General features: G+C 42.8%; 2 protein-coding genes across 3 annotated transcripts; one reads left to right on the top strand and one right to left on the bottom strand.

The window, feature by feature from the left end:
• The first annotated feature begins 52,946 nt into the window (after window positions 1-52,946).
• LOC789688 (ankyrin repeat domain-containing protein 26-like) lies at window positions 52,947-117,815 on the top strand. The gene is given in 28 exon segments (XM_024987374.2): window positions 52,947-53,135; window positions 53,405-53,538; window positions 53,680-53,829; window positions 58,535-58,640; window positions 61,299-61,416; window positions 69,730-69,832; window positions 71,051-71,200; window positions 76,193-76,226; window positions 76,506-76,543; window positions 76,545-76,639; window positions 78,342-78,558; window positions 79,259-79,442; window positions 80,042-80,179; window positions 83,178-83,229; window positions 83,232-83,389; window positions 83,391-83,421; window positions 83,424-84,131; window positions 89,827-89,975; window positions 92,942-93,042; window positions 95,005-95,098; window positions 97,788-97,900; window positions 99,822-99,871; window positions 99,874-99,950; window positions 106,962-107,260; window positions 107,848-108,057; window positions 110,438-110,666; window positions 116,466-116,511; window positions 117,662-117,815. Coding segments are annotated over 28 exon segments (4,122 nt in total). The 3' UTR covers window positions 117,811-117,815.
• Window positions 117,816-124,431: 6,616 nt separating this feature from the next.
• On the bottom strand, window positions 124,432-125,848 carry LOC104970173 (tropomyosin alpha-3 chain-like). Of its 2 annotated transcripts, XM_010820780.3 has the most exons (2): window positions 125,696-125,763; window positions 124,432-125,561 (listed from the first exon to the last, which is right to left on the bottom strand). In XM_010820780.3, exons 1-2 carry the CDS (start codon window positions 125,761-125,763, stop codon window positions 125,081-125,083), a joined length of 549 nt encoding a protein of 182 aa, XP_010819082.1. In that variant the 3' UTR covers window positions 124,432-125,080. The 2 variants fall into 2 exon arrangements, with proteins under 2 accessions (XP_010819082.1, XP_010819081.1); XM_010820779.3 differs by having other exon boundaries at window positions 124,432-125,848.
• Between the last annotated feature and the right edge of the window lie 17,919 nt (window positions 125,849-143,767).

Here is a 143,767-nt window from a genome sequence, read left to right as displayed (position 1 = left end):
TCCTATCGAGTTACAACAGGGGAGTTAGGCCTCGGCTCTTGTTGAGGTATGGAAATCCACTTTGTCTCCAGTTGTAAAATGGGTGTCACACCTCCTGTCTAATTCAGGTGGGGATCTTGGGCTTTATCTAGAGGTGCAACAAGGGGGTCACACCTCCCTTCATGTTGTGAGGAGATACTTGGGGTTCCATTCATGTCAGTGCATACAAATCAGCCCTCATCTCAAGTTTAGGGGAAACTCAGTGTCCTTTCGAATTGTGGCAGGAACCGCAGGGTTCCTCTCGACTTCAATAGGTGAGATAGACCTCCTCTTGAGGTCCGAGGAGAAAGTCGTTATTCCACTCAAGTATCAGCAGGTTAATGGCCCTCATCTCTAGATGAGGTGGGAAATGTAAGGCTCTTCTTTAGTTGTGGCGGGAAACTTGGGGTTCCTCCGAGTGGCAATGGGTGTTTCCGGAATCTTCTTGAGTTGCATAAAGTGAGTCAAGCCCTCCTTTCAAGTTTTGAGAGGGATCTCGGGATTGTCTCGAGGCGATGCAGGGGAAGAGGGCCTCATCTTGGGTTGAGGGGAGAATCTCGTGATATTTCTCCAGTAGCAGCAGGAAGGTTTGGGTTCCTCTTGACTAGTGACAGGGACCTCGGGGAACCTCTCATGGTGCCTCAGGGATGTCATGGTTGTTTTCGAGTTGCGAGAGGCACCTCGGGATTCTTCTTGAGTAGCTTCAGGGGAATAGAGCTTCACCTCGAACTGAGGGGAGAATCTAGTGGTGTTTCTTGAGTTGAGGCCGGGAGCTTTGGGTCCCACTCGAGTTTCGACGGGGACCTCAGGGAACCTCTCATGTTGCTTCAGGGAAATCAGACCTCCTTTCAAGTTGTGAGGGACACCTTGGGATTCCTCTCGAGTCGCTGCAGGGAAATAGGGCTTCATGTCGAGTTGAGGCGGGAAATTCAGTGTTCCTCTCCAGTTGCGACGGGGTCTTGGAGTTCCTATTGAGTTTCAAAAGGGGGGGGGGTCAGGCCTCGTCTTGTTTTGAGGCATGGAACTCCTCTTTCCTCTCGAGTTGTAAAGGGGTTTCACGCCTCTGTCATGTTGAGATGGGGAACCTGGGCTTTTTATGGAGGTGGAATAGGGTTGTCATAACTCCTCCCAGGTTGTGAGTGGATACTTGGGGTTTCATTCGAGTCAGTTCATGGGAATCAGGCCTTATCTCAAGTTGAGGGGGGACTCGGTGTCCTTTTGACTTATGGCAGGAACTGCGGGGTTCCTCTTGAGTTCAATAGGTGAGACAGGCCTCCTCTTGAGGTTTGAGGGGAATGTCGGGATTCCTCTTGAGTCAAAGCAGGGGAAGCTGCTCTCATCTCGAGATGAGGTGGGGAACACGGGGCTCTTCTCGACTTGTGGTGGGAAATTTGGGGTTCCCCTCAAGTGGCGACAGTTATCTTGGGGAACCTCTTGAGTTACATAAAGGGAATCAAGCCTCCTTTCGAGTTTCGAGAGAGAACTCTGGATAGCTCCCGAGGCAATGAATGAAAAAGGGCCTTATCTTGTGTTGAGGGGGGAATCTTGTGGTTTTTCTTGGGTTGCGGTGGGAAGCGTGGGGGTTCCTCTTGAGTTGTGACCGGGACCTCAGGTAGCCTCTTATCTTGCCTCAGGGAAGTCAACTCTCCTTTTGAGTTGTGAAAGGGAGTGCAAGATTGCTCTCCAGTCGCTGCAGGGGAATAAGGCCTCATGTCAAGTTGAAGCAGGAAACTCAGGGTTCCTCTCCATTTGGGACATGGATCTCAGGGTTCCTATCGGGTAAACTGGGAGTCAGGCCTTGGCTCATGTTGATGCATGGAACTCTGCTTTGCTCTCGAGTTGTAAAAAGGGTGTCAGGTCTCTTGTCCAAGTGAGGCGGGGAACTAGGGCTTTTTTAGAGGTGCAGCAAGTGCGTCAGACCTCCCTTCATGTTGTGAGGGGATACTCAGGGTTCCATTCGCATCAGTGCAGGAGAATCAGCCCTTATCTCCTGTTGAAGGGAGACTTGATGTCCTTTTGATTTGTAGCAGGAACCTCGGGGTTCCTCTCGTGTTTCAATAGGTGAGAAAGGTATCCTCTTGATGTGCAAGGGGAAAATTGGGATTCCTGTCGAGACGAAGTATGGTAATCAACCCTCATCTAGAGTAGAGGTGGGGAACACGGGCTCTTCTTGAGAAGTGGCGGGAGTTAGGGGTTTCTCTCAAGTTACGATGTGTATCTCGGGGAACCCCATGAGTTACATAAAGGGAGTCAAGCTTACTTTTGAGTTTCTAGAGGATACTTGGGATTGTTCTTAAGGGGCTGCAGGGCAAAAGGTCCTCATCTCCCATTAACAGCGGTATCTCATGGTTCTTCTTGAGTTGCAGCCTGAAGCTTGGGGTTCCTCTTGAGTTGCAACGGGGGCCTCAGGGAACCTCTCGTGTTGTCTCAGGGAAGTCATGTCTCCTTTTGAGTTGCGAGGGGGAGCATGGGATTGCTCTTGAGTCACTGTAGGGGAATCGGGCCTCATCTCACATTGAGGGGTAATTTCGATGTATTTCTCGAGTTGTGGCATGAAGCTTTGGGTTTCTCAGCAGTTGCGACAGGGACCTCAGGGAACCTCTCGTGTTGCCTCATGGAAGTCAAGTCTCCTTTCAAGTTGCGAGTGGGAGCGCAGGATTGCTCTTGAGGCACTGCAGGGAAATCAGGACTCATATCCCATTGAGGGAGAAATCTCATGGTGTTTTTCGAGTTGCAGCAGGAAGTTTGCATTCCTCTCAAGTTGCCTAGGGAACCTCAGGGAACCATTCATGTTGCCTGTGGGGAATCAGGCCGCCTTTCAAGTTGCAAGGGGCACCTGGGAATTCCTCTCGAGTCACTGCCAAGGAATGGAGTCTCATCTCGAAATGAGGCAGGTAACTCAGGGCTCCTCTCCTCTTGCAACAGGGATCTCGGGGTTCCTATCTAGTTTCAACAAGGGAGTCAGACCTCATCTCATTTAGAGGTATGGAACTCACCTTTCCTCTCGACTTGTGTAAGGGGTTTCAGGCCTCCTGTCTAGTTGAATCGGGGAACATGGGCTTTTTCTAGAGGTGAAACAGGGGAGTCAGACCTCTCTTCGTGTTGTGAGCGGATACTCGGTGTTCCATTCGAGTCGGTGCAGGGGAATCATGCCTTTCCTCGGGTTGAGGGGGAATTCGGTGTCATATCGTCTTGTGGCAGGAACCACATGGTTCCTCAGGAGTTTCAATAGGTGAGACAGGCCTCGTCTTCAGTTGTGTGGGGAAGGTCGGATTCCTCTCAAGTCGTAGCAGGGGAATTGGCCCTTATGTCGAGATTTCTTGGGGAAAATGGGGCTCGTCTTGAGTTGTGGTTGGAAATTCAGGGTTCCACTAGAGGTGTGATGGGTATCTTGGGGAACCTCTTGAGTTGCATAAAGAAAGTACACCCTCAGTTCGATTTTAAAGTGGGAACTTGGGATTGCTCTCGAGGTGCTGCAGGGGAAAGGGTCTCATCTCGCGTTGAGGGGAATCTTGTGTTTTTTCTCGAGTTGTGGCGGGGAGCTTTGGGTTCCTCTCCAGGTGGGTTTGGGAACTCAGGGAACATTTCATTTTGCTCAGAAAAGTCATGTCTCTTTAAAGTTGCGAGAGTCTTGCCGTGATTCCTCTTGAGTCGCTAGAGGGGAATAAGGCCTCATCTTAAGTTAAGGCAGGAAACTCAGGTCCCTCGACAGTTGTGACAGGGATCTCGGGGTTCCTATAGAGTTTTAACAGGGGAATTAGGCCTCGTCTCATTTTCAGGCATGCAACTCCGCTTTCCTCTCAGGTATTAAAAGGGGTGTCAGGTCTCCTGTTGAGTTGAGGTGGGGAAGTTGGGCCTTTTCTAGAGGTGCAACTGGGGAGTCAACTACATTCGTGTTGTGAGGGGATCCTCGGGTTCCATTCGAGTCAGTGCAGGGGAATCAGGTCTTTACTCAAGTTAGGCGGAAGTCGGTGTCCTTTCTTCTTTTGGCAAGAAATGCGAGGTACCTCTCGAGTTTCAAAAGCTGAGACAGGATTCCTCTTGAGTCGAAGCATGGGACAGCCCTTATCTCAAGATGCAGTGGGGACAACGGGGCTATTCTCGAGTTGTGGCAGAAAACTCGAGGTTCCTTTCGAGTTGTGACAGTGACTTCAGTGAACCTGTTTAGTTGCCCTGGGGAAGTCAGGCCCCATTTCATGTTGAGGGGGAACCTCGGGATTTCTCTTGAGTCACTGCAGGGGAATCAGACCTTATCTCCAGTTGAAGCGGAACTCGGTGTCCTTTCATCTTTCAGCAGGAACCGCGGGGTACTTATCGAGTTAAAATAGGTGAGACAGGCCTCCTCTTGAGGTGCAATGGGTATCTCGGCGAACCTCTTGTGTTGCATAAAGAGATTCAATCCTCCTTTCCAGTTTTGAGAGAGTACGTGCAAATGCTCTTGAAACGATGCAGGGGAAAAGGGCCTCCTCTTGCGTTGAGGGGGGAATCTCTTGGGTTTTCTCGAGTTCTGTCTGGAAAATTGTGGTGCTCTCCAATTGTGGCAGGGACCTCAGGAAGCCTGTCATGTTGCCTCAGGGAAGTGAAGTCTCCTTTCGAGTTGCAAGGGGGAAAGCAGGATTGCTATCGAGTCACTGCAGGGGAATGGGTTCTCATCTTGCATTGATGGGGGAAACTCGTGGTGTTTCTCTAGTTGCAGCAGGAAGCTTTGAGTTCCTTTTGATTTGCAATGGTGAATTCAGGGAACCTCTTGTGTTGCCTCAGGGAAGTCGGGCCTCTTTTCTCATTGCGAGGGGCACCTCAGGTTTCTTCTCGAGTCGCTGCAGAGGAATAGGGCCTCATCTTGATTTGATGCAGGTAACTCAGGGCTCCTCTCTGGTTGCAACAGTGATCTTGGGTTTCCTTTTGAGTTTCATCAGGGGAGTCAGGCATCAACTCATGTTGAAGCGTGGAACTCCGCTTTCCAGTAGAGGTATCAAAGGGCTGTCAGGCTGAATGTCAAGTTGAGGTGGGGAAGTTGGGCTTGTCTAGAGGTGCAAAAGGGGATTCAGACCTCCGTTCGTGTAGTGAGGGCATACTCGGTGTTCCATTTGAGGTGGTGAAGGGAAATCAGGCTTTATCTCGAAATAAGGAGGAAATCGGTGTCCTTTCGTCTTGCAGCAGCAACAGCAGGGTTCTTCTCGAGTTTCAATAGGTAGACCAGCCTCCTCTCGAGGTTTGAGGGCAAAATCAGGATTCCTCTCGAGTCGAAGCAGGGGAATCGGTCCTCATCTCGAGATGAGGTCGGGAACACGTATCTCTTCTCGACTTGCTGTGGGAAACTTGGGGTTCCCCCTGATTTGCGACGGGTTTCTCGGGGAAACTATTGAATTGCATAAAGGGAGTCAAGCCTCCTTTCGAGTTTGAGAGGAAACTCGGGATAGCTCTCGAGTAGATGCAGAGGAAACAGGCCTGATGTCGCGTTGAGGGGTGAATCTCGTGGTTTTTTTTTCTCGAGTTGTGGCGGGAAGCTTTGGGTTACTCTCGAGTTGCAACGGTGACCTCAGGGAACCTCTCGTGTGGCCTCAGTGAAGTCAGGCCTCCCTTGAAATTGCGAGGGTTCTCTGGGGATTCCTCTCGAGTCGTTACAGGGGAATAGGGCTTCATCTCGAGATGAGGCGGGGAACTCAGAGTTCCTGTTGAATTGCGACAGGGATCTCAGGTTTCCTATTGAGTTTCAACTGGGAAGTGTGGCCTCGTCTCGTTTGGAGGCATGGAACTCCGCTTTCCTTTCGAGTTGTATACTGGGTGTCAGGAATCCTGTCGAGTTCAGGCTGGAAACATGTGTTTTGTAGAGGTACAACAGAGGAGGTAGACCTCCCTTTGTGTTGTGACGGGATACTTACGGTTCCACTCAAGTCACTGCCTGGGAATCAGGCTTGATCTGGAGTTGAGTGCATACTTGGTGTCCTTTCGACTTTTGGCAGGAACCGTGGGATTCCTCTCGAGTTTCCATAGGTGAGACTGGCCTCCTCTTGAGGTGTGAGGATAAAGTTGAAGGAGGAGTTTCCCCCCTCATCTCGAGATGAGTTGAGGAATACGAGGCCCTTCTCGAGTTGTTGGAAACTCGTGCTTCCTCTCAAACTACGTCGCGTATCTATGGGAACCTCTTGAGTTGCATAAAGTGAGTGAAGACTCCTTTCAAATTTTGAGAGGGCACTCGGGCTTGGACTTGAGGTGCTGCAGGGGAAATGGACCTCATCTCCCTTTGAGGGGGGAATGGCTTGGTTTTCTCGAGTTGCAGCAGGAAGCTTGGGGTTCCTCTCGACTTGCAGTGGGGACTTCAGGGACCCTCTCATGTTGCTTCAGGGAAATTAAGGCTCTTTTCAAGTTGCAAGGGGGCAGTGCTAGAATGCTGTAGAGTCACTGCAGGAAAATGGGGGCTCACTCTCATTGAAGAGGTGATTTTGTTGTGTTTCTCGAGTTGTGGCATGAAGTTTTGGATTCCTTTCGAGTGACGATGGGGACCTCTGGGAACCTCTCTTCTTGCGTCAGGGAAGTCAAGTCTCCTCTTGAGTTGTGAGGGGGAGCGCAGGTTTGCTCTCCAGGCACTGCAAGGGAATCTGGCCTCATCTCGCATTGCAGGAGGGATCTCGTGGTGTTTTTCAAGGTGCAGCGGGAAGTTTGGGTTTCTCTCGAGTTGCATCGTGGGCCTCAGGTTACCTTTCGTGTTGCCTATGGGATATCAGGTCTCCTTTAGAGTTGCGGGGGGCACGTAGAAATTACTCTCCAGTCACTGCTGGGGAATAGGGAATCATCTTGAATTGAGGCAGAACATTCAGTGGTCCTCTCCAGTTGCGACAGGCTTCTCAGTGTTCTTAAGGAGTTTAAACAGGGGAGTTGGGCCTTGTCTCATTTTGAGGCATGGAACTCCACTTTTCTCTCGAGGTGTAAAAGTGGGGTCATTCCTCCTGTCGGGTTCAGGCGATGACTTCTGCTTTTTCTAGAGGTGCAACAGCAGAGTCAGAACTCCCTTCGTGTTTTGAGGGGATACTTGGCAGTCCATTTGGATCAGTGCAGGGGAATCAGGCCTTTTCTCGGGTTGAGGGGGAATTCGGTGTCCTTTCAACTTGTGGCAGGAACAGCATGGTTCTCAGGAATTTTAATAGATGAGACAGGCCTCCACTTGAGGTTCAAGGGGAAGTCGGATTCCTCTGGAGTAGAAGCAGGGGAATCGGCCCTCATCTTGAGATTAGTAGGGGTAAACGTGGCTTTTCTCGAGTTGTGGCTGGAATCTCTTGGTTCCGCTAGAGCTGTGAAGTACCGGGTATCTTGGGGAACTTCTTGAGTTACGATTTTCAAGTGGGAACTCGGGATTTCTGTCAAGGTGCTGCAGGGAAAAGGGCCTCATCACATGTTGAGGGGCACTCTCATGGTCTTTTCTTGAATTGCAGCCCAAAGCATTGGGTTCCTCTCCACTTGCATTTGGGACCTCGGGGAACATCTCATTTTCCTCAGCAACATCATGCCTCCTTTCAAGTTATGAGAGGCATGCCGGAATCCTCTTGAGTCACTGCAGGGAAATAGCACTTCATCTTGAGTTGAGCCTGGAATCTCATGTTCCTCTCCAGTTGGGACAGGGATCTCAGGGATCTTATAGAGTTTCCACAGGGGAGGTAGGCCTCATCTCCTTTTGAGGCATGGAACTCCGCTTTCCTCTGGAGGTGCAAAAGGCATGTCAGTTCTCCTGACAAGTTAAGGCAGGGAACTTGGGCCTTTTCTAGAGGTGCAACAAGGGAATCAAACCTCCCTTCGTGTTCTGAGGGGATATTTGGGTTCCATTCGAGTCAGTGCAGGGGAATCAGGCCTTATCTTGAGTTGAGGCGGAAATTGGTGTCCTTTCATCTTTCAACAGGAACTAGGGGTACCTATCGAGTTAAAATACGTGAGACAGGCCTCCTCTTGAGGTGCGAGGGGAAAGTCGGGATTCCTCTCCAGTTGAAGCAGGGGAGTCAGCCTTTATCTCGAGATGAAATGGGGAACAGGGGGCTATTGTTGAGTTGTGGCAAGAACTCGGGCTTCCTCTCGAGCTGCAATGGGTATCTCGGGGAACCTTTTGTGTTGCATAAAGAGACTCAATCCTCCTTTGCAGTTTTGAAAGAGTACTTGGGGTTACTCTTGAAATGATGCAGGGGAAAAGGGCTTCCTCTCCTGTTGAGGGGGGAATCTCATGGTTTCTCTCCAGATGCGTTTGAAAGCTTGGGGTGCCTCTCCAATTGCGGCAGGGACCTCAGGAAGCCTGTCGTGTTGCTTCAGGGAAGTGAACTCTCCTTTCGAGTTGCAAGGGGGAACACGGGATTGCTATTGAGTCACAGCAGGGGAATTGGGGGGGTCTCATCTTGCATTGATTGGGGAGACTAGTGGTGTTTTGCTAGTTGCCAAGGGAAGCTTTGAGTTCCTCTCGATTTGCGATGGTGAATTCAGGGAACCTCTTGTGTTGCCTCAGGCAAGTCGGGCCTCTTTTCTCATTGAGAGGGGCACCTCGGGATTCCTCTCGAGTTCCTGCAGAGGAATAGGGCCTCATCTCGATTGGAGGCGGAAAACTCAGGGCTCCTCTCTGGTTGAAAAAGTGATCTTGGGTTTCCTTTTGAATTTCATCAGGGGAGTCAGGCATTGACTCATGTTTGAGCATGGACCTCCACTTTCCAGTCGAGGTGTCAAAAGGCTGTCAGGCTGCATGTAGAGTTGAGGTGCGGAAGCTGGGCTTTGTCTAGAGGTGCAACAGGGGATTCAGGCCTCCGTTCTTGTAGTGAGGGCATACTTGGTGTTCCATTCGAGGCGGTGCAGGGAAATCAGGCCTTATCTGGAGTTGAGGAGGGACTCGGTGTCCTTTCATCTTGCAGCAGCAACAGCGGGGTTCTTCTCGAGTTTCAACAGATAGACTGGCCTCCTCTTGAGGTGTGAGGGGAGAATTGGGATTCCTCTCGAGTCGAAGCAGGGGAATCAGTCCTCATCTCTAGATGAGGTCGGGAACACATGTCTCTTCATGACTTGTGGTGGGACACTCGGGATTCCCCCCGACTTGCGATGGGTCTCTCGGGGAACCTATTGAGTTGCACAATGGGAGTCAAGCCTCCTTCCGAGTTTGAGAGGAAACTTGGAATTGCTCTCGAGTAGCTGCAGAGGAAATGGGCCTGATGTAGCATTGAGGGGCGAATCTCGTGTTTTTTTTTTTTTTTTTTTCTCGACTTGTGGTGGGAAGTTTTGGGTTCCTCTCGAGTTGTGACGGTGACCTCAGGGAACCTCTCGTGTGGCCTCAGTGAAGTCAGGCCTCCCTTGAAGTTGCGAGGGTTCCCTAGGATTCCTCTCGAGTCGTTACAGGGGAATAAGGCTTCATCTTGAGATGAGGCGGGAAACTCAGGGTTCCTCTCGAGTTGCGTCAGGGACCTCAAGTTTACTATTGAGTTTTAACTGGGAAGTGTGGCCTCATCTCTTTTGGAGGCATGGAACTCCGCTTTCCTTTCGAGTTGTATACTGGGTGTCAGGAATCCTGTCGAGTTCAGGCCGGAAACATATGTGTTTTGTAGAGGTACAACAGGGGAGGTAGACTTCCCTTTGTGTTGTGACAGGATACTTATGCTTCCACTTGAGTCGCTGCCTGGGAATCAGGCGTTATCTGGAGTTGAGTGCATACTTGGTGTCCTTTCGACTTTTGGCAGGAACCGTGGGATTCCTCTCGAGTTTCCATAGGTGAGACTGGCCTCCTCTTGAGGTGTGAGGATAAAGTTGAAGGAAGGGTTTTCCCTCTCATCTCGAAATGAGTTGAGGAACACGAGGCCCTTCCCGAGTTGTCGGAAACTCCTGCTTCCTCTCACTACGTCATGTATCTCAGGGAACCTCTTGAGTTGCATAAAGTGAGTGAAGACTCCTTTCAAGTTTCGAGAGGGCACTTGGGCTTGCACTTGAGATGCTGCAGGGGAAATGGGCCTCATCTCCCTTTGAGGGTGGAGTGGCTTGGTTTTCTCAATGTGTAGCGGGACGCTTGGGGTTCACTCGACTTGTGGCGGGGACTTCAGGGACCCTCTCATGTTGCTTCAGGGAAATTAAGGCTCTTTTCAAGTTGCGAGGGGCAGCGCTTGAATGCTGTGGAGTCACTGAAGGGAAATGGGGCCTCATCTCACATTGAGGGGCGATTTTGTGGTGTTTTTCCAGTTGTGGCATGAAGCTTTGGATTCCTTTTGAGTGGTGACAGGGACCTCTGGGAACCTCTCTTCTTGCCTCAGGGAAGTCAAGTCCCCTCTTGAGTTGCAATGCGGAGTGCGGGTTTGCTCTCCTGGCACTGCAAGGGAATCGGGCCTCATTTTGCATTGAAGGCGGGATCTCGTGGTGTTTTTCAAGGTGCAGGGGGAAGTTTGGGTTTCTCTCGAGTTGCATCGTGGACCTCAGGGTACCTATCCTGTTGCGTATGGGAAATCAGGCCTCCATTCAAGTTGCGAGGGGCACATCGAGATTACTCTCCAGTCACTGCTGGGGAATAGGGAATCATCTCGAACTGAGGCAGAACACTCAGTGGTCCTCTCCAGTTGCGACAGGCTTCTCAGTGTTCTTATGGAGTCTAAACAGGGAAATTGGGCTTTGTCTCATTTTGAGGCATGGACCTCTGCTTTTTTCTCGAGATGTAAAAGGGGGGTCATGTCCCCTGTCGGGTTCAGGCGATGACTTCTGTTTTTTCTAGAGGTGCAACAGTGGAGTCAGAACTCACTTCGTGTTGTGAGGGGATACTTGGCAGTCCATTCATGTCAGTGCAGGGGAATCAGGCCTTTTCTCGGGTTGAGGGGGAACTCAGTGTCCTTTCAACTTGTGGCAGGAACAGCGTGGTTCTCAGGAATTTCAATAGGTGAGACAGGCCTCCACTTGAGGTTCAAGGGGAAGTCGGATTCCTCTGGAGTAGAAGCAGGGGAATCAGCCCTCATCTCAAGATTAGTAGGGGTAAACGTGGCTTTTCTCGTGTTGTGGCTGGAATCTCTGGGTTCCACTTAAGCTGTGAAGTGATGGCTATCTCAGGTAACCACTTGAGTTGCATAAAGGGAGTCCACTGTACTTTCAAGTGGGAACTAGGGATTTCTGTTGAGGCCCTGCAGGGGAAAGGGCCTCATTGCACGTTGAGGGGCACTCTCTTGGTCTTTTCTCAAATTACGTCCCAAAGCATTGGGTTCCTCACCACTTGCTTTGGGGACCTCAGGGAACATCTCATTTTCCTCAGCAACGTCATGCCTCCTTTCAAGTTACGAGAGGCATGCTGGGATTCCTCTTGAGTCACTGCAGGGGAATAGGGCTTCACCTTGAGCTGAGCCAGGAATCTCAGGTTCCTCTCCAGTTGCGACAGGGATCTCAGGGTTCTTATAGAGTTTCCACAGGGGAGGTAGGCCTCATCTCCTTTTGAGGCATGGAACTCTGCTTTCCTCTGGAGGTGCAAAAGGCATGTCAGGTCTCCTGATGAGTTGAGGCAGGGAACTTGGGCCTTTCTAGAGTTGCAACAGGAGAGTCAAACCTCCCTTTGTGTTTTGAGGGGATATTTGGGTTCCATTCGAGTCAGTGCAGGGGAATCAGGTCTTATTTCGAGTTGAGGCGGAAGTTGTTGTCCTTTCATCTTTCAGCAGGAACTAGGGGTACCTATCGAGTTAAAATACGTGAGACAGGCCTCCTCTTGAGGTGCGAGGGGAAAGTCGGGATTCCTCTCCAGTTGAAGCAGGGGAGTCAGCCTTTATCTCGAGATGAAATGGGGAATACAGGGATATTGTTGAGTTTTGGTGAGAACTCGGGCTTCCTTTGAGTTGCGATGGGTATCTCGGGGAACCTCTTGTGTTGCATAAAGAGATTCAGTCCTCCTTTCCAGTTTCAAGAGTGTACTTGGGGTTGCTCTTGAAACGATGCCGGGGAAAAGGGCCTTCTCTTTTGTTGAGGGGGGAATCTTGTGGTTTCTCTCAAGTTGCATTTGGAAGCTTGGGGTGCCTCTCCAATTGTGGCAGGGACCTCAGGAAGCCTGTCGTGTTGCTTCAGGGAGGTGAAGTCTCCTTTCAAGTTGCGAGGGGGAATGCAGGATTGCTATCGAGTCACTGCAGGTGAATGGGGGGGGGGTCTCATCTTGTATTGATTGGGGAGACTCGTGGTGTTTCTCTAGTTGCCGAGGGAAGCTTTGAGTTCCTCTCGATTTGCGACGATGAATTCAGGGATCCTCTCGTGTAGCCTCAGGCAAGTCGGGCCTCTTTTCTCATTGAGAGGGGCACCTCAGGATTCCTCTCGAGTCGCTGCAGAGGAATAGGGCCTCATTTCGATTGGAGGTGGAAAACTCAGGGCTCCTCTCTGGTTGTGAAAGTGATCTTGGGTTTCCTTTTGAGTTTAATCAGGGGAGTCAGGCACTGACTCATGTGGAAGCGTGGAACTCCACTTTCCAGTCGAGGTGTCAAAAGGCTGTCAGGCCGCATGTCGAGTTGAGGTGGGGAAGCTGGGCTTTGTCTAGAGGTGCAACAGGGGATTCAGGCCTCCGTTCTTGTAGTGAGGGCATACTTGGTGTTCCATTTGAGGCGGTGCAGGGAAATCAGGCCTTATCTTGAGCTGAGGAGGAACTCGGTGTCCTTTGGTCTTGCAGCAGCAACAGCGGGGTTCTTCTAGCGTTTCAACAGGTAGACTGGCCTCCTCTTGAGGTGCGAGGGGAGAATTGGGATTCCTCTCGAGTCGAAGCAGGGGAATCGGTCCTCATCTCAGGATGAGGTTGGGAACACGTGTCTCTTCTTGACTTGCAGTGGAACACTTGGGATTCCCCCTGACTTGCGATGGGTCTCTGGGGGAACCTATTGAGTTGCATAATGGGAGTCAAGCCTCCTTCCAAGTTTGAGAGGAAACTCGGGATTGCTCTTGAGTAGCTGCAGAGGAAATGGGCCTGATGTCGCGTTGTTGGGTGAATCTCGTGGTTTTTTTTTTTTTTCCTCGACTTGTGGTGGGAAGTTTTGGGTTCCTCTCGAGTTTTGACGGTGACCTTAGGGAACCTCTTGTATGGCCTCAGTGAAGTCAGCCCTCCTTGAAGTTGTGAGGGTGTCCTGGGGATTCCTCTCAAGTCATTACAGGGGAATAGGTCTTCATCTCAAGATGAGGCGGGAAACTCAGGGTTCCTCTCGAGTTGCGTCAGGGACCTCAAGTTTCCCATTGAATTTTAACTGGGAAGTGTGGCCTCGTCTCTTTTGGAAGCATGGAACTCCGCTTTCCTCTCGAGTTGTATACTGGGTGTCAGGAATCCTGTCGAGTTCAGGCCGGAAACATATGTGTTTTCTAGAGGTGCAACAGGGGAGGTAGACCTCCCTTTATGTTGTGAAGGGGTGCTTACGGTTCCACTTGAGTCGCTGCCTGGGAATCAGGCGTTATCTGGAGTTGAGTGCATACTTGGTGTCCTTTCGATTTTTGGAAGGAACCGTGGGATTCCTCTCGAGTTCAATAGGTGAGATTTGTCTCCTCTAGAGGTGTGAGGGTAAAGTTGAAGGAGGGGTTTCCCCCCTCATCTAGAGATGAGTTGAGGAACACGAGGCCCTTCTCGAGTTGTCGGAAACTCATGCTTCCTCTCAAACTATGTCACGTATCTCCAGGAACCTCTTGAGTTGCATAAAGTGAGTCAAGACTCCTTTCGAGTTTCAACAGTGCACTCGGGATTGCACTTGAGGTGCTGCAGGGGAAATGGGCCTCATCTCCCTTTGAGGGGGGAGTGGCTTGGTTTTCTCGAGTTGCAGTAAGAAGCTTGGGGTTCCTCTTGACTTGCGGCGGGAACTTCATGGACCCTCTCGTTTTGCTTCAGGGAAATTAAGGCTCCTTTCGAGTTGTGAGGGGCAGCACTGGAATGCTGTGGAGTCACTGCAGGAAAATGGGGCCTCATTTCGCATTGAGGGGCGATTTTGTGGTGTTTCTCTAGTTGCAGCATGAAGCTTTGGATTCCTTTCGAGTGGTGACAGGGACCTCTGGGAACCTCTCTTCTTGCCTCAGGGAAGTCAAGTCTCCTCTCAAGTTGTGAGGGGGAGCGCGGGTTTGCTCTCCAGACACTGCAAGGGAATCGGGCCTCATTTTGCATTGAAGGCGGGATCTCGTGGTGTTTTTCGAGGTGCAGCAGGAAGTTTGGGTTTCTCTCGAGTTGTGTCGTGGACCTCAAGGTACCTTTCCTGTTGCATATGGGAAATCAGGCCTCCATTCAAGTTGCGAGGGGCACATCAAGATTACTCTTCAGTCGCTGCTGGGGAATAGGGAATCATCTCGAATTGAGGCGGAATACTCAGTGGTCCTCTCCAGTTGCGACAGGCTTCTCAGTGTTCTTATGGAGTTTAAACAGGGGAGTTGGGCCTTGTCTCATTTTGAGGGATGGAACTCCGCTTTTTTCTCGAGGTGCATAAGGGGGGGGCATCCCTCCTGTCGGGTTCAGGCAATGACTTCTGCTTTTTGTAGAGGTGCAACAGTGGAGTCAGAACTCCCTTCGTGTTGTGAGGGGATACTCGAGAGTCCATTCGAGTCACTGCAGGGGAATCAGGCCTTTTCTCGGGTTGAGGGGGAACTCGGTGTTCTTTCAACTTGCAACAGGAACCGCTCGGTTCTCAGGAGTTTCAACAGGTGAAAGAGGCTTCCACTTGAGTTTCAAGGGAAAGCCAGATTCCTCTCGAGTGAAAGCAGGGGAATCGGCCCTCCTCTAGAGATTAGTTGGGGTAAACGTGGCTCTTCTCGGGTTGTGGCTGAAATCTCGCCGTTCCACTCAAGCTGCGAAATGTCAGGTATCTTGGGGAACCACTTGAGTTGCATAAAAGGAGTCCACCGTACTTTCAATTTTCAAGTGGAGACTCGGGATTTCTGTTGAGGCACTGTAAGGGAAAGGGCCTCATCGCGTGTTGAGGGGCACTCTTGTGGTCTTTTCTGAAATTGCGGCCAGAAGCGTTGGGTTCCTCTCCACTTGCTTTGGGGACCTCAGGGAACATCTCATTTTCCTCAGCAACGTCATGTCTCCTTTCAAGTTACGAGAGGCATGCTGGGATTCCTCTTCAGTCACTGCAGGGGAATAGGGCTTCATCTTGAGTTGAACCGGGAATCTCAGGTTCTTCTCCAGTTGCCAACAGGGATCTCGGGGTTCTTAAAGAGTTTCAACTGGGGAGGTAGGCCTCATCTCCTTTTGAGGCATGGAACTCCGCTTTCCTCTGGAGGTGCAAAAGGCATGTCAGGTCTCCTGACGAGTTGAGGCAGGGAACTTGGGCCTTTTCTAGAGTTGAAACAGGGGAGTCAAACCTCCCTTCGTGTTTTGAGGGGATATTTGGATTCCATTCGAGTCAGTGCAGGGGAATCAGGCCTTTTCTGGATTTGAATGGTATCTCGCTGTCCTTTCAACTTGCCCTAGGAATCACGTGGTTCTCAGACATTTCAATAGGTGAGACAGACCTCCACTTGAGGTGTAAGGGGGGAATGGGTGGTCTCATCTTGTATTGATGAGGCAAACTCGGTCTTTTTGTAGAGGTGCAACAAGGGAGTTAGACCTGCCTTTGTGTTATGAGGGGATTTTTGGGCTTCCACTCAAGTCATTGCATGGGAATCAGGCCTTATCTCGAGTTGAGTGTGAACCCAGTTTCTTTTCGACTTTTGGGTGAACCTGCGGGATTCCTTTCATGATTCAATAGTTGAAACTGACCTACTCTTGAAGCGTGAGGGGAAAGTCTGGATTTCTCTCGAGTCGAAGGAGGGGTTTCCTCCTTCATCTCAAGATGATTTGGGGATCATGGGGCTCTTCTCGAGTTTTTGTTGGAAACTTGGGGTTCCTCTCGAATTACTTTGCATATCTCTTGGAACTTCTGAGTTGCATAAAGTGAGTCAAGACTTTTTAAAAAGTTTTGAGAGAGCACTCGGGATTGCTCTCAAGTTGCTGCAGGGGAAATTGGCCTCATCTCTTGTTGAGGCGGGAATCGTGTGTGTGTGTGTGTGTGTGTGTGTGTGTGTGTGTTTGTGAGTTGCAGCTGGAAGCTTGGGTTTCCTGAGTTGCGATGGGGACTTCAAGGAACCTCTCATGTTGCTTCAGGGAAGTCAAGTCTCCTTTTGATTTGTGAGGGGGAGCGCTGGATTGCTCTCCAGTCACTGCAGGGTAATCGGGCCTCATCTGGCACTGAGGGAGGAATCTCGTGGTGTTTTTCGAGTTGCAGTGGGAAGTTTGGTTTCCTCTCAAGTTGTGTCGGGGACCTCAAGGAGCCTTTCATGTTGCCTCTGGGAAATCAGGCCTCCTTTCAAGTTGCAGGAGCACATTTCTGGATTTCTCTCGAGTTTCTTCAGGGGAATCAGGCTCATGTCCATTTGAAGCAGGAACCTCCTGGCTCCTTTCCAGTTGTGCCACATATCTCTGGGTCCCTATCGAGTTTCAACAGGGGAGTCAGGCCTCAGCTTCTTTTGAGGCATGGAAACCCACTTTCCTCTCGAGTTGTAAAATGGGTGTCAGACCTCCTGTCAAGTTCAGGTGGGGATCATGGGCAATATCTTGAGTTACAAGGGTGTCATGCCTCCCTTTGGGCTGTGAGGAGATAATCGGGGATCCATTCACGTTGGTTCATGTGAATCAGCCCTCATCTCCAGTTGAGGGGAAACTCGGCGTCCTTTGGAATTGATTCAGGAACCGCAGGGTTCCTCTCGACTTCAATAGGTGAGATAGCCCTCCTCTTGAGGTCCGAGGAGAAAGTAGCTATTCCACTCGAGTCTCAGCAGGTTAATGGCTGTCATCTCTGGATGAAATGAGGAACACAGGGCTCTTCTTGAGTTGTGGTGGGAAACTCGGGGCTCCTCTTGAATGGTGATGGGTGTGTCAGGAATCTTCTTGAGTTGCATAAAGGGAGTCAAGCCCTCCTTTCGAGTTTCAAGAGGGAACTCAAGATTGTCTCGAGGCACTGCAGGGGAACAGGGCCTCCTCTCACGTTGAGGGGAGAATCTGGTGTTGTTTCTCCAGTAGTGGCGGGAAGGTTTGGGTTCCACTCAAGTTGTGACAGGGACCTTGGGGAACCTCTCATGGTGCCTCAGGGGTGTCAGGATTCCTTTTGAGTCACTTCAGGGAAATAGGGCTTCATGCCGAGTTGAGGCAGGAAATTCAGTGTTCCTCTCCAGTTATGACGTGGTCTCGGAGTTCCTATCGAGTTTCAACAGGGGAGTCAGTCCTCGGCTCATATTGAGACGTGGAAATCCACTTTCCTCTCGAGTTGTAAAATGAGTGTCAGAACTGTTGAGTTCAGGTGGGGATCTTGGGCAATATCTAGAGGTGCGACAAAGATGTCACACCTCCCTTCAGGTTGTAAGGAGATACTCGGGTTTCCATTCACATTGGTGCATGCAAATCAGCCCTCATCTCGAGTTGAGGGGAAACTTGGTGTCTTTTCGAATTGTGGTAGGAACCGCGGGTTTCCTCTCCAGTTCAATAGGTGTGATCAGCCTCCTCTTGAGGTCCGAGGAGAAAGTCTTTATTCCACTAGAGTATCAGCAGGTTAATGGCTCTCATCTCTAGATGAGGTGGGGAACACAGGGCTCTTCTCGATTTGTGGTGGGAAACTCGGGGTTCCTCTAGAGTGGTAACAGGTGTCTCGGGAATCTTCTTGAGTTGCATAAAGGGAGTCAAGCCCTCCTTCCGAGTTTCGAGAGGGAACTCAGGATTGTCTCGAGGCACTGCAGGGGAACAGGGCCTCCTCTCACGTTGAGGGGAGAATCTGATGGTGTTTCTCCAGTAGCGGTGGGAAGGTTTGGGTTCCACTTAAGTAGTGACGGGGACCTCGGGGAACCTCTCATGGTGCCTCAGGATTCCTTTTGAGTCGCTGCAGGGAAATAGGGCTTCATGTCGAGTTGAGGCAGGGAATTCAGTGTTTCTCTCCAGTTGTGATGGGGACTCAGGGTTCCTATCGAGTTTCAACAGGGCAGCCAGGCCTCATCTCATTTTGAGGCATGGAACTCCGGTTTCCTCTTGAGTTGTAAAAGGGGTGTCATGCCTATTGTCAAATTGAAAAGGGGAACATGGGCTTTTAATAGGGGTGCAACAGGATTGTCAGACCTCCCTTCAGTTTGTGAGTGAATACCTGGGATTCCATTTGAGTCGGTTCACGGAAATCAGGGCTTATCTTGAGTTGAGGGGGAACTCGGTGTTCTTTCAACTTGTGGCAGGAACGGCGGGTTTTCTCTCGAGTTCCAATAAGTGAGACAGGCCTCCTCTTGAGGTGCGATGGGAAACAGGATTCCTCTTGAGTTGAAGCAGAGGAATCGGCCTTCATCTCGAGATGAGGTAGGGAACATGGGGCTCTTCTCGTATTGTGGCAGGAAACTCTGGGTTCCTCTCGAGTTGCTACCAGGTCCTGAGGGAACCCCTCGTGTTGCTTCAGGGAAGTCAAGTCCCCTTTCAAGTTTTGAAGGGGAGCACTGGATGGCTCTTTAGTCACCACAGGGAAATCAGACCTCATCTCACATTGAGAGAGGAATCTCGTGGTGTTTCTTGAGTTGCAGCAGGAAGCTGTGGGTTCCTGTCGAGTTGCCTCGGGTACCTCAGGGAACTTCTCCTGTTGCCTCAAGGAAGTCAGGCCTCCTTTCGAGTTGTGAGGGAAACCTCTGGATTCCTCTCAACTCGCTTCAGGGGAATTGGGCCTCATCACGTGTTGAGGTGGGAAATTCAGTGCTCCTCTCCAGTTGTGCCAGTGATCTCAGGGTTCCTATTGAGTTTCAATAGGGGAGTCAGGCCTTGTCTCATTTTAAGGCATGGATCTCCGCTTTCCTCCTGAGTTGTGAAAGGGGTGTCAGGACTCCTGTCGAGGTGAGGCAGGGAAATTAGGCTTTTTTTTGCAGGTGCAACAGGGGAGTCAGACTCCATTCATGTAGTGAGGCATTACTTGTTGTTCCATTCAAGTCGCTTCAGGGGAATATGTCCTCATCTCGAGTTGAGCCGGAAACTCATGGTTCCTGTCCAGTTGCAAGAGGGATCTCAGGGTTCCTATTGAGTTTCAACAGGGGAATCAGGCCTCCACTCCTGCTGAAGCATGAAACTCAGCTTCCCTCTCGAGTGGTAAAAGGGGTGTCAGGCCTCCTGTTGAGTTGAGGTAGGGAGCTGGGGCTTTTTAGAGGTGAAACACAGGAGTCAGACCTCCTTTTGTGTTGTGAAAGCATACTCATTGTTCCATTTGAGTCGGTTCAGGGGAATCAGGCCTTACCTCGAGTTGAGGGAAAACTTGCTGTCCTTTTGACTTGCCACAGAACCGAGGGGTTCCTCTTGAGTTCAATAGGTGAGACAGGCCTCATCTTGAGGTTCGAGGGGAATGTGGGGATTCCTCTGGAGTCGAAGCAGGGGAAGCAGCCCTCATCTTGAGATGAGGTGGGGAATACGCGTATCTTCTTGAGTTGTGACGGGAAACTCGAGGCTTCCCTCAAGTGTTGATGGTTATCTTGGGGAACCTCTTGAGTTGTATAAAGGGAATCAAGCCTCCTTTCGAGTTTCAAGAGGGAACTCCGGATTGCTCTTGAGGTGCTGCAGGGAAAAGGGCCTTATCTCACGTTGAGTGGGAAATCTTGCGGTTTTTCTCAGGTTGTGGCAGGAAGTGTGGAGTTCCTCTCAAGTGGCGACGGGGACCTCATGGAACCTCTCCTCTTGCCTCAGGGAGGTCAAGTCTCCTTTCAAGTTCCAAAAGGGACGGCGGGATTGCTCTCCAGTCACTGCAGGGGAATAGGGCCTCATGTTGAGTTGATGTGGCAAACTCAGGGTTCCTCTCCATTTGCGGCAGGGATCTCGGGGTTCCTATTGAGTAAACTGCGAGTCAGGCCTCAGCTCTTATTGATGCTTGGAACTCTGCTTTTCTCTCAAGTTGCAAAAGGGGTGTCAGGTCTCCTGTCCAGATGGGGCGGGGATCTAGGGATTTTTCAGAGGTGCAACAAGAGCGTCACACCTCCCTTCGTGTTGTGAGGGGATACTCAGAGTTCCATTCACGTCAGGGATTCATCCCTTATTTCGAGTTGAGGGGAAACTCGGTGTCCTTTTGACTTGAGGCAGGAAATTCAGGGTTCCTCTCATGTTTCAATGGGTGAGAAAGGCCTCCTCTTTATGTGCAAGGGGAAAATCTGTTTCCCTCTTGAGACGAAGCAGGGGAATTGGCCTTCATCTCGAGATGAAGTGAGGAACATGGGGCTCTTTTTGAGAAGTGCTGGGAATTCGGGGCTTCTCTCGAATTACCTTGTGTATCTCGGGGAATCTCATGAGTTACATAAAGGGAATCAAGCTTCCTTTTGAGTTTTGAGAGGACACTTGGGATTGTTCTTGAGGCACTGCAGGGGAAAAGGTCCTCATCTTCTGTTAATGGGGGCATCTCATGGTTTTTCTCGAGTTGCGGCGTGAAGCTTGGGGTTCCTCTCAAGTTGCGATGGGGACCTCTGGGAACCTCGCATGTTACCTCAGGGAAGTCATGTCTCCTTTTGAGTTGCGAGGGGGAGCATGGGATTGCTTTCGAGTCACTGCAAGGAAATCGGGTATCATCTCGCAGTGAGAGGGGAATTTCATGGTGTTTCTTGAGTTGTGCCATGAAGCTTTGAGTTCCTCTCGAGTTGTGACAGAGACAGCAGGGAACCTGTCATGTTGCCTCAGGTGAGTCAGGCCTCCTTTCAATTGTGAGGGGCACCTCGGAATCCTCTCGAGTCTCAGCAAGCAAATAGGACCTCATTTTGAGTTGAGGTGCAAAACTCAGCATTCCTGTCCAGTTGTGACAGGGATCTCTGGGTTCCTATTGAGTTTTACAAGGGAGTCAGGCCTCAGCTCGTGTTGAGGCATGGAACTCTGCTTTCTTCTCAAGTTGTAAAAGGGGTATCAGGCCTCCTGTCGAATTGACGTGGGGAACTGAGGCGTTTTCTAGAGGTGCAGCAGGGGATTCAGACCTCCCTTCTTATTGTGGAGGCATATTTCACAATGTGGGGTCCAATTCGAGTTGGAGCAGGGGAATCAGGCCTTATCTCGAGTTGTGTGGGAACTTGCTGTCCTTTCAACTTGCAGCATGAAACCCAGTGTTCCTTTCAAGTTTCAATAGGTGAGACAGGCCTCCTCTTGAGGTGTGAGGGGAACCTTTGGATGTCTCTCGAGTTGCTGCAGGTGAATAGGGCTTCATCTCGAGTTGAGGTGGGAAACTCAGTGTTTCTCTCCAGTTTCGACAGGGATCTCGGGGTTCCTACTGAGTTTCAATAGGGGAGTCAGGCTCATTTCATGTTGAGGCACGGAACTCCGCTTTCCTCTTGAGTTGTAAAAGGAAAGTCAGGCCTCATCACATGTTCAGGCGGGGCTCTTGGGCTTTTTCTAGAGGTGCAAAAGGGGAAGCAGTCCTCCCTTTGTGTTTTGAGAGGTGTACTCGGGCTTCCATTAGAGTCAGTGCAGGGGAATCAGGATTAATCTCGAGTTGAGGGGGAAGTCAGTGTTCTTTGGATTTGCAGCAGGAACCGAGAGGTTTCTCTCGAGTTTCAATAGGTGAGACAGGCCTCCTCTTAAGGTGTGAGGGAAAACTCGGGATTCCTCTTGAGTCAAAGAAGGCGAATCGGCCCTCATGTCGAGATGAATTAGAGAACATGGGGCACTTCTCAAGTTAGGTGGGAAATCTGGTGTTTCTCTCAAGTTCTGACTGGTATCTCAGGCTCAGGGAACCCCTTGAGTTACATAATGGGAGTAAAGCCTACTTTTGAGTTTCGAGAGAGAACTCCGAATTGCTCTCAATCACTGCAGGGAAAAGGGCATCATCTCGTGTTGAAGGGGGCATCTCTTGGTTTTTCTTGGGTTGTGGTAGTAAGTTTGGGGTTCCTTTTGAGTTGTGACAGGGACTTAAGGGAGGCTCTCATCTTGCCTCAGGGAAGTCAAGTCTCTTTTCGAGTTGTGAAGGGGAGTGCAGAATTGCTCCTGAGTCAGCAGGGGAATCGAGCCTCATCTTGCATAGAGCGGGAAATCTCGTGGTGTTTCTCAAGTTGCAGCAGGAGGGTTCGTGTTCGTCTCGAGACGTGACAGAATCCTCAGTGACCCTCTCATGTTGTGTCAGGGAAAGCAGGCTTCATTTCAAGTTGAGAGTGGCACCTTGAGATTGCTTTGGAGATGCTTTAGGGGAATCGGGCCTCATCAGGATTTGAGGCGGGAAACTCAGGGCTCCTCTCCAGTTGCCACAGGAATCTAAGGGTTCCTATCGGGTTACAAACTGGGAGTCAGACCGCGTCTCATTTTGAGGCATGGAACTCCGGTTTCCTCTCGAGTTGCAAACTGGGAGTCAGGACTTCTGTCGAGTTCAGGTGGGAATATTGGGCTTTTTGTACAGGTGCAACAGGGGAGTCAGACCTCCCTTCATGCTGTGAAGTCATACTCGTGGTTCCACTTCAGTCAGTGTAGGAGAATAAGGCCTTACCTTGAGTTGAGGGGGAAAATAGGTGCCATTTCACCTTGCAGCAGGAATCTAGGGATTCCTCTCAAGTTCAATAGATGAGACAGGCCTCCTCTCGAGGTGTGAGGGGATTTTCATGATTCCTCTCGGGTTGAAGCAGGGGAAAGTGGCCCTCATCTCGAGATGAGGTGGGGAACACGGGTCTCTTTTCAAGTTGAGGTGTGAAATTCAGGGTTCATCTCCAGTTGCGACTGGGATCTCAGACTTCCTATCGAGTTTCAACAAGTGAGTCAGCCCTCATCTCGTTTTGAGGCATATAACTCCTCTTTCCTCTCGAGTTGTAAAAGTGTGTCAGGACCCCTGTCAAGTTCAGGCATGGTCCTGACACATTTTTACAACATGAGAGGAAGGAGAAGGCAATGGCACCCCACTCCAGTACTCTTACCTGGAAAATCCCGTGGATGGAGGAGCCTGGTAGGCTGCAGTCCATGGGGTCGCTAAGAGTCAGGCACGACTAAATGACTTCACTTTCACTTTTCACTTTCATGCATTGGAAAAGGAAATGGCAACCCACTCCAGTGTTCCTGCCTGGAGAATCCCAGGGACAGGGGAGCCTGGTGGGCTGCCATCTATGGAATTGCAGAGTCGGACACGACTGAAGTGACTTAGCAGCAGTAGCAGCAGTAGCTAGATGTGCATCAGGAGAGTCAGACCTCCCTTCATGTTGTGAGGGGATATGCGGGGATCCATTTGAGTCGTTGCTGGGGAATCAGACCTTGTATAGACTTGAGAGACAACTCGGAGTCCTTTCAACTGTGGCAGGAACCGTGGGGTTCCTCTTGAGTTTCAGTGGGTGAAACAGGCCTCCTCTTGATGTGTGAGGGGAAAGTTGGTTTTCCGATGAGTCGAAGCAGGGGAATAGGTCATCATCTCCGGATGAGGTGGCGAACATGGGGACCTTCTCGAGTTGTGGCTTGAGACTCGGGGTTCATCTCGAGTGTTGATGGGAATCTCGGGGAACCTCTTAGTTGCATAAATGGTGTCAAGCCCTCCTTTCGAGTTTCAAGAGAGAACCCTGGGTTGCTCTCGAGGCGCTGCAGGGTAAAAGAGCCTCATCTAGCGTTGAGGGGGTAATCTCGTGGTGTTTCTCGAATTGCAGCAGGAAGGTTTGGGATTCTCTTGAGTTGCAACGGGTTGTCAGGGAACCTCTCATGTTGCCTCAGAGACGTCGGGCTTTCTTTTAAGTTGTGAGCTGCACCTCAGGATTCCATTGAGTCACTGCAGGTACATAGAGCCTCATTTTGCGGTGAGGTGGTAATCTCGTGGTTTTTCATAAGTTTTGGCGGGAATCTTGGGTTTCCTCTTGCATGGTGACGGTAGTCTTGAGGAACCTCTTGAGTTGTGTAAAGGGAGTCAAGAGTGAACGTGGGATTGCTCGAGGCGCTGCTGTGGAAAAAAGCCTCATATTGCCTTCGGGGAGTATCTCGTTGTTTATCTCAAGTTGCGGCGGGAAGCTTGGGGTTTCTCTCGAGTTGTGACAGAGATCTCAGGGATCCTCTCCTGTTGCCTCGGGGAAATCAGGCCTCCTTTCAAGCTGCGAGGGGCACATCGGGATTTCTCTCGAGTTGCTTCAGTGGAATAGGGCCTCATTTTGTGTTGAGGCGGGAAACTCAGTGCTCCTCTCCAATTGCACCAGGGATCTCGGGATTCCTATTGAATTTCAAAAGGGGAGTCAGGCCTCATCTCCTTTTTAGGCATGGATCTCCGCTTTCCTCCCGAGTTATAAAATTGTTGTCAGGTCTCCTGTCTCATTGAGGCAGGGGAAAGGGGACACTTTGGAGGTGCAACAAGGGAGACAGACCTCCATTCATGTAGTGAGGAAATACCTGGGGTTCCATTCTAGTCGCTGCAGGGGAAATGGGCCTCATCTCCCGTTGAGAGGGGAATCTCTTGGTTTCTCGAGTTGCAGATTGAAGCTTAGGGTTCCTCTTGATTTGCTACAGGAATCCCAGGGAATCTCACGTGCTATCTCAGGACTGTCAAGTCTCCTTTCGAGGTGCAAGGAGGAGCACAGGATTGCTCTAGAGCCACTGCATGGGAATCAGGCCTTATCTGGAGTTTAGCGCATACTCAGTGTCCTTTCGACTTTTGGCAGGAACCGTGGGATTCCTATCGAGTTTCAATAGGTGAGACTGGCCTCCTCTTGAGGTGTAAGGATAAAGTGGAAGGAGGGGTTTCCCCCTCATTTTGAGATGAGTTGAGGAACAAGGGGCCCTTCTCAAGTTGTCAGAAGCTCGTGCTTTCTCTCAAACTACGTCGTGTATCTCTGGAAACCTCTTGAGTTGCATAAAGTGAGTCAAGACTCCTTTCGAGTTTCAACAGTGCACTCGGGATTGCACTCGAGGTGCTACAGGGGAAATGGGCCTCGCCTCCTTTTGAGGGGGGAATGCCGCAGTTTTCTCGAGTTGCAGCAGGAAGCTTGGGGTTCCTCTCGACTTGCGGTGGGGACTTCAGGGACCCTCTCGTTTTGCTTCAGGGAAATTAAGGCTCCTTTCAAGTTGTGAGGGGAAGTGCTGGAATGCTGTAGAGTCACTGCAGGAAAATGGGGCCTCATCTCGCATTGAGGGGCGATTTTGTGGTGTTTCTCTAGTTGCAGCATGAAGCTTTGGATTCCTTTCAAGTTGCGACAGGGACCTCTGGGAACCTCTCGTCTTGTATCAGGGAAGTCAAGTCTACTTTCGAGTTGCAAAGGGGAGCAAAGGTTTGCTCTCCAGGCACTGCAAGGGAATCAGGCCTCATCTTGCATTGGTGTGTGTGTGTGTGGGGGGGGGGGAATCTCGTAGTGTATTTCGAGGTGCAGCGGGAAGATTGGGTTTCTCTCAAGTTGCGTTGGGGACCTCAGGGTACTTTTCCTGTTGCCTATGGGAAGTCAGGACTCCTTTCAAGTTGTGGGGGGCACATCGAGATTACTCTTCAGTCACTGCTGGGGAATAGGGAATCATCTCGAACTGAGGTGGAACACTTGGTGGTCCTCTCCCGTTGCAACAGGCATCTCGATGTTCTTATGGAGTTTAAACAGGGGAGTCAGGCCTTGTCTCATTTGGAACTCCACTTTTCTCTCGAGGTGTAAAAGGGGGGTCATGACTCCTGTTGGGTTCAGGCGATGACTTTAGCTTTATTCCAGAGGTGCAACAGCAGAGTCAGAACTCCCTTCGTATTGTGAGGGGATACTTGGGAGTCCATTCGGGTCAGTGCAGGGGAATCAGGCCTTTTCCTGGGTTGAGGGGGAACTCGGTGTCCTTTCAACTTGTGGCAGGAACAGCATGGTTCTCAGGAATTTCAATAGGTGAGACAGACCTCCACTTGAGGTGCAAGGGGAAGTCGGATTCCTCTCGACTCAAAGCAGGGGAATTGGCCCTCATCTCAAGATTAGTTGGGGGTAAACGTGGCTCTTCTCGAGCTGTGGCTGGAATCTCAGGGTTCCAGTCAAGTTGAGATGGGTATCTCAGGGAACCTCTTGAGTTGCATAAAGGGAGTCCACCATACTTTCGATTTTCAAGTGGGAACTCGGGATTTCTGTCAAGGCGCTGCAGGGAAAAAGGGCCTCATTGCACATTGAGGGGTGCTCTCGTGGTCTTTTCTTGAATTGTGGCCTAAAGCATTGGGCTCCTCTCCACTTGTGTTGGGGATCTCAGGGAACATCTCATTTTGCCTCAGCAAAGTCATGCCTCCTTTCAAATTACGAGAGGCATGCTGGGATTCCTTTTGAGTCGCTGCAGGGGAATAGCGCTTCATCTTGAGTTGAGCCAAGAATATCAGGTTCCTCTTCAGTTGCCGACAGGGATCTCAGGGTTTTTAAAGAGTTTCAACAGGGGAGGTAGGCCTCGTCTCCTTTTGAGGCATGGAACTCCGCTTTCCTCTGGAGGTGCAGAAGGTGTGTCAGGTCTCCTGTCGAGTTGAGGCAGGGAACTTGGGCCTTTTCTAGAGGTACAACAGGGGAGTCAAACCTCCCTTTGTGTTTTGAGGGGATATTCGGGTTCCATTCGAGTCAGTGCAGGGGAATCAGTCCTTATCTCGAGTTCAGGCGGAACTCGGTGTCCTTTCATCTTTCAGCAGGAACCGCGGGATACCTATCGAGTTAAAATAAGTGAGACAGGCCTCCTCTTGAGGTGTGAGGGGAAAGTCGGGATTCCTCTCCCGTCAAAGCAGGGGAGTCAGCTCTTATCTCGAGACCAAATGGGGAACACGGGGCTATTGCCGAGTTGTGGTGAGAACTCGGGATTCCTCTCGAGTTGCGATGGGTATCTAAGGGAACCTCTTGTGTTGCATAGAGAGATTCAATCCTTCTTTCCAGTTTCGAGAGAGTTCATGGGATTGCTCTTGAAATGATGCAGGGGGAAAGGGCCTCCTCTCCCGTTGAGGGGGGAATCACATGGTTTTTCTCAAGTTGCATCTGGAAGCTTCGGGTGCCTCTCCAATTGTGGCAGGGACCTCAGGAAGCCTGTCGTGTTGCCTCAGGAAAGTGAAGTCTCCTTTTGAGTTGCGAGGGGGAACAAGGGATTGCTATCAAGTCACTACAGGGGAATGGAGTCTCATCTTGCATTGATGGGGGAACCTCGTGGTGTTTCTCTAGTTGCGGTGGGAAGCTTTCAGTTCTTCTCTATTTGCGACGATGAATTCAGGGATCCTTTCATGTTGCCTCAGGGAAGTCAGACATCTTTTCTCGTTGTGAGGGGCACCTCCGGATTCCTCTCAAGTCACTGCAGAGGAATAAGGCCTCACCTCGATTTGAGGTGGGAAACTCAGGGCTCCTCTCCAGTTGTGACAGTGATCTTGGGTTTCCTTTCGAGTTTCATCAGGGGAGTCAGTCATTGACTCATGTGGAAGCGTGGAACCCCACTTTCAGTCAAGGTGTCAAAGGGCTGTCAGGCCACATGTCTAGTTGAGGCGGGGAAGTTGGGCTTTGTCTAGAGGTGCAACAGGGGATTCAGACCTCCCTTCATGTAGTGAGGTGATACTCGGTGTTCCATTCGAGGCCGTGCCTGGAAACCAGGCCTTATCTCGAGTTGAGGAGGAACTCGGTGTCTTGCAGCAGGAACAGCGTGGTTTTTCTCGAGTTTCAATATGTAGACTGGCCTCCTCTTGAGGTGTGAGGGGAAAATTGGGATTCCTCTCGAGTCGAACAGGGGAATCGGTCCTCATCTCAAGATGAGGTCAGGAACACGTGTCTCTTCTCGACTTGTGATGGGACATTTGGGGTTCCCCCTGACTTTCAACAGGTATCTTGCAGAACCTATTGAGTTGCATAAAGGGAATCAAGCCTCCCTTAGAGTTTGAGAGGAAACTCTGGATTGCTCTCGAGTAGCTGCAGAGGAAACGGGACTGATGTCACGTTGAGGGATGAATCTCATGTTTTTTTTTTATCGAGTTGCGGCGGGAAGCTTTGGGTACCTCTTGAGTTGCGACGGTGGCCTCAGGGAACCTCTCATGTTGCCTCAGTGAAGTCAGACCTCCCTTGAAGTTGTGATGGTCCTCTGGGGATTCCTCTAGAGTCTCTACAGGTGTATAGGGCTTCATCTCGAGATGAGGCCAGAAACTCAGCATTCCTCTCCAGTTCTGTTATGGATCTCGGGTTCCTATGGACTTTCCTTTGGGGAGTCAGACATCCTCTCGTGTTGAGGCATGGAACTCTGCTTTTCTCTCAAGGTGTAAATGGGGTGTCAGCCTCCTGTCGAGTTGAGGTAGGGATATGGGGATATTTGTACAGGTGCCACAGGGCTGTCATTCCTCCCTTTGTGTTGTGAGTTTTTTCTCGGGTTTACATTCAATTCATTCCAGGGGAATCAGGCCTTATCTTGAGCAGATGGGGACATTGGGGTCTTTTCAAATTGTGCCATGACCCCTGGAGTTCCTCTCGAATTTCAAGGTGAGTCCGGCCTCCTTTTGGGGTGCAACGGGAACGTCGGGATTCGTTTTCAGATGAAGCAGTGGAATGGACCCTCATCTCAAGATAGAGGGAAGAAAGGGGCTCTTCTTGAGTTGTGTCAGGAAACTCAGAGTTCCCCTCCAGGGGTGACAGGGATCTCGGGGTTCGTATCAAGGTTCAATGAGGGAGTCAGGTCTCGTCTCATGTTGAGGCATGGAACTCTGCTTCCTCTCGAGTTGTAAAAGGGGTGTCAGGCCCTCTTTCAAGTCAGCTGGGGAATTTGGGCTTTTCAAGAGGATGAGCATGGGAGTCCAGCCTACCGCCATGTTGTGAGGGGACACTCGGTGTTCCATTAAAGCTGGTGCAGGGGATACCGGAATTATCTCGAGTTGAGTGGGAACTCGGTGTCCTTTTATCCTTGCAACAGTATTCACGGGATTCCACTCGAGTTTCAATAGATGAGACAGACCTCCTCTTTTGGATAGAGGGAAGTTGGGATTCTTCTTGCGTTGAAGCAGGGAATGGGCTCTCATCTCCTGATGCAGTGGGAAACAAGCGGCTCTTCTCGAGTTGTGGTGGGAAACTTGGGTTTCATCTCGAGTTGTGACGGGGATCTCTGGGCCCCCTTGAGCTGCATAAAGGGAGTCAAGCTTCCTAACGAGTTTTGAGAGGGATCTTGGGGTTGCTCTCTAGGCTCTGCAGGAAAAAAGGGCCTCATTTCATGCTGACGGGGGAATCTCATGGTTTTTCTCGAGTTGTGGCAGGAAGCTTGGGATTCCTCTCCAGTTATGACGGGGAACTCAGGGAGCCTCTCGTGTTGCCTCAGGAAATTCAAATCTCCATTCGAGTTGTGAGGGGGAGTGTGGGATTGCTCTCGAATCACTGCAGGGGAATTGGGGGACAATTCGCATTGAAGGGGGAATCTCAAGGTGTTTCTCGAATTGTGGCAGAAATTTTCGGTTCCCACGAGTTGCAATGGCGACAGCAGGGAGTCTCTCATGTTATCTCTGGGAAGTCTGATATCCTTTCGAGTTGTGAGGGTCCTCTCGGGAGTCCTCTTGAGTTGATGCAGGGTAATAGCGTCTCCTCTCGAGTTGAGGCGGGAAACTCAGCGTTCCTCTCCAGTTCTGACATGGATCCGGGATTTCTATGGACTTTCCACTGGGCAGTCAGACGTCGTCTTGTGTTGAGGCATAAAACTCTGCTTTCCTCTCGAGGTGTAAAAGGAGTGTCAGGTCGCCTGTCGAGTTGAAATAGGGTTCTGGGGGAATTTCTAGAGGTGCCACAGGGCTGTCAGTCCTCCCTTTGTGTTGTGAGCTGATACTTGGGGTTACATTTGAGTCATTGCAGGGGAATCAGGCCTTATGTCGAGTGGATGGGGATTTTGGGGTCTTTTTGAATTGTGGCACAACCCCTGGAGTTCCACTCGAGTTTTAAGGTGAGACTGGCCTCCACTTGAGGTGCGAGGGGAACGTCGGGATTCCTTTCCAGACGTATGAGTAGAATGGCCTCATCTCTAGATGAGGAGGGGAAAATGGGGCTCTTCTTGAGTTGTGGCTGGAAACTTGCTATTTCTCTCGAGTGGAGACGTGTATATCAGGGAACTTCTTGAGTTGCTAAAGGGTGTCAAGTTCCCTTTCGAGTTTCAAGAGGGAAAGTGGAATTTCCCTTGAGATGCTACATTGGAAAAGGGCCTCTTCTCACGCTGAGGGGAGAATCTCGTGGTTTTTCTCGAGTTATGGCCGGAAACTTGGGTATCCTCTCGAGTTGCTACAGGGACTTCAGAGATCCTCTCGTGTTGCCTCAGGAAAGTCAAGTTTCCATTCAAGTTGTGAGGGGCCTCTCGGGATTCCTCTGCAGTCAGTGCAGGAGCATAGGGACTCATCTCGAGTTGAGGCCAGAACCTCAGGGTTCCTCTCCAGTTCTGACATGGAACTCGGGGTTCCTATGGAGTTTCAACAGGGGAGTCAGGCCTCATCTTGTGTTGAGACACAGAACTCCACTTTCTTCTCGAGGAGTAAAAGGCTTCCTGTCGCATTTACATAGGGATCTGGAGCTTTTTCTTGAGGTGCCACAGGGCTGTCACACCTCCCTTTGTGTTGTGAGTTGATACTCGGGGTTACAGTCAAATCAGTGCAGGGGAATCAGGCTTATATGGAGTGGATGGGGCAATTGGGGTCTTTTCGAAATGAGGCACGACTCCCGGGGATGATCTTGAGTTTCAAGGTGAGACTGGCCTCCTCTACAGGTGCGACGGGAACGTCAGGATTCCTTTCCAGATGATGCAGGGGAATCGACACTCATCTCGAGGTTAGGAGGGTAAAACAGTTCTCTTCTTGAGTTGTGGCATGAAACTCATTGTTCCTCTCGAGTGGGGAAAGGTATCTTGGGGAACTTCTTGAGTTGCATAAAGGGTGTCAAGTACCCTTTCGAGTTTCAAGAGCAAATGTTGTATGTCTCTCCAGACACTGCTCTGGAAAAGGGCCTCATCTCACATTGAGGGGAGAATCTCTTGTTTTTTTCTCAAGTTGTGGTGGGAAGCTTGGTTTTCCTCTCGAGTTGCAACTGTGACCACAAGGACCCACTCGTGTTGCCTAAGTGAAGTAAGATCTCTTTTCGAGTTGCAAGGGGCACGTCGGGATTCCTCTCTAGTCACTGCGGGCGAAAAGGGCTGTATCTAGAGTTCAGTCGGTAAACTCAGTGATCCTCTCCAGTGGTGACAGGGATCTCGAGGTTCTGATCCAGGTTAAGTTATGGAGTCAGGCCTCGTCTGGTGTTGAGGCACGGAAGTCTGCATTCCTCTCGAGTTGTAAAAAGGGTGTCAGGCCTCCTGTTTGTTTCAGGGGCGGGGGGATTAAGGCTTTTTCAAGAGGATGAGCAGGGTAGTGAAGCTTCCCATCATGTTGTTAGGGGATACTGGGTGTTCCATTGGAGCTGGGGCAGGGGAATCAGGACTTATTTCAAGTTGAGGGGGACCTTGGTGACCTTTTTCCTTGCAGCAGGATAAGCGGGGTTTCACTCGAGTTTGAATAGGTGAGACAGGCCTCCTCTTGTGGTGAGAGGGGAAGTTGGGATTCCTCTTGAGTTGAAGCAGGGAATGGGCCCTCATCTCCAGATGAGGTGGGAAACACAGGGCTCTTCTCGACTTGTGGTGGGAAACTTGGGTTTCATCTCAAGTGGTGATGGGGATCTCTGGGACCCCTTGAGTTGCATAAAGGGAGTTAAGTCTCCTATCGAGTTTTGAGAGGGAACTCGGGATTGCTTTCTAGGCGCTGCAGGAAAAAAGGGCCTCATCTCGCGTGGACGGGGGAATCTCATGGTTTTTCTTGAGTTGCTCCGAGAAGCTTGGGATTCCTCATCAGTTATGACAGGGAACTCAGGTAGCCTCTCGTGTTGCCTCAGGGAAGTCAAGTCTCCATTTGAATTGCAAGGGGGAGTGCGGGATTGCTTTCGAGTCACGGCTGGGGAATAAGGCCTCATTCTCATTGAAGGGGGAATCTCAAGGTGTTTCTCGAGTTGCAGCAGGAAGTTTGGGTTCCCTCGAGTTGCGACGGGGAGTTCAGGAATCCTTTCATGTTGTCTCTGGGAAGTCAGGAATTCTTTCCTGTTGTGAGGGCCTCTCAGGAGTCCTCTCGAGTTGGTGCAGGGGAATAGGGCCTCATCTTGAGTTGAGGCGGGAAACTCAGACTTCCTCTCCAGTGCTGATATGGATCTTGAGGTTCCTAATGAGTTTGCACTGAGGAGTCTGACGTCATCTCATGTTGAGTGATGGAACTCTGCTTTCCTCTGTAGGTGTAAAAGGGGCGCATGCCTCCTGTTGAGTTGTGGTAGGGATTTGGGCCTATTTCTTGAGGTGCCACAGGGCTGTCAGTCCTCACTTCGTTTTGTGAGTTTTTACTCGGGCTTACATTCAAGTCGCTGAGGGGGAATCAGGTCTTATCTCAAGTGGACGGGACATCGGGGTCTTTTCAAATTGTGACACGACCCCTAGAGTTCCTCCCGAGTTTCAAGGTGAGACTGGCCTCCTCTTGAGGTGCGACAGGATCATTGGGATTCCTTTCCAGACGAAGCAGGGGAATGGAAACTCATCTCGTGATGAGGAGGGGAAAACGGGGCTCTTCTTGAGTTGTGGCTGGAAACACCGTGTTCCTCTTGAATGGAAATGGGTATATCAAGGAACTTCTTGAGTTGCATAAAGGGTGTCAAGTACCCTTTATTATTTTTTTCCTATCTTTTACATGTTTATTTAAGGATTTCTTTTTTTTTTAATGATAAAATATGTATTTCCAACAAACATACAAGTTTAATAAAGTGAAGAAGCAGAAAGAGGAAAATAGTTATTACATATAAATAAATGTATGTGTAACAAAAAATATGCAAAACTACTACATATGTTGAAGTATTTAGGAGTAAAATGAATTACTGTCAATTTTTTTTTTTGGACTGTCGATTCATTTCTTATATGATATTATACATGTTTCCATGCCATTACCCCAAATCATCCCACTCTGTCCCTCTCCCACAGAGTCCAAGAGGCTGTTCCATACATCTGTGTCTCTTTTGCTGTCTCACATACAGGCTTATTGTTATCATCTTTTTAAATTCCATTTATATGCATTAGTATACTCTATTGGTGTTTTTCTCTCTGGCTTACTTCACTCTGTATAATAGGTTCCAGTTTCATCCACCTCATTAGAACTGATTCAAATGTTTTCTTTTTAATAGCTGAGTAATACTCCATTGTGTATATGTACCACAGCTTTCTTATCCATTCATCTGCTGATGGACATCTAGGTTGCTTCCACGTTCTGGCTATTATAAACAGTGCTGCGATGAACATTGGGGTACATGTGTCTCTTTCAATTCTGGTTTCTTTGGTGTGTATGCCCAGCAGTGGGATTGCTGGGTCATAAGGCAGTTCTATTTCCAGTTTTCTAAGGAATCCCCACACTGTTCTCCATACTGGCTGTACTAGTTTGCATTCTCACCAACAGTGTAAGAGGGTTCCCTTTTCTCCACACCCTCTCCAGCATTTATTGCTTGTAGACTTTTGGATTGCAGCCATTCTGACTGGCATGAAATGGTACCTTATTGTGGTTTTGATTTGCATTTCTCTGATAATGAGTGATGTTGAGCATCTTTTCATGTGTTTGTTAGCCATCTGTATATCTTCTTAGGAGAAATGTCTATTTAGTTCTTTGGCCCACTTTTTGATTGGGTCATTTATTTTTCTGGAATTGAGCTGCAGGAGTTGCTTGTATATTTTTGAGATTAGTTCTCTGTCAGTTGCTTCATTTGCTATTATTTTCTCCCATTGTGAAGGCTGTCTTTTCACCTTGCTTATAGTTTCCTTTGTTGTGCAGAAGCTTTTAATTTTAATTAGGTCCCATTTGTTTATTTTTGCTTTTATTTCCAATATTCTGGGAGGTGGGTCATAGAGGATCCTGCTGTGATTTATGTTAGAGAGTGTTTTGCCTATGTTCTCCTCTAGAGTTTTATAGTTTCTGATCTTACATTTAGATCTTTAATCCATTTTGAGTTTATTTTTGTGTATTGTGTTATAAAGTGTTCTAGTTTCGTTCTTTTACAAGTGGTTGACCAGTTTTCCCAACACCACTTGTTAAAGAGATTGTCTTTGCTCCATTGTATAGTCTTGCCCCCTTTGTCAAAGATAATGTGTCCATAGATGCGTGGATTTATCTCTGGGCTTTCTATTTTGTTCCTTTGATCTATATTTCTGTCTTTGTGCCAGAACCATACTTTCTTGATGACTGTGGTTTTGTAGTATAGGCTGAAGTCAGGCAGGTAGATTCCTCCAGTTCCATTCTTCTTTCTCAAGATTGCTTTGGCTATTTGAGTTTTTTTTTTTTGTATTTCCATAGTAACTGTGAAATTATTTGTTCTAGCTCTGTGAAAAATACCATTGGTAGCTTGAGAGGGATTACATTGAATCTATAGATTGCGCTGGGTAGTATACTCATTTTCACTATATTGATTCTTCTGATCCATGAACATGGTATATTTCTCCATCTATTAGTGTCCTCTTTGATTTCTTTCACAGTGTTTTATAGTTCTTTTTATATATAGGTCTTTAGTTTCTTTAGGTAGATATATTGCTAAGTATTTTATTCTTTTTGTTGCAATGGTGAATGAAATTGTTTCCTTAATTTCTCTCTCTGTTTTCTCATTATTAGTGTATAGGAATGCAAGAGATTTCTGTGTGTTGATTTTATATCCTGCATATTTACTATATTCATTGATTAGCTCTAGTAATTTTCTAGTGGAGTCTTTAGGATTTTCTATGTAGAGGATCATGTCATCTGCAAACAGTGAGAGTTTTACTTCTTCTTTTCCAATTTGGATTCCATTTATTTCTTTTTCTGCTCTGATTGCTGTGGCCAAAACTTCCAAAACTATGTTGAATAGTAGTGGTGAGGGTGGGCACCCTTGTCTTGTTCCTGACATTAGGGAAAATGCTTTCAATTTTTCACCATTGAGGATGTTTGCTGTGGGTTTGTCATATATACCTTTTATTATGTTGAGGTATGTTCCTTCTATTCTTGATTTCTGGAGAGTTTTTATTATAAATGGATGTTGAATTTTTCAAAGGCTTTCTCTGCATCTATTGAGGTAATCATATGGTTTTTATTTTTTAGTTTGTTAATGTGGTGTATTACATTGATTGATTTGCGGATATTGAAGAATCCTTGCATCCCTGGGATAAAGCCCATTTGGTCATGGTGTATGATCTTTTTAATGTGTTGTTGGACTCTGTTTGCTAGAATTTTGTTAAGGATTTTTGCATCTATGTTCATCATGATATTGGCCTGTAGTTTTCTTTATTTTGTGGCATCTTTGTCTGGTTTTGGTATTAGGGTGTTGGTGGCCACATAGAATGAGTTTGGAAGTTAACCTTTCTCTGCAATTTTCTGGAAGAGTTTGAGTAGGATAGGTGTTAACTCTTCTCGAAATTTTTGGTAGAATTCAGCTGTGAATCTGTCTGGACCTGAGATTTTGTTTGTTGGAAGATTTCTGATTACAGTTTCAATTTCCATGCTTGTGATGGGTCTGCTAAGATTTTCTATTCCTTCCTGGTTCAGTTTTGGAAAGTTGTACTTTTCTAAGAATTTGTCCATTTCTTCCATGTTGTCCATTTTATTGACATATAATTGCCGATAGTAGTCTCTTATGATCCTTTATATTTCTGTGTTGTCTGTTGTGATCTCTCCATTTTCATTTCTAATTTTATTGATTTGATTTTTCTCCCTTTGTTTCTTGATGAGTCTGGCTAATGGTTTGTCAATTTTATTTATCCTTTCAAAGAACCAGCTTTTGGCTTTGTTGATTTTTGCTATGGTCTCTTTTGTTTCTTTTGCATTTATTTCTGCCCTAATTTTTAAGATTTCTTTCCTTCTGCTAACCTAGGGTTCTTCATTTCTTCCTTTTCTAGTTGCTTTAGGTGTAGAGTTAGGTTATTTATTTGACTTTTTTCTTGTTTCTTGAGGTATGCCTCTATTGCTATGAACTTTCCCCTTAGCACTGCTTTTACAGTATCCCACAGGTTTTGGGTTGTTGAGTTTTCATTTTCATTTGTTTCTGAGCATATTTTGATTTCTTTTTTGATTTCTTCTGTGATTTGTTGGTTATTCAGCAATATGTTGTTCAGCCTCTATATGCTGCAATTTTAAATAGTTTTTCTCCTGTAATTGAGATCTAATCTTACTGCATTGTGGTCAGAAAAGGTGCTTGGAATGATTGCAATTTTTTTGAATTTACCAAGGCTAGATTTATGGCCCAGGATGTGATCTGTCCTGGAGAAGGTTCTGTGTGCTCTTGAGAAAAAGGTGAAATTCATTGTTTTGGGGTGAATTGTCCTATAGATACCAATTTGGTCTAGCTGGACTATTGTATCATTTAAAGTTTGTGTTTCCTTGTTAATTTTCTGTTTAGTTGATCTATCCACAGGTGTGAGTGGGGTATTAATGTCTCCCACTATTATTGTGTTATTGTTAATTTTCCTTTCATACTTGTTAACATTTGTCTTACATATTGTGGTGCTCCTATGTTCGGTGCATATATATTTGTAATTGTTATATCTTCTTCTTGGATTGATCCTTTGATCATTATTTAGTGACCGTCTTTGTCTCTTTTCACAGCCTTTGTTTAAAAGTCTATTTTATCTGATATGAGTATTGCTACTCCTGCTTTCTTTTGTTCTTTATTTGCTTAGAATATCTTTTTCCAGCCCTTCGCTTTCGGTCTGTATGTGTCCCTGTTTTGAGGTGGGTCTCTTGTAGACAACATACATAGGGGTCTTGTTTTTGTACCCATTTAGCCAGTCTTTGTCTTTTGGTTGGGGCATTCAACCCATTTATGTTTAAGGTAATTATTGATAAGTATGATCCCGTTGCCATTTACTTTATTGTTTTGAGTTAGAGTTTATACACCCTTTTTGTGTCTCCTATTTAGAGAAGATCCTTTACCATTTATTGGAGAGCTGGTTTGGTGGTGCTGAATTTTCTCAGCTTTTGCTTGTCTGTAAAGCTTTTGATTTCTCCTTCATATTTGAATGAGATCCTTGCTGGGTACAGTAATCTGGGCTGTAGGTTATTTTCTTTTATCACTTTAAGTATGTCCTTCCATTCGCTCCTGGCCTGAAGAGTTTCTATTGAAAGATCAACTGTTATCCTTATGCGAATCCCCTTGTGTGTTATTTGTTGTTTTTCCCTTGCTGCTTTTAATATTTGTTCTTTGTGTTTGATCTTTGTTAATTTGATTAATATGTGTCTTGGGGTGTTTCGCCTTGGGCTTATCCTGTTTGGGATTCTCTGGGTTTCTTGGACTTGGGTGATTATTTCTTTTCCCATTTTAGGGAAGTTTTCAACTATTATCTCCTCAAGTATTTTCTCATGGTCTTTCTTTTTGTCTTCTTCATCTTGGACTCCTATGATTTGAATGTTGGGGTGTTTAATATTGTCCTGGAGGTCTCTGAGATTGTCCTCATTTCTTTTAATTCGTTTTTCTTTTTTTCATCTCTGATTCATTTATTTCTACCATTCTATCTTCTACTTCACTAATCCTATCTCCTGCCTCCGTTATTCTACTATTTGTTGCCTCCAGAGTGTTTTTGGTCTCATTTATTGCATTATTCATTATATATTGACTCTTTTTTATTTCTTCTAGCTCCTTGTTAAAACTTTCTTGCATCTTCTCAACCCTTGTCTCCAGGCTATATACCTGTGATTCCGTTTTTATTTCAAGATTTTGGATCATTTTCACTATTATTATTTGGAATTCTTTATCAGATAGATTCCTTATCTCGTCCTCTTTTGTTTGGTTTGGTGGGCATTTATCCTGTTCCTTTACCTGCTGAGTATTCCTCTGTCTCTTCATCTTGTTTATATTATTGTGTTTGGGGTGGCCTTTATGTATTCTGGCAGTTTGTGGAGTTCTCTTTATTGTGGAGTTTCCTTACTGTGTATGGGGTTGTATGGGTGGCTTGTCAAGGTTTCTTGGTTAGGGAAGCTTGTGTTGGTTTTCTGGTGGGTAGAGCTGGGTTTCTTTTCTCTGGGGTGCAATGAAGTGTCCAGTAATGAGTTGTGAGATGCCATTGGGTTTGGAGTAACTTTGGGCAGCCTGTATAATGAAGCTCAGGGCTGTGTTCCTCTGTTGCTTGAGAATTTGCGTGGTATGTCTTGCTCTGGAACTTGTTGGCTCTTGGGTGGTGTTTGGTTTCAGTGTAGGTATGGAGGCGTTTGATGAGCTCCTGTCAATTAATGTTCTCTGGAGTCAGGAGTTCTCTGTTGTTCTCAGGATTTGGACTTAAGCCACCTGCTTCTGGTTTTCAGTCTTATTTTTTCAGTAGCCTCAAGATTTCTCCACCTATACACCTATACAACAAGTTCTCCACTTATACAACACCATTGATAAAACATCTAGGTTAAAGATGAAAAGTTTCTCCACAGTGAGGGACACCCAGAGAAGTTCACAGAGTTACATGAAGAAGAGAAGAGGGAAGAAGGAGTTAGACGTGACCCAAATGAGATGAGGTGGAATCAAAAGAGGAGAGAACAAGCTAGCCAGTAATCACTTGTTTATGTGTGCTCCAAAGTCTGTACTGCTCAGAGATGTTCATGGAGTTATACAGAGAAGAGAAGAGGGAAGAAGGAGATAGAGGTGGCCAGGAGGATAAAGGAGGGGGGCATCAAAAGGAGAGAGACAGATCCAGCCAGTAATCAGTTCCTTAAGTGTTCTCCACTGTCGGGAACACACAAAGAGATTCAGAGTTGGGTATAAAAGAGAAGGGGGAGGGAGGAGATAGAGGCAACCTGGTGGAGAAAAAGGAGAGTCCAAAGAGGGAGAGAGCAGTCAAGCCAGTAATCTTGCTCCCAAGTAAAAAAGGGTACTGAAGATTGGGTTCTTTAAATGTACAAAATTGATAACAAATACCAAAAAGCAGAGATTAAAAATCTAGAGTAGAGGTTTGGATTTTCAAAAATACAATATTTAAGAAAAGAAAAAAAAAACAAAGTCACAAAAATTATAAATATATATATATATATGTATATATACATATGAAGTTTGCTTTAAAAAATAAGGTCTCTTTTTTTGCAAAGTAATAGTAGGTTATAAAAATGAAAATTAAAGGAGTAATAGAGGACTTAACTTTTTTTTAATTAAAAAAAAGAATGATAGTAAAAATATATCTAAGACTTTCTCTGGTGTTGTTGTGGGCAGTGTGGGGTCATATCATTTTCGGATAGTTCCTTGGTCCGGCTTATATTTCTCAAGATCTACAGGCCCCTCCTATGTAGTCGGTACTAACTACAGGGTTTTAATTTATTGCCTCTGTCACTTCCAAGGCGGTTCCCTCTCTTTTAGCTTCTTCTGTTTGCTGCTGTCTTCAGTGTCTGATTTCCACCCTGACACAAGGGGGCGGTGGTGGACACTTTTTTTAGGCTCACTTGTTCAGTCACACTTTGGGGAGGGAGGGACGCTGCAAACAAATAACACTGGCGTGTGCTCGCAGTGTCTCAGCCACACTGGGCGAGGCCCTCCACTCATGGCACGTATACTCTCCCTGCCCACACTGCTCATGCTCTAGGTTCCTCCATCAGGAACCATCCGAGGCCAGTCCTGGGCTGCATGCACCTCCCAGATCTAAGCTGCTCAGGTTCAGGCACTCGGGTAGTCCTCGAGGTGCAGATTTGGTTGGGCCTGTGTTTTGTGTCCTTCCCAGGTCAGAGCAGCTCAGGTGATGAGGTGTTTGGTGAGCACAGTCACTGCGACTTATCGCCTCCCCTGTCCCTGCCGCTCAGTTTTCTGGGTGTACAACTGGCACACCTTCTCAGGTGGATGTTGACTGTCCAGAACCCCAAGTTAGCAAAGAAGCCTGCTTTCAGTTTGGTAGATAATGTCTCTCTGGGGCTGCAATTGCCCCCTTCCAGCTCTGGCTGCCTGTCACTAGAGGGGAATGGTCTGCAGCAGGCTAGCTCTGTTCAGTCCTTTGTTCTGTGAGCGGGCCCGGTGGTGTCTTAGGTTAGGGCTTTTCACGTGGTAGCAATCCCACAGTCTGGTTTGCTAGCCCAAGTTAGTTCCCTCAGATTGCCCTCGGGGCATTCAGGCCCGGTCCTTACTCTAAGCAATGCAGCCTGCACCTCCCTGCCCAGTCCCTGCTTGCTAGTGGGGGGTGCAGGCATCTGTGCTGCTTCTCTGCTGGGGGAGTTACTGTTGGGCATGTAATCTGTGGGTTTTAATTATTTATTTTTTCTCCCAGTTATGTTGCCCTCTGTGGTTCCAAGGCTCTCCACAGACTCGGCAGTGAGAGTGTTTCCTGGTGTTTGGAAACCTCTCTTTTTAAGACTCCCTTCCCGGGATGGAGCTCCGACTCTACCTCTTTTGTCTCTTTTCTTGTCTTTTATATTTTTCCTACGTCCTTTCAAAGATACTGGGCTGCTTTTCTGGGTGCCTGATGTCCTCTGCCAGCATTCAGAAGTTGTTTCCTGGAATTTACTCAGTGTTTAAATGTTCTTTTGATGAATTTGTGGGGGAGAAAGTGGTCTCCCCGTCCTATTATTCCACCATCTTAGGATTGCCTCCTCAAGTACCCTTTCGAGTTTCAAGAGGAAACGTGGGATTTCCCTTGAGATGCTGCAGCAGAAAAGGACCTCAACTTGCGTTGAGGGGAGAATATCATGGTTTTTCTCAAGTTGCAGCAGGAAACATGGGGTTCCTCTCCAGTTTTCAGGAACCTGCTCATCTTGCCTCAGGGACCCGCTTGTCTTGCCTCATGAAAGTCAAGTCTCCATTTGAGTTGCGAGGGGCCTCTAGGCGTTTCTCTTAAGTTGGTTCAGGGGCATAGAGCCTCATCTCAAGTTGAGGCTAGAACCTCAGGGTTCCTTCCAGTTCTGACATTGATCTTTGGGTTCCTATGGAGTTTCAACAGGGGATTCCGGCCTCCTCTCGTGTTGAGACATGGAACTCCACTTTCCAATCGAGGTGTAAAAGGGGTGTCAGGCTTCCTGTTGAATTGACATAGGGATCTGGGGCTTTTTCTCGAGGTGCTGCAGGGCTGTCAGACCTCCCTTCGTGTTGTGAGTTGATACTTGGGGTTACAGTCAAGTCATTGAAAAGGAATCAGGTTTATCTGGAGTGGATGGGGCAATCGGGGTCTTTTTAAATTGAGGCATGACTCTCGGGGATTCTCTCGAATTTCAAGGTGAGACTGGCCTCCTCTTGAGGTACGACGGGAAGGTCAATATTTCTTTACTGACGAAGCAGGGGAATCGACCCTCATCTTGAGTTGAGGAGGGGAAAACGGGGCTCTTCTTGAGTTGTGGTGTGAAACTTGGTGTTCCTTTCGAGTGGGGAAGGGTATCAGGAAACTTCTTGAGTTGCATAAAGGGTGTCAAGTACCCTTTTAAGTTTTAAGAGGGAATGTGGGATTTCTCTCGAGACACTGCTCTGGAAAAGGGCCTCAACTCACATTGAGGGGAGAAACTCATGGTTTTTCATGAGTTGCGGCTGGAAGCTTGGGGTTCCTCTCGAGTGGCCATGGGGACCTCAGGGACCCGCTTGTGTTTCCTCAGAGAAGTCAGGTCTTTTTTCGAGTTGTGAGGGGCATGTCCTCTCAAGTCACTGCAGGCGAATAGGGCCGTATCTAGAGTTCAGTCAATAAACTCAGTGGTCCTCTCCAGTGGGGACAGGGATCTCGGGGTTCCGATCAAGTTTCAACTAGGGAGTCAGTCCTCGTCTCATGTTGAGGCATGGAACTCTGCTTTCCTCTCGAGTTGTAAAAGGGCTGACAGGCCTCCTGTCGAGTTCAGGCGGGGAATTTGGGCTTTTTAAAGAGGATCAGCGGAGGAGACAGGCCTCCCATCATGTTGTGAGGGGATACTGGGTGTTCCGTTGGAGCTGGTGCAGGGGAATCAGGACTTATCTCGAGTTGAGGGGGAGCTCGGTGTCCTTTTTCCTTGCAACAGGTTATGCGGGGTTCCACTCGAGTTTCAATAGGCGAGACAGTCCTCCTCTTGTGGTGTGAGGGGAAGTGGGATTCCTCTTGAGTTAAAGCAGGGAATGGACCTTCTTCTCCAGATGACGTGGGAAAGATGGGACTCTTCTTGAGTTGTGGTGGGAAATCGGGTTTCATCTCGAGTTGTGACGGGGTCTCTGGGCTCTTTTGAGTTGCATGAAGGGAGACAAGCCTCCTCTCGAGTTTTGAGAGGGAACTCAGGATTGCTGTCTAGGCAATGCAGGAAAAAAAGGCCTCATCTCATGTTGACGGGGGAATCTTGTGGGTTTTCTCAAGTTGGGTTCCCTTGACTTGCGACGGGGACCTCAGGGAGCTTCTCATGTTGCCTATGGGAAGTCAAGAATATTTTCAAGGTTGAGGGGCCTCACAGGATTCCTCTGGAGTTGGTGCAATGGAATAGAGCCTCATCTCGAGTTGAGGAAGGAACCTCAGGCTTCGTCTCCTGTTCTGACATGGATCTCGGGATTGTGTATACAGTTTCAAAAAGGGAGTCAGGTCTCAACTTGTGTTGAGGCATGGAACTCTGATTTCTTCTCGAGTCATAAAAGGGGTTTCAGGCCTCCAGTCGAGTTGAATTTGGGACCTGGGTCTTTGCTTGAATTTGCAACTGGGGTATCAGTCCTCCCTTCATGTTGTGAGTTGATTCTTTGGGTTACATTCGAGGGTTTCAGGGGAATCAGGCCTTATCTCGAGTGGATGGGGAAATCGGTGTCTTTTGAGTTGTGCTAGGACTCCCGGGTTCCACTACAGTTTCAAGTTGAGACAGGCCTCCTCTTGAGGTGCAATGGGGATGTCGGCATTCCTTTCCAGACGAGGCAGGGGAATCAACCCTCATCTCGAGTTGAGGAAGGGAACACAGGGCTCTTCTTGAGTTGTGGCGGGAAACTCAGGGTTCCTCTTGAGTGGGGACGGGTATCTCGGGAAACTTCTTGAGTTTCATAAAGGGTGTCAAGTACCCTTTCGAGTTCCAGGCGGGAACGTGGGATTTCTTTTGAAACGCTACAGCTTAAAAGGGCCTCTTCTGGTGTGGAGGGGAGAATTTCGAGGTTTTTGTCGAGTTGTGGCGGGAAGAAGCTTAGGGTTCCTCTCGAGTTGCATGGGGACCTGGGGGACCCGCTCGTGTTTCCTCAGGGAAGTCAGATCCCCTTTTGAATTGCGAGGGGCACCTCGGGATTCCTCTCACGTTGCTGCAGGGGAATAGGGCCTCATTTCGAGATAAGGCGGGGACCTCGGGCTTCCTCTCCATTTCTGACATCGATCTCGGGGTTTCTGTGGAGTTTTCACAGGGGAGTCAGGCCACGTCTTGTGTTGAGGCATGGAACTCCACTTTCCTCTCGAGTTGTTAATGGGGTGTCAGGCCTCTTGTCGACTTGTATTTGGAACCTGGGCTCTTGCTCGAGGATACAACTGGGGTGTCAGTTCCCCTTCGTGTGGTGACTTGACACTCGGGGTTACATTCCAATTGGTGCAGGGGAATCAGGCTTTATCTAGAGTGAATGGGGAAATCGGTGTCTTTCTGATTGTGGCACGACCCACGAGGGTTCCTCTCGAGTTTCAATGTGAGACCATTCTCTTCTTGAGGTGCGACAGGAATGTCAGGATTCCTTTCCAGACAAAGCAGGGGAATCAACCCTCATCTCGAGATGAGGAGGGGAAAAGGGGCTCAGATTGAGTTGTGCCGGGAAACTCGGTGTTCCTCTTGAGTGGGGACAGGTATCCTGGGGAACTTCTTGAGTTGCATAAAGGGTGTCAAGCACCGTTGCGAGTTTCAAGAGGGAATGTGGGATTTCTCTCGAGACGCTGTGGCAGAAAAGGGCCTCATCTCATGTGGAGGGAAGAATCCTGTGGTTTTTCTCGAGGTTTGGCGGGCAGTTTGGGGTTCCACTCGAGTTGTGACAGAGACCTCAGGGTCCCGCTCATATTGCCTCAGGGAAGTCAGGTCTCATTTTGAGTTGTGACGGGCTCCTCAGGATTCCTCTCAAGTTCCTGCAGGGGAAATAGGCCTCATCTACTCTTGTGTCCAGAAACTCCGTGTTCCTCTCCAGTGGCTACAGGAATCTTGGGGTTGCTATCAAGGTTCCCTTGGGGAGTCAGGTCTTGTCTCGCATTGAAGCAAAGAACACTGCTCCCCTCTCGAGTTGCCACGGGTATCTCTTGGAGCCCCTTGAGTTCCATACAGGAAGTCAAGCCTCCTCTTGAGTTTGGAGAGGGAACTTGGGATTGGTCTCTGGGTATTGCAGGAACAAAGGGCCTCATCTAGCGTGGATGGGGGAATCTCTTGGTTTTTCTCGAGTTGCAGCGGGAGGCTTGGGATTCCTCTCCAGGTACCACGGGGAACTTAGGGAGCCACTCTTGTTGCCTCAGGGCACTCAAGTCTCCACCCGAGTTGCGAGGGGGAGTGCGGGGTTGCTCTGGAGTCATCGCAGGGGAATCAGGCCTCAATTTGAATGGAAGGGGGAATCTCAAGGTGTTTCTTGAGTTGCGGCAGGAAGTTTGGGTTCCCTCGAGTTGCGACGGGGACCTCAGGGAGCCTATCGTGTTGTCCCTGGGAAGTCAGGAATTCTTGCTAGTTGTGAGGGGCCTCTCGGGATTCCTCTTGAGTTGGTGCAGGGGACTACGGCCTCATCTCAGGTTGAGGCGAAAAACACAGGGTTCCTCTCCAGCTTGGACATGGATCTTGGGGTTCCTATGGAGATTCCACTGGGGAGTCAAACATCGTCTTGTGTTGGGGCATGGAACTCTGCTTCTTTCTTGAGGTGTAAAAGGGGTGTCAGGCCTCCCGTTGAGTTGAGGTAGGGATCTGGGGCTATTTCTAGAGGTGCCATGGGGATCTCAGTCCTCCCTTCATGTTGTTGAGTTGATACTCGGGGTTGCATTCGAGTCATTGCAGGGGAATCAGAGCTTATCTCAAGTGAATGGGGACATCGGGGTCTTTTCGAATTGTGGCAATACATCTGGAGTTCCTCTGGAGTTTCAAGGTGAGACCAGCCTCCTCTTGAGGTGTGATGGGAACCTCTGGATTCCTTTGCAGACAAAGCAGTGGAATGGACCCCCATCTCAAGATGAGGAGTGGAAAACGGGGCTCTTCTTGAGTTGTGGTTGGAAAATCGGTGTTCCTCTCGAGTGCAGATGGTTATTTCAGGGAACTTCTTGAGTTGCATAAAGGGTGTCAAGTACCCATTCAAGGCTCAAGTGGAAAGCTCAGATTTCTCTTGAGACACTGCAGCGGAAAAGGGACTTATCTTGCATTGAGGGGAGAATCTCCTGGTTTTTCTCGAGTTGCAGACGGGAAATTGGGTTCCTCTCGAGTTGCCACAGGGGCCTCAGGGACCCGCTCGTCTTGCCTCCGAAAAGTCAAGCCTCCATTCGAGTTGCGAGGGGCTTTTCGGGGTTCCTCTCCAGTCGGTGCAGGGGCATAGGTCCTCATCTCGAGTTGACACTGGAACCTCAGAGATCCTCTCCAGGTCTGACATGGATCTCGGGGTTCCTATGGAGTTTCCACAGGGGAGTCAGGCCTTGTCACGTGTGGAGACATGGAACTCCGCTTTCCTCTCAAGGTGTAAAAGGCGTGTCAGGCTTCCTGTCGAGTTGACACAGGGATCTGGGGCTTTTTCTGGAGGTGCCATAGGGCTGTCACACCTCCCTTCGTGTTTAGAGTCAATCCTAGGGTTTCCAGTCGAGTCAGTGATAAGCAATCAGGCTTATCTGAAGTGGATTGGGACATCGGGGTCTTACTGAATGGAGGCACGGCTCCCAGAGAGGCACTCGGGTTTCAATGTGAGATCGGCCTCCTCTTGAGGTGCGACGGAAACGTTGAGATTCCTTTACTGATGAAGCAGGGGAACTGACCCTCATCTCGAGTGGAGGAAGGGGAAAACGAGGCTTTTCTTGAGTTGTGGTGTGAAACTCGGTGTTCCTCTCGAGTGGGGACGGATATCTTGGGGAACTTCCTGAGTTGCATAAAGGGTGTCCAGTACCCTTTTGCATTTCCAGAGAAATCCCACCTTCCCCTTGAGCCTCGAAAGCGTAATTGACACCCTTTATGCAACTCAGGAAGTTCCCCGAGATACCCGTCCCCACTCGATACTCGTCGCGTTTAAGAGGAAACGTGGGATTCGTCTCGAGACACTGCTCTGGAAAAGGGCCTCATCTCATGTTGAGGGGAGAATCTCATGGTTTTTCTCGAGTTGCGGCAGGAAGCTTGGGGTTCCTCTCGAGTTGCGACAGGGACCTCAGGGACCCGCTCGTGTTGCCTCAGAGAAGCCAGGTCTCTTTTCGAGTTTCGAGGGGCACGTCAGGATTCCTCTTGAGTCGCTGCCGGTGAATAGGACCGTGTCTAGAGTTCAGTTGGTTGACTCAGTGTTCCTCTCCAGCGGTGACAGGGATCTCGGGCTTCTTATCAAGGTTCAACTAGGGAGTCAGGCCTCGTCTTGGGTCAAGGCATGGAACTTTGCTTTCCTGTCGAGTTGTCAAAGGGGTGTCAGGCCTCCTGTCGAGTTCAGGCAGGGAATTTGGGCATCTTCAAAGGATCAGCAGGAGAGTCAGGCCTCCCGTCATGTTGTGAGTGTATCCTCGGTGTTCCATTGGAGCAGGTGCAGGGGAATCTAGGGGAAGTTGGGATTCCTCTTGAGCTGAAGCAGGGAATGGGCTCTCATTTCCAGAGGAGGTGGGAAACACGGGGCTCCTCTTGACTTGTGGCAGGAAACTCGGGTTTCATCTCGAGTTGTGACGGGGATCTCTGGGCCCCCTTGAGTTGCATGAAGGGAGTCACGCTTCCTCTCGAGTCTGGAGAGGGAACTCGGGATTTCTCTCTGGGTGCTGTAGGAGAAAAGGGCCTCCTCTTGCATTGATGGGGAAATCTCCTGGGTTTTCCGGAGTTGTGGCGGGGGGCTTGGGATTCCTCTCCAGGTACCACAGGGAACTCAGGGAGCCACTCCTGTTGCCTCAGAGCAGTCAAGTCTCCATTCGAGTTGTGAGGGGGAGTGCGGGATTGCTCTGGTGTCACGGCAGGGGAATCAGGCTTCAATTCGCATGGAAGGGGGAATCTAAAGGTGTTTCTAGAGGTTCGGCAGGAAGTTTGCATTCCCTCGAGTTGCCAAGGGAACCTGAGGGAGCCTCTCATCTTGTTTCTGGGAAGTCAGGAATCCTTTGGAGTTGTGAGGTGCCTCTCGGGATTCCTCTTGAGTTGGTGCAGGGGACTAGTGCCTCATGTTGAATTGAGGCAGGAAACTCAGGGTTCCTCTCCAGTTCTGACATAGATCTTGGGGTTCCTGTGGAGATTCCACTGGGGAGTCAGACGTCGTCTCGTGTTGAGACATGGAACTCCGCTTCCCTCTAGAGGTGTAAAGGGGGTGTCAGGCCTCCTGTTGAGCTGAGGTAGGGAACTGGGGCTATTTCTAGAGGTGCCACGGGGCTCTCAGTCCTCCCTTCATGTTTTGAGCTGAAACTCGGGGTTGAATTCGAGTCATTGCAGGGGAACCAGGCCTTATCTCGTGTGAATGGGGACTTCAGGGTCTTTTCAAATTGTGACACGACCTCTGGCATTCCTCTGGAGTTTCAAGGTGAGACCGGCCTCCTCTTGAGGTGTGATGGGAACGTTGGAATTCCTTTGCAGACGAAGCTGGGGAGTGGACCCTCATCTCGAGATGAGGAGGGGAAAACAGGGCTCTTCTTGAGTGGTGGCGGGAAAGTCAGTGTTCCTCTCAAGTGCAGACGCGTATGTCGGGGAACTTCTTGAGTTGCATAAAGGGTGTCAAGTACCCTTTGGAAGCTCAAGAGGGAAGGTGGGATTTCTCTCGTGATGCTGCAGCAGAAAGGGGCCTCAGCTTGCGTTGTGGGGAGAATCTCCTGGTTTTCTCGAGTTGAGGCAGGAAACTTGGGGTTCCTCTCAAGTTGCCATGGGGACCTCAGGGACCTGCTCGTCTTGCCTCCGAAAAGTCAAACCTCCATTCGAGTTGCGAGGGGCTTTTTGGGATTCCTCTCCAGTCAGTACAGGGGCATAGGGCCTCATCTCGAGTTGACGCCAGAACTTCAGGGCTCCTCTCCAGGTCTGACATGGATCTTGGGGTTCGTATGGAGTTTCCACAGGGGAGTCAGGCCTCGTCTCGTGTGGAGACATGGAACTCTGCTTTCCTCTTGAGGTGTAAAAGGGATGTCAGTCTTCCTGTCGAGTTGACATAGGGATCTGGGGCTTTTTCTGGAGGTGCCATAGGGCTGTCACACCTCCCTTCGTGTTTAGAGTCAATCCTTGGGGTTACAGTCGAGTCAGTGCAGGGCAATCAGGCTTTTCTGGAGTGGATGAGGACATCAGGGTCTTTCTGAACGGAGGCACGGCTAATGGGGAGGTGCTGGAGTTTCAAGGTGAGACTGACCTCCTCTCGAGGTGCGACGGGAACGTTGGGATTCCTTTACTGATGAAGCAGGGGAACTGACCCTCATCTCGAGTGGAGGAGGGGGAAAACGGTCCTCTTCTTGAGTTGTGGTGTGAAACTCGGTATTCCTCTCGAGTGGGGACGGGTATCTCGGGAACTTCCTGAGATGCATAAAGGGTGTCCAGTACCCTTTTGCATTTCAAGAGGCAATGTGGGATTCGTCTCGAGACACTGCTCTGGAAAAGGGCCTCATCTCATGTTGAGGGGAGAATCTCATGGTTTTTCTCGAGTTGCGGCAGAAAGCTTGGGGTTCCTCTCGAGTTGCGACGGGGACCTCAGGGGCCCGCTCGTGTTGCCTCAGAGAAGTCAGGTCTCTTTTCGAGTTGCGAGGGGCACGTTCGGAATCCTCTCGGTAGCTGCCGGTGAATAGGGCCGTGTTTAGAGTTCAGTCAGTTGACTCAGTGTTCATCTCTGGCAGCGACAGGGATCTTGGGCTTCCTATCAAGTTTCAGTTAGGGAGTCAGGCCTCGTCTGGGATCGAAGCATGGAACTCTGCTTTCATCTTGAGTTATCAAAGGGGTGTCAGGCATCCTGTCAAGTTCAGGCAGGAAATTTGGGCTTCTTCAAAGGATCAGCACGGGAGTCAGGCCTCCCATCATGTTGTGAGGGTATCCTCAGTGTTCCACTGGAGCTGGTGCAGGGGAATCAGGACTTATCTGGAGCTGAGTGGTGTCCTTTTTCCTTGCAGTAGGATCTTTGGGGTTCCACTCAAGATTCAACAGGTGAGACAGGCCTCCTCTTGTGGTGTGAGGGGAAGTTGGGATTCCTCTTGAGCTGAAGCAGGGAATGCACCGTCATCTCCAGAGGAGGTGGGAAACACGGGGCTCTTCTCGAGTTGTGGCGTGAAACTCGGGTTTCATCTCGAGTTGTGACAGGGATCTCTGGGCACCCTTGAGTTGCATGAAGGGATTCACGCCTCATCTGGAGTCTGGAGAGGGAACTCGGGATTGCTCTCTGGATGCTGTAGGAGAAAAGGGCCTCATCTCGCCTTGACGAGAGAATATCCTGGTTTTCTGGGGTTGCGGTGGGAGCCTTGGGATTCCTCTCCAGGTACCACAGGGAACTCAGGGAGCCTCTTGTGTTGCCTCAGGGAAGTCAAGTCTCCATTCAAATTGCGAGGGGGATCCCGGGTTTGCTCTGGAGTCACGGCAGGGGAATCACGCCTCAATTGTCATGGAAGGGGGAATCTCAAGGTGTTTCTGGAGTTTCGGCAGGAATTTTGTGTTCCCTCAAGTTGCGACGGGGACTTGAGGAAGTCTCTCACATTGTCTCTGGGAAGTCAGGAATCCTTGCAAGTTTTGAGGGGCTTCTAGGGATTCTTCTCGTGTTAGTACAGGGAATTAGGATCTCATATCGAGTTGAGGTGGGAAACTCAGGGTTCCTCTCCAGTTCTGACAGTGATCTCGGGGTTCCTATGGAGATTCAACTGGGGAGTCAGACATTGTTTCGTGTTTAGGCAAGGGACTCCTCTTCCCTCTCGAGCTGTAAAATGGGTGTCAGGCCACCTGTTGAGTGGAGGTAGGGATCTGGGTCTATATCTAGACTTTCCATGGGGCTCTGAGTCCTCCCTTTGTGTTGTGCTTTGATAGTCAGTGTTACATTCGAGTCATTGCAGGGGAATCAGGCCTTATCTCGAGTGGATTGGGGCATCTGGGTCTTCTAGAATTGTGACACACCCCTTGAGTTGCTCTCGAGTTTCAAGATGAGACTGGTCTCCTCTTGAGCTGTGACGAAAAAGTCGGGATCCTTTCCAGATGAAATGGGAAGTTACCCTCATCTTGAGATGAGGAGGGGAAAACGGGGCTGTTCTTGAGTTGAGGTGGGAAACTCGGTGTTCCTCTCTAGTGGAGACGGGTATGTCGGGGAACTTCTTGAGTTGCATAAAGGGTGTCAATTAACATTTCGAGGCTCAAGAGGGAAGGTGGGATTTCTCTTGAGACGCTGCAGCGGTAGGGGCCTCATCTCGCATTGAAGGGAGAATCTCCTAGTATTTCTCGAGTTGTAGCGGGAAGCTTTGGGTTCCTCTCGATTTGCAACGGGAACCTCAGGGACCCTCTCGTGTTGCCTCAGAGAAGTCAGGTCTCTTTTCGAGTTGCCAGGGGTACGTTGGGATTCCTCTCAAGGTGCCACCATTGAATAGGGCCGTGTCTAGAGTTCAGTCGGGAAACTCAGTGTTCCTCTCCAGTGGCGACAGGGATCTTGCGCCTCCTATCAAGCTTCAACTAGGGAGTCAGGCCTCGTCTGTTGTTGAGGCGGGGAACTCTGCTTTCCTCTCGAGTTGTCAAAGGGGTGTCAGGCCTCCTGTCGAGTTCAGGCAGGGAATTTGGACTTTTTCAAAGGATCAGCAGGGAATCAGGCCTTCAATCATTTTTTGAGGGGTACTCAGTGTTCCATTGATGCTGGTGCAGGGCAATCAGGACTTATCTCGAGCTGAGGGGGAACTCGGTGTCCTTTTTCCTTGCATCAGGATTCACGGGGTTCCACTCAAGATTCAATAGGTAAGACAGGCCTCCTCTTGTGGTGCGAGGGGAAGTTGGGATTCCTCTTGAGTTGAAGCAGGGAATGGGCCCTCATCTTCAGATCAGGTGGGAAACGTGGAGCTCTTCTCAAGGTGTGGCGGGAAACTCGGGTTTCATCTCGAGTTGTGATGGGGATCTCTGGGCCCCCTTGAGTTGCATGAAGGGAGTCCAGCCTCCTCTCTAGTTTTGATTGCTCCCTAGGCTCTGCAGGAATAAAGGGCCTCATCTCGCACTGATGGGGGAATCTCATATTTTTTCTCCAGTTGATGTTGGAGTGATTTTTTCTCCCCCCAAAATAAAGTCAGCCACTGTTTCCATTGTTTCCCCATCTATTTTCCTTGAAGTGATGGGACCGGGTGCCGTGATCTTTGTTTCTGAATATTGAGCTTTAAGACAACTTTTCCACTCTCTGTGTATGAAGCTCAATACCCAAAAAGTGGCACAGGGGACCTGATTCTCTCCATGCAGCACTGAAACTGTGTGTCCAAAAAACAGCTTGAGAATCCATCCAATTGCTATTTTTTTTACCTCTGACAGAGCTCCCATTGCTGTAGCCCTTGGTAGTTTGGAAACAACAGGACCCTAACACCTCTCCAAGTAGGCCTGCAGCCTAGTTCATCTGAAAATGCAATAGCGGAGCTGAGGACAGTAAGGCGCCCAGTCATGTCTCACATACTCCTGCAGCCTGTCCCTTCATGGGCAGTAATGCTAGAAGCTAGGAATATTTTTGCAAGTGTCGCAAAAGCAGATGAGATGCTTGGAACTGACTGTGGAATTTCAGTCCTCTGAGCATATCTGGAGGTCTCCCATGTTAGAAGCGAACCTGTTCCTTCCAAATACAGGCTTACAAACACACATGGGTTGGCTGCCTCTTCTTCCCCGAGGGAGGTCGCTTTCCCCAAGTCCTGTGAACTGAACTTCCCAGGCTATGGGAAAGCGTTTCTTGGAGGTCTTTCCTCATGGGCTGTTTCCCCTGATCCTGGAGCTGAGGTAGGGGTCCACACACACAGGGGAAGGCAAAACTTCATCCACACCTGTTTGCTCTGTAGGAGAGGTCTAGTGAATCTAAGTCTGTCTGGAACATTCTTGGCTCTTATGGAGACATACTCTGTGTGCAGCTGCATACCCAACATAGGGGCATACGGAGCCTGATTCTTTCCTTGTGGTGCTGAAGATGTGAGGCCAAGCATCAGCTTGAGAATCCGTCCAATTACTCTTGCCTTACCTCTGACAGAGCTCCCATTGCTGTAGCCCTTTGCAGTTTGGAAAAAACCGGACCCTAACCCCTCTCCAAGTAGGCCTGGGTCCTATTTCGAATGGAATGGCAATAGCAGAGCTGAGCCTAGTATGGCCCCAGTCATGTCTCACACACTCCAACAGCCTGCTCCTTCATGTGCAGTAATGCTAGTAGCTAGGAGTATCTTTGCAAGTTTCTCAAGGGCAGAGGAAAATCTTGGCTTGACTGGAATTTTGGTCCTCTGAGCAGATCTGGAGGGCTCCAGTTGTAGAACCTAACCCATTCCTTCCAAATTTAGGCTTGAAAACACACACTAGTAGGTTGCCTCTTCTTCCCCAAGGGAGGCTCTCTTTCCCCACATCCTATGAACTCCACTTCCCAGCTTCTGGCAAAGCACTTCTTGGAGGGCTTTCCTCACGGGCTGTTTCCCCTGGGCCTGGGGCCGAGGTGGGGGTCCCACATTCATGGGAAGGCAAATCCACATCCACACGTCTTTGTTCTGTGGAGACCTCTAGTAAACCTAAGTCTGTTATTAACATTCTTGGCTCCTATGGAGACACACTTTGTGTGTGAAACTGCATGCCCAACTAGGCGCACAGGCTGCCTGATTCTCTCCATGTGGCGCTGAAGCTGTGTGGCCAAGCAACAGTTTGAAAATCCAGCAGATTACTCTTGCCTTACCTATGACAGAGCTACCATTGCTCTAGCCCTTGGCACTTTGGAAACAATCGGACCCCAACCCCTGTCTAAGTAGGCCTGGGTTCTAGTTCATCTGGTAAGGCAATATCAGAGCTGAGGCCAGTAAGGCACCCAGTCATGTCTCACTCACCCCCGCAGCCTGCTCCTTCAGTGGCAGTACTACTAGAAGCTAGGAATTTCTGTCCTCTGAGAAGATCTGCATGGCTCCCGTTGTTGAAGCTAACCTGTTCCTTCCAAAAACAGGCTTGCAAACACACGCCAGTTGGCTCCCTCCCCGACGAGGGAGGCTCACTTTCCCTACATTCTGCGAACTCATCTTCCCACCTGCAGGAAAAACGCTTCCTGGAGGTCTTTCCTCAGAGGCTGTTACCCCTGAGCCTAGGGCTGAGGTAGGGACCCACACTCACAGGGTAAAGCAAATCTTCACATCTCTTTGCTCCTAGGAGAGCTCTAGTGAGCCTACATCTGTCAGGAACATTCTTCGCTCCTACAGATACACACTCTGTGTCTGAAACTGCGTACCCCATATAGTGACACAGGGCGCCTGTTTCTGTCCATGGGGGCGCTAAAGCTGTGTGGCCAAGCAACAGCTTGAAAATCTATCCGATTGCTATTGCCTTACCTCTGACAGAACTCCCATTGCTTTATCCCTTGGCAGTTTGGAGAGAACCGGACCCCACCCCCTACCCAAGTAGGCCTGGGGCCTAGTTCGACTGGAAAGGCAGTAGCGGAGCTTAGGCCAGTACAGCCCCCATTCATGTCTCACTCTCGCAGCCGGCTCCTTCATGGGCAGTAATGCTAGAAGCTAGGAATGTCTTTGCAAAGCTCGCAAAGGGCAGAGGAGAATCTTGACCCTGACTCTGAAATTTTGGTCTTCTGAGCAGATCTTGAGGTCTCCCCTTGTAGAAGCTAACCCTTTCCTTCCAAATACAGGCTTGCAAAGACATGCCGGTTTGCTGCCTCTGCTCCTGCAAAGGAGACTCGCTTTCCCTGCATCCTGCGAACTCCACTTAACAGCCTGCCGGAAAAGGGCTTCCTTGAGTTCTTTTATCAGGGGCTGTTTCCCCTGAGCCTGGGACCGAGGTAGGGGCCAACACTCACAGGGGAAGGCAAAACCACATCCACAAGTCTTTCCTGTGTAAGAGAGCTCTAGTGAGCCTAAGTGTGTCAGGAACATTCTTGGTTCCTATGGAGACACTGTTTGTGAACCTGCATACCCAGCATAGGTGCCCAAGGTTCCTGTTTCTCTGCGAGGAGCACTGAAGCTGTGCATCCAAGCAACAGCTTGTAAAGCTATCCAATTGCTCTTCCTTTAACTGCAACAGAGCTCACATTGCTCTAGCCCTTGGCATTTTGGAGACAACCAGGCCCCACTCCCTATCCAAGTAGGCCTGGGGTCTAGTTCGACTGGAAAGGCAATAGCAGAGCTGAGGCCAGTAAGGCGCCAGTCATGTCTCACACACTCCCGCAGCCTGCCCCTTCATGGGCAGTAATGCTAGACACCAGGAATGTCTTTTCAAGGCTCGCAAAGGGCAGGAGAGATGTTCGGCCCTGACTCTGGAATTTCGGTCTTCTGAGCAGATCTTGAGGTCTCCTGTTGTAGAAGCTAACATGTTCCTTCCAAATACAGGCTTGCAAACACACGCAGTTGGCTGCCTCTTCTATAAGGGAGGGTCGCTTTGCCTTCATCCTGCAAACTCTGCTTCCCAGCCTGGGGAAAAAGTGCTTCTTGGAGGTCTTTCCTCAGGGGATGTTTCCCCTGAGCCTGGGGCCAAAGTAGGAGACCCACACTCACAAGGAAAGGCAAAACTTCATCCACACCTCTTTGCTCTGTAGGAGAGCTCTAGTGAGGTTAAGTCTGTCAGGAACATTCTTCGCACCTATGAAGGCACACTCTGTGTGAAGCTGCATACCCTTCCTAGGGGCACAGGGTGCCTGATTTTCTCCCTGGGGTGCTGTATCTGTGAAGCTGATCAACAGTTTAAAAATCCATCCGATGCTCTTCCCTTACCTCTTACAGAGCTCCCATCGCTCTAACCCTTGGCAGTTTGGAGACAACCGGACCTAAACCCATCTCCAAGTAGGCCTGATGCCTAGTTCGACTGGAAAGGCACTGTCCAGGGGAGAATGGGATATCTTTCCAGGAATCCTGGCTCCTGGGTTTTAATGAGCTTCCTACCCAGCATGGTCATTAATTGGCAAGTGCTGACATTGAGAATAAACTTGGGTGGAATGTAAAAGGCTCTTTTAGAGAATGTGTCTAGCAGCTGTGCATCTTAATGAGTATTTCATTTCCTCCCCAACCCTTGGAATGTGCTGGGCACAGGGCAGATGCTTCATTTTTATTGAATAAGTTCTATTTCATATAATTATATCCATAGTATCAGCAACACCATGAGGTATATTAGAGCAGTGATTGTAATAGTTGATACTTCACAGATCAATAAGAAAGAAAACTTTTTATTAAGAAGACTGTAAGAGAATTGCTAGTTCTAAGTTTATTCCACAAGGATATTTTTTTAAAAAATGAAACAAATCTCTCCCATCATCACCAAGGCTATTGGAGGTTTGTTGACCCCACACAAGGGAGATTCTACCCCTAAAGACCCCCTGCTTCAGCATCTCCCTAAGCCAGCAACCTGTGACAGATAAGTACACTTGAAGTTCCTTCCTTGACCTCGGGAGTTTTTTTGGAAGATAATTTTTTTGACAGACAGGGGTGGGGGAAGATTTTGGGATGTTTCAAGTGTAGTTCAGTTATTGTGCACTCTATTTCTCTTTCTGTTCCCTGGTGGCTCCATTGGTAAAGAGTCTGCCTGCAGTGCAGGAGACCCGGGTTCAATCCCTGGGCTGGAAGATCTACTGGTGAAGGAAATGACAGTCCACTCCAGTGTTCGTGCCTGAAGAATTCAATGGACTGAGGAGCCTGTTGGACTACAAAGGACTGGACACAGCTGAGTGGCCTAGTATGAAATCTAGTATGATTTCATCAGCTCCACCTCAGATCATTAGATCCTAGAGGTTGGGGACCCCTGCTTTAGTTCCCTCTTTCATCTTCTACACACCTCCAGCCTGCTTCCTCCTCCTCTTCCACCTGCAAAACTACCTGCCAGGCTTCTTTGAGTGTGACTAAGAGTCTCCTTCTCTCACTTCCTTTCCTTTGAGTCCCTTCTCCTAACTGGGTTTCCCTGATGTCTATTTAGGCACTTTTGCCACAGGTGGTGCTAGTGGTAAAGAATCTCCCTGCCAATGCAGGAATCCAGTCCCTGGGTTGGGAAGATCCCCTGGAGGAGGGCATGGCAACCCACTCCAGTATTCTTGCCTGGAAAATTCCCATGGACAGAGGAGCCTGGCAGGCTCTGACAGTCAGACATGACTGAAGCGACTTAGCACAGCATACCAGAGGACATTAGAACTGCAGACTCATGGGATTGTTCTGGCTCTTTGGAGTCCCTTGTCATTCCACGTGTATGTTAGGGTCAGCTTGTGTATTACTTCCTAAAGGCCCTGAAAGGGTAACAGGCAGGAAGGCCAGGGGTCTCCAGACAGAGGAAATAGGCTGCAAGTGTCAGACGTTTTTTTCTCTCTCTCTTAAGCAGCCGGAGGAAACAAATTAGTGTTACATTTTTTCCCCCTTCTTGATACAAATTTAAAAGGAGGTTTCTCTGAAAATTCTGTGTTGCCATGACGACTCCTGGCTCCACCGGAACTTAACTTTTCTCAAACCTTGAGCTAAGCAATGCATTTTTTCATAAGGAAATGTTTGTCTTAAGCTATGTTAATATACTATGTATTTCTGCTAGACTCTGTCTTCAGATTTGTTCCCCCTAAAGGCTCAGAACTGACTTGACAAACCAGTATGTCTTACACATACCTTGTTCTCCTAATCTATGTTAATGAAACGATATATTTGCCTGGAAATATGCCTTTCTTCAAGATTCATGTCAATCATTTTATGGCCCGGGATGACTCACCTGCTGCCAATGTTATCTCGATGCATGTTGTGCGTGAGGGGCCTGGTGCCATTCTCTGAGACACTGCCTTTCTTTCCTTAACAGACTGCTAGCAGCTGTATAACATCTGGCTAAAGACCAGCAGGGGGTACTCTTACTGCCCCCATCTGATGTCTATGTCAGCAGCTTTCCCTATCTCTTTTATACTTTAATAAAACTTTATGACACAAAACCTCTGAGCGATCAAGCTTCGTCAACTGGCCCTGGATTGAATTCTTCTCCTTTGGAGGCCAAGAGTCCTGGTGCCTTTCATGTTTCAGCAATGACCTTTCAGTCTTTTGTAATTCATACTGAATCTTCATTTCAGATTGGAGATGAATTCCATGGTATTGTCATCTTAAGTCTTTCCATCACTATGGTATATCTGTACATGTATTCAGCATATTTTTCAGCAATTGTGTATAATTTCCAGTGTGTGAGTCTTGTCATCCTTGTTACATCCATGGCAATGTATTTTATTAATGTTGACATTACTGAAAGGGAATTATTTTTTTAAATTCCTTTTAAGATTATTATTTGCTACTGTATACAGATTAAACTGTGTAATCATTCATTTTTATCCGTTTGGACAGCTTGATAGTTGTCTTTACTTTCTTTACTTTCTCATACATTAAGATTATCCTGGCTCATATATTTACTGCCTTACCCCTAGTCTCAATCATTTATTCAAAGAAATTCTGTCCTTTTTTAAAAAAAATTGAATTATTTTTGACTATGCTATTATCTCTGTTGCAAGATGTCTAGCTGTAGTGAACAGAGGCTGCCCTCTAATTGCTGTGCCATGGCTTCTCATTGTGCAGCGCTTTCTCTGGTTGCAGAACATGGGGTCTGGAGCATGCAAGTACTTCAATAGTTGTACGGGGGCTTAGTAGCCCCTGCACATGTGGAATCTTCTAGCACCAGGAATTGAACCTGTGTTCCCTGCATTGGTAGGCACATCCTTTACCACCAGACCACCAGGGACATTTCCTGTTCCCTTTCATTAGAGAATGATATGTAAAACATACATGTAGGAGCTAAATATGCTCAGCTGACAATACTTGGAAATGTATACATGTATTCCAGCTTACCTTTGAACATATTCAGTTAAAGGTAATTTGTCATGATGTCTCCGTGGATCTTGTAACCTTTCCTTTTGTTTCTCTGTAACTTCCCATTCCAATGGTAAGAAACCTGGCTTCCACCACTTGTCATGTATAGAATTCAGTGCTTGTCCCATGTGGTTACTGAAAAAACTGTCAGACTGTCTTCCAAAGGGGGCTGTGCATGCATCCCACCAGTATCTTGCATATGCTTCTGTAGGCTAGTTTACTATCAGTATACCCTCCATGGCCAGGTGTCTATTTCAATCTTTACTAATTATGAATGGGCTTGTTTGCTCTAGTGTTCTTGGACAATTTGAGTACAGATTTTTGTCAGATATGCATTTTTAAGGAAAGCAATTTTATTTATTTTTGGCTGTGTTGAGTCTTTGTGTGTGGGCTTTTCCCTAGTTCAGGTGAGCATGGGCCATAACTAGTGGTGTGTGGGCTTCTCACTGCAGTGGCTCCTCTTGTTGTGGGGCACAGGCTCATAGGCTTCAGTGGTTGCAGTATGTGAACTCGGCATTATGACTTCCAGGATCTAGAACACAGGCTTGGCAGTTGTGGCACACGGGCTCCATAGCATGTGGGATCTTCCCATAGCAGGGATCACACCTGCATCTCCATCACTGGCAAGCAGATTCTTTACCACAGAGCCACCAGAGAAGCCCTCAGGCATATTTTTGATTCTAGTTTTCCACACATGTACTTGGTGAGAGAGGCCAGGATCAAGAGTCCTGGCAGCTTGGAGTCCTCAGCCACAGTTCTGGCTGTGCCATCCAAAGCCCTGGGGCCTTTGGTAAGTGCCTCAGCTTCCCCGGGACTGTTTTCTCCCCTCAGAAATGCCCTGCTGTTGGACTGTAGCCCACCAAGCTCCTCTGTCCCTGGGATTTCTGAGGCCAGAATACTGGAGGGGGTGCCATTGCCTTCTCTACTAGGTAGCATTTGGAAGATATTTTCTCCTGGATTGTGGTTTTGATGAAGGAAGTGGGATCCCTTCCAGGGCTTGAGAGTGGGTTCTTGTCTGACACTTGGAAATGAATTGTCCAAGGAGAGGAGGTGCCATCCAAGCAAGAGATTTCATTGAGAAGGGCTGCCGGGGTGGAGGGCAGGAGGGTGAGGGAAACAGAGAAAACTGCTCTGCCACGTGGCTCACCGTCCCAGGTTTTCTGGTCATTGGGTTAGTTTCTGGTTTGTCTTTTGCCAGACATTCTGAATTGGAATCCTTCCTGGGGGCACATGCATCACTCAGCCGAGATGGATTCCAGTGAGGAGGATCCTGGGAAGTTGGTAGGACCTCTGGACTGCAGTCTGCCATCTCTTTTTGACCTCTCCAGAATTCTGGTTGGTGGTAGCTTGTTAGTTCCTTGTTCCTTACCAGGACCTCCTGTTGTAAGATGACTCCTGCAAGTGTTTTCTTTTCTCTGTTGCCTGGCAAGGGTGGGTGGTCAGTGGTTCATTTAACAGTTTGTCTCTATCAAATAAGGTCCTTCACAGAGTAAATGTATAAAATTGTAAAAGTCAATGTTTTAAATAATTTATATTCCTAATTTGGTAAGTTGGCTTTTTTGTTGTGTGTTAGAACTCATCACCAGACCAAAGGTCATGTAGATCTTTTGTTGTTTTCTCAAATTGTATAGTTTTTTAAATTGAATTATGGTGTTAGTTGCAAAGTTTGTGTTTCTGTTCATTTCACCTTTTTTTTTTTTTTAGCAGTTATTTAGTTTTAGTTGATTGATCATTGCTTTACAATATTGGTTTGATTTGTCATACATCAACATGAATTAACCATAGGTGTATGTGTGTCCCCTCACTCTTGAATCTCCCTCCCACATCCCATCCATCACCACTTCTCTAGGTTATTACAGAGCCCCAGTTTGAGTTCCCTGAGTTATACAGCAAATTCCCACTGGTTTTCTATTTACCAGTGTTGGTGTACATGCATCCATGCTGCTCTCTCCATTCATCTCACCCTCTCCCTCTTGTTCCCCACCCTTGCCCGTAAGTCTGTTCTCTATGTCTGCATCTCCGTTGCTGCTATGTGAACAGATTCGTCAGACCCATCCTTCTCAATTCCATGTTTTTCTCTTTCTGACTGACTTCCCTGTTTAATACGCTCTAGGTTCATCCCTTTCATTAGAACTGATTCAAATGTGCTCCTTTTTATGGATGCATTCCATACAGACTCTGATTGCTCCTTAGCCATGTTTTGAGGAGGGTCTTGGAGCTATTCTGCTCCATTTCAGTTTGGGCTTCCAGTCTGAGTGCTCGCAGCAGAGCTGCTTCTGGGTGAGCCCTCTGAGGTCTGTGAGCATGGGGCTACCCGCTTTTCTCTGGCTCTCTCTCCGCAGGGGGAACCAAAACCCCCTCTGACACGTGGATGCAGGATGCTTTGCCTTCAGGCTGGGCTGGGTGACCAGCTCATGGGAGCTTTGTCTCTTGAGGGCTGTCACGGGTCTTGGGCTCCTGGATAACGGGGTTGCTGAGAGGAACGGGGTTGCCTCAGTGCCTGCCAGCAGGGAGGTGCTGCAAGAGGGGAAAATGAGGACGAAGTAGATGTTTTCTGTGTCCAGTTGAATGCTGACAGGAGGTCCATCTCAGAGGACTCAGAGGGGCAAAGAGCTCCATGTGCAAAATGGTGGGTTTTCAGTTCAATTTCTGTTAGATGATCTAGAGGACGACCTTCACTGATGTTCTTTCGAGTAGGTGGTCAGTTTTCCGTCACTGTTTCTTAAGAAGACTGTCCTTTCCTCTTCGCTCGTTCCTGGTTTGATTTTCATGAACTGACCACGCCCATGTGGGTTCATTCCTGGGCTCTCTCTTCTTTCCTGGAGTCCATGTATCTGTGTTCCTGCCTGTTCCTCACTGTGGTGGTTACTACAGCTCCATGATGTAGTTTGAAGTTGGAGAGGAAGATGCCTCCAGCTGTGTTCTTCTTTCTCAGAGTCTTTTTGGCCGTTTAAGGTCCTGTTCAATATTAGCAGCCTAATATTAGGAATATTTCTATTTCTGTGAAAAATGCCATTGAATATTATTGTGTGATTGCAGTCAGTGTATTTGTTGATAGCTTTGGTTGGAATGAACATTTTAATTCCTCATTGTTCCAGTGCATGAGCATGGAATAGTTTTCTGTTTATTTGTATTTTCTTTGGTTTCTTTACAAGTGCTTTCTAGTTTTCTGACTACTGGTCTTTTATGTCCTTGATTAAGTTTGTTGCTAGATGTGTTATTATTTTTGATGCAATTATAAATGGGATTTTCTTAATTTTGTTTTCTGATTGTTATTAGTATATAGAAAAGCAAGTGATTTTGTATATTGATTGGGATTGTAAATTGTAGTATTCTATATGATTGTAAATTGACCAGAAATTATTCAACTTTACCGAGTGTAGTCTAACAACTTTTTGTGAAGTTACAGGGAAATTTTTATTTGTAAAATTTGTTTCTCCTGCAATAGGTCATCCAGAGGACCCAAGGCATGGTGGTTACTAATAGACTTCCCACAGTACTTCTTCATTCCATGTGGACTCCTTCAAGGGCAGTTAACATCACAGCTTCCCTTGAACTTCGTCTGGGTAAGTCTTGGCCCCTATAGGAAAGTTTCATGCCTGTCTAATCTGATTTTCTTTTATGGTATTGACTTGGTTGTTTTGAAACATAATTTACTTTCCAGTAATTTAAAACATACAGAAAACTCCTAGCAAAAAGTGCTCACATTTGCCACATCATCTAAAATACTCTATGTGTTTTATCCAAAATTGGTGCATTCTCCTGCAGAACCAGCACATAATCTCCAAAATCAGGAAATCATATGGTTTCTACAGTGTAATATAATCCACAGCCCCACTTCCCTTTCAGCAATTGTTCAGTTGTATGAATATATCTTTTCTTCCCATCCTTTTCCTCATCATTTATTTATTTATTTTTTTAGAGCGTTACTGAGATTTTCAGTTATTTGGACAAAGTTCATGGATTTAAAGCAGACATGGTGAATATGGGATCTTGGTGGCCTTTTCTATATGGATATTTTTCACTAAAAATGGTTTTAATGTTTATTCATGTTGTAACATGTATGAATCCTGCATTCTTTTTGTTGCCCATAGTAATTAAAAATAAATGACATGTCATTTACCATTTAGATATTTGTAAGCATACAGTGTTGTAGTATCAACTACCTTTACATGTTTTGCAAAGCAGTTTAATAATGTGTATCTTATGTGTGTTTTGGAGAAACTCAGGAAACTGAGTCAGTACTGAAATGGCCCAAGATATCACCTTAGATACCATCTTCATCTAAAAACAAAACAGGGGCTTCCTGGTGGTCCAGTTGCTAAGACTGGACACTCCCAAAGAAGGAGGCCCAGGTTCAATCCCTGATCCGAGAACTAGATCTCCCATGCCACAACGAAGAGTTCGTATGCTTTAGCTAAATATCTGGCTTGCCTCAACGAATGTCAACCTGGTGCAGCCAAATACAAAAACAAATCAATATTAAAAAATAAAACCAAAGGAAAGGAAGGGTATGGTCTTTGTACAGATTTACGTCTTAACTTTCCCTATAGATAAAAAAAAAAAGTTTCACAAGACTGTCATCCTTCTATCTGATATATACTGAGGATTCCTTTGAAATGAGATTTCTCTTGTAAATGTGACTCACAGAAGAGCCATCTTGAACTTGGGTTTCAGAGATGATCATGTGTCCTCTTAAAAAAAAAAAAGTTAAGTCCAACTAATCCTCATGCTGAAGAGGTACATTTTGGGGTAGCATTTGCTCCCCTTCACTTTGGATGTATCCCAATTTGCTTACACAGTCTTCGACCGAAGACATCCTGATATTTGAAAGTTTTTAGCTGTTACAAGTAGAGCTGCTCTGTATAATTGTGTGATACTTTTTGTCTGGACACTTTTTCAAAGCTGTTTAGTAAGTGCTAGACATGTAGTGTTCAGATCACAGGTGAGCCTTATTTAGCTGTGGAAAAATCCAGCTAAGTTTCTCTGGCATGTGGGATCTTCCTGGGTAAGGGATCAGACTTGAATGTCTTGCATCGTCACACATATTCTTTACCACTGAGCCACCAGAGAAGCCCTGCCCCACTTTTTTGAGTTTACTGAATCTAATAGGTGTGCAGTGCTACTTCAGTGTTGTTTTAGTTTATAATTTCCTAATGATATATTATTTTGAGTATTTTTGATATGCTGATTTACTATCTATCTCTTTTCTTTGGCCAGGCGGTCAGATTTATACATTTTTTTAAAATTTTATTTTTTAACTTTACAATATTGTATTGGTTTTGCCATATGTCAAAATGAATCCACCACATGTATACATGTGTTCCCGATCCTGAACCCTCCTCCTTCCTCCCTCCCCATACCATCCCTCTGGGTCATCCCAGTGCACCAGCCCCAAGCATCCCGTATCGTGCATCGAACCTGGACTGGCGACTCGTTTCATATATGATATTATACATGTTTCAATGCCATTCTCCCAAATCATCCCACCCTCTCCCTCTCCCACAGAGTCCAAAAGACCGTTCTATACATCAGTGTCTCTTTTGCTGTCTTGTATACAGGATTATTGTTACCATCTTTCTAAATTCCATATATATGCATTAGTATACTGTATTGGTGAAGTAAGCTGGAAAGATTTATACATTTTTAATGAGGTTGTTTGTTCTAGATTTTTTGGTATGGTTGGGGTACAATTCTTTATCAAATATGTATTTTGCAAATATATTTCTCTGTGGCTTGTGTTTAAGTTTTGTGAATAAGATTTTTCACGGTTTAAATTTATATTTTTTTAAAGTTCATGTTATAAATTTTACGTCCTTTTTTGGATAGATTTTAGTGTTTTTTTTCCTTTTTTTTGGGTTAAATTTCATAAGCAAGACTGAGGTACTGTAGATACAGTTTTAAGCAAAGCTGAAGTACCATAGACACAGTTTTGCCTTTTGTCTGTTGAGAAGTTTGAGTGAGGTTGGTATAAATTGTAAAATTATGTCTACATTCATTTGACTGGATATGGATTCCAATTATTTGTATAATTGGTTTTGGAGATGTCACGGGAAGTCAGTTTCCCCAAGGGAAACTGGGTGGGTTCCGTGAAACATGAACTGTCTTCAATCCCTGGGAATCACTTTCTGCTTCTTCTGGCTTTGGATTTGACTTGTTTGGATATCTCATACTAGTGGAATCACAGAACGTTTGTCCTTTTTTGGTCTGGTTTATTTCACTTAATATAATGACCATAAGGTTTGTCCACATTGTAGCATTGTCAGAATTACCGACTTTGAAGGGCCGAATCATATTCCATTGTGTGTATACCACAGTTTGTTTATGGAATTGGCTGTCCATGGACACTTAGATTGCTTCTGTTTGTTGGACAGTGTTAATCATGCTGTTGTGACTATGACTGCAGAAGTACGTGCTTTTTCAGCCCCCTTTTCCAAACCTTTTGGGTACAAAGCATGAATTAGAATTGAAATATCTATTTATTCCATGTGTTAGTTTTGGAGTAATTTCTGTAATGTCTTGCTCAGTGGCAGAACCATTTCAGTTTATCTTTTTGTATGGTAGAATACTGTTCAAGCTTTTGAATATACCCTGTGTTGCATATTCATTCACCCACTGATAGACACTTGAATGCGTTCTACTTTTGGGCTATTGTGAATAAGGTCACTATGAATATTTGTGTACCAGTTTTCATTTGAATTGTTAACAACTGCATAGTACTATATATGAAAGAAACCACAAGGACCTACCGTATAGTTTAGGAAACTGTATTGAATATCTTCTGATAATGTATAATGGAACAGAATCTCAAACGGAATATATAAAAAAGACATAATACCATGACAATTATTGTGGCAACACTATGAGTTATTATAGCATTAGTCAACATGTATTATACACGCCACTAAAATATTCACATCCATAAGTATATTTCATTGCTTGATTATATAAAAATAGAGAAGTCAAACAGATAAAAAATAAACTTCCTGTCATTTCTCATCATCATTTATGCACTATTACTACCTGTAATACTCATTGTATAAGTGCTGGTCTAGGAATTGACATTCGTGTAAACCAAGAGATTGTGAAGGTGTAAGGAAGTATAACTTATTGAATTCCTTAAAGAAGGATTATAGAACTCTATGTGCATGAAGAGAATGAAAGTCAAACGGTTTAATTGAGCCACATTCTTACTAGAGTGATGAGCTTCCACCCCACCCAATGTTAGCTCACAATTAAATCCTACAGTCATCTGGCTTCAGTGTCTGCTTCCTGCCATCCAGAAAGAAAAAGTGAGGCAGTCCTGACAAAATCGTTGCTATTTTTCTTTCTTTCTTTCTTTCTTTTTTTTTTCTATTTGTATTTTATCACAGGGCTTGGCAAAAAGAGGGCCTAAACTTTTTATTTTTTTAATTTAAATTTATTTATTTTAAGTAGAGGTTAATCTCAAAAATATACAAGCAACTCCTACAGCTCAATTCCAGAAAAATAAATGACCCAATCCAAAAATGGGCCAAAAACTAAATAGACATTTCTCCAAAGAAGACATACAGATGGCTAACAAACACATGAAAAGATGCTCAACATCATTCATTATCAGAGAAATGCAAATCAAAACCACTATGAGGTACCATTCCACGCCAGTCAGAATGGCTGTGATCCAAAAGTCTACAAGCAATAAATGCTGGAGAAGGTGTGGAGAAAAAGGAACCCTCTTAAACTGTTGGTGGGAATGAAAACTAGTACAGCCACTATGGATAACAGTGTGGAGATTCCTTAAAAAACTGGAAATAGAACCGTCTTATGATCCAGCAATCCCACTACTGTGCATACACACTGAGGAAACCAGAATTGAAAGAGACACGTGTACCCCAATGTTCATTGCAGCACTGTTTATAATAGCCAGGACATGGAAGCAACCTAGATGTCCATCAGCAGATGAATGGATAAGAAAGCAGTGGTACATATACACAATGGAGTATTACTCAGCCATTAAAAAGAATACATTTGAATCAGTTCTAATGAGATGGATGAAACTGGAACCTATTATACAGAGTGAAGTAAGCCAGAAAGAAAAACACCAATACAGTATACTAACGCATATATATGGAATTTAGAAAGATGGTAACAATAACTCTGTATACAAGACAGCAAAAGAGACACTGATGTATAGAACAGTCTTTTGGACTCTGTGGGAGAGGGAGAGGGTGGGATGATTTGGGAGAATGGCATTGAAACATGTATGATATCATATAAAAAATGAATCACCAGTCCAGGTTCGATGCATGATACTGGATGCTTGGGGCTGGTGCACTGGGATGACCCAGAGGGATGGTATGGGGAGGGAGGAAGGAGGAGGGTTCAGGATCGGGAACACATGTATACCTGTGGTGGATTCATTTTGATGTATGGCAAAACCAATACAATATTTAAAGTTAAAAAATAAAATAAAATAAAAAATAAAAGCCAAAAAAAATTATTATAAGTTAATTACTTTACAATATTGTATTGGTTTTGCCATACATCAACATGAATCCTCCACGTGTGTACATGTGCTCCCCATCCTGAAGCCCCCTCCTACCTCCCTCTCCATACCATCCCTCTGGGTCATCCCAGTGCACCAGCCCCAAGCATCCTGTATCCTGCATCGAACCTGGACTGGTGATTCATTTTTTATATGATATCATACATGTTTCAATGCCATTCTCCCAAATCATCCCACCCTCTCCCTCTCCCACAGAGTTCAAATGACTGTGATATACATCTGTGTCTCTTTTGCTGTCTTGTGTACAGGGTTATTGTTACCATCTTTCTAAATTCCATATATATGCGTTAGTATACTGTATTGGTGTTTTTCTTTCTGGCTTACTTCACTCTGTATAATAGGCTCCTGTTTCATCCATCTCATTAGAATTGATTCAAATGTATTATTTTTAATGGCTGAGTAATACTCCATTGTGTATATGTACCACAGCTTTCTATTCATCTGCTGATGGACATTTAGGTTGCTTCCATGTCCTGGCTATTGTAAACAGCACTGCAATGAACATTGGGGTACATGTGTCTCTTTCAATTCTGGTTTCCTCAGTGTGTATGCCCAGCAGTGGGACTTCTGGGTCATAAGGCAGTTCTATTTCCAGTTTTTTAAGGAATCTCTTCTTTTTTTGATTTATATTTTATCGTACAGCTTGGCAAAAAGAGGGCCTACCCTGTTTTTAGAGTTGCATCCCAAGGCTTGCTCTAGCATGTTACATATGTTGACAAACTGCTGATCCTTTTCAACAAAGGACAATTATCTGCACTTCAGTATCTGTTGCTTGAGCTGGAAGAGTAGGCATCCCTTTAAGTGCAGTCCTTCATGCTGAAGCAGGCATACCTGAAGCAGTAGCATAAGATGAACACATTTATCATGTAGACATTGCATCCCATGAATTTGTAAGAATTTTTCAGTTATACCCATCATCATTGGAGGAACTGACTTGTCCCAGTAATAACTGGAATACCCAGCATAATAGTTCCTTGACTAAATAATACACTTAGGAGTACTTCTTCCAGTGTTCTTTCTCCTGCTTCGGTCATGAACAGGAGAAGCTGATGGCAGTGGTTCTTGAAATGTATATTGATTCCTGGGTGGCACAGTTGGTAAATAATCTGCTTACCAGTGCAGGAGATGGAAGTGATGTGGGTTTGATCCCTGGGTTGGGAAGATAACAATTCATACACTCGTTTTATGTGAACAAGTTTTATACTTATGAGTGTTTTTCTTCTGTATACAGAATATATAAGTGGACTATAAAGAAAGCTGAGTGCAGAAGAATGGATGCTTTTGAACTGTAGTGTTGGAGAAGACTCTTGAGGGTCCCTTGGACTGCAAGGAAATCCAACCAGTCCATCCTCAAGGAAATCAGCTCTGGGTGTTCATCAGAAGGACTGATGCTAAAGCTGAAACTCCAATATTTTGGCCACCTGATGCGAAGAGCTGACTCATTTGAAAAGACCCTGATGTTGGGAAAGATTGAAGGCAGGAGGAAAAGGGGACAACAGAGGATGAGATGGTTAGATGGCATCACTGACTCAATGGACATGAGTTTGGGTAAACTCTGGGAGTTGGTGATGAACAGGGAGGCCTGGCATGCTGTGGTTCAGTGGGGTCGCAAAGAGTCGGACATGACTGAGCGACCAAAATGAACTGAACTGAACAGAAAAACAAATGCTGTTCAAGGACACTGAAAGAACCCTGATGTTGAAAATCAGATCAGTATTGTGAGCAATGCTTAGAAATCCATGAGTTGAAGCATAATATGCCTATCATCCTTGTAGTTCCCTCAGTGAAATATGTTGAGAAAAGCTCTTCATTCATGGTATAGATTCATGAAGAAGCTAAATAGCATTAATCCTTTACGTTGACAACTGTTAATTTAAATCTGTGAATCCTATGTGACAACAACACATACTAACATGGTTTATTAGTATCATATCAATATTCTTAGTTCTACTGTATTTCAACTAAAAATATCAATATACAATTGTACATGAAGTCAAGACATAAAATCAGGGCAAATACAAAATATTCCATCCTTTGAGAAAGGGAGTGGAAAAATAATGTGCTTTGCCTATTGCATTTTTATGTATTAGATCCTTAAGTATTTTATTCACCACATCCAACTGAGTGCTTCACCATTGTTTCAAAGAGGAAAGGATCGTTTCTCTTTAACAATGAGTAGTTCAACTCCTCTCAAAGCAATACTGGACGGTAATACCTATGAAGGACAAAGTTGATTATTCATATTTATATTACTCATTCGTTAGCTTGATAAAGGTATTAGATCTGTTACCACATTAAAAAAAAAAATATCCGCATGTGAAAGTGAAAGTGCCTCAGTCATGCCTGACTCTTTGTGACCCCATGGACTATACAGTCCATGGCATTCTCTAGGCCAGAATACTGGAGTGGGTAGCCTATCCCTTCTCCAGGGGATCTTCCCGACCCAGGAATCAAACGAGGTCTCCTGCATTGCAGGCGGATTCTTTACCAACTGAGCTATTAGGGCTTCCCTGGTGGCTCAACTGGTAAAGAATATCTGCATAACTGTCGGTAAATTTGGAACTAGCAATCTGTCTGTGAGGAGGACTGGTCCTAAGCAGCTTCTGTGATAAAACAGAAGCATGTCTGTCTGACTGTCTTCTACAAGGATCTTTCACTGTTCTTGTGCTAGTAAGCATGGAAAGTATTAGATTCGGTTTCTAAGTGAGAATTACAGTGAGAAACTAATGGCTAATATCACAGTTGGCCATTTAAGTACTTAATGGGAGAGGCAATCCTAGCTCTACCAAATAGTAGCCATCATGAAGTTAGCTATTGTCATTGTAGCCATGTTCCTTGAATTTGTAGTGTTATTTGCTGTGTTATTGCAGAATATGTCATTACCCTGTCAATAACACATATTTCTATAACATAGCAATGCACTAAACTGATGTGCATCCTACAGTAAATCCCAGCCCCAATGTCTTATAGGAGCCTCTTCGGCCATTGTCATAAGTGAGTCTAATTTTGTGTGAGACCATGAAAACTCAGTGTTTTTATTATGCTTGTGTTTATGACGGGAAGTCTGAGAAGGCACTTCTGAAAGTTTATTCCTACCAGTCATTGTCATTTGTATAGAGTCTTTAAAGGTTGAATCACTGAGGTGTTGCTTCTACACTTGTACTAGGCTGAGCAGCAACAGGCACTTTCTCCCTAAGTGCACTAGAAGTCATTTCCACTTCCTAACATGTCTGTCTTCTGTTCTCTGGAGTATGTATTGCTTGAGCTCACCACAGCCTGGTAGATGGAAATCGTCAGGATATTCTAGAAACCCTTTTGATTGCAATCTCTTCAGGAGATTACAACTGCTGCAGACCTCAGGATTTTACAAAGCACATTTTACAACCTCAGATAAAGGAGAAATCAACACTCGTGACAGTCACAGGCTTCCATGGCCTGTACGTGATCATGGGCTTTGCTTTCATAATCATCCTATTTCTTATACCATCTAAGATGTCATTGTATTTTTTTATCATCATTTTATCTTTGATGTTTTTTAGATATATTATGGATTTTCCTATATATCTTCACTTATTGATGAGGGTCTCACGTTAGTAATAGTTACTAAAGCTGACTTCTAGTCAACTAGCTGTGGTAGAATAGGAAAAAGAATGACCAACTGTATATTATTAACATTATGTTTTAATACATTATTAGTTTTATTGTTTGCAGGCATCCAATTCTAACTTTCTGAAATAAACATTCAGAAGAATCATGTTCTTTTGAATGTCCATTTGACTGTGTAATAGCACGGCAATGTTATTACATTAAATTGTTTAGTTTCCATTACGTTTCCCCTGTTTGATGTAGATATCAGCCTTTGTTCTATCACTAGCATTGCAAGTAAAAAAACAAAAACAAAAACAAAAACAAAAATTAATTAGAGCTCCAATGGTATTTTTACTGTTAGCAATAAGTATAGCATAATGTGCAGCCTAGCAGCAGCTAGTGAGCCTAGGCCTGTCTGGAACATTCTTGGATCCTTCAGGGAAAACACCCTGTGGGCACCCCTCGATACTGGGCATAGGGGCCAAAATACACGTGAAAGGCAATAGTGGAGTTGACCTAAGTAAGGTGCCCAAAGATACCTGACACACTGCTGCAGCCTGCTCGTTCATGGGCAATGCCGCTATAAGCTAGGAATGTCTTTGTAAGGTTTGCAAATGGCATGTGAGATGCTCAGCCCTGATTCTGAGCTTGGCCCTGGCCCTGAGTTTCAGTCCTCTGAGCAGATCTGGAGGTCTCTCATTGTAGAAGCTAACCTGTTCCTTCCAAATACATGCTTGCAAACACACGCTGTTGGCTGCCTCTCTTTCCCTGAGGGAGGGTCGCTTTCCCCGCATTCTGCAAACTTCACTTCCCAGCTGATGGGAAAACCACGTCTTGGAGGTTTTTCCTCAGGGGCTGTTTCCCCTGAGCCTGGGGCCGAGGTAGGGGACCCACACTCCCAGGGGAAGGCAAAACCACATCCACACATCTTTGCTCTGCAGGAAAGCCCAGTGAGCCTAAGTTTGTTAGGAACATTCTTGGCTCCTACAGAGACACACTCTGTGTGTGAACCTGCATATCTGACCTAGGGGCACAAGGCGCCTGTTTCTCTCTGTGGGGCACTACAGCTGTGTGACCAAGCAACAACTTGAAAATGCATCCGATTCCTCTTTCGTTACCTCTGACACTGCTCCCATTGCTCCAGCCCTTGGCCAGTTTGGAGACAACCGGACCCCAACCCAACTGCAAGAAGGCCTGGGGCCTAGTTCAACTGAAAGGCAATAGTGGAGCTGAGGCCAGTAAGGCACCCAGTCTTGTCCCACACACTCCCGAAACCTGTTCCCTCATGCTCAGTACTGCTCAGTTCAGTTCAGTCTCTCAGTTGTGTCCAACTCTTTGCAACCCCATGAATCGCAGCACGCGAGGCCCCCCTGTCCATCACCAACTCCCAGAGTTCACTCAAACTCACGTCCATCGAGTCGGTGATGCCATCCAGCCACTTCATCCTATGTCGTCCCCTTCTCCTCCTGCCCCCAATCCCTCTCAGCATCAGAGTCTTTTCCAGTGAGTCAACTTTTTGCATGACGTGGCCAAAGTACTGGAGTTTCAGCTTTAGCATCATTCCTTGCAAAGAACACCCAGGGCTGATCTCCTTTAGAATGGACTGGTTGGATCTCCTTGCAGTCCAAGGGACTCTCAAGAGTCTTCTCCAACACCACAGTTCAAAAGCATAAATTCTTCTGTGCTCAGCTTTCTTTACAGTCCAACTCTCACATCCATACATGACCACAGGAAAAACCATAGCCTTGACTAGATGGACCTTTGTTGGCAAAGTAATGTCTCTGCTTTTGAATATGCTATCTAGGTTGGTCATAACTTTCCTTCCAAGGAGTAAGCATCTTTTAATTTCATGGCTGCAGTCACCATCCACAGTGATTTTGGAACCCCCCAAAATTGGGTTAGGCACTGTTTCCACTGTTTTCCCATCTATGTCCAATGAAGGGATGGGACCAGATGCCATGATCTTAGTTTTCTGAATGTTGAGCTTTAAGCCAACTTTTTCACTCTCCTCTTTCACTTTCAAGAGGCTTTTGAGTTCCTCTTCACTTTCTGCCATAAGGGTGCTGTCATCTGCATATCTCAGGTTATTGATATTTCTTCTGGCAATCTTGATCCCAGCTTGTGTTTCTTCCAGCCCAGCGATTCTCATGATGTACTCTGCATATAAGTTAAATAAGCAGGGTGGCAATATACAGCCTTGACATACTCCTTTTCCTATTTGGAACCAGTCTGTTGTTCCATGGCCAGTTCTAACCGTTGCTTCCTGACCTGCATAAAGGTTTCTTAAGAGGCAGGTCAGGTGGTCTGGTATTCCCATCTCTTTCCAAATTTCCCACAGTTATTGTGACCAACACAGTCAAAGGTTTTGGCATAGTCAATAAAGCAGAAATAGATGTTTTTCTGGAACTCTCTTGCTTTTTCCATGATCCAGTGGATGTTCGAAATTTGATCTCTGGTTCCTCTGCCTTTTCAAAAACAGCTTGAACATCTGGAAGTTCACAGTTCACATATTGCTGAAGCCTGGCTTGCAGAATTTTGAGCATTACTTTACTAGCGTGTGAGATGAGTGCAATTGTGTAGTAGTTTGAGCATTCTTTGGCATTGCCTTTCTTTGGGACTGGAATGAAAACTGATCTTTTCCAGCCTTGTGGCCACTACTGAGTTTTCCAAATTTGCTGGAATATTGAATGCAGCACTTTCACAGCACCATCTTTCAGGATATGAAATAGCTCAGCTGGAATTCCATCACCTCCACTAGCTTTGTTTGTAGTGGTGCTTTCTAAGGCCCACTTCACTTCACATTCCAGGGTATCTGGCTCTAGGTGAGTGATCATGCCATCGTGATTATTTGGGTCATGAAGATCTTTTTTATACAGTTCTTCTGTGTATTCTTGCCACCTTTTAATATCTTCTGCTTCTGTTAGGTCCATCTCTGTCCTTTATCAAGCCCATCTTTTCATGAAGTGTTCCCTTGGTATCTCCAATTTTCTTGAAGAAATCTCTAGTCTTTCCCATTCTGTTGTTTTCCTCTATTTCTTTGCATTGATCGCTGAGGAAGGCTTTCTTATCTCTTCTTGCTATTCTTTGGAACTCTGCATTCAGATGCTTATATTTTTCCTTTTCTCCTTTGCTTTTCACTTCTCTTCTTTTCACAGCTATTTGTAAGGCCTCCCCAGACAGTCATTTTGCTTTTTTGCATTTCTTTTCCATGGGGATGGTCTTGATCCCTGTCTCCTGTACAATGTCATGAACCTCGGCCCATAGTTCATCAGGCACTTTATCTATCAGATCTAGGCCCTTAAATCTATTTCTCATTTCCACTGTATAATCATAAGGGATTTGATTTAGGTCATACCTGAATGGTCTAGTGGTTTTCCCTACTTTCTTCAATTTAAGTCTGAATTTGGCAATAAGGAGTTCATGGTCTGAGCCACAGTCAGCTCCTGGTCTTGTTTTTGCTGACTGTATAGAGCTTCTCCATCTTTGGCTGCAAAGAATATAATCAATCGGATTTTGTTGTTGAACATCTGGTGATGTCCATGTGTAGAGTCTTCTCTTGTGTTGTTGGAAGAGGGTGTTTGCTATGACCAGTGCGTTCTCTTGGCAAAACTCTATTAGCCTTTGCCCTGCTTCATTCCATATTCCAAGGCCAAATTTGCCTGTTACTCCAGGTGTTTCTTGACTTCCTACTTTTGAAATCCAGTCCCCTATAGTGAAAAGGACATCTTTTTTGGGTGTTAGTTCTAAAAGGTCTTGTAGGTCTTCACAGAACCATTCAACTTCAGCTTCTTCAGCATTACTGGTTGGGGCATAGACTTGGATTACTCTGATATTGAATGGTTTGCCTTGGAAACAAACAAAGATCATTCTGTCGTTTTTGATATTGCATCCAAGTACTGAACTTTGGACTCTTTTGTTGACCATGATGGATACTCCATTTCTTCTAAGGGATTCCTGCCCACAGTAGTAGATATAATGGTCATTTGAGTTAAATTCACCCATTCCAGTCCATTTTAGTTCACTGATGCCTAGAATGTTGACGTTCACTCTTGCCATCTCCTGTTTGACCACTTCTAATTTGCCTTGATTCATGGACCTAACATTCCAGGTTCCTATGCAATATTGTTCTTTACAGCATCAGACCTTGCTTCCCTCACCAGTCACATCCACAACTGGGTATTGTTTTTGCTTTGGCTCCATCCCTTCATTCTTTCTGGGGTTGTTTCTCCACTGATCTCCAGTAGCATATTGGGCACCTACTGACCTGGGGAGTTCCTCTTTCAGTATCCTATCATTGTGCCTTTTCATACTGTTCATGGGTTTCTCAAGGAAAGAATACTGAAGTGGTTTGCCTTTCTCTTCTCCAGTGGACCACATTCTGTCAGACCTCTCCACCATGACCTGCCCGTCTTGGGTGGCCCCAAAGGGCATGGCTTAGTTTCATTGAGTTAGATAAGGCTGTGGTCCTAGTGTGATTAAATTGACTAGTTTTCTGTGATTATGGTTTCAGTGCGTCTGCCCTCTGATGTCCTCAGTACCGCTAGAGGCTAAGAATGTGTGAGCAAGGCTTGCAAATGGCAGGGGAGATGCTCTGCACTGACTCTGGAATTTCAGTCCTCTGAGCAAATCCAGAGGTTTGCTGTTGTAGAATCTAACCAGATCCTTCCAAATACAGGCTTGAAAACACAGGCTGCTTGGCTGCCTCTTCTTCCTTGAGGGGGCTCTCTGTCCCCACATCTTGTGAACACCTCTTGCCAGTGTGTGAGAAAAGCACTTCTTGAAGGTCTTTTCTCAGGGGCTTTTTCCCTGGAGCTGGGGCTGAGCTAGGGGCCCACACTCACAGGGGAAGGCAAAACCACATCCACATGTCTTTGCTCTGTAGGAGAGCTCTAGTGAACCTAAGTCTGTCAGGAACATTTCTGGCTCCTACAGAGACACAGTCTGTGTGTGAATCTGCATACCAAACAAATGGGCACAGAGAGCCTGATTCTTTCCGTGAGGCACTGAAGATGTGTTTGGCAAGCAATAGCTTGAGAATCCATACAATGTTCCTCCTTACCTCTGACAGAGCTCTCATTGCTGTAGCCCTTGGAAGTTTGGAAACAACCAGACCCTAACCCCTCTTCATGTAGGCCTGGGTCTTAGTTCGAATCGAAAGGCAATAGCGGAGCTGAGGCCAGTAAGGTGCCAGTCATGTCTCACACATTCCTGCAGCCTGCTCCATCATGGACAGGAACTCTAGAAGCTAGGCATGTCTTTGCAAGGCTTGCAAAGTGCAGAGGAGTGTCTCGGCCGTGACTCTGCAATATTGGTCCTCTGAGCAGATCTGGAGGTCTCCTGTTGTAGAAGCTAATGGGTTTCTTCCAAATAAAGGCTTGCAAACACACAACAGTTTGCTGCTTCTTCTTCAACAAAAGAGGCACCTTTTCCCTGCAACCTGGGAACTCTGCTTCTTCTAATGACTTTTTATTTTTTGAGAAACATGTGTTAAGATTCAGAAATTATTATTTATAGTTATAACTGGACATGGAATAATAATATGGATTCATTTGATATCATATTACTTAAGAAGACTTATTTAAATACTACTTTCTCAGCATATTTTTGAACCACAGTGTTGAAGCCAGATTTCCTGAGTTTGAACTCTGGGTCTGTTGGTAACCTGCTATATGGGCTTGGGCAACTTACTCAGCTTTTCTGTGCTCTGTTTCTTCCTATGTAGAGGACCTAATGTATTACCTATCTCCCATAATGTTTGTGAGGATTAAAATGCCATTAAGACATATAAAGTGCTTATAATAATGCATAGCAGTTGCATTGGAAGTCCTCAGAAGGCTAATATCATGGCTATTAAAAATGGGTTTCTTTCTTATAAGGACTTAAGGAATACTTCCCAGATAGGTTTTATTGCTGCAAAACATAGCTCTTATTGAAAATAACAACTGCAAGAAATCCTGGTATACTGGTTCCCTTCACATAATGCAAGTAATGTTATGTTTTTCCTTTTCTTTGATCTAAATTAAATGTTTTATTAGTATTATAAATGTATTTTGTTTGTCCTTTAATGTTACTCTTCTTTATTGTTTTAATCCTTTTATAAAAATTACTTACCAATGCAAATGCAAAGACTTTACATAAAAAACAAAATTTAGGTATTTGTATTTTTAAGTATTTAATATTAGCCTGAAAAGAATCATTTGTTATTTTAGGCCTGCAAAGAAAACATCTAATGAAAATAACAAGGTAAAGTCAAAAAGTTAACTATAAAAAAATTTTACTAGTAAAAAGTACTTTGTAAAAGAATAGTAGCAAAATATAAAATCTTCCTTTGTTGTAGAGACATATACTTTGACAACTTAATTTAGAAACACTATTGATAAAGTTATCCTTTTGATAAAAAAATCTGTCCTTTTAAAAAGTGTCTGTTTTTGCTTTAATGAAGAGATATTTATCACCTTCATACAATTAGTATGTTCTATAAATATTTTAAGGACATTTTGAAATAGTATTATCTATGTGTAGGTCAAAGAACAAATTAATTCTGTGGATGACCTTGATGACAACTCAGTCATCTGAAACAGCTTCCAAGGATGGCCAGTTGCTTTACTATGAGAATTCCATGCTACTAATTGAACAACTTGACACAGGGTGTAAAGGTAGGACTGCAGTGTAAATATAAATACAATGCCTGTTTGTGTATGGTGTAGTAGTAATATATGTACACCTTGTCTAGTACTGCTCTAGAGCCAGGGATATGTTACAGTGCTGTGCATCTCAGAAGTAGGTTCTGTATTAAAAGAACATGAATGTGTGTGTATACTCCGAGCCATAGGCCTATGATCATTCTCACTCACTGTACCTTCTGTTGACTCTTCTTTCCTGTGCCTTCACCCAAGGTCAGGTTAGCATCATTTTCCTCCTGGAATAACTGAAATAATCTCAGAACTTCTTTCCCTGCCATTCTACATCCTGGAACCTCAGTCCACACAGCAACTACAATTATTATCTATTTTTTAAAATTCAGATCTCATCATGTTACCCCTTTGCTTAAAGCCCAAATGTTGCTTCTATTTGCTTCATGGTTAAAGGTCACAATTGTCTATCTTCATCTTGTTTTATTTTTTACCCTTCTTTCCACATGAATTTTAGCATCAGCTTGTCAATTTCCTAAAATGTCTGCTGGTCTTACGTTTTCATTTTCATTCAGTTCAAAATACTTTGTAATTCCTCTTTTCATTATCTCTTTGATCCAAGGGTTATTTAGATCCATGTGATTTAGTTTCCAAATATTGAGAGTTTCCAGAGATCCTTCTGTGCTCTTGCTTCTTATGATTTGTTAGGTGCAGCCAGAGGGACCCTGGGGCTAGGGCTGACTATTTCCTGCCTTGGAGGTAAGACCTTACTGACTACCCTATTCATTCTACTGTAAGGGGAAGTTTTTCCAGCCTGGCTCATGAGAATAGGTAGAATTCCTGGGACTGAGTGAGCAGAAGTCACAGGTTCCAATAATCTTTTCAGATGGTTTCTCCCTGGTCTTAGGAGGTTTCTCCCAGATGGTTGCTGTTCATTCCTCTGCTGAATACCCAAGGGGCTCCTCCTCAGATCTCCAGGGTCCTTTTTCTCTCTGTTCTACTCTCTCCTGTCCTTCGTTCTGTTCTGTGATCTCTTTGGTTTCACCAGACTGTCAGCTTCATCACCTCTTGTCAGGGAGTCTGGCTGACTCAGCTTCCATTCCTTCTCCCTGTGTTAGGGCCTGGAAATTCTCTCCAGGCAGTGAGCTGGGACGTTCCTTAGGCTAACCTTGTGTTTCCAGGATCGTTGTCCTTCACTCCCTGAAGTCCTTTGTCATGAAAATCATTGTTTAATGTATTTTGTCGGTGTCGTTTTTGCTCGCTCCACTCAGGAAGGTAAATCAGTAGCTGTTCACTCTGTCTTGGTTAAAAATGCTGTCCACAGCGTTGTTCCTCCCACTCTACTTACTATTTCCTGCTCATCCTTCATTTCTCAGTGTGACATCTCTTCCCCAGGGAAATCTTTCCTGGACCCAATCTATGTCAAGTTCTGTTATGTGATCATAGAACTCTCTTTTCTTAGAGTAGCCTTCTGAGTTCATAATTATTTATTTATCTTTCTCTAGATTGCAAGCTAATCTCTAGATTTATCTTTCTCTAGATTGCAAGCTAAACAAGAGCCAGGGGAGTCTGTTTCATCTGCAGAGCTTAGAATAATGTCTTCCAAATTATAGACACTTGATATTTGTTCAATGCGTGGATGCATGAACGTGAAAGGCACAGTCCTTTATACTCAAAAATTACTCACATAAATTTTTTTTTAATCTTTGTTTTCTTCATCATGCAGATTCTGTTAGCTTGTTGAAAATCCAGGATATGATTCTTTCATATGAAAGATTAGTAGAACTTAAAAAAAGCCACTGTGAACTACTTAGAGGAAAGATTAAAAAAAAAAAGGAAAGTGAGGTTTGTGGGCTACAGAAAGAGCTGTCAAAAACAAAAGAAGTGAAATCACAGTTAGAGCATCAGAAAGTGGAGTGGGAATGAGAGCTCAGCAGCTTGAGGTACTGTACATCTCGCTTTTAAAGAAATATTTGAAGTATTGTTTCCTTTAATACTGCAGAGATGTAGACGTGTTATCAGGACTAACTTAACCTCTAGGATTTTACAGAGGAGAAAGTGTTACTAGTATTGTGGAGTGTGAAATTCTTAATATAGCATGTTCTTAACAGTGAATGCTTCTAATAACTTAATGCATGTTTTTCCAAATCATCATTTTCATGACCATACAGAAGTCCATCATAATGTAAACCTTATTAATTATTTAGCAAATTGACTTTTGGTTGTTTTTCACTTTTCTGTATTATATTTAATATTACAAGAAACTTTTTTTTCTATAAATTCATTTCCACCTTTCTAATTATTTTGAATACATTTTCTTTAATAACATCATATTATTTTGTCAAAGTATGAGAACTTAAAAAAGGTCTTTGATCTATATTTCTAAACTATTCTTTAAGAAGTGTATATTACTTTACATTCCCATGCACAGGTGTATACAGTAGTCATTTTTCTCAAGACAGAAAAGAAAATGGATGCAGTTTTATTCTTAACCCTCTGCATGAAAACTGTGAGAATTATTAAGTGTTTTTCATTATATTTTCCCCCATTTTACTATTTTAAACATTATGTAGAGGGAATGAAAGTTATTGTAGCAGTGAATAATCTCATGAGTTTCTAAGAAGAGCTGTATAAATTTTGTAGATTCACCTTAAAGCAAGAAGAAGAGCAGAGAAGAAATGCTGATACGTTTTATGAAAAAATTAGGGAGCAGTTAAAAAGAAAAGAAGACCAATATAGTATAGAAGTTGAAATGAAACAGCAACTTGAACTCACTCTCAGAGCACTAGAAATGGAACTGAATACTGTGAGAAATGATCTGAATCAGGTAGAGCAATCTTTGGTGAAATTTTCAAATTTCTGACACTATTTCATCAATATTATTTATAGTATCCCTTTAATTTCATGTGTATTTTTAGGTTTAGAACAAAATTGTTATCTTAAGTATGAACTGTGACATTTAGAGCTTAAGTTATTAATTTCTTGCCATTCTTGGCTTTTCATAGATGCTCTGTGTATGTTTTCTGAGTGGAGGAATGGACATAAATCAAGCTTAATCATTAACATATTAATTGGCATTTTTGATACATTAGGCAAAATAGTATTCTTAATTCCAATCCATGTATTAATTTTGGCTTTTTTATGTTAAAATACAGGCTAACTTGCGTTGACAGTGTGAAAAAACTAAAGTGCTTTGTAAAGAAATTTCCCTTCACAATAATATGTCTGCCTATGTTTTTGCTCTGTGATAAATTTAGCAGACATTTAAATTAAGATCTGAGTTATTCATGTGGGAATAAAGATCCTTGTGCTTAAAAAGGCTACTTCCTTTAAACAGTTTTTTTCATTTTAAATTCTCCTAAGCTTTTAACTTTTTTTTTTTTTTTTTATGGTATGGACCCAAAACTTCATATAATGTCTCTCCAGATTATAGAAGAGCAAAAGGACACTCGGAAGCAGCTTTCTCAAGAATGGAATGCCAGAATGTTACAGGATGAAATTCTGGCCAATCACCTTGCCAAACGAAAGGAGACAGAAATGGCTAATAAGGAAATGAACTCTGAGGTAGTCTTTTCTGTAGTCATTTTCAAATATGTGTATATGTCTCTGTGTATGTATATATTTAAAAAACCAACACTATACATCATAGAAAGTATAGAGGATTTTGAAAACCTATATATCTATATTTTGAGGAGGGAAACATTTTCCATCTGTAGGATACAGTAATATTTGTAATTCAAATCCGCTTGTCAGCTGCAGATAGGTAGTGACACACAATGGCCTCATCCAAGGAGAGGCCTTTAATATTTTCCATAGGATTTGACCTCAAAGTGTTTGCGACTATCTTGGAAGAGCTGGCACCCTGATTGTGGTTTAGGCAAGGAAGACCGTGTGTGGTCCACCATCGACTGTGCTACACAACCAAGTCCCTCTGCTTTGGAGTGAACGTGTCAGTCGGTCCATTCACGTTATCATCTTTAGTGTCTAAATAAGAGTCTGTTCTTGGCTCCACTGTCATTTCTTTAACCAATACCCTATCAACGAACTTTTCACATCATTTACAGGTTTTCAATTTGTAAAAACTGTGCCATCAGTTGTTAAAACACTTTTGAACACATTAAAAAGTTGTTTCTTTAGAACAAACTTATAAAAGTCCCCTCTCCCCCTCTAAAGAAAACAAACTTTTCCTACTGACAGTAGATATTCTGGTTGTTGGTAGTGATGTCATTTCCTCGAAAGATCACTAGGTTAGTTTATCACTTCCCTGATGGTAAGGAGGAAACTATAGGCAGTTCAGAGACCACATTTTGGATGTCATTCTTCTGCTTGTGAGAAAATGAGCATTCTGCTCTGTGAGTGTCCTGTTTCAGTACAAGGAACTTTTGAAAACAGTGATATATATGCCATAATATATATATATATATATATATATATATATATATATATATATATATATTAGTGATGATGTGTTTTTCATTGTATTTCCCCCATCTTACTATTTTAAACATTATGAAGAGATATGAAAGTTATTGCTGTAGCAAATAATCTCATGATTTTCTAAGAAGAGCTCTCTATATTTTACCTTATTTACCATTAGTGTGTGTACCATGAGTGAAATAAGAGGCTTACTTTGTATGTTTGTACTAGAGAAGTAACTGTGGTTTGATGTAAGAGGACTACTAGAGTCAGAAGACCTGGCAAAAAGCCTGCAGCTTATTTATATTTTTAACTTGTTCCTTTCCAGTATTATAGCTAATGAGTTAATTGATGTTTGTAGAAGTGCTTAGTACAGTTATCAATAGGTATAATTCTTCTAATTGACTGTTAAAATGTTAGAAAGATAGCATAGTCTCAAAAAAGATTTTTTATGAAGTTTAGTCTGTTTAAATATATATAGAGCTAAGGCTCTTACTGTGAGGTAGCTGTATAGGTTAGGTATCAGATGCAGTGTTTTATAAGCTAGCAAGTAGTGTTGTTTATTGAATTATAGTTGATTTACAGTATTGTGTTGTTTCAGGTATTCAGCACAGTGATTCAGCTATATATGTATATGTGTGTGTGTGTATATATATTCATACACACACACACACATATATAGGGCTTCCCTGCTGGCTCATGCTGTAAAGAATCCGCCTGCAATACAGGAGACCTGGGTTTGATCCTTGGGTTGGGAAGGTCCCCTGGAGAAGGAAATGACTACCCATTCCAGTATTCTAGCCTGGAAAATTCCATGGGCATAGGAGTCTGATGGGCTACAGTCCATGGGGGTTAAAAAGAGTCAGACATGACTGACTAACACACATGCACTAACACACACACACACACATATTCCTTTTCAGATTTAACTTGTAGAATATTAAGTGTAGTTCCTTATGTTGATCATTGTTGGTTATTTTATATATCAGTTCAATTTCAGTTCAGTCGTGTCTGACTCCTTGTGACCTCATGGACTGCAGCGTGACAGGCCTCCCTGTCCATCACCAACTCCCGGAGTTGACTCAAACTCGTGTCCATTGAGTTGGTGATGTCATCCAACCATCTCATTCTCTGTCGTCCCCTTCTCCTCCTGCCTTCAGTCTTTGCCAGCATCAGCGTCTTTTCAAATGAGTCAGTTTTTCCCATCAGGTGGCCAAAGTATTGGAGTTTCAGCTTTACCATCAGTCCTTCCAATGAACATTCAGGACTGATTTCCTTTAAGATGGACTTGTTGGATCTCCTTGCAGTCCAAGGGACTTCAAGAGTCTTCTCCAACACTACAGTTCAAAAGTATCAATTCATACATTTCATATATACTACTGTGTATATGTTAATCCCCAAATCCTAATTTCTCCCTTCGCATACCTCCTTTTCGCCTATGGTGACCATAAGTTTGTTTTCTATGTCTGTGAATCTCTTTCTGTTTTGTAAATAAGTTCATTTTTAGATTCCACATGTAAGCAGTATGATATAATACTTGTCTTTGTCTGACTTACTTCACTTAGTGTGATAATGTCTAGGTCCAACATCCCTGTTGCTACAAATAGCATTTCATTCTTTTTTATGGTGTAGTAGTATTCCATTGAATAAATGTACCACATCAGATGCAATTTTTAAGTGTAGTCAGATCTATACATCTTTGGTTTAAGCCTTCCCAAGTTCGTTGCAATTCAAAGAAAAGCCTTTCCAGTTCTGAGCTTCTTCTTTTTTTTTTTTTTTTCAGGGGGAAGATCATTATCTTATTTTTTTTTTTTTAAATTTTATTTTATTTTTAAACTTTACATAATTGTATTAGTTTTGACAAATATCAAAATGAATCCACCAGTTCTGAGCTTCTTGAAAAGTTTCTTGGGGTTTCTTTTTTACTTTCATGTATTCATTGTCTTCAATTAAATTTTTGAACTTTTGGGTATTTCTGCTTGTATAAAGTCTGAGATTTGTATTGAACCTTATTTTTTCCATTTGGAGACACGGTTGGTGCAGTCTTTTCATTGTATACATATAGAGGTTAGTCTTTCATTTCAGAAGAAATCATGAAATATCACTTTATTGAGTACTAGCTAAAAGTCTCCTTTGTTTCACTTAGGTTTCTGTTAGTTGTGAAGAAGCAAAAGATCTGCTACACAAAAACCACATGCTGCACAAATTGCCATGCTAAGACTGGAGATACATGCAGTGAAAATTCAAAACCAGGAAAAGGAAAAGAAATATTTTGAGGTCACTGAAATTGTAAAAGGAAAGAATGATGATCTTCAAAAGGCAATAAAACTGAATGAGGAAACATTAACAAAGACTATACCCCCACTATACAGGCCAGCTTAATGCTCTGACGGTGAGAATACAATGCTAAACTCTAAGCTGGAGAACGAAAAAGAAAGCAAACGAAGACTGGAAATGGAAGTGGAATCCTACCGTTCTAGACTGGCTGCTGTGTCACACGATCATGATCAATGTCAGACATCAAAAAGAGACATGTATCTTGCCTTCTGGAGAGCAAGAGACGAGTGGTTACACTTGCAGGTAATGAAGTCCGATGTGGCTAATCTAAAAGATAAAAATGAGATGCTTTCCCAGCAACTTTCTAGAGTGGAAAGTAAGCTCAATAACCTAGGAATTAAGCTGCATCACACTAGAGATTCTCTTAGAGAAAAGATTTTGATGTTAGAAAGTGTCCAGAGAGACCTAAGCCAAACAGAGTGTCAAAAACAGGAAACTGAACACATGTATCAGAACGAACAAGGCAAAATGAATAAATATATTGGAAAGCAGGCATCCTTAGAGGAGAGATTATCTCAACTCCAGAGTGAAAACATGTTGCTCTGACAGCAACTGGACGATGCACAAAACAAAGCTGACAGTAAAGAGAAGACGGTCATTAGCTTCCAAGACCAGTTTCAGCAGATCGTGAGAAAACTTCAGGCCAAACGTGAGAAACAAGGTCTGATGCTGGAGGAAAGAAACAAGGAGTTAATCAAGGAATGGAATCATTTAAAAGAGAGAATGTATCAGTACAAAAAAGAGAAAGCAGAAAGAGAAGTGAGTATCCAGAAGAAGAAATTCTCAGACTTCATGAAAGAAAGTTCAAAGTGATTCTTGATTCTGGCTAAATGTTGAATCTAGTTGAACATAAAGAATACATAGGCTGTGAATCTATGGTCTCTAAACCAGCCTAAAATCACACCTTGTATCCAGCAAATAAAAATTAGGCCCAGGAGATGCTTTACTTTGAGTAGAGACATCGTATTGCTTATGAAATGTTAAAAGATTCAGTTCTAAATTATTAATATAGATAGTGTTAGTAGTTTACTCTTTCACTATTAGGATAATAATTTTAATCTTGATGTTACCACATTTAAGTATCATGATGAAGCAGATAAATGAAATCCTTAAACCTAAGATTAATATTTCAAAATAAGTTTCAGTTACATGGATTACCCTGACAGTCAAGTCCAGGTTTCCCAGATGCTATATGTTATGTATTGTACTCTGGCTTCAGTAACTTGTCATACCTTTCTGTCATATTTGTTGGTGCAATTTTAATTTTATGTGTATCAATTTGAATTAATTTGGGAAAATTTCAGCCTTGAATCATTTTTTCTTATGGCCTCTCAATTCTTTCAGTTCAGTTCAGTCACTCAGTCATGTCTGACTCTTTGTGACCCCATGAATCACAGCATGCCAGGCCTCCCTGTCCATCATAAACTCCTAGAGTTCACTCAAACTCACGTCCATTGAGCCAGTGATGCCATCAAGCCATCTCATCCTCTGTTGTCCCCTTCTCCTCCTGCCCCCAATTCCTGCCAGCAAGAGAGTCTTTTCCAGTGAGTCAACCCTTCGCATGAGGTGGCCAAAGTACTGGAGTTTCAGCTTTAGCATCATTCCTTCCAAAGAAATCCCAGGGCTGATCTCCTTCAGAATGGACTGGTTGTATCTCCTTGCAGTCCAAGGGACTCTCAAGAGTCTTCTCCAACACCACAGTTAAAAAACATCAATTCTTTGGCGCTCAGCTTTCTTCACAGTCCAACTCTCACATCCGTACATGACCACAGGAAAAACCATAGCCTTGACTAGATGGACCTTTGTTGGCAAAGTAATGTCTCTGCTTTTCAATATGCTATCTATATTGGTCATAACTTTTCTTCCCAGGAGTAAGCGTCTTTTAATTTCATGGCTGTAGTCACCAACTGCAGTGTTTTGGAGCCCAAATAAATAAAGTCTGACACTGTTTCCACTGTTTTCCCATCTATTTCCCATGAAGTGATGGGACCAGATGCCATGATCTTCGTTTTCTGAGTGCTGAGTTTTAAGCCAACTTTTTCACTCTCCTCTTTCACCTTCATCAAGAGGCTTTTTAGTTCCTCTTCACTTTCTGCCATAAGGGTGGTGTCATCTGCATATTTGAGGTTATTGATATTTCTCCTGGCAAACTTGATTCCAGCTTGTGTTTCTTCCAGCCCAGCATTTCTCATGAAGTACTCTGCATATAAGTTAAATAAGCAGGGTGACAATATACAGGCTTGATGTACTCCTTTTCCTATTTGGAACCAGTATGTTGCTCCATGTCCAGTTCTAACTGTTGCTTCCTGACCTGCATAAAGGTTTCTTAAGAGGCAGCTCAGGTGGTCTGGTGTTCCCATCTCTTTCAGAATTTTCCACAATTTATTGTGATCCACACAGTCAAAGGCTTTGGCATAGTCAATAAAGCAGAAATAGATGTTTTTCTGGAACTCTCTTGCTTTTTCAATGATCCAGTGGATGTTCGAAATTTGATCTCTGATTCCTCTGCCTTTTCAAAAACCAGCTTAAATATCTGGAATTTCATGGCTCATGTACTGCTGAAGCCTGGCTTGGAGAATTTTGAGCATTACTTTACTAGCGTGTGAGATGAGTGCAATTGTGCAGTAGTTTGAGCATTCTTTGGCATTGCCTTTCTTTGGGATTGGAATGAAAACTGACCTTTTCCAGTCCTGTGGCCACTGCTGAGTTTTCCAAATTGGCTGGCATATTGAGTGCAGCACTTCCACAGCATCATCTTTCAGGATTTGAAATAGCTCAGCTGGAATTCCATCACCCCTACTAGCTTTGTTTGTAGTGATGCTTTCTAAGGCCCACTTCACTTCACATTCCAGGGTATCTGGCTGTAGGTGAGTGATTACACCATCGTGATTATCTGGGTCGTGAAGATATTTTTTGTGCAGTTCTTCTGTTATTCTTGCCACCTCTTAATCTCTTCTGCTTCTGTTAGGTCCCTACCATTTCTGTCCTGTATCAAGCCCATCTTTGCATGAAACGTTCCTTTGGTATCTCTGATTTTCTTGAAGAGCTCTCTAGTCTTTCCCATTCTGTTGTTTTCCTCTATTTCTTTGCATTGATCGCTGAGGAAGGCTTTCTTATCTCTTCTTGCTATTCTTTGGAACTCTGCATTCAGATGCTTATATTTTTCCTTTTCTCCTTTGCTTTTCACTTCTCTTCTTTTCACAGCTATTTGTAAGGCCTCCCCAGACAGTCATTTTGCTTTTTTGCATTTCTTTTCCATGGGGATGGTCTTGATCCCTGTCTCCTGTACAATGTCATGAACCTCGGCCCATAGTTCATCAGGCACTTTATCTATCAGATCTAGGCCCTTAAATCTATTTCTCATTTCCACTGTATAATCATAAGGGATTTGCTTTAGGTCATACCTGAATGGTCTAGTGGTTTTCCCTACTTTCTTCAATTTCAGTCTGAATTTGGCAACAAGGAGTTCATGATCTGAGCTACAGTCAGCTCCTGGTCTTGTTTTTGTTGACTGTATAGAGCGTCTCCATCTTTGGCTGCAAAGAATATAATCAATAGGATTTTGGTGTTGAACATCTGGTGATGTCCATGTGTAGAGTCTTCTCTTGTGTTGTTGGAAGAGGGTGTTTGCTATGACTAGTGCATTTTCTTGGCAAAACTCTATTAGTCTTTGTCCTGCTTCATTCCGTATTCCAAGGCCAAATTTGCCTGTTACTCCAGGTGTTTCTTGACTTACTACTTTTGCATTCCAGTCCCCTATAATGAAAAGGACATCTTTTTTGGGTGTTAGTTCTAAAAGGTCTTGTAGGTCTTCACAGAACCGTTCAACTTCAGCTTCTTCAGCATTACTGGTTGGGGCATAGACTTGGATTACTGTGATATTGAATGGTTTGTCTTGGAAACGAAGAGATTGTTCTATCATTTTTGAGATTGCATCCATGTACTGCATTTTGAACTCTTCTGTTGACCATCATGGCTACTCCATTTCTTCTGAGGGATTCCTGCCCACAGTAGTAGATATAATGGTCATTTGAGTTAAATTCAACCATTCAAGTCCATTTTAGTTCTCTGATTCCTAGAATGTCAATGTTCACTCTTGCCATCTCTTGTTTGACCACTTCCAATTTGCCTTGATTCATGGACCTGACATTCCAGGTTCCTATGCAATATTGCTCTTTACAGCATCGGACCTTGCTTCTCTCACCAGTCACATCCACAACTGGGTATTGTTTTTGCTTTGGCTCCATCCCTTCATTCTTTCTGGAGTTATTTCTCCACTGATCTCCAGTAGCATATTGGGCACCTACTGACCTGGGGAGTTCCTCTTTCAGTATCCTATCATTTTGCCTTTTCATACTGTTCCTGGGGTTCTCAAGGCAAGAATACTGAAGTGTTTTGCCATTCCCTTCTCCAGTGGACCACATTCTGTCAGACCTCTCCACTGTGACCTGCCTGTCTTGGGTGGCCCCATGGGCATGGCTTAGTTTCATTGAGTTAGACAAGGCTGTGGTCCTTGTGTCATTAGACTGACTAGTTTTCTGTGAGTATGGTTTCAGTGTGTCTGCCCTCTCATGCCCTCTTGCAACTCCTACCATCTTACTTGGGTTTCTCTTACCTTGGATGTGGGGTATCTCTTCATGGCTGCTCCAGCAAAGTGCAGCCACTGCTCCTTACCTTGGATGAAGGGTATCTACTTACCGCCGCCCCTTCTGACCTTGAATGTGGAATAGCTCCTCTAGGCCCTCCTGTGCCCACGCAGCCACAGCTGCTTGGAGGTGGGGTTGCTCCTCCCGGCTGCCGCCCCTGGCCTCAGGCATGGGGTAGGTCCTCCCAGCCCCTGCCCCTGGCCTCGGACGTGGGGTAGCTCCTCTTGGCTGCCACCCCTGACCTCAGACGTGGGGTTGCTCCTCTCCACCATTCCTGTGCCGTCACAGCCTTTCACTCTCAGCCACTGCCCCTGACCTCGGATGTGGGGTAGCTCCTCTCGGCTGAGCTAAGTGCGCCGGTTGCAGCCGCCTGGGCTAAATGCACCTGTTGCAGGTCTTTAAAGGCATCTATTTGTCATTGAATCATAATTTGGGACTCTAGTGGTGAGCTTTAGCCAAACTATTCCTGATTTAATCTTCCCACAAATAATCTTATGTTATTTACTTCCCATAAATAACATAAGCTATTTATGTTATTTACTTAGAGCATTTTTACAAACAATTTGTTCATAATTTTCATTTTAAGGATAAATTAGTATCATTTGAATACAAGTTTGTTGACTAAAAATGAAGGATGGCAGGATTCGTGAGCAGCAGGAATGGAGTGAGTCAGGGAGAGAGTTGTAGGAGCTGTGGTCTGGAGGCAGGAGGCCAGGATATCGAGGCTCTTTGAAGGCTATGGGAACAACCTCATTTTTTAAATTTCATTTTTCTTTTATATTGGAATATGGTTGATTTACAATTTTGTGTTAGTTTCAGATGTACAGGAAATTGATTCAGTTATTCGTACACATATATCCATTCTTTTTTAGTTCCTTTTCCCAGGTAGGTGACTACATAATATCGAGTAAAGTTCCCTGTGCTCTCCAGTATGTCCTTATGGTTAGCCAAGGGCAAAGGTGGGGAGGAGGGATAAATTAGGAGTTTGGGATTAATATAGACACACTACTAGAAATAAAATAGTTAAGCAACAAGGGAATGGCCTCATTTTTCTGCTGAGGTAGGAATCTATTGGAAAGATCTGAGCACTGGTTGGAATATGTGAAGATCTCTGAGTTAATCAAAACTTCTAATGAAAAAGGAAAGGAAAATGTTTCCACAGTGTGGAATTTTCCATCACTTTTCCCACCTACACACTCATTTCTTTCTGTATGTGAGGTGGTGAAACTCTGCAGATTTATTGGGAGGGGCAGGGCGTGGACAGTGGGGCTGCATCCTTTGTCTGAGTAACTTAGTATCAGGAAGGCTGGAAGGTGTCCCCTTCTGTGTCTGTAACCAAACTCAGTGAGGAGGAAAAAGAAGGTGAGTTGCTGCCTGTGGTGATAATTTTCAAAGTACATATGTTGTACTTTGTACAACGTACATAACAAAGTACATGTATATGTACAAAGTACATAACATACTATTGTTAACATAATGTAATAGTCAGAGAAGGCAATGGTACCCCACTCCAGTACTCTTGCCTGGAAAATCCCATGGATGGAGGAGCCTGGAAGGCTGCAGTCCATGGCGTCGCTGAGGGTCGGATACGACTGAGTGACTTCACTTTCACTTTTCACTTTCATGCATTGGAGAAGGAAATGGCAACCCACTCCAGTGTTCTTGCCTGGAGAATCCCAGGGATGGGGGAGCCTGGTGGGCTGCCGTCTATGGGGTCACACAGAGTTGGACACGACTGAAGTGACTTAGCAGCAACAACAGCAATAGTAAAGTGATTTGATAAACTCAGTGACAGAGCATCTTATTAGGCAGTTGTGAGACAACTTCAACAAGAACTGGCTGATACCCTCAAAAAGCAGTCTATGGCAGAGGCGTTGCTGGAAGTCTTGTCACGTTATCATGCCAACTTAGAAGTTGAGGCACAGGATTTAAAGAAGAAGTTATGTCAACTCACAAGTCAGGTATGTATGTAATTTAATGTGTTGACTGTTTATATGTAGGATAAAGTGTCTTAGTACACTCGTTTTCATGGACAGCTTTCTTTTGTATTTTCATTGCAAATAATTTACTACAATCTTTATAAGACATTCATTTCTAAAACTTGACTTTCATTCTGCCATTTGCATTATATATTTTTCCCCTTATATTAGTTACCCGTAGGAAAGTTAAGAATTATGCAGCATTCTTCACAGAAGTTGAGAGACTGTTTATTTGAAACAATACTTTTTTTGTGTGATACCTGTATTGCCTTGATAAGGCAAGCCAGATAAAATCAAAGGATGTTTAATGGAATGTTTCAGGAAATTATCATTTCTCATCTTCACTTATGTCAATGACTGTAGAGTTTATATATATATATATATATATATATATATATATATATATATCATGGATTTCAGAATAACTTGTGTGGAAAGGGTATTATACAAACTAGTTGAAGATAGGCATTGCCTTCTTTTCATTTTAGATATATTATAAAATCCTGGAGGTACTCAGATGGTGTATAGTAGGGACATCCAAAATAGAGAATTAAGATTATTTAGATCTGGCCATTGGATTTTTTAAAAATGCTATTGAAGTATAATTCATGTATCATATAATTCACCCACTGAAAAAGTGTAGTTCACTATTTCTTAGTGTAGAAAGGTGTTACCTGTGACCAATTTTAGAGCCTTTCCATCACCCTGAAAAGGAAACCCTGCATCCCTTAGCCACCACTCATGGCCCCCCATCTCCCTCAGCCCCAGGCAAACACCAGTGTAGTATCTATCTTGGTATTTCATATAAATGGAATCACACAATGTGTGCTCCTTTGTGATTAGCTTTTCTAATTTGATGTCATGTTTTTGAGTTTCATCCATGTTATAACATGTATCAGTTCTTCTATTTCTGTTAATTGTCAAACAACAAACAGTATGTGGCTAAGCCATATGTCCATTCACCAGTTGATGAAGCTTTGGGTTGTTTCCACTTTGAGGCTATTAAAAATGCTGCTGTGAACACTGATTTACAAGTTTCTGTGTGGACATGCTTTTGTTTTCCTGTGGTTGGATTTTACCCTCAGCATTAACTGGCTGATTTCACCTTTTCTTGGCCTTTACTCAGACTGTCCTTTCAGTGTTCACAGTTTTGTTTTCTCTTGGGTAGTCCTCCATTTATTCAGACCTGGTGCCCAGTCTCTTCTCATCCATGGAGCTTTCCTGACCTTCCAGTTCTCATTGAGCCTTTTCTTTTCAGCCTTTCTCATCTAGTCTGTGAAAAATATTTTACCCCTTAATTTTACATTGTTGTCCTTTTTTTTTTCACGAGGGAGAATCTTGTCTAAGTACACACTGGTTTAACAGGGAATATTTATTAATATGCACAATACTTGTCTGCATAAATGGAAAATATTTTAGCTTAACAGTTGTTAGGACACAACTAAGTACTTTTTACCATACCAATAATTTCTTGGAGATACTGGTATAGTAAAACTTTTATGAAGAAACTAAATTCTATTAGTCTAATAGAATAGAATTGTTCAGTTAAATGCTCATTTTTTCCCTGACTCTGGAAGAAAAATGTAAGATTTCTTTCCTTCATTATGCAGCCAGAAGTGGGATTTACGGATTTCTAGCCTTTCACCAACTGTGAGGTTCTGGAGTTGGCTTCTCTGGTATCCATAGCTTGTAACCTTAATTTTCTCATCCGAATACTTGCTAGACATTAACAGTTGCTGGGAATGAATTGATTCAGAACTTTTATTTAGCAGTAGGGTAATATTTCCATGGCAGTGACTTCACCCTTCCTCTGATGGTCATGTAAGTTCTGTACCACTCCATCCAGGAGGTGCTATTTGCGTATTAACCCATAGTCATTGTCCAATGAGTAGTACAGAGAGGAAGTAAGTTACAAATTATTATAAGTGGAAAACACTGCTAGCTGGTTAGTGGACTCAGTGAACATTTTTGAAGTACTGGATGCATATGTTCAGGGCCTTGTGCTCCCCCTTACTGCCACTTGCAATGGTATGGATAGTGATTTCAGTCTGACTTGTGATGGAGACGACTTCTGTTGGCATGTCATCTGCCTGATATATCAAATTGTTTTGCAGATAAAATACAGCGACCATAATGATGCCAATTACAAACAGTTTTTATTCTATGCCACTTCCTCTTCTAAATAGTTTAAGTATGTGGTTAGTCAGTCTTGTCCAATTCTTTGTGACCTCATGAACAGTAGCACACCAGGCTCCTCTGTCCATAGGATTCTCCAAGCAAGAATACAGGAGCGGGTTTCCTTCTGGCAATACTGGAGCCATTTCCTCCTCTAAAGTACATTATGTAAACTCTGCAGTATAATCTTCTAAACATCCCACTGAGGTTGATGCTACCATTATCTCAATTTTGTGGATGGAGAAACTGAGATACAGAAAGGTTAAGTGATTTGCTCCAGGACATGCAGCTCAGAACTGATGGAACTGTGACACAGGCCCACACATTCTGGTTCTTGTGTAGCTGCTGCCTCTCACACTAGTTCCTGAAGCATCTGGTTGTCACCAGCAGCAGTGTTAGCTCTCGTAACCACTGGAAGATCTGTGGTCATTTACATATGTGGATATTTAAAGTAATGGCCGATATGGAGCCTGGATTTAAAAAAATAATTGTTTACCATAAGGTAGTTTTCTGTCTACCCCATTTCAGTAGTTTATACATTTGTGTGTTTATTTGAGAAAATCTGATTAAAAGCATGGATGATGTTGTGTTTGAGTGCTAGAGGAGAGATCAGTAACCTGCAGAGGGCAGACAGGAAATATTTTCACTTTGTGAACTGTAAGGTGTCTGTTGTAACAACTCATCTCTGCCGTGTGGTAGGAAAGCAGCTGTTAACAATATGCAGACAAAAGAGACAAAAACCAATGATGGCGGATTTACTAGGTTATTAGTAGTTAAAACAGTTGTTTTTTCTTTTTTTTTTAGTTGCAATAACACAGGATCAACTTACAGGTGCTGTGAGATGTGCTGAGAAAACACAGGATCACATCCAAAAGTACAATTTAAAGCAGTGTAGAAAATAAATATAAAGCAGATAAACAGTAAATATTAAAATAGATCAATAGTGATAATAAGCACATTATCATGAAGCTGTGTAACATTTCAGCTTTGAGCTGTTTTGAGATGCGTAATTTTCCCCCATTATTTCCATATTTTGCACATTATACACAAGTGAAAAGTGAAAGTTTTAATCGCTCAGTCATGTCTGACTCTTCACAACCCCCTGGACTCTAGCCGTCTAGGCTCCTTTGTCCATGGAATTCTCCAGGCAAGAATCCTGGAGTGGGTTGCCATCCTCTTCTCCAGGGGATCTTCCTGACTCAGGGATTGGACCTGGGTCTCCTGCATTGTCAGCAGATTCTTTACCATCTGAGCCACCAGGGAAGGCAATTAGTCACGAATAGAAAAATAGTACAGTGGCCAAATCATCTACTTTTCAAAATTCTAAGAACCTATGTAATTGAACCTGCAGATGTTTGTTCAGAAACAGTGTAATATTTTAAAAATTTATGTGAGAAGGAATGCTGTGACAGTCCAAGCGTTAAAACTATGCCTTCCAAGGCAGAGGGTGTGGGTTTGATCCCTAGTTGGGGAGCTGGGACCCCACATGCCTTACAGCCAAAAAACCAAAACATAAAACAGAAGCAATATTTCAGTCAATTCAATAAAGACATTAAAAAAGCAAAAATAAACAAATCAGACCTAATTAAAATTAAAAGCTTCTGCACAACAAAGGAAACTATAAGCAAGGTGAAAAGACAGCCTTCAGAATGGGAGAAAATAATAGCAAGTGAAGGAACTGACAAACAACTAATCTCAAAAATATACAAGCAACTCCTGCAGCTCAATTCCAGAAAAATAAATGACCCAATCCAAAAATGGGCCAAAGAACTAAATAGACATTTCTCCAAAGAAGACATACAGATAGCTAACAAACACATGAAAAGATGCTCAACATCACTCATTATCAGAGAAATGCAAATCAAAACCACAATGAGGTACCATTTCACGCCAGTCAGAATGGCTGCGATCCAAAAGTCTACAAGCAATAAATGCTGGAGAGGGTGTGGAGAAAAGGAAACCCTTCTACACTGTTGGTGGGAATGCAAACTAGTACAGCCACTATGGAGAACAGTGTGGAGATTCCTTAAAAAACTGGAAATAGAACTGCCTTATGACCCAGCAAACCCACTGCTGGGCATATACACCGAGGAAACCAGAATTGAAAGAGACACGTGTACCCCAATGTTCATTGCAGCACTGTTTATAATAGCCAGGACATGGAAGCAACCTAAATGTCCATCAGCAGATAAATGGATAAGAAAGATGTGGTACATACACACAATGGAGTATTACTCAGCCATTAAAAAGAATGTATTTGAATCAGTTCTAATGAGGTGGATGAAACTGGAACCTATTATACAGAGTGAAGTAAGCCAGAAAGAAAAACACCAATACAGTATACTAACGCATATATATGGAATTTAGAAAGAAGGTAACGATAACCCTGTATGAGAGACAGCAAAAGAGACACAGATATATAGAACAGTCTTTTGGACTCTGTGGGAGAGGGAGAGGGTGGGATGATTTGGGATAATGACATTGAAACATGTAAAATATCATATAAGAAGCAAATCTCCAGTCCAGGTTCAATGCAGGATACAGGATGCTTGGGGCTGGTGCACTGGGATGACCCAGAAGGATGGTACAGGGAGGGAGGTGGGAGTGGGGTTCAGGATGGGGACCACATGTACACCCATGGTAGATTCATGTTGATGTATGGCAAAACCAACACAATATTGTGAAGTAATTAACCTCCAATTAAAGTAAATAAATTTAATTTAAAAATCCATATGAAATCTCAAACCTAAAAAAAAAATGGTCTATGTCCAAAAAAAAATCTTTAAAGAAAAAAAACCCATCTGTGAGAATTATTATTTTAAAATCTGAATTTTAGGCTTGAAATTGAAAATGTCAAGTTACAAACTACAGTCAAAAAGCAAGTGGGTAAAACTGAACAACTTCAGAAAAACCTGTTAAGTGCAAGATTGGTAAGTAAACCTCTTAATTTCTGTCATACTGAGAAAAGATTTTATTATTTTTTACTAGTAATATATAAGAATATTTTGGACAATGTGAAAAGTCTCATTGATTAGCTTATTGTATTTTTATTGATACTGCTTGCTACTAGTACTGTGATTCCTCTATAGAAGAAGTCGACTGAATTCATAAAATTAATGAGTTTTATAGTAAGATTTTAATTTAAAAAATTGTGACAGTCAGAGGGATGGTACGGGGAAGGAGGAGGTAGGAGGGTTCAGGTTGGGGAACACGTGTATACTTGTGGCGGATTCATGTTGATATATAGCAAAACCAATACAATATTGTAGAGTTAAAAAATAAAATTAGAAAAAAATTGTGACAGTCCAAAAGCAATATTTTATATAGACCACATTTTGTTTGTTTATTCATCTGTCAATGAAATTCCACCTTCTGACTATTGTTAATAATGCTGCTTTGAACACTGGTACATAAACATCTATTTGAGTCCAGAAATTTGAGGGATGGTTTGATTGAGAATTTTGAGTTTCTTATGTAATCCAGATCTTTCTGTGAGATTTTTGAGAATGAATCACTTTAAATATTGTAGTTTGTTCTCTTCATTAAGAAGGAATACTGTCTGTATAGAACCTTTTTTCTAAACGAATGTATTTTTCATTTGTTGGATTTTTTTTTAAGAGATGGGGGTTGCATGGGAATTTTTCAAATATTCTTTTAGTAAGGTGTGACTTAACAAAACCTGGAATATCTTGAACTATTGATGACAATTATTTTAGAGCATCTCTAGAAAGTAAAATGTAAATATAGGCAGTCTTTATTTATTTATTTTTTGTGTGTGTGTGTAATTTTAGCCAGTGTGATTTTATTTTTATTTATTTTTTTCTAATTTTATTTTATTTTTAAACTTTACATAATTGTATTAGTTTTGCCAAATATCAAAATGAATCCGCCACAGGTATACATGTGTTCCCCATCCCGAACCCTCCTCCCTCCTCCTTCCCCATACCATCCCTCTGGGCCGTCCCAGTGCACCAGCCCCAAGCATCCAGCATCGTGCATCGAACCTGGACTGGCAACTCGTTTCCTACATGATATTTTACATGTTTCATTGCCATTCTCCCAAATCTTCCCACCCTCTCCCTCTCCCACAGAGTCCATAAGACTGTTCTATACATCAGTGTCTCTTTTGCTGTCTCGTATACAGAGTTATTGTTATCATCTTTCTAAATTCCATATATATGCGTTAGTATACTGTATTTATGTTTTTCCTTCTGGCTTACTTCACTCTGTATAATAGGCTCCAGTTTCATCCACCTCATTAGAACTGATTCAAATGTATTCTTTTTAATGGCTGAGTAATACTCCATTGTGTATATGTACCACTGCATTCTTATCCATTCATCTGCTGATGGACATCTAGGTTGCTTCCATGTCTTGGCTATTATAAACAGTGCTGCGATGAACATTGGGGTACACGTGTCTCTTTCCCTTCTGGTTTCCTCAGTGTGTATGCCCAGCAGTGGGATTGCTGGGTCATAAGGCAGTTCTATTTCCAGTTTTTTAAGGAATCTCCACACTGTTCTCCATAGTGGCTGTACTAGTTTGCATTCCCACCAACAGTGTAAGAGGGTTCCCTTTTCTCCACACCCTCTCCAGCATTTATTATTTGTAGACTTTTGGATCGCAGCCATTCTGACTGGTGTGAAATGGTACCTCATAGTGGTTTTGATTTGCATTTCTCTGATAATGAGTGATGTTGAGCATCTTTCCATGTGTTTGTTAGCCATCTGTATGTCTTCTTTGGAGAAATGTCTATTTAGTTCTTTGGCCCATTTTTGGATTGGGTCGTTTATTTTTCTGGAGATGAGCTGTAGGAGTTGCTTGTATATTTTTGAGATTAGTTGTTTGTCGGTTGCTTCATTTGCTATTATTTTCTCCCATTCTGAAGGCTGTCTTTTCACCTTGCTAATAGTTTCCTTTGATGTGCAGAAGCTTTCAAGGTTAATTAGGTCCCATTTGTTTATTTTTACTTTTATTTCCAATATTCTGGGAGGTGGGTCATAGAGGATCCTGCTGTGATGTATGTTGGAGAGTGTTTTGCCTATGCTCTCCTCTAGGAGTTTTATAGTTTCTGGTCTTATGTTTAGATCTTTAATCCATTTTGAGTTTATTTTTGTGTATGGTGTTAGAAAGTTGTCCAGTTTCATTCTTTTACAAGTGGTTGACCAGATTTCCCAGCACCACTTGTTAAAGAGATTGTCTTTAATCCATTGTATATTCTTGCCTCCTTTGTCAAAGATAAGGTGTCCATATGTGCGTGGATTTATCTCTGGGCTTTCTATTTTATTCCATTGATCAATATTTCTGTCTTTGTGCCAGTACCATACTGTCTTGATAAAACTTTCATTAACATTTAGTGTTTTATGTGTAAAAGTCTCTATTTTTAACAAATAAATGTTGGCAATTTAAACTCCAGAAAAATGATGAAATGAAAAATCTTTTTAAGTTGTTTTAGGAAAAGTCAATTTTGACATCTGTTATTGGCATCAATCAGGTTTAAAAATTGTGTTTACTATAAATCCATATTAGCTTGTGGACTCATGAGAAACAATATTTTTAAGAAAGAATAAGCCTCTCTAGGTGTTTAAAAATAATTTTCCTAAATTGTTTTTTTCTAAGTCTGAGGATGAAAAGGAAGAATTAAAGAAATACATTGAATTAAAACAATCTCCGGAAAATAGCTTGGAGCAAGAAAAGAAGAAAAACAGTGAGTTAGAAAAAGAGATTACTGGGTAAGATTTTAATATTTCTGATAATCTCAACTATTAATAAAAGTATAATTTTATTTCATTTAAATCTTCGGACATAAATTCATTTTTATTTGTATTTTCATAATTAAACACATTATCCTATTTAAAAGTTTACTGTGGAAAGTCAGCACAATCTGAAATGTTTTTGAGTGCAGCAGTGTTATACTTATCTGTAATGATTTCTAAAACAGTGACAACCGTGCCTCTGCATATAGTAATGTCACTCTGTTCCTCATCATCTATGCTGAATTTTTACTTCTACAAAGTATCTTTGTTCCTTTTGGTAGTCCTGCCTTCTTTTAATTGTGTTCCTTCCCTTCATTATTCAAGTAATTTATTTTCTAAAAACCTACCTGTGTTATTGTTGAACAACAACACATGTATACCTGTGGCAGATTCATTTCGATATTTGGCAAAACCAATACAATATTATAAAGTTAATATCATATATGAAACGAGTTGCCAGTCCAGGTTCGATGCAGGATATAGGATGCCTGGGGCTAGTGCACTGGGACGACCCAGAGGGATGGTATGGGGAGGGAGGAGGGAGGAGGGTTCAGGATGGGGAACACATGTATACCTGTGGTGGATTCATTTTTATATTGGCAAAACTAATACAATTTGTAAAGTTTAAAAATAAAATAAAATTTAAAATAATTTTAAAAATAAAAAATTAAAATTGAAAAAAAATAAAATTAAAAATAAGTATCTTGATTTGGCTTATATTTTCTTTTTGCCTCAAAATTTTAGTTATCAAATTTACATACAAAAATCTATGTGTAGCTCACAGAATAATAAAATTAGTGACCATGTTTTGATCAGTAAGATAAAAAACTGCTTCTGTTTTTTTTGCTGAGTACGGTTAACCCTCATCATCTACAGATTCAGCCAACCCTAGATCAAAAGTATTCAGGGAAAAAAATTTGAGAAAGTTCCAAAAAGCAAAACTTGGATTGGTCTCAAGCTGGCAACTATTTCTATAGTGTTTACACTGTATTTATAGCTAGTATTTATTACACTGTATTTATAACTGTATTTAAAATGCTTTTATAACATAAAAGCATTTATGTTGTATTAGATAATGTAAGTGATCTAGGTATGACTGAAAGTATAGGGAAAATGTGCTTAGAGAGACTTGAGCATCCATGGATTTTGTATCCACAGAGTGTTGGGGGATTTTTCAACCAGTCCTCTGTGGATGCCAAGAGATGATTATACAAAGGGTTATTCTCTGATTATCATTAATATTTTTCTCTTAATTTTCTATACATTGCTTTGCATTTTGTTAACAATGTGCTGGGCAAGTTTCTACATCTCTTAAAATAGTCTTGAAGAGACTGGTACCCTCTCTCGTTCTTCTGATTTCCTTTCTTCTAAAACTCTCAGCCTGGGTTATTTCCCGCTTAATTCAGGCTCCAAAGATTTTTCTTTTTTTTTTTTTCAATTTTGAGTGAGAATCTTGTTGGTTTTTTGTATCTACTTTCTTTTATTTTTGTAGAGGCTGTGGTCAGTAGGAACAAACATGTCTTGTGTCTTTTCAAAAAACATTCATATATCATATCTCTTCATCTTTAGCTTGAATACTGATCTCTGGTTTATAATTAATATTTAATACTAAATTAATATTTCACACTAGCATGCTAAAAATTGACATTAACTTATTTATAAGAACCCATATATTACATATATCACACACAGTTCATTTAAATATGATAAAATTTTTCTTCATAATATTAATCTAAGATTAGAATTTAGTTATTATGCTTTCAAGGAGTATTAAATTTGAACAATGAGAAAGGATTACAATTTATAGATTTGTTTGTTTTATCTGATAGAACATATATCTGTTTAATTATTAAATATCTTCTCTTAAAGAACTTACTCATTCTATACGTTTCTACAGATTTAAGAAACTCTTAAAAATGACAAGAAGGAAGTTAAATGAATATGAAAATGAGAGCTTAGTTTCCATGGAGATTTAAAAACCAGTCAAACTGAAATGGATATTCAAATTAATATGCTAAAACATAAGGTAATTTTTAATCAGTTTTAGAACCCCAAAATCACTAAATTTGGGGAAATATAAATCATTCCATGCTTTGAGCAGTGAAACACAGATTTGTCTATTAATTTTTTAGGTTGAACACCACTAAAAAAGACAGCTTTTCCCTATATCATTTTGAGATAAAAAGGGCACACTCTTGACTCTGTCTGTCTTGAACCCTGGCTGGTGATCTGAAGCTGAGCAGCACAGCATTAATGACCCCAAAGCATCTGTTGTTTTTGGTGACAGGTTTGTTGAAATCTAATGAACATACCATGCAGTTCATTCATTTAAACTGTACACTTCAGTAACTTTATTGTGTTTAAAGAGTTATACAGGTATTACCACGTTAGAACATTTTCATCACCCTCCAAAGAAATCACCCTGTGCCACTTTTCCCTTCCTGACCTTCCCAGCCTGAGGGAACCATGACTCCACTCCCTGACTGTAGATGTCCCTTTCTGGACATTTCGTGTCAGTGGAATCACACAATATGGTATCCTTTGTGACTGCCTTCTCTTATTTAGCATAATATTTTCAAGGTACATCTAACATGTATCAGTATTTCCTTGCTTTTATTGCTCAATAATATTCTATTGTATGGACATACCACATTTTATTTATCCGTTCATCATCTGATGGACCTTTGGGGTTGTTTCTACTTTTTGGCTAATGTCAGTAATGTTCCTGCGAACATTTATGTCTAAGTTTTGGTGTGAACATATTTTTTCACTTCTTTTGGGAATATAGTTATGAATAGAATTGCTGTATTACACAGCAACTCTGTTTAACCTTTTGAGGACCTGCCAAACTGTTTTCCAGCATGGCTGCATCATTTTATATTTTTATCCAAAGTATGTTATGTAAAACATTCCCATTTCTATAAATTCCTGTCAGCACTAGTCATTACCTGTCTCTGTGAATATAGCCATCCTAGCAAGTATGAAGTGGCATCTCGTGGTGTTTTATGTCTCTCTCTGAGGAGAGGACAATGAAGATTGAGTTCTAGATTAGTAACTACTCAAAGCTACCCATCTCTTTTAGAATTTCATTAAATTGAGATGAGGTCAAAAGTCTGATTTTGGTAATTAAACTATTTCTAATTATTTCTTATAGTTCAAATCATATGTCTCATTGCTTACTAGTCTTCATTGTTTTCAACCTTGAGCAGAAATTCTAAGGAGTCACTCCTGCCTATTTGTAAGAAATTGTAATTGAAAGGAACCCTGAAAAAACTTCTTCCTGAATAGTTCTTAAGTCTTCCTTCTAGTTATATGCTTCTTCTCATCAACATTGTCATTAAAAATCTCATCTTTTATTATATTCCAGTTTATAGGAGACCAGTTTCTACCTGCATTTAAGTTATGTTTCTTTATTTTCTTTTTTTCAAAAATCCATTTTTCTGTTTTTTTTTCCCTAATTAGCTTTAAGTTTAGTGGCTTCAATAAACAACATTGGTTTTGTTCAAAATCTACACTTAGAAAAAGGTGGCCAGGATGGCTGACTTCTTGTCCCCTTGGCTTCAGGTGGGGCAGCTCGAGGGCTGGGGGTTGGAGTCGGGTGAAAGTGTGTTCATTCTCTTGTCTGATAGTTGGTATCTGTGGTTGGCTGGACTTTGGTGAAGGCAGACAAGTTAAACACCTACCCTGAACACCTAGGCTCTCTTTGCAGCCTGGGCTTACTCGCAACATGGAGCCTGGTTCCCAGGTTGAGAGCCAGGCAGAAGCTCTGCTGCCATGTCTAACCTTGCTTTGCAGTTCACACAGCATCACTTTCATCATCTTCTGTTCAATAGGAGCAAATCACTTATACTTGGCCTATATTCTACCTTTTTTACAGAATAAAGTTTTTAAAACTAACGTGTACATTTAGAAACTAGCACAGTTACTCACTGGCCACAATTTTTTATATTCCTTCCAATGAAAAATACCCTTTTCCCTACCCATTCCCTCACAAGTCTCAGTTGTTAACAGTGTCAGGCCCAGGCTCAAGTAGAGATCTTACCATCTTCATCAGGTACAGATGGCACATGGGGATGAGGTTTCTGGGTGTGATTTCTAGAGTGTGACCCTATGAGCACAACCCTCTCAGTACTAAGACTTGAGAACTAAAGGGAAAAGTTATCTGCCACCCACACCCCCACCATTCTACTGAATGACTAGACTCTCCTGTTCTGAAATGGGAAACAGGAGGCACCGTAGTCCATAGCAGCTCTGAGGTCAAGTTTGGTGCTGCTAGCTCTTTGAAGAGGACTTGGTCCTGCCCATAGGAGTGCTTCTCCTTTGCTCTACCCTCTGAGCTCTGTGTGCTGTCCTTTTCATAAGAAATGACCTCTGTCTGTAGCTGAGTCATGTTTCTTAAGCCAGCTTCCTCTTTATTGAACTTCTAAGAAAATCCCAAAGGCCTATTCTCATTTGTATGTCTTGGTCTCTGTTAGGCCAAGCACTTTTTTTTTTTTTTTTTGCTGCCAAGTTTCTCTTTAAAGCTTTTAGTGCCCTGTGAATTGGATTGGGGTTCACGTCATTGGAGAAGCTACCCTCACAAATCTTTTTTTGAGAGAAGCTCTGCAACTTGGGTTTCTTGTGAAGGTTTGTAGGATGACGCCTTTAAAATTCTTATACCCTTAAGATCTTTAAAGGAATTTGTGGCACCACCTTAAGTCTTTCCAGGATCTTAATGAAGGGTTTTACTGTCTACAGGCTTCACCTTTAGACCATGTTTTCCTGGTAGCACCCTAGATTTGATCTTAGCCCAGAAGCTTTTTCTCTCTTTTAGCATCATTTGACCACTGGACATGTGGAGATGCTATAAAGGAGATAACAGATATTGAACCCAAATATAATTGAGCCTGGCTCCTTTATATTTAATAGTCCCCCCACTTTTTTTTTTTGATAGCTTATCTCTCTCCTTGATACTTTCAGCTGGTTCGTAGCAAGAGTCTCTTTTCCCCTGTGTTTCAGTGTCATTTTCTTCTCTTGCCTAGAAGCTGTCACCAGCAGCCTCTTTAAGGGCCATCAGGATTCAGTTTACAATGTCATGAAGCGCTTTGGGTTTTCATTTCTTTCTCTGAATCCATTCAGATCTCACCTACTTCCATGTTGAAAGGCATTCTCACATCTTTTAGTTATTTTTAATGGCATTTTTAATATCAGTATCTGTGCCAGGTATTTATTGCCAGCAAATTGTATAATAAAGCATGTCAAAACCTAGTGGCTCAAAACAGCATTTACTTTGTTCACAAATTTGTGTTGGGGCAAGGGTCAGTTAGTGAAGCCAGCACATTTCTTTTCCAGTCGGCACCAGCTGGGATGTTGTGAAGGTGGGGACCAGAGTCATCTGAAGATTAGTTCATGCACATGTCTGGCACTTGGAGCCGGCTTTTGGATGGGACATTAGTTGGGGGCAGTCAGTGGGGGCACTGACAAGGTGCTCAGTATGTGGTCTGGGCTTCTTCACAGAATAGTGACTGATGCTAAGGGTGGGCTTTCCCACAGAGCAAAAGTCAATTTCCCCAGACTCTATCCAGTAGAAATCAGTTACTGAGGCCAGCACATATTTAAGGGGAGGGAATTTCAGAGAAAAGTGTCAAAGAATTTGTAAACAGCTTCAGTACCACCACCTCCACTCACCTCGACTTACCGATTAATCATTCTGTCTAAAGGACAGTTCTTTGCAACTCAGTGTCACTGAAATTCCCACAGATTTTGTTTGTTGTTTTGCTTGGTATGTTCTGTTCTGTGAAAAGTAACAAATGGTTACAAAAATTAGGCATTGTTTGCTGTTGTTGTTCAGAAAAATGTATGGATCATCTCACTAAGCTGTTAGGAGATGGGATTTCTTTAACCTTTTGAATTATGTTCCTTAGGAATGCAGTTAAAATTAGCAAAAATTATTCATAGTTCAGAAAAAGACTTATGGTATTAGAATCCATATTTATAAGATTATTAATGAGAGTCTTATTTTCACAATCTTCTTTTCGGAAGCATTTATTAACTCAGCCCTAGATAACTCAATACATATCAAATCAGATCAGATCAGTCGCTCAGTCATGTCCGACTCTTTGCGACCCCATGAATCGCAGCATGCCAGGCCTCCCTGTCCATCACCAACTCCTGGAGTTCACTCACACTCACGTCCATCGAGTCAGTGATGCCATCCAGCCATATCATCCTCTGTCGTCCCCTTCTCCTCCTGCCCTCAATCCAGCATCAGAGTCTTTTCCAGTGAGTCAACTCTTCGCATGAAGTGGCCAAAGTACTGGAGTTTCAGCTTTAGCATCATTCCTTCCAAAGAAATCCCAGGGCTGATCTCCTTCAGAATTGACTGGTTGGATCTCCTTGCAGTCCAAGGGACTCTCAAGAGTCTTCTCCAACACCACAGTTCAAAAGCATCAATTCTTCAGTGCTCAGCCTTCTTCACAGTCCAACTCTCACATCCATACATGACCACAGGAAAAACCATAGCCTTGACAAGCGAACTTTTTTGACAAAGTAATGTCTCTGCTTTTCAATATGCTATCTAGGTTGGTCATAATGTTCCTTCCAAGGAGTAAGCATCTTTTAATTTCATGGCTGCAGTCACCATCTGCAGTGATTTTGGAGCCCAGAAAAATAAAGTCTCACACTGTTTCCACTGTTTCCCTATCTATTTCCCATGAAGTGATGGGACCGGATGCCATGATCTTCGTTTTCTGAATATTGAGCTTTAAGCCAACTTTTTCACTCTTCCCTTTCACTTTCATCAAGAGGCTTTTTAGTTCCTCTTCACTTTCTGCCATAAGGGTGATGTCATCTGCATATCTCAGGTTATTGATATTTCTCCCAACAATCTTGATTCCAGCTTGTATTTCTTCCAGTCCAGCGTTTCTCATATGTACTCTGAATATAAGTTAAATAAACAGGGTGACAATATACAGCCTTGATGAACTCCTTTTCCTATTTGGAACCCGTATGTTGTTCCACGTCCAGTTCTAACTGTTGCTTCCTGACCTGCATACAAATTTTTCAAGAGGCAGATCAGGTGGTCTGGTATTCCCATCCCTTGAAGAATTTTCCACAGTTTATTGTGATCCACACAGTCAAAGGCTTTGGCATAGTCAATAAAGCAGAAATAGATGTTTTTCTGGAACTCTCTTGCTTTTTTTCATGATCCAGCGGATGTTGGCAATTTGATCTCTGGTTCCTCTGCCTTTACTAAAACCAGCTTGAACATCAGGAAGTTCATGGTTCACATATTGCTGAAGCCTAGCTTGGAGAATTTTAAGCATTACTTTACTAGCGTGTGAGATGAGTGCAATTGTGCAGTAGTTTGAGCATTCTTTGGCATTGCCTTTCTTTGGGATTGGAATGAAAACTGCCCTTTTCCAGTCCTGTGGCCACTGCTGAGTTTTCCAAATTTGCTGGCATATTGAGTGCAGCACTTTCACAGCATCATCTTTCAGGATTTGGAATAGCTCAACCAGAATTCCATCACCTCCACTAGCTTTGTTCATTGTGATACTTTCTAAGGCCCGCTTGACTTCACATTCCAGGATGTCTGGCTCTAAGTGAGTGATCACACTATCGTGATTATCTGGGTCGTGAAGATCTTTTTTGTACAGTTCTTCTGTGTATTCTTGCCATCTCTTCTTAATCTCTTCTGCTTCTGTTAGGTCCATACCATTTCTGTCCTTTATCGAGCCCATCGTTGCATGAAACGTTCCTTTGGTATCTCTGATTTTCTTGAAGAGATCTCTAGTCTTTCCCATTCTGTTGTTTCCTCTATTTCTTTGCATTGATCGCTGAAGAAGGCTTTCTTATCTCTTCTTGCTATTCTTTGGAACTCTGCATTCAGATGCTTATATCTTTCCTTTTCTCCTTTGCTTTTCACTTCTCTTCTTTTCACAGCTATTTGTAAGTCCTCCCCAGACAGTCATTTTGCTTTTTTGCATTTCTTTTCCATGGGGATGGTGTTGATCCCTGTCTCCTGTACAGTGTCACAAACCTCATTCCATAGCTCATCAGGCACTCTATCTATCAGATCTAGGCCCTTAAATCTATTTCTCACTTCCACTGTATAATCATAAGGTATTTGACTTAGGTCATACCTGAATGGTCTAGTGGTTTTCCCTTCTTTCCCTTCTTTCTTCAATTTCAGTCTGAATTTGGCAATAAGGAGTTCATGGTCTGAGCCACAGTCAGCTCCTGGTCTTGTTTTTGCTGACTGTATAGAGCTTCTCCATCTTTGGCTGCAAAGAATATAATCAATCTGATTTCAGTGTTGACCATCTGGTGATGTCCATGTGTAGAGTCTTCTCTTGTGTTGTTGGAAGAGGGTGTTTGTTATGACCAGTGCATTTTCTTGGCAAAACTCTATTAGTCTTTGCCCTGCTTCATTCCGTATTCCAAGGCCAAATTTGCCTGTTACTCCAGGTGTTTCTTGACTTACTACTTTTGCATTCCAATCCCCTATAATGAAAATGACATCTTTTTTGGGTGTTAGTTCTAAAAGGTCTTGTAGGTCTTCATGGAACCGTTCAACTTCAGCTTCTTCAGGATTACTGGTTGGGGCATAGACTTGGATTACTGTGATGTTGAATGGTTTGCCTTGGAAACGAACAGAGATTATTCTGTCGTTTTCGAGATTGCATCCAAGTACTGCATTTCGGACTCTTTTGTTGACCAATACAGTATCTCTCAAATTTCTTTAAAACATGGGTCATTAAGATGGGGGGAAGGAGTAAGAGACATTCTACTAAGAGGTGACTTGTTGTCATTTTATGGAGAAAAAATAGAAAACAGTGTAAAATCAAGAGCAAATGTTGTGTGACAAAGATGATGACAGTGAAGAATATATTTTGTGACTCTTGGTGGTTTGAACTTCTTTCTTGATTCTCTGAGTAATCTCTGGTCCTACATTCTACAATACAGATGCCATTGTATCTATTTGATCCTGGGTTTGAGTTAGGCTGTGCTCAGTCCACTTGCCTCATTATCAAACAGTATTGTTTTATTTTTGCAGATTGATGATCTTACAGCAGAGCTGGAAACTGCATCTTCAAAATATCTGCACCTGGATGCAAAAAATCAAGTTCTTCTAGAGGAGTTATTATCCATGAGAGGAATGCAAAAGAAATGTGAAAAACTAGAGAAGAATAAGAAGAAGTTGGAACAAGAAGTAGTGAACCTCAGAAGTCATATAGAAATGAATATGATAGAACACAGTCAAGTAGAGCAGTATAAACGGGAGGTTGAAGAAAGGGCGAGACAGGATCTCATAGAGAAATGAAAGGAAGTCAACCTATTTTTGCAGGTTAGTTTGTTCCTCTGTCATGTGCTTGAATTCACCTCATTGTAAATTACGTTTTGGATCTATACAGCTTATGTGTTTCCTCTACTTCCCTTAGAGCAGTTGGTTTGGTAGTTTTCTGGAAGGAAGGGGACACTTGTTTCTCCCTTTAAATATTTCTGTTTCCATCACAGTTATCACCAAATTGACCTATCAGAATGATTCTCACTAGAGAATCCTTTCATTTATAAGACCAATTGGTATAAAACAAGACTACTAGGAGGAAAAGAAAATATTGTGGTTTAGAATTGGTACCATCCTCTTGAATTATTTTTAAGTTGTCTTGTTCAATTTTTGACATTTTAAGTTGATCATCTTGTTCTTTGAATTATCAGATTATTTAAGCACCACTATAACAATAATTCCACTTTAATTTTATAATTCACATCAATTCACTTCACATTGACTATAATTGTTTTAAACGTCTGCTCTTTTTTTTTTTTAACCTTTAAAATTCCTTTCTGAATCACTGACTCAAAACTAAAGGAAGCAAATATCATTTTCCAGGTTAATGATTATTTTTAAAATGTTATTTTTTAAAATTTGCCTTAGATACAAGCAGCTCTCAGGAGAATTTAGAGCAGTTACAAGAGAAGAATAATGCTTCCATAAGAAATCAGATGGAACTCAGAATTAAAGACTTGGAATCTGAACTCTCCAAGGTGAAAACTTTGCAAGAAGGTTCTCATAAAGCAGAGTTGGAAAAATATAAGCAATTCTACCTAGTAGAACTAGAAGTTAGAAAGTCATTGGAAGGTAAACTAGTCAAGTAAGTCAAAACACAGAATCACAGAAAGTAAATTTAGTTCGTTAATTTGTTTCTAAAGCCTAATTTTTATAGAGCGCAGTTCATAAGATTAGTAGGAAGTGAAAGCTAACTAGATGGTCACTGCTAGAGGGCGCCCTAAGACAAACTATTAATAGTGTGTCCTTTTAAGTTTTACCATACAGAGTCGGAAATGAAGTGACTTAGCAGCAGCAGCACACTGCATAAAGGCATGCTTGTGAAATTGGGGGCAATAACACAGGAGTGAAAGACAGGATAATTCATAGAGTGGCTAGAAATAGTATGGTGACCTGACTGAGGTGGGGGTCGGTTTGTGGGGGATGGAAAGGGCAGATGGCACCTCCAGTGCCTAGTCCAGGTTTCCCCACTGTCTGAAAGCAGAGCATTCCTAGGAAGCCCTTCATAAGCCAAAAGAGCAGACAGCAAAGAAGCAGGTACCCGAGGGCACGTTCTGCCACCTGAAGCCTAAAATGAATATGCACAAGTGAAGCACAAGTGCTCCCATATAGGGTTCAGGGTTGTGGTGACTTGACACTAAGATGTGGGGTGTGGCTTCCAGGGAAGGAGCTCAGTTGGGCCAGTCTCCCTGGATGGGGCGTGAAATGCCTCTCACTGTAAAACAAACACTGAACCTTTTTATATGAAATCAAGAAGTCTCTTCAAAAAAACTTTTTTTTGTTGTTATCAAAAACAGATGCTGCCTTTGTTGTGAAGAAGTTTTAGGGCAGCCTTCAGAATAGGAGAAAATAATAGCAAATGAAGCAACGGACAAACAACTCATCTCACAAATATACAAGCAACTCCTACAGCTCAACTCCAGAAAAATAAATGACCCAATCCAAAAATGGGCCAAAGAACTAAATAGACATTTCTCCAAAGAAGACATACAGATGGCTAACAAACACATGAAAAGATGCTCAACATCACTCATTATCAGAGAAATGCACATCAAAACCACTATGAGGTACCATTTCACTCCAGTCAGAATGGCTGCGATCCAAAAGTCTACAAGCAATAAATGCTGGAGAGGGTGTGGAGAAAAGGGAACCCTCTTACACTGTTGGTGGGAATGCAAACTAGTACAGCCACTATGGAGAACAGTGTGGAGATTCCTTAAAAAACTGGAAATAGAACTGCCTTATGACCCAGCAATCCCACTGCTGGGCATACACACTGAGGAAACCAGAAGGGAAAGAGACACGTGTACCCCAATGTTCATTGCAGCACTGTTTATAATAGCCAGGACATGGAAGCAACCTAGATGCCCATCAGCAGATGAATGGATAAGAAAGCTGTGGTACATATACACAATGGAGTATTACTCAGCCATTAAAAAGAATACATTTGAATCTGTTCTAATGAGATGGATGAAACTGGAACCTATTATACAGAGTGAAGTAAGCCAGAAAGAAAAACAATACAGTATACTAACGCATATATATGGAATTTAGAAAGATGGTAACAATAACCCTGTATACGAGACAGCAAAAGAGACACTGATGTATAGATCAGTCTTATGGACTCTGTGGGAGAGGGAGAGGGTGAGGAGATTTGGGAGAATAGCATTGAAACATGTATAATATCATGTATGGAAAGAGTCGCCAGTCCAGGTTCGATGCACGGTACTGGATGCTTGGGGCTGGTGCACTGGGACGACCCAGAGGGAGGGTAGGGGAGGGAGGTGGGAGGAGGGTTCACGATGGGGAACGTGGGTATACCTGTGGCGGATTCATTTCGATATTTGGCAAAACTAATGCAATATTGTAAAGTTTAAAAATAAAATAAAATTAAAAAAAAAAAAACAAAAAACAGATGCTGACGTAGACCTTTCCTAGAAGTGAAGTAACATAAAGGGAACTTTGGAAAAGCAGGGGATACTTGTAATTGTTCTTGGGGTTGTTTTAGCTCTTTTCAATCACCCATTGACTTTCTTGTCCTCCCCTCTAGATTGTGACTCTAGAGGATTCCTCAGAGCCAAAAGCTTAATTTCTCCAAGGTCGTGAGTGAACGTGTATACAAGGGTGGTGAAAACAAATGCTTGAAAGTGGCTTTGTGGGATGGGGTGTTTCTTCATCCCTGAACTGTTTCCTGGAGACAGGTGTGTCCCAGAGGGCAGCAGGTGTCACTGTGAGGCCACTTCCCTTTCTCTCTGATGTCCTTTCTCTCCTCTCCCAACTGTGACTTGTTATTTGAAAAGCCCTAGACACATGTGTACTTCCTTAGAACAAGGTTACAACTATCACTGTTTACAGGAGGTCTGCTCTGTGTTTTTAATGTTCAAACAGTTTATTGGGAATTCCATTTACTATATGGCAACTTTAAAAATGCAAATCATTAAGTTGATGTTTTCCATCTTCCCCAGGACACATGAGAGGCTGACAGTGATCAGCACCAAACTTGAGGTGGAGAAAGAGCAGAACAAATCTTTACTTAGCACTCTTAGCACGAGGCCAGTCCTGGAACCCCCTTGTGTTGGAAATTTCAATAATCTTTTAGTGCTCAATGGAAATATTACTCCAAGAACAAATGTAGGTTTCTCTACCTCAATTCCACACCATTTGAATAACAGTATGAAGACTTACTTGACCAAGGTTAGCTCTATTATATTTTTTCCACTGGGTTTCAGATTTCTGATATGAATGATCCTTGTTTTTAATTTGGTGAACTTCTGAGTTGTTTATTTGAATTAATGCACATTACGTAAAAGTCATAATTAGCTGTGCTAATAAAGGGGACAGAAATTTTATGATTTTTTTTGTCCCAGAGTTCTTGATTTTAAGAGATACTTAATAAATTATTAAAGTTCTTGAAAAGCTGCATTTAAATTATACTTTAGAAATGAAATCTTATTGCCTAGTATCCAAAAGTATTCTTTCAGATGTTTCACTTCCTTTCTAATTGATTTCAGTTGGCAATGTTTCATAATCATTTCCAAGCTCTGCTGTACCCAATGAAGTTTTTCTGCCTCTAAGCATAAGTGAATCACTGGCATCTAAACACTAACCACATATAGATGCTTTTTGTTTAAAGGAATCCTAGATAAATCATTTTTTTAATGAATTAAATAGACTTACAGTACTAAACCAAAACATTAATTTCTAGTTTTAGCTTAACATTTTTTGTCATTTTCTTACATAAATTTTGTCGTTTCTTACAAAAATGACATTTTTGTCATTTTCTTTAATTGCTATTTTATCTATAGCATTGTTTTTAAATAAAAAAAATCTTGCAGAGCATTTGTAGAATATTTCTAGATTTGTAGTTAATTCAAACATTTAAACATTATAAATGATGCTCACTTTATCTCTACCTTGACATCACCTGGATGAATGATATCTAAGATAGCAATGATGGGGAGTCTTTAAATTGCAACCAGTTTTCACTGTTCAATCAGTGTGATTAAAATACCCATTTCAGTCAGTGCACACAGGTTTATAGTTTTAATGGTGTTTTCCTGATGTTTGTGATGCACGGAAAAGTAGCCCTTGTTAAATGCAGTCTCAACCTGTTTTCTCATTTGGCTTCTTGCCATCGTAGGAGAGCAATTAAGGTTTCTTTCACAGCACTGCATCTACATTGGGTCTTAGTACTTGAAAGCTGTGAAACTGGAGTACATGCTTTAGCTGTGTGGTCACAGTGGGCCTCCGAACACTTCATCCTAAGTCAGACACTTAAGAGGAGGAAGCAAATGCTTGACCCCCATCCCAGACACAGGCTGCCTACTGCACACCCAAGTTCATGGTGCTGTGGGCACATACATCTTTTCAAAGTAGAGATTTGGAACCAAGCAAGCACTTTGGGAGAAATTCCTTCTCCCAAACTCACTGGTTAGGTAAATCTCCTCACCTTTCATAAGGAGGATAGGAGTATAAGTCCTCACCTTGAAACTTTTCTCCTTCAAGTTCCCTGTCGTGTGTGTGTGTGTTTTAAAATATGCTTTATAAATTAACTATATCAACTGACTGCTACATATAGGAGTTTGACAATAATTTATTCTTGTTCTTGCCTTTAAAACATGATTTAGTTAGAAAGCTACTATGTCATGTCATGCCACAAGCATTATTGAACTATGTAAGAAGGTTTTACATATTCATTTTCTCTGTGCCAGGAGAAAAGACAATCTCTTTAACAAGTGGTGCTCAGAAAACTGGTCAACCACTTGTAAAAGAATGAAACTAGAACACTTTCTAACACCATACACAAAATTAAACTCAGAATGGATTAAAGATCTAAATGTAAGACCAGAAATTATAAAACTCTTAGAGGAGAACATAGGCAAAACACTCTCTGACATATATCACAGCAGGATCCTCTATGACCTACCTCCCAGAATATTGGAAATAAAAGCAAAAATAAACAAATGGGATCCAATTAAAATTAAAAGCTTCTGCACAACAAAAGAAACTATAAGCAAGGTGAAAAGACAGCCTTCACAATGGGAGAAAATAATAACAAATGAAGCAACTGACAAACACCTAATCTCAAAAATATACAAGCAACTCCTGCAGCTCAATTCCAGAAAAATAAATGAGCCAATCCCTTGCATTTCTATACACTAATAATGAGAAAACTGAAAGAGAAATTAAGGAAACAATTCCATTCACCATTGCAACGGAAAGAATAAAATACTTAGGAATATATCTACCTAAAGAAACTAAAGACCTATATATAGAAAACTATAAAACACTGGTGAAAGAAATCAAAGAGGACACTAATAGATGGAGAAATATACCATGTTCATGGATTGGAAGAATCAATATAGTGAAAATGAGTATACTACCCAAAGCAATTTATAGATTCAATGCAATCCCTATCAAGCTACTAATGGTATTCTTCACAGAGCCAGAACAAATAATTTCACAATTTGTATGGAAATACAAAAAACCTTGAATAGCAAAGCTGTCTTGAGAAAGAAGAATGGAACTGGAGGAATCAACCTACCTGACTTCAAGCTCTACTACAAAGCCACAGTCATCAAGACAGTACGGTACTGGCACAAAGACAGAAATATTGATCAATGGAATAAAATAGAAAGCCCAGAAATAAATCCACGCACATATGGACACCTTATCTTTGACAAAGGAGGCAAGAATATACAATGGATTAAAGACAATCTCTTTAACAAGTGGTGCTGGGAAAACTGGTCAACCACTTGTAAAAGAATGAAACTAGAACACTTTATAACACTATACACAAAAATAAACTCAAAATGGATTTAAGATCTCAACATAAGACCAGAAACTATAAAACTCCTAGAGGAGAACATAGGCAAAACACTCTCCAACATACATCACAGCAGGATCCTCTATGACCCACCTCCCAGAATATTGGAAATAAAAGCAAAAATAAACAAATGGGACCTAATTAAACTTAAAAGCTTCTGCACAACAAAGGAAACTATTAGCAAGGTGAAAAGGCAGCCTTCAGAATGGGAGAAAATAATAGCAAATGAAGCAACGGACAAACAACTCATCTCACAAATATACAAGCAACTCCTACAGCTCAACTCCAGAAAAATAAATGACCCAATCCAAAAATGGGCCAAAGAACTAAATAGACATTTCTCCAAAGAAGACATACAGATGGCTAGCAAACACATGAAAAGATGCTCAACATCACTCATTATCAGAGAAATGCAAATCAAAACCACTATGAGGTACAATTTCACGCCAGTCAGATGGCTGAAATCCATAAGTCCACAAGCAATAAATGCTGGAGAGGGTGTGGAGAAAAGGGAACCCTCTTACACTGTTGGTGGGAATGCAAACTAGTACAGCCACTATGGAGAACAGTGTGGAGATTCCTTAAAAAACTGGAAATAGAACTGCCTTATGACCCAGCAATCCCACTGCTGGGCATACACACTGAGGAAACCAGAAGGGAAAGAGACACATGTACCCCAATGTTCATCACAGCACTGTTTATAATAGCCAGGACATGGAAGCAACCTAGATGTTCATCAACAGATGAATGGATAAGAAAGCAGTGGTACATATACACAATGGAGTATTACTCAGCCATTAAAAAGAATACATTTGAATCAGTTCTAATGAGGTGGATGAAACTGGAGCCTATTATACAGAGTGAAGTAAGCCAGAAAGAAAAACACCAATATATATGGAATTTAGAAAGATGGTAAAAATAACCCTGTGTAGGAGATAGCAAAAGAGACACTGATTATAGATCAGTCTAATGGACTCTGTGGGACAGGGAGAGGGTGGGGAGATTTGGGAGAATAGCATTGAAACATGTATAATATCATGTATGAAACGAGTCTCCAGTCCAGGTTCGATGCACGATACTGGATGCTTACGTTTGGTGCAATGGGACGACCCAGAGGGAGGGTATGTGGAGGGAGGATGGAGGAGGGTTCAGGATGGGGAACACAGGTATACCTGTTGCGGATTCATTTTGATATTTGGCAAAACTAATACAATATTATTAAGTTTAAAAATAAAATTAAAAAAAAAGAAATAAAACATTTCTAACCACAAAAAAAAAAAAAAAAAGGGCCAAAGAACTAAATAGACATTTCTCCGAAGAAGATATGCAGATGGCTAACAAACACATGAAAAGATGCTCAACATCACTCATTATCAGAGAAATGCACATCAAAACCACTATGAGGTACCATTTCACTCCAGTCAGAATGGCTGCGATCCAAAAGTCTACAAGCAATAAATGCTGGAGAGGGTGTGGAGAAAAGGGAACCCTCTTACACTGTTGGTGGGAATGCAAACTAGTACAGCCACTATGGAGAACAGTGTGGAGATTCCTTAAAAAACTGGAAATAGAACTGCCTTATGACCCAGCAATCCCACTGCTGGGCATACACACTGAGGAAACCAGAAGGGAAAGAGACACGTGTACCCCAATGTTCATCGCAGCACTGTTTATAATAGCCAGGACATGGAAGCAACCTAGATGCCCATCAGCAGATGAATGGATAAGAAAGCTGTGGTACATATACACAATGGAGTATTACTCAGCCATTAAAAAGAATACATTTGAATCTGTTCTAATGAGGTGGATGAAACTGGAGCCTATTATACAGAGTGAAGTAAGCCAGAAAGAAAAACACCAATACAGTATACTAATGCATATATATGGAATTTAGAAAGATGGTAATGATAACCTTGTATGAGAGACAGCAAAAGAGACACAGATATATATAACAGTCTTTTGGACTCTGTGGGGGGGTGGTGGGGGTGGGCGGGGTGATGACTTGGGAGAATGGCATTGAAGCATGTATAATATCATGTAAGAAACGAATTGCCAGTCTAGGTTCTATGCAGGATACAGGATGCTTGCGGCTGGTGCACTGGGATGACCCAGGGGAATGGTATGGGGAAGGAGGTGGGTGGGGGCTTCAGGATGGGGAGCACATGCACACACGTGGAGGATTCATGTTGATGTATGGCAAAACAAATACAATATTGTAAAGTAATTAGCCTCCAATTAAAATTTTAAAAATCTATGTGTTTTTTCTTAGTCTGAGGAAGTAGCTGGCATAGGACTCTGGACTCAGTATGAAAGTCATTGGTTTTCTTACTTCTTTTGTAGAATTATGAACTTTGCCTAAATCATGACTCTCATACTTTACAAAAAGTTTTTTTTTTTTTTTCAAAGAAAACAACCTTTCTTTAAAAAAAAGAAAAAAACACTTTTGTGTGGAACCATATTATATAAAACGGAGACAAGTATAAAGCCGTTTAGCCAAAGGAGTGGCCAGAGGTTCTGCACTTGTGACTTCTCAGTTCCTCAACCCTGCAGTGACCCCTGTGGGACCTTCCCCTTCTCTGGGACATAGTTGGGAAACTAACAGTTATGTGTTAATCCTACTCACTAAACACCTTTAGAATAAAAACTTGCTGGTACATTGTTTTCTTGTGTATAATTTTCTCACCTTTCTGTATTTTTGTTAAATGGAAAAGTTTAAAGAAAATTGCGGGTGTGTTCTCCTTAATAACATTCAACTCAAACTACTTCCTCCACTTGAACAGGATCCTTACCTAGAAATCAAAATAAAAGTCTCAGAAGTATGTATTTAGGGCAGGAGCTGTTAGGGGCAGAAGATAGTAATCTTGTGGGTCATTCCTAGGATCATGGGTCATTCTCTAATTCTTTGAAATTATGTGTACTCGATAGACTGATATTTATTGTACTTTTTATCAGATTAATGTTCCATATATATGTTCTCTGTTATAAGTGGAATAAGTAGGAATGCATTTTCTTTTATTTATGTGATTATTTTTCTACTTAAGTAATCTTCAAGTTACGTCTAGTCTCTAAAAGTATTATTTAAATGTCACATTTATTAAGCTGTATAACATTCCTATGATAATATCTCTTGCTTAACTTAAAGATAAATAATATTTGACTTATGTCAGATGTGGCAGGAGTTGGACAGGAGTATAACTAGAGAACTAAGAGAAGGTATGTTGCCAAAATGTATGAATTAAATTTAGATATTGATTTCTGAAATACACTGTAAATAATAAATGGCATCTCTTTCCATTGTTTGGATAAAAGATGCTATGTTAAATATTTTTTTCTTATACATAGCTAATGAAAAATGTGAAAGCATGAGCAGTCATAGTCAAAAATATTCTTCTTCCTCATTTATTCATCATGTTCCATAGTTTAAAAACAAATCTCAAAAGGTCTATGTATTTCTATTATTATTATTCTATTATTTCTGGCTGTATCCTTTCTCTATTACTGCCATCACTGTGGAACTGTCCATCTGCACCCTGACACCATTCTCAGAAAGCATGGAGTTCATCAATGTCTCAAGTGACTGGTAGTGGTTAAGGCTAGAACACCCAGACTCAAGCAGTCATGTTTGCATAGCTGTCACTTGGTGGGTGACTTTATAATTTCTGTGTCATTGACTTTGTCACTAGTTTATCTCTTGCCCTCAGGAAAAGCTCCAAACACCTGCATCAATTTGGGTCCTTCCAAAGTACTTGGCCTTATCTCTTTAGCACCTTACTCTGCCCCTTAGCTGTGCATCTAACCAGCCAGACTGTATAGGATCCCACAGATTTGTTTCCTCACCTCTGGTCTTTGTACGTGCTTCTCCCCTCTGACTCATACTTTTACCTGTCCTTCAGGTAGCTACTTCCATAGCACCTCCACCAAAAAGGTGGTAGTATTGACACAAAGCCGGCTGTCCCTTCTGAGTGTTCCTTGTGCCATCTTGTATACCTGTCTTAGTATTTATGACTCTATATAGAACTTGTCTGTTCATCTATTTTTACAGTTTATGGCATTATCATTTCTCAGGGTGACTGTGTCACATTCATTTTGTAATTCCAGTGTTTGTCACAGCACCTTAGCAGATAGTTATTGAGCAAATGATTGAAGAATGAGAAAGCCAGAAGCTCTGATACTCAGCCACATGTGGGACCATGGGTTGATTATATAATTGTAATCTTGTATTTTGTTTTCTGTCATTTATAGATGTGTTTCATTTTTCAGAGCACTTAGAAATATCTCAGGTTTTTGTTTGTTTGTTTGTTTTTCCTAATACTGAGTTAACTCAAGTATTTTAAATAAAGAATGTAATTCTTTTTCTTTCCAGCTGCTGCTGAATTTGAATCTGAGTCCTATGTATTGTCTCCTCTAGGAGCTACAGATGGGTCAAATCTGTCTCAGGACCTGCTTTTGAAAACATCACAAGAATATGTACAGATTTTGAAGAAAAAAATATATGATCTGAAAGATAAATAGTAAAAATTTCCCTTCTGGACTGTTTCCATGACATTTTAGTTGTTTCTCATTAAACATGATGAGAAAATCTTTATTAAAGGGAAATACTTTTGTGTGTTGAAGATTTATATGGTATTTAAAAAATACTATTTTTAAGTAGTATGAATACTACTTTTAAACAGTAGTATCTAAGTACTTTTGATACTAAGTATTTTCTCTGCAGCTAACTTAAGCGATTTAAAAACCAGCACTGTTAAGTTTTCTATATTCAAAGTGAAAATGTTAGTCACTCAGTCGTGTCCAACTCTGCGACCAGTGGACTGGAACCCTCCAGCCTCCTCTGTCCTCCACTATCTTGTGGGGTTAGCTCAAATTCATGCCCATTGATTTGGTGATGTTATCCAACCCTCTCATCCTCTGTTGTCCCCTTTCTCCTCTTGCCTTCCATCTTTCCCAGCATAAGGGTCTTTTCTGATGAGTCAGCTCTTCCCATCAAGTGGCTAAAGTACTGGGGCTTCAGCCTCAACATCAGTCCTTCCAATGGATATTCAGGATTGATCTCCTTTAGGATTGACTGGTTTAATCTCCTTGCAGCCCAAGGACTCTCAAGAGTCTACTTCCAACACCAGAGTTCAAAAGCATTAGTTCTTCGGCAGTTAGCCTTCTTTATTGTACAACTCTCATATCCATACATGACTACTAGAAAATAGTGTATATATGTTATTCCCAATCTCCTAATTTGTCCTTCCCCTCATGTTTCCCCTTTCATAATCATAATTTGATTTTGAGATATTTTGAGTTGGTTTCTGTTGTGTAAATAAGTTTATTTTTATTAAATTCCACATGGAAGTGATGTGATACTTGTTTTTCTCTGTCTGAGTTACTTCACTTAGTATTGTAATTTTGAGATCCATCTGTGTTGCTGCAAATGCCATTATTTCTTTTTATGGCCAACTAATATTCCATTTTCATTGTGTGTGTGTGTGTGTGTACCTCATCTTCTTTTCCATTCTTCTGTTGATGGACATTTAGGTTGCTTCAGTGTCTTGGCTATTGCAAATAGTTCTGCAGTGAACATTGGGGTGCATGTACCTTTTTGAATTATGGTTTTCTCCAAATATATGCCCAGGACTGAGATTGCTGAATCATATGGCAACTCTATATTTAGTTTTTTATAGCAATCTTTATAGAGTTTTCTACAGTGGGTGTACCTAGTTGCATTCCATAAGCAGTGTAGAAGGATTCCTTTTTCTCCACACTCTCTCCAGCATTTATTGTCTGTATATTTTTTGATGGTGGCTATTTTGATTGGTGTGAAATGATATGTTATTATAGTATTTCAGCATTTCTATAGTAATTAGTGATATGGAGCATCCTTTCTGAGCATCCCTCATGTGCTTTTTGGTCGTCTGTAGGTGTTCCTTACAGAAATGTGTATTTAGATCTTATACTCATTTTTTGACCAGGTTGTTTGCTTTTTGATATTGAGCTATCTGAGCTGTTTGAATATGTTGGAGATTAATCCCTTGTCAATTGCATCACTTGCAAATATTCTGTGGGTTGTCGTCTGTCTTGTTTATGATTTCCTGCACTGTGCAAAAGCTTTTAAGTTGAATTATATCCCATTTGCTTATTTCTGTTTTTATTTTCATTACTCTAAGAGGTGGATGAAAAAAGATTCTGCTGTAATTTATGTCAGAGTGTGTTCTGCCTATATTCTCCTCTGAGTTTTACAGGACCTGTCTTATACTTAGGTGTTTAGTCCATTTTGAGTTTATTTTTGTGTATGATGTTAGGGAGTGTTCTAATTTCCTTCTTATACATGTAGCTGTTGAGTTTTCTCAGCACCACTTATTGAAGGGGCTGTCTTCTCTCCTTTGTATAGTCCTGCCTCCTTTATCCTAGATTAATTGACCACAGGTAAGTAGGTTTCTCTCTGGACTTTCTTCTTGTTCCATTGACCATTCAATATGTTTCTGTTTTTGTGCTAGTACTGTGTTTTGATTACTGAAGCTTGCAGAGTAGTCTGAAGTCAGGGTACCTGATTCTGTCGGCTCTTGCTTTTATTTTTTTTATTTTTTATTTTATTTTTAAACTTTACATAATTGTATTAGTTTTTGCCAAATATCAAAATGAATCCATCACAGGTATACATGTGCTCCCCATCCTGAACCCTCCTCCCTCCCCATACCATCCTTCTGGGTCGTCCCAGTGCACTAGCCCCAAGCATCGAGCTTTTCTTTCTCAAGATTGCTTTGTCTATTTGGGGTCTTTCATTTCCATACACACTGTAAAAATTTTTGTTCTAGTGGTGTGAAAAATGCCATTGATAATTTGATAGAAATTCCACTGAATCTGTAGATTGCTTTGGATACTATAGTTATTTTGACAGTTATACAATTATAATGTCACTTTCATTTCTATATTTCAGTTTCCTCTCTTTCCTTCTTAATTTAGGTAAGGGTTTATTGATATTGTTTGTTTCTTTCAGGAAATGAACTTACAGTTCTTGCATATGAGCACTGGGCTGGCACGCCAGGCCTCTGTGAGCATGGGCAATGTGTTTAGAGGTGTTGCTTAGCAATGATCATTCTGCGATGAAAGATTCCAAACTGTTGAGCTTCCCAGCTGGGAGGTTGTGGTGGGATGGCTCTGGCTTACCTGTAGTGCTCTTGTTGGGTTTAGGGGGCTGTGAAGAGCCGAGGGAGAGGTGAGGTGTGTTTGGAGTCTGTAGGCTCTGTGATGAAGAAGATTTTTGGCTTCAGGAGTAAGAAGGGTGTGCCAACCTTTGGCTCCTCCATCAACCCGGTGAGAGACAGAGATCATGGAATCAACGTCCAGCCCGGGAACCTCATCTGAGACAAAGACCTCAGAAAGATCCACAAAGCTGCCATTGTGGGTAACATAGCCAAAGTGCAGCATGTTCTGTTGTTTGGAAAAAATGACCTGAACGACAGGGACAAGATGAACAGGTAAGCAGGGTGGAAGGGCCTGGCAGAGATCCCTCCTGTGAGTTTCCCTTCCAAGGCTCCTGGATACCTTCCTGGGATCCAGCACCCCACAGACTTTATAGGCAGCAAAAAGCCTTCGCTGGTTTTGGACCCACTTATAATTCCCCTTATACAGCTTTACTGATAGTTTTGAAGTCATTACCTGAATGTTGGTAATCACAGAAATGAAATGAAACATGAATAGCATCTGCTTTTCCTTTCTTCCTCCTACTTTTTCTTTGCATGGGTTAGCATGGTGTACTCATGAGTAACAGTTCTCAAGTTACATAGCCTTCAAGAAATCTTCTGAACATTCTGGCTCTCACATTTTTTCTCATGCGATTTATGAAAGCACTTCTTCATGGATCATCTGTTGTGGATCATGGCAGTGGCCAGATTTCTGATGTTGTCAATATCTTATTTTTAATATATACATTTTTTATACCATAAGGTTATATATTACAGAAAACTGCATAGTTGGGCAAAGTAATTCCCATGCCAAATCAACTTCTGGATTAAAAATTCTTCAGATACAATTCAATATCCATTTTATATTAGTGTACACTTAGGTATATGTGTTCTTTGCTGAAGGACCGTAGAAGACAGCTTTGAAGTAGGAAGCTGGCTGTGTCCTTGAATAGGAAGACATTTTCTTAGGATGTATGGTCTTTCTATATTTAAAGCAAATCAACATTTCATGGTTTTAAAGATTTTGGGTTACATATGCTGTCTTTAATTGTTGTGATGAAATTAAAAGTTTTGTATAGTAGAGGAAGATTTGCCCTTCTAGATGTCAAAATGTGCTATAAGTGCCTATAAAGTGTTTGTTTACTAACAACTGAAAAGATAGATAAATGAATGGAACAGAATGCCCAAACACCCAAATGTATGTAAAACTTTAGAACTTGAAAATGATGACTTTTTCAATTAGAAATGATAAACTGTGTGTAGATGGTGGAGAAATAACCTGGTAAAAGAGAAAAGTAACTCAATTTTTATCTCACCAAAAAGTTTCAGATAGAGTATGGATCAAACATTTCAAATATGCACAGTGAGAAAAGTACCAGAATAAAACTCAGATTCCTATTTATACAATTTTATCTGCTGACAGAGACGTTCTGTTTTTCCTATTTCTACTGTTTCTTAACCTTAATTTTTTTAATTGGAGAATAATTGCTTTACAATGTTGTGTTGTTTTCTGCTGTATAACATCATAAATCCGTTGTAAGTATACATATATTCCCTTCTTTGTGAGCCTCCCTCCCACCCCAAACACCTTTCTAAGAATGATTTCAAAAGTAAGAATTCTGGAGTTTCCTGGATTTCGGCATCAAAAAAAAAAAAAAGAAAGTAAAGAAAAGGAAAAAAAAAAAAAAGAAAATCTGGATGTTGATTTAACATTTTAACAACATAAAAAATTTAAAACTCTCTATAGATCAAGCTGTCTATAGGCAAGTCAGATTAGCAGACAAGGCTTGTCTTTTTGGTACTCATAGGAATGTGGCATGGATAAAAATGATTTCTCACTTCCAATTTTTATTTAGAATTTTTTTAAGGATTGATATTTTCTGACGACTTTCAGCCTTTTCAGAAGTCAAGGGAATCTAGGAAGTTCCTTGGTCATCCAGTGGTTACGACTCACTGCTGTGGGCCCAGAGTTCGATACCTGGTGGGGGAACTAAAATCTTGCCAGCTACTGGGATGTATTGTACAACATGGGGAATATAGCAAATATCATATAATAACTTTAAATGGAGTATGACCTATAAAAATTGTGAATCACTATGTTGTGTACCTGTAACATATAATAATAAGTAATGTGCATCATCTGTATTTTAATTAAAAAGAAGCAACCTTAGACAAAAAGACCTTATGGTAATTAGATCAACAGGAAAAATGAGAAATGAGCAAACAAAAATGCTACCAATTATAGTTGTACAGATATTGTAAATTACAAATTTCATTCCAATGTCAGAGACGTTAAAATGTCAGAAAATGAAGGTATTAGAATCATTGAAGCACAGTGTTGTCTCTAATCCTCAAAATGTATCTGCAAAGGAGGTATGATATCCTTTGACTTCATTGAGATGTTGTCCTTGTAAAATAGTAGTAATAGTAATAAGTATGATTATATTACCTAACAGGTACTGAGCTGTTACCTGTGCTAGGAATGGTTGTAAACTCTTTGCATGAATCTCATTTAAGCATCGCAGTGCTGTCCTGTGAGAGGCACAGAGAGGCTGAGCGACAGCTAAGTGACAGAGTGAAAGTCAAATTCAAACCCAAGTTGAGCTGAATCTCAAGGTCATGGTCATTCTATTCAAGTAAATTGCTCTTTCATTATTGTGTTAAGAAGAGCTAATGCTAATATATAATGTTCTTTCTCCAGAAGGAAACAAAATATTTGTTTTAGAGCCATAGGAATAGCATGCTATTGAATGTTTTCAATCACAGGAACAGTTGTTTGTTTTGAAACAGTAACACTAAAGTTTCCTGAAAACTCCTCTTGCTTTCATAAGACTGCCCTCCACGTGGCCTGTGCCAATGGCCATTCAGCAGTGGTCACTCTGCTCCTGGAGAGAAAATGCCTGCATAACCTATGTGACAATGAAAACAGGACAGCACTGATGAAGGTACGGGGCAGTGAACCGTGTCCACAGGAGGTGGATGTGATTTAACTACTGACACTAAAAGTGAATTCATCTCATTAAATGTAGCAAACTGGTGAAGCTTGTGGACTGTTTACTTTGAATTCCTAGAATTTACACTCTGTTTCTTGGTGCAACACTGACAGGCCATAGAATGCCAAGAAGAGGAGTGTGCGACTCTTCTGCTGGAGCATGGTGCTGACCCAAATGTCATGGACGTCTGTGGGAACACTGCTCTCCACTACGCTGTCTTTTGCCAGAATATATCACTTGCAGCAAAGCTGCTTTCCTGCAACACCAATATAGAAGCCAGGAACAAGGTATATCTCAACTAACTTTATTTACAAAATATTTGCAAAGCATTTTTTTTTTGGAGGTATTGGTTCTTTATTTAAAAAAGACATTTATCAATTTTCAGTATCAAAATGGTTACACTATTGGGTTTTTTTTTTCTCCCAGTTGGTCCCCAAAGAGACACCAAAGGAGAGAACATTTTAAGCCAATTAAGCTGCAAGATGCACACCTAACAGACCTCACTGAAACCTCATCAAAAAAGGGGGATTGGGTAGGGAAAGAAACTTTAAAAGATCAGCACACTGCTAGCCCACAGACTGTAGAGAGCTCTTACAGGCAGAGGGGTGACCAGTGTGCCTCAACCCCAAAGAAGCAAAGTTCCAAAATAATATAAAAATTTAAAAGTTTTGTACATATGCTTTTCAAGATTTCTCCAGCACTAACCGATACAAAGCACAATGAGATGGCACTTTTAGAGATAGCAGCTTCAGACCCAGAAAAGGATGATGAGATGAGATTCATATGGCTAAATCAGTGGCAAAACATAATTTTCTTTCCTTTCTTTCAAGGAGGCAGGAGAGCAAATAAGTGGTCACTTCAACATAAGAGGCACATGATCCATTCTGTGAGCAGTTGGGAACAGGGTAGAGCTAGGACAAGGATTTGGCCTCAGAGGTTTCACCATCTTAATTGTTTGGTCGCTTCTGATGAAAAAAGAAAAAAAAAAAGGTTGTCCAAAGATACTGTAAAGCTGAAAACCTGAACAGCACTTTTTTTTTTTTTTTTGGTAACTCCTCCTGGTATGATCTTTCTGGTTTGGCAGGTACTTTTTACAGGGCAATGAGGTTTCCTCAAATGGAGCCTTTCTCTGGACTGCTAGGCTCTCAGTAAGGCAGGCCCAAACCTTTTCCCTTTCTCTCTGGAGAAGGCAATATGCATTAAGCTGAAATGTTACCTTCCAAAAGTGAGAAAGAGATTAGACTGCTGCTTCAGAACTACGGAATTATCTGGAATGTTTTTTTTTACAAATGGTTGTTACATCAACAACAAAAAAGGTAATTACAAAATGTGTACATCACAACATGCTTTTAAAGACACTTTGCATTGTGCTCACATTCCGTTAAACGTTGTTCCCAAAGGTGCTCAGCCTCTAGCCCAACTGGAATCTCTGGGGAGAGGCAGAGACAGTTTGGCGAAAAGGACACAGGAGTAGGGGGGTGGGAGAGGTGGCGAAAGGAGAAAGCAGCCTTCCAGTTAAAGATCAGCCCTCAGTTTAAATAAAGGTCAGCTTCGGGCAGGCTGGCCCCAGCAGAGTCGGGGTGAGAGGGAGGAGCAGCGTCAGGGCGGGGCTGGGGTGCTCTACATCTCATTCAGGTCAAGCAGAGTCTGGTCCAACATCCTTTGTGTACAGAGGTGCTCCTCTTTGGTGCATTTCAGTTTATCTTCCAAATCATCAATTGTCTTTTCCAGCTTGGCTACCAATCTCTCAGCAAATTCAGCACGGGTCTCTGCCTCCTTGAGTTTATCGGTAAGAATCTTTATCTCTTCCTTATATTTGTCTTCTTTTTGAGAGTACTTTTCTTCAGCAGCACTCAGACACTTCAGGTTCTGGTCCATCAGTTTGATTTGCTCATCCATCTCTCGGCAACGGGACTCTGCCAGCTCGGCTCGCTCCTCTGTGCCCTCCAAGTCTCCGTCAATAATCACCAACTTGCGAGCCACCTCTTCATACTTCCTGTCTGCCTCTTCTGCAATGTGCTTAGCTTCTTTGAGTTGGATTTCCTGGAGTTCCATTTTTTCTTCATCTTTTAAGGCTTGGTTTTCAATAACCTTCATACCTCTCTCACTCTCATCAGCAGCTTTCTCAGCTTCCTCCAGCTTTTGCAGGGCAGTGGCCAGGCGCTCTTGAGCTCGGTCCAGCTCCTCTTCGACCAGCTGGATCCTACGGTTCAAGGAGGCCACCTCAGCCTCAGCCTGTTCTCGGGCCCGTCCTTCTCCCTCCACTTCCCGCTGGAGGCGCTCGGCCCTCTCCTGTGCATCATCGGCCTGCTGCTGCAGAACCTGGATCTTGCGCTTCACCGCCTCGATAGTGGGGATCCCGGCCATGGTCCCCACCCAGCTCCTGCTTGCCTACGGGTTCCTGCCTCCTCCGCTCGGCATTCTGCAAAGCATTTTTTAAAACTAGAAGTGTTTTATTTCTAACTATGTAAATAGGTAAACTGAATAGTGTCCATCAAGCCCTGTTACCATGGAAACAACTCCAAAGCCACTGCAGGGGGTGGGGAAAAATGTTGGAGCCCACAGAGAGGGCAAAGCTCTGTCTCCCAGCCAACCATCTATCCCAGAAGGAAGATTTCTCATCAGAACGTGCCTGGGCGTGGGTGGTAGGCTCAGAGCCCACAAATGATGAAGGCCTGGGGGGAATGAAGTGATGTGAGGAGTGGCTGCTTCCAGGGGCTCAGGGAATGGGTGCCCCTGGGAGTGGGTGGGAGGAGGAAGGAGACCCAGTGCCCATGAGGGGGAGCCGGGTAAGTGCAAATGGGCCTGGGAGGCAGCAGGCCTGGACCCCTGAGCCCTGCAGGACCCCGGTTCTGAGATCTGGCCAAGAGGGTCAGGTCATGTTTGACTCCCAGCAAGGGCGTTCACTTGTGCTGGTGACTGCTTGGTTTGCGATGTACACCTCGGGGTCTCCCACGCTCAGCCCCAGGAGCTCCTTGGTGGGGTTGCAGCTGTGCATGTGGAGCTGGTGATGGCGAAGCCACACCTCCTGCTTTCTCCAGGACACACGTGAAGTCCTGCAGCTGCAGCCCCGCCAGGAACTCCCTCCACTCTCACAGGTGGGCTCAGTTTTCCATCTTTGGAAGCTCCAGCCTTCCCTGAGTGAAAGTATTTTGAAGGAACCAAATTGTCTACGATTTCACTTTAAATCATGATATTTCTCAAGGATTAGAGAGTAAAGCATTCCTTTATGTGTTTATGGTTGTTACTCGTTGTAACACTGCACTTGTTAAAGGTAAAATAGTGAAGTTGCTCAGTCGTGTCCGACTCTTTGCAACCCCATGTACAGTAGCCAACCAGGCTCCTCCATCCATGGGATTTTACAGGCAAGTATACTGGAGAGGGTTGCCATTTCCTTCTCCAGGGGATCTTCCCAACCCAGGGATCGAACCCGGGTCTCCCGCATTGTAGGCAGACACTTTACCATCTGAGCCACCAGGGAAGTCCTGTTAAAGGTAAAACATTTTCCAAATATTTTCCCCAATTAAGTTTTTTTTTTTTTTGTAATCAGTCTAAAATAACACAGTAAAGCAAAATTTGCCTCAGTAGACTTTGTCTTAAAATTCAAACATAAAGAAAGCATTTTACAACATATTAGAAATCTTGCTGCTGTTCACAAATTCCCATTTTATGAAAATTGGTTTATATAAGCACAGTTTCTCTCTCATTGTCCAAGTCTTAAGAGGGTAAAAGGAAAGGAAAAGGAGCAAGCAAGTGAAAAATGCAAGTCAAGCTGGAATTTTGTCAGTTGGGAAATGCCAAGACGAGGATTTATTTATTTTAATATTTATTTATTTGGCTGATCTGGGCTTCGTTTCAGCATGTAGGATATAGTTTCCTGACCAGGGGTCGAACCCAGGCCCTCTTTCCTGGGAGCACTGAGACCCAGTCACAGGACCACCACGGAAGTCCCGAGATTTTGGTTTGTGCTTTTTATTCCCTTCAGTTTATATATTTCTTATATGCTTTTCAGTTTTCAGGGACAATAGTTGTCATTTTGAAAAAGATTGTGAGTGAACTGTAAACTTGCCTAGGTGCCAGTTTTAAGAAGACTCTGATGAAACCAGACTGACAGTCAACAGGTGGTGATTAAGTGTGAATTAAGAGGGAAGAGCAAATAACTACCTGCTAATATCCTATTCTGGCAGAAACATCCACTTAGATAAGAGTCTAGACTCTGCTCTCCAATCTAGAATGTCTTGATGGGAAGGAAGTAAGTGGTTTATAAATAATGAGATCAGGTTGCCTTTTGGGTTTACTAGTCCCTGTTCTACCACTGTTTACCCAGGAAACCTTAAAAAATTGCAGCTTTGATGACTCTTGCCTCTTAGACTTTTCTTTTTTATTCAAACCTTCATGTAAGAGAAGGAATTAGCTGTGTGAGTAAGAGATGAGACGAGTGGTTGCTGCACTAATTCTCAGCTATATTCTGCTGGTGAATCAGAATTATTTGGGAAAACTTATTTTAAAAATGTATAAGCCTAGGATGTTCCCTGTAAATTTTGACTGAGTAAATCGAGGAACGCTTGGACGTGTGTATTTAGAAATATTCCCTTGAGATTCTGATCCAATCCTTGATGAATAACGATGGAGTGAATACATGTAATTTCTTTTTTTTTTAAATTTTATTTTATTTTTAAACTTTATAATGTTGCATTTGTTTTGCCAAATATCGAAATGAATCCACCACAGGTATATATGTGTTCCCCATCCTGAACCCTCCTCCCTCCTCCCTCCCCATACCATCCCTCTGGGTCATCCCAGTGCACCAGCCCCAAGCATCCAGTATCATGCATCGAACCTGGACTGGCGACTCGTTCCATATATGATATTATACGTATTTCAATGCCATTCTCCCAAATCATCCCACCCTCACCCTCTCCCACAGAGTCCAAAAGACTGTTCTATACATCAGTGTCTCTTTTGCTGTCTCGTACACAGGGTTATTGTTACCATCTTTTTAAATTCCATATATATGTGTTAGAATAGTGTATTGGTGTTTTTCTTTCTGGCTTACTTCACTCTGTATAATAGGTTCCAGTTTCATCCACCTCATTAGAACTGATTCAAATGTATTCTTTTTAATGGCTGAGTAATACTCCATTGTGTATATGTACCACAGCTTTCTTATCCATTCATCTGCTGATGGGCATCTAGGTTGCTTCCATGTCCTGGCTATTATAAACAGTGCTGCAATGAACATTGGGGTACACGTGTCTCTTTCAATTCTTTATGCCCAGCAGTGGGATTACCGGATCATAAGGCAGTTCTATTTCCAGTTTTTTAAGGAATCTCCACACTGTTCTCCATAGTGGCTGTACTAGTTTTCATTCCCACCAACAGGGTAAGAGGGTTCCCTTTTCTCCACACCCTCTCCAGCATTTATTGCTTGTAGACTTCTGGATCGCAGCCATGCTGACTGGCATGAAATGGTACCTCATAGTGGTTTTGATTTGCATTTCTCTGATAATGACTGATGTTGAGCATCTTTTCATGGGTTTGTTAGCCATCTGTATGTCTCTTTTGGAGAAATGTCTATTTAGTTCTTTGGCCCATTTTTTGATTGGGTCATTTATTTTTCTAGAATTGAGCTGTAGAAGTTGCTTATATATTTTTGAGATTAGTTGTTTGTCAGTTGCTTCATTTGCTATTATTTTCTCCCATTCTGAAGGCTGTCTTTTCACCTTGCTTATAGTTTCCTTTGTTATGCAGAAGCTTTTTTTTTTTAAATTGTGTCTTTGCTTTTATTTATTTTTTTTCCCTAAGAACTTATTTTATTGTAGTAAGAAATTTCTCCCCAATTTTTAGCAACAGTCTAACATGCCCAAATATAAATTTCTCGACATGTATTTTACATAAATACATTGTGGCTAGTTACCGGTCCTTACATACAACTCTGCACATTTTGGACAGCTTTCTTTATTTTTTTTATTTTTTATTTTTCCTAATTTTATTTTATTTTTAAACTTTACATAATTGTATTAGTTTTGCCAAATATCAAAATGAATCCGCCACAGGTATACATGTGTTCCCCATCCCGAACCTTCCTCCCTCCTCCCTCCCCATACCATCCCCCTGGGCCATCCCAGTGCACCAGCCCCAAGCATCCAGCATCGTGCATTGAACCTGGACTGGCAACTCGTTTCCCACACGATATTTTACATGTTTCATTGCCCTTCTCCCAAATCTTCCCACCCTCTCCCTCTCCCACAGAGTCCATAAGACTGTTCTATATATCAGTGTCTCTTTTGCTGTCTCGTACACTGGGTTATTGTTACCATCTTTCTAAATTCCATATATATGCATTAGTATACTGTATTTATGTTTTTCCTTCTGGCTTACTTCACTCTGTATAATAGGCTCCAGTTTCATCCACCTCATTAGAACTGATTCAAATGTATTCTTTTTAATGGCTGAGTAATACTCCATTGTGTATATGTACCACAGCTTTCTTATCCATTCATCTGCTGATGGACATCTAGGTTGCTTCCATGTCCTGGCTATTATAAACAGTGCTGCGATGAACATTGGGGTACACGTGTCTCTTTCCCTTCTGGTTTCCTCAGTGTGTATGCCCAGCAGTGGGGTTGCTGGATCATAAGGCAGTTCTATTTCCAGTTTTTTAAGTAATCTCCACACTGTTCTCCATAGTGGCTGTACTAGTTTGCATTCCCACCAACAGTGTAAGAGGGTTCCCTTTTCTCCACACCCTCTCCAGCATTTATTATTTGTAGACTTTTGGATCGCAGCCATTCTGACTGGTGTGAAATGGTACCTCATAGTGGTTTTGATTTGCATTTCTCTGATAATGAGTGATGTTGAGCATCTTTTCATGTGTTTGTTAGCCATCTGTATGTCTTCTTTGGAGAAATGTCTATTTAGTTCTTTGGCCCATTTTTGGATTGGGTCATTTATTTTTCTGGAGTTGAGCTGTAGGAGTTGCTTGTATATTTTTGAGATTAGTTGTTTGTCGGTTGCTTCAATTGCTATTATTTTCTCCCATTCTGAAGGCTGTCTTTTCACCTTGCTAATAGTTTCCTTTGATGTGCAGAAGCTTTTAAGGTTAATTAGGTCCCATTTGTTTATTTTTGCTTTTATTTCCAATATTCTGGGAGGTGGGTCATAGAGGATCCTGCTGTGATGTATGTCGGAGAGTGTTTTGCCTATGTTCTCCTCTAGGAGTTTTATAGTTTCTGGTCTTACGTTTAGATCTGTAATCCATTTTGAGTTTATTTTTGTGTATGGTGTTAGAAAGTGGTCCAGTTTCATTCTTTTACAAGTGGTTGACCAGTTTTCCCAGCACCACTTGTTAACGAGATTGTCTTCAATCCATTGTATATTCTTGCCTCCTTTGTCAAAGATAAGGTGTCCATATGTGCATGGATTTATCTCTGGGCTTTCTAGTTTGTTCCACTGATCAATATTTCTGTCTTTGTGCCAGTACCATACTGTCTTGATGACTGTGGCTTTGTAGTAGAGCTTGAAGTCAGGCAGGTTGATTCCTCCAGTTCCATTCTTCTTTCTCAAGATAGCTTTGCTATTCGAGGTTTTTTTTGTATTTCCATACAAATTGTGAAATTATTTGTTCTAGCTCTGTGAAGAATACCATTGGTAGCTTGATAGAGATTGCATTGAATCTGTAAATTGCTTTGGGTAGTATACTCATTTTCACTATATTGATTCTTCCAATCCATGAACATGGTATATTTCTCCATCTATTAGTGTCCTCTTTGATTTCTTTCACCAGTGTTTTATAGTTTTCTATATATAGGTCTTTAGTTTCTTTAGGTAGATATATTCCTAAGTATTTTATTCTTTCTGTTGCAATGGTGAATGGAATTGTTTCCTTAATTTCTCTTTCAGTTTTCTCATTATTAGTGTATAGGAATGCAAGGGATTTCTGTGTGTTGGCTTTATATCCTGCAACTTTACTATAATCATTGATTAGTTCTAGTAATTTTCTGGTGTAGTCTTTAGAGTTTTCTATGTAGAGGATAATGTCATCTGCAAACAGTGAGAGTTTTACTTCTTCTTTTCCAATTTGGATTCCTTTTATTTCTCTTTCTGCTTTGATTGCTATGGTCAAAACTTCCAGAACTATGTTGATAGTAATGGTGAAAGTGGGCACCCTTGTCTTGTTCCTGACTTCAGAGGAAATGCTTTCAATTTTTCACCACTGAGGATAATGTTTGCTGTGGGTTTGTCATATATAGCTTTTATTATGTTGTGGTATGTTCCTTCTATTCCTGCTTTCTGGAGAGTTTTTATCATAAATGGATGTTGAATTTTGCCAAAGGCTTTCTCTGCATCTATTGAGATAATCATATGGTTTTTATTTTTCAATTTGTTAATGTGGTGTATTACATTGATTGATTTGTGGATATTGAAGAATCCTTGCATCCCTGGGATAAAGCCCACTTGGTCATGGTGTATGATATTTTTAATGTGTTGTTGGATTCTGATTGCTAAAATTTGTTAAGAATTTTTGCATCTATTTCCATCAGTGATATTGACCTGTAGTTTTCTTTTTGTGTGGGATCTTCGTCAGGTTTTGGTGGTGATGGTGGCCTCATAGAATGAATTTGGAAGTTTACTTTCCTCTTCAATTTTCTGGAAGAATTTGAGTAGGATAGGTGTTAGCTCTTCTCTAAATTTTTGGTAGAATTAAGCTGTGAAGTCGTCTGGACCTGGGCTTTTGTTTGCTGGAAGATTTTTGATTACAGTTTCAATTTCCGTGCTTGTGATGGGTCTGTTAAGATTTTCTATTTCTTCCTGGTTGAGTTTTGGAAAGTTGTACTTTTCTAAGAATTTGTCCATTTCTTCCACGTTGTCCATTTTATTGGCATATAATTGTTGATAGTAGTCTCTTATGATCCTTTGTATTTCTGTGTTGTCTGTTGTGATCTCTCCGTTTTCATTTCTAATTTTATTGATTTGATTTTTCTCCCTTTGTTTCTTGATGAGTCTGGCTAATGGTTTGTCAATTTTATTTATCCTTTCAAAGAACCAGCTTTTGGCTTTGTTGATTTTTGCTATGGTCTCTTTTGTTTCTTTTGCATTTATTTCTGCCCTAATTTTTAAGATTTCTTTCCTTTTACTAACCCTGGGGTTCTTCATTTCTTCCTTTTCTAGTTGCTTTAGGTGTAGAGTTAGGTTATTTATTTGACTTTTTTCTTGTTTCTTGAGGTATGCCTCTGTTGCTATTAACTTTCCCCTTAGGACTGCTTTTACAGTGTCCCACAGGTTTTGGGTTGTTGTATTTTCATTTTCATTAGTTTCTATGCAAATTTTGATTTCTTTTTTGATTTCTTCTGTGATTTGTTGGTTATTCAGCAGGGTGTTGTTCAGCCTCCATATGTTGGAATTTTTAATAGTTTTTCTCCTGTAATTGAGATCTAATCTTACTGCATTGTGGTCAGAAAAGATGCTTGGAATGATTTCAAATTTTTTGAATTTACCAAGGCTAGATTTATGGCCTAGGATGTGATCTATCCTGGAGAAGGTTCCATGTGCACTTGAGAAAAAGGTGAAATTCATTGTTTTGGGATGAAATGTCTTATAGATATCAATTAGGTCTAACTGGCCTATTGTATCGTTTAAAGTTTGTGTTTCCTTGTTAATTTTCTGTTTAGTTGATCTATCCATAGGTGTGAATGGGGTATTAACATCTCTCACTATTATTGTGTTATTGTTAATTTCCGCTTTCATACTTGTTAGCATTTGTCTTACATATTGTGGTGCTCTCATTTTGGGTGCATATATATTTATAATTGTTATATCTTCTTCTTGAATTGATCCTTTGATCATTATGTAGTGACTGTCTTTGTCTCTTTTCACAGCCTTTGTTTTAAAGTCTATTTTATCTGATATGAGTATTGCTACTCCTGCTTTCTTTTGGTCCCTATTTGCATGGAAAATCTTTTTCCAGCCCTTCACTTTCAGTCTGTATGTGTCCCCTGTTTTGAGGTGGGTCTCTTGTAGACAACATATGTAGGGGTCTTGTTTTTGTATCCATTCAGCCAGTCTTTGTCTTTTGGTTGGGGCATTCAACCCATTTACATTTAAGGTAATTACTGATAAGTATGATCCCGTTGCCATTTACTTTATTGTTTTTGGTTTGAATTTATACACCGTTTTTGTGTTTCCTGTCTAGAGAATATCCTTTAGTATTTGTTGGAGAGCTGGTTTGGTGGTGCTGAATTCTCACAGCTTTTGCTTGTCTGTAAAGCTCTTGATTCTCCTTCATATTGAATGAGATCCTTGCTGGGTACAATAATCTGGGCTGTAGGTTATTTTCTTTCATCACTTTAAGTATGTCCTGCCATTCCCTCCTGGCTTGAAGAATTTCTGTTGAAAGATCAGCTGTTATCCTTATGGGAATTCCCTTGTGTGTTGTTTTCCCCTTGCTACTTTTAATATTTGTTCTTTGTGATTGATCTTTGTTAATTTGATTAATATGTGTCTTTGGGTGTTTCGCCTTGGGTTTATCCTGTTTGGGACTCTCTGGGTTTCTTGGACTTGAGTGATTATTTCCTTCCCCATTTTAGGGAGGTTTTCAACTATTATCTCCTCAAGTATTTTCTCATGGTCTTTCTTTTTGTCTTCTTCTTCTGGGACCCCTATGATTCAAATGTTGTTGCGTTTAATATTGTCCTGGAGGTCTCTGAGATTGTCCTCATTTCTTTTAATTCGTTTTTCTTTTTTCCTCTCTGATTCATTTATTTCTACCATTCTATCTTCTAATTCACTAATCCTATCTTCTGCCTCTGTTATTCTACTATTTGTTGCCTCCAGAGTGTTTTTGATTTCATTTTTTTGCATTATTCATTATATACTGACTCTTTTTTATTTCTTCAAGGTCCTTGTTAAACCTTTCTTGCATCTTCTCAATCCTTGTGTCCAGGCTATTTATCTGTGATTTCATTTTCATTTCAAGATTTTTGGATCAATTTCACTATCATTATTCAGAATTCTTTATCAGGTAGATTCCCAATCTCTTTTTCTTTTGTTTGGTTTGGTGGGCATTTATCCTGTTCCTTTATCTGCTGGGTATTCCTCTGTCTCTTCATCTTGTTTAAATTGCTGAGTTTGGGGTGTCCTTTCTGTATTCTGGCAGTTTGTGGAGTTCTCTTTATTGTGGCATTTCCTCACTGTGTGTGGGTTTGTACAGGTGGCTTGTCAAGGTTTCTTGGTTAGGGAATCTTGTGTCAGTGTTCTGGTGGGTGGAGCTGGATTTCTTCTCTCTGGAGTACAATGAAGTGTCCAGTAATTAGTTACAAGATGTCTTTGGTTTGGGGTGACTTTGGGCAGCCTGTGTCTTGGAGCTCAGGGCTGTGTTCCTGTGTTGCTGGAGAATTTGCTTGGTATGTCTTGCCCTGGAACTTGTTGGCCCTTGTGTGGTGCTTGGTTTCAGTGTATGTATGGAGCCATTTGATGAGCTCCTGTCAATTTATGATCCCTGGAGTCAGGAGTTCCCTGGAGTCAGGGTTTGGACTTAAGCCTCCTGCTTCCAGTTATTGGTCTTATTTTTACAGTAGTTTCAAAACTTCTCCTTCTATACAGCACCATTGATAAAACATCTACGTTAAAGATGAAACATTTCTCCACCCTGAGGGTCACTCAGAGAGGTTCACAGCCTTACATGGAGAAGAGAAGAGGGAGGAGGGAGTTAGAGGTGACCTGAATGAGATGAGGTGGAATCAATAGAGGAGAGAGTGGGCTAGCCAGTAATCACTTCCTTATGTGCACTCCACAATTGGACTACTCAGAGATGTTCACAGAGTTATACAGAGAAGAGAAGAAGGAGGAAGGAGACAGAGGTGGCCAGGAGGATAAAAGTGGGGAATGAAAAGGAGGGAGACAGATCCAGCCAGTAATCAGTTCCCTAAGTGAACACACAGAAATTCACAGAGTTGGGTAGAGTCGAGAGGGGTTAGGGAGGAGACATAGGCGACCTGGTGGAGAAAAAGGAGGGTCCAAAGGGAGAGAGAGCAGTCAAGCCAGTAATCTCACTCCCTAGTGAAAAATGGGTATTGAAGATTGGGTTCTTAAAGGTACAAAATTGGTAACAAATACATAAAAGCAAAAATTAAAAATCTAGAATAGAGTTTGAAATTTCAAAAATACAATGTTAAAGAGACACGTGTACCCCAATGTTCATCGCAGCACTGTTTATAATAGCCAGGACATGGAAGCAACCTAGATGCCCATCAGCAGATGAATGGATAAAAAAGCTTTGGTACATATACACAATGGAGTATTACTCAGCCATTAAAAAGAATACATTTGAATCAGTTCTAATGAGGTGGATGAAACTGGAGCCTATTATACAGAGTGAAGTAAGCCAGAAAGAAAAACACCAATACAGTATAGTAACATATATATGGAATTTAAAAAGATGGTAACAATAACCCTGTGTACGAGACTGCAAAAGAGACACTGATGTATAGATCAGTCTTATGGACTCTGTGCGAGAGGGAGAGGGTGGGGAGATTTGGCAGAATAGCATTGAAACATGTATAATATCATGTATGAAACGAGTCGCCAGTCCAGGTTCGATGCACAGTACTGGATGCTTGGGGCTGGTGCACTGGGACGACCCGGAGGGAAGGTGGGGGGGGAGGGGAGGAGGGAGGAGGGTTCAGGATGGGAAGTGCAGGTATACCTGTGGCGGATTCATTTCAATATTTGGCAAAACTAATACAATATTGTAAAGTTTAAAAATAAAATAAAATTTAAAAAAAAGTTAAAAAAAATAAAATTAAATTAAAAAAAACTTCAATGTAATATTGCTTTATACCCCCAGAGAGGTACACACTCAAATGTCTAATAATAAAAAAAAAAAAAGAAGAAGGAAAAGAAAGAGAGAAACAAACAAACAAACAAAGCCAAACAAAGTTGCAAAAATTATAAAGAAAATATAGGTACAAAACTGATAACAAATACCAAAAAGCAAAAGTTAAACATCTAGAGTAGAGCTTGGAATTTCAAAAATACAATGTTTAAAAAAAAGAAGAAGAAGAAAAAGAAAGAGAGAGAAAACAAAAACAAAAACAAAGTCTCAAAAATTATAAAGAAAATATAGGTACAAAATTGATAACAAATACCAAAAAGCATAAATTAAAAATCTAGAGTAGAGTTTGGAATTTCAGATATAAAATGTTATATAAAAGAAGAAGAAAAAACAAAAACACGATCACAAAAATTATAAAATATATATATATGAAGTTTGCTTTAAAAAAATGGTCTTTTTTTTTTGCAAAGTAATAGTAGATTATAAAAGTGAAAATTAAAGGAATAATAGAGGACTTAAATTTTTTTTAAAAAATTAAAAAAAAAAAAAGAAAGAAAGAATGATCTTAAAAATACTAAAAATATATCTAGGACTTTCTCTGGTTTTGTTGTGAGTATTGTGGGATCAGTTCATTTTTGGCTAGTTCCTTGGTCTGACTTATATTTCTCAAGATCTATAGGCCCCTTCCTATGTAGTCGGTACTAATCACAGGGTTTAATCTATTGCCTGTAGCTTCCAAGGTGGTTCCCTCTGTTATTGCTTCTTCTGTTTGCTGGTCTCTTCAGTGTCTGGTTTCCTCCCTGACACAAAGGGGACAGTGGTGGACACTTTTTTTTTTTAGGCTCACTTGTTCAGTCACACTGTGGGGTGGCGGGGTGGGGGGGGTGGGGATCCTGCAAACAAATAACACTGGAGTGTGCTCGCAGTGTGCTCGCAGTGCCTCAGCCACACTGGGTCTGCCCCCACTCACGGCGCGTGTAGCCTCCCCGCCCACACCGCTCAGGGTCTAGGTTGCTCTGCTGGGAACCATCCACGGCCGGCCCTGGGCTGCTTGCACCTCCCGGGTCCAAGCCGCTCAGGTTCAGGCACTCCGGTAGTCCTCAGAGGCGCAGACTCAGTTGGGCCTGCGTTTTGTGCCCTTCCCAGGTCTGAGCAGCTCAGGTGATGAGGTGTTTGGCGAGCGCGATTGCTGCAACTTATCGCCTCCCCGCTGCTTGGTTATCTAGGTGTACAACCAGCGCACCTTCTCAGGCGGATGTTGACCGTCCAGACCCCCAAGAAGTTTTAGTTAACAAAAAAGCCTGTTTACAGTTTTATAGATCATGTCTCTCTAGGGCTGCGATTGCCCCCTTCTGGCTCTGGCTGCTTGTCACCAGAGGGGGATGGTCTGCAGCCGGCTATCTCTGTTCAGTCCTTTATTCCTTGCATGGGCCTAGCGGTGTCTTAGGTTAGGGCTGGCTTTTCACGTGGTAGATATCCCACAGTCTAGTTTGCTAGCCCAAATTATTCTGCTTAGATAGCGCTCGGGGTATTCAGGTCAGATCCTTAGTCTAAGCGATGCAGCCTGTGCCATGCCTCCCTGCCCAGCCCCCGCTTGCTAGTGGCATGTGCAGACATCTGCGCTGCTTCTCCGCTGGGGGAGTTACCATAGGGCTCGCAATCTGCAGGTTTTAATTATTTATTTTTCCTCCATGTTATGTTGCCCTCTGTGCTTCCAAGGCTTGGCACAGATTCGGCAGTGAGGAGGTTTCCTGGTGTTTGGAAACTTCTCTCTTTTTAAGACTCCCTTCCCGGGATAGAATTCTGTCCCTCTCTCTTTTGTGTCTTTTTTTGTCTTTTATATTTTTTCCTACCTCCTTTCGAAGACTTGGGTTGCTTTTCTGGGTGCCTGATGTCCTCTGCCAGCATTCAGAAGTTGTTTTGTGGAATTTACTCGGCGTTTAAATGTTCTTTTGATAAATTTGTGGGGGAGAAAGTGGTCTCCCCGTCCTACTCCTCCGCCATCTTAGCTGCCTCCCTCCTACATGTACATGTATTGTACATGTAATTTCTAAATGCACCCTTCACAAAAGAAAGTAGTCTCCTGAAGCATTGGAGTTTGATCAGTGCTAGCTACTTCCATCAGCTCCCTCCTTTCCAACAATATTAGCCTGACTTTTTCTTTGCCCCTGTGTTTGAGACATTAAAAAGTGTATCTTTGGCAGTATCTATGGGCTTGAACGATAACTCCTTTTCCTTCCAACCACTCATCATTCAGTGACACTCTGAGAGTCTTTAGCGATTTGCTCATGGTGAAGTCACTTTGTCTGTAGAGTCTGATCTTTAAGGATTTTGCACCTTCGCTTATCATCCAGGTCATTAGGTCAACAGATGTTTGTTACCAACAGGGTTTTCCTGACTGCAGTAATAGTAACTCATGAGCCTTTTTTGGTGTCAGCTTCAGGACAGACTCTTGCAGTGTGTCTGTTAGAATTGCTGATCCCTGGCATAAGCAGATGAGAGGTTTAAAACCCGTGAAGTTAGTAACAGTACAGAGGGGAATTGTTTTAAGCATTTATTTTCAGCAGGCTTGGAAACTTATGATCCATTTTATTAACAATCTAGAAGAATTCTAGAGATAGATTGTAGTTTCAACAGGCAGTGGAAACATTCTTGACTGTGAATTATGAGTCTTTTTAATATAATTTATGTTTAATTGAATTATGAGTCTTAATAGCTGTATTTATTACATATTGGGACCCACGTTTTCTGTGAAACATATGATACTAAAGAAAGGAAAGGTTTAACATACAAATAATTGCTTTATACACACCTGTTTGGAAACAGCAAACATAAAACCAAAGGTTGGCCATAAACCAAACATGGTCCTTGGATATGTTTAGTTTACCTCCACACATTGAGTCAACATTTCAAATTTAGGAGGCTCATGCAGAAGTTCAGCCTTCTCCAAGGACCAAATCTGGACCCCCTTGAGCCCATCCTACTTCTTGGTCTGTGTGCAGAGGCCACCCCTTCTGTTTGGGACATGTGTTTTTGGGGTTACTGGTCTCACCTGGCTTTTTCACTTACTCGGGTCATCAGCTTTCCATCCATAAGCATTTGAGTTTCCAATTTTTGATTGATAGTTTATTTTGATAAATATTTGAAGGTTTTTAAAGACAGTCTAATTAATCTATAATTGATTTCATATTTAAAAAAACTCTTAAGAATGGCATTGAATTTTTCAAATTAGAATTTTTAAGTTGGTTGTGGCAGTTTCGCACTGAATAACTCTCACAAACACACAAGATTATAAGAGACAGCACAGGGGGAGCTGGTGGAAGAGCAACTCCCCGAGAAAATGTTGAGCATGTATTTATTGGTAATTTTACGTTCCAATCTTTAACTAAGAGCAGTAAAGCAAGGCAGACACCAGAACTCTAGGATTTTGGAAGCTTCCTCCTGGTGGTCTGGAGGTAATCACATGAGAGTCATCAAGAAGGGTCTTTGAAGATAAGCTGGGGAGGGCACTCATTCTGCATGCAGTTAGCATCTAGCTAATGCTGACCTCTCAGCCAGAATGTCTAACTTAAGGAATGGCAGTGGAAAGAGCAAGCAAGGAAGAAAGAATGAGTAAGATTAAATTCCAGGAGACATTTCTGAGAACGCAGTAAAACAAGGTTCCCACAGTTGACTTTTTGAAAAAGAAAAAAAAAAGTTTCTCTCTTTGAATGTTCATGTAGAGAAGAATATTCCCACTGGAATGTCTGTAAACCTTTTGAGTTTACTCATGGTCATCGTTGGATAAGTTATGCATGCTACAGATAGTATTCTATATTTCTGCCTCAGCATTGTCCCTAAAATATGCAGTTGATACAGTAGCTAAATGATACCTGCACCCCCTGCATTGGGAGCTTGACATTTAGCCACAGGACCACCAGGGAAGGCCCAGAGGAGGAGCATATTAAAGAGAAAGAAGGTGCACTGGGCAATGAGGAGGGGGCTGTCTTTCATTTATTTTCTTTTATTTTTAAGTTCAGAGAATCTTTTGCATGACTTTAATTTCAGTTTAGAAAGTAACCTCCAATTAAGATAAATAAATTTATGTTTTAGAAAAAGAAAAAAAAATGACACACACACACAAAAGAAATAGGTTAACTGTGTACATTAGAAATGGTTTTCCCTGTTTTACAGGATGACCTGACACCACTGTTACTTGCGATACATGAAAGGAGAGGGCAAATGGTGGAGTTTTTAGTAAAGAAAGAAGCAAATATACATGCGGTTGATAAGAAGAAAAGGTACCATTGTTCTTTTTCTTTTTAAAATCCTTAGTGCTGTTCTAGGATGCTAATATAAAGATTAAATGAATAAGAGGATTCATTTGTGATCAACACATCATCACTTATGTAGAAAATCAATGGTTCTGACTGGGAATCATGAACAATATATAGCAGGAATGTACAGGAGGATTCATATTCCTTTATAATATTGACCGATGTCACATGCAACCTCTTTTTTTTAACATTTTTTTAAAATTTTATTTTATTCTTAAACTTTACAATATTGTATTAGTTTTTGCCAAATATCGAAATGAATCCACCACAGGTATACCCGCGTTCCCCATCCTGAACCCTCTTCCCTCCTCCCTTCCCTACCCTACCCTCCCTCTGGGTCGTCCCAGTGCACCAGCCCCAAGCATCCAGTACCGTGCTTGGAACCTGGAATGGCATCTCGTTTCATACATGATATTATACATGTTTCAATGCTATTCTCCCAATTTTCCCCACCCTCTCCCTCTCCCACAGAGTCCATAAGACTGATCTATACATCAGTGTCTCTTTTGCAGTCTCGTACACAAGGTTATTGTTACCATTTTTCTAAATTCCATATATATGTGTTAGTATACTGTATTGGTGTTTTTCTTTCTGGCTTACTTCACTCTGTATAATAGGTTCCAGTTTCATCCATCTCATTAGAACAGATTCAAATGTATTCTTTTTAACGGCTGAGTAATACTCCATTGTGTATATGTACCACAGCTTTCTTATCCATTCATCTGCTGATGGGCATCTAGGTTGCTTCCATGTCCTGGCTATTATAAACAGTGCTGCGATGAACATTGGGGTACACGTGTCTCTTTCCCTTCTGGTTTCCTCAAGTGTATGCCCAGCAGTGGGATTGCTGGGTCATAAGGCAGTTCTATTTCCAGTTTTTTAAGTAATCTCCACACTGTTCTCCATAGTGGCTATACTAGTTTGCATTCCCACCAACAGTGTAAAAGAGTTCCCTTTTCTCCACACCCTCTCCAGCATTTATTGCTTGTAGACTTTTGGATCGCAGCCATTCTGACTGGCGTGAGATGGTACCTCATAGTGGTTTTGACTTGCATTTCTCTGATAATGAGTGATGTTGAGCATCTTTTCATGTGTTTGTTAGCCATCTGTATGTCTTCTTTGGAGAAATGTCTATTTAGTTCTTTGGCCCATTTTTGGATTGGGTCATTTATTTTTCTGGAGTTGAGCTGTAGGAGTTGCTTGTATATTTGTGAGATGAGTTGTTTGTCCGTTGCTTCATTTGCTATTATTTTCTCCCATTCTGAAGGCTGCCTTTTCACCTTGCTAATAGTTTCCTTTGATGTGCAGAAGCTTTTAAGGTTAATTAGGTCCCATTTGTTTATTTTTGCTTTTATTTCCAATATTCTGGGAGGTGGGTCATAGAGGATCCTGCTGTGATGTATGTCGGAGAGTGTTTTGCCTATGTTCTCCTCTAGGAGTTTTATAGTTTCTGGTCTTATGTTTAGATCTTTAATCCATTTTGATTTTATTTTTATGTAAGGTGTTAGAAAGTGTTCTAGTTTCATTCTTTTACAAGTGGTTGACCAGTTTTCCCAGCACCACTTGTTAAAGAGATTGTCTTTAATCCATTGTATATTCTTGCCTCCTTTGTCAAAGATAAGGTGTCCATAGGTGCGTGGATTTATCTCTGGGCTTTCTAGTTTGTTCCATTGATCAATATTTCTGTCTTTGTGCCAGTACCATACTGTCTTGATAACTGTGGCTTTGTAATAGAGCCTAAAGTCAGGCAGGTTGATTCCTCCAGTTCCATTCTTCTTTCTCAAGATAGCTTTGGCTATTCGGGGTTTTTTGTATTTCCATACAAATTGTGAAATTATTTGTTCTAGCTCTGTGAAGAATACCGTTGGTAGCTTGATAGGGATTGCATTGAATCTGTAAATTGCTTTGGGTAGTATACTCATTTTCACTATATTGATTCTTCCAATCCATGAACATGGTATATTTCTCCATCTATTAGTGTCCTCTTTGATTTCTTTCACCAGTGTTTTATAGTTTTTTATATATAGGTCTTTAGTTTCTTTAGGTAGATATATTCCTAAGTATTTTATTCTTTCTGTTGCAATGGTGAATGGAATTGTTTCCTTAATTTCTCTTTCAGTTTTCTCATTATTAGTGTATAGGAATGCAAGGGATTTTTGTGTGTTGATTTTATATCCTGTGACTTTACTATAATCATTGATTAGTTCTAGTAATTTTCTGGTGGAGTCTTTAGGGTTTTCTATGTAAAGGATCATGTCATCTGCAAACAGTGAGAGTTTTACTTCTTCTTTTCCAATTTGGATTCCTTTTATTTCTTTTTCTGCTCTGATTGCTGTGGCCAAAACTTCCAGAACTATGTTGAATAGTAATGGTGAAAGTGGGCACACTTGTCTTCTTCCTGACTTTAGAGGAAATGCTTTCAATTTTTTACCATTGAGGATAATGTTTGCTATGGGTTTGTCATATATAGATTTTATTATGTTGAGGTATGTTCCTTCTATTCCTGCTTTCTGGAGAGTTCTTATCATAAATGGATGTTGAATTTTGTCAAAGGCTTTCTCTGCATCTATTGAGATAATCATATGGTTCTTGTTTTTCAATTTGTTAATGTGGTGTATAACATTGATTGATTTGCGGATATTGAAGAATCCTTGCATCCCTGGGATAAAGCCCACTTGGTCATGGTGTATGATCTTTTTAATGTGTTGTTGGATTCTGATTGCTAGAATTTTGTTAAGGATTTTTGCATCTATGTTCTTCAGTGATATTGGCCTGTAGTTTTCTTTTTTTGTGGGATCTTTGTCAGGTTTTGGTATTAGGGTGATGGTGGCCTCATAGAATGAGTTTGGAAGTTTACCTTCCTCTGCAATTTTCTGGAAGAGTTTGAGCAGGATAGGTGTTAGCTCTTCTCTAAATTTTTGGTAGAATTCAGCTGTGAAGCCGTCTGGACCTGGGCTTTTGTTTGCTGGAAGATTTTTGATTACAGTTTCAATTTCCGTGCTTGTGATGGGTCTGTTAAGATTTTCTATTTCTTCCTGGTCGAGTTTTGGAAAGTTGTACTTTTCTAAGAATTTGTCCATTTCTTCCACGTTGTCCATTTTATAGGCATATAATTGTTGATAGTAGTCTCTTATGATCCTTTGTATTTTGTGTTGTCTG

This window comes from Bos taurus, chromosome 29 (genome assembly GCF_002263795.3).
Source record: "Bos taurus isolate L1 Dominette 01449 registration number 42190680 breed Hereford chromosome 29, ARS-UCD2.0, whole genome shotgun sequence".
Classification (NCBI taxonomy): domain Eukaryota; kingdom Metazoa; phylum Chordata; class Mammalia; order Artiodactyla; family Bovidae; genus Bos; species Bos taurus.
The sequence above is the reverse complement of the archived record's forward strand: the minus strand, read 5'-3'. Positions and strand labels throughout refer to the sequence as shown.

Bases quoted from the DNA above. Each gene is read 5' to 3' on its own strand.
- LOC104970173 (XM_010820779.3), bottom strand. From the start codon at position 125,827: ATGGCCGGGATCCCCACTATCGAGGCGGTGAAGCGCAAGATCCAGGTT.